The 139,952-nt window shown below is 46.7% G+C and overlaps 5 protein-coding genes and 1 long non-coding RNA gene across 11 annotated transcripts in view; 2 read left to right on the top strand and 4 right to left on the bottom strand.

Annotated features, from left to right (window-relative positions):
• Positions 1-1,248, top strand: part of RNF26 (ring finger protein 26) — a 5,633-nt gene extending 4,385 nt beyond the window's left edge. The window contains exon 1 of the mRNA XM_026709080.2: positions 1-1,248. This exon is cut by the window's left edge and continues 4,385 nt beyond it. The gene's annotated coding sequence lies outside the window, so the exon portion shown is untranslated.
• An 8,718-nt stretch (positions 1,249-9,966) lies between these two features.
• Positions 9,967-17,812, bottom strand: C1QTNF5 (C1q and TNF related 5). Of its 2 annotated transcripts, XR_015744693.1 has the most exons (4): positions 17,686-17,790; positions 14,773-15,003; positions 12,258-13,075; positions 9,967-12,179 (listed from the first exon to the last, which is right to left on the bottom strand). XR_015744693.1 is itself a non-coding variant. In XM_087939180.1 (3 exons), exons 2-3 carry the CDS (start codon positions 14,990-14,992, stop codon positions 12,558-12,560), a joined length of 738 nt encoding a protein of 245 aa, XP_087795306.1. In that variant the 5' UTR covers positions 14,993-15,003; positions 17,686-17,812; the 3' UTR covers positions 9,967-12,557. The 2 variants fall into 2 exon arrangements, 1 of the variants encoding a protein (XP_087795306.1); XM_087939180.1 differs by having other exon boundaries at positions 9,967-13,075; positions 17,686-17,812.
• A 2,875-nt stretch (positions 17,813-20,687) lies between these two features.
• On the bottom strand, positions 20,688-36,679 carry MFRP (membrane frizzled-related protein). Of its 3 annotated transcripts, none has more exons than XM_087939177.1 (13): positions 36,275-36,679; positions 35,720-35,861; positions 34,348-34,479; positions 32,576-32,737; positions 30,314-30,542; positions 29,015-29,145; positions 27,624-27,749; positions 27,380-27,456; positions 26,342-26,490; positions 25,658-25,788; positions 23,327-23,461; positions 22,797-22,927; positions 20,688-21,689 (listed from the first exon to the last, which is right to left on the bottom strand). In XM_087939177.1, the coding sequence occupies exons 1-13, from the start codon at positions 36,407-36,409 to the stop codon at positions 21,465-21,467; spliced, it is 1,905 nt and encodes a 634-aa protein (XP_087795303.1). In that variant the 5' UTR covers positions 36,410-36,679; the 3' UTR covers positions 20,688-21,464. The 3 variants fall into 3 exon arrangements, with proteins under 3 accessions (XP_087795303.1, XP_087795304.1, XP_087795305.1); XM_087939178.1 differs by having other exon boundaries at positions 22,797-22,924; XM_087939179.1 differs by having other exon boundaries at positions 27,624-27,695.
• A 1,491-nt stretch (positions 36,680-38,170) lies between these two features.
• Positions 38,171-41,800, top strand: LOC148125068 (uncharacterized). The gene is made up of 2 exons (XR_015744691.1): positions 38,171-38,337; positions 40,422-41,800. It is a non-coding gene; the product is annotated as an uncharacterized LOC148125068 (long non-coding RNA).
• On the bottom strand, positions 41,663-107,211 carry USP2 (ubiquitin specific peptidase 2). Of its 3 annotated transcripts, XM_026708980.2 has the most exons (14): positions 106,884-107,211; positions 99,400-99,484; positions 85,948-86,729; positions 60,781-60,831; positions 54,970-55,093; positions 53,844-53,955; positions 52,989-53,099; positions 52,132-52,196; positions 49,423-49,526; positions 49,184-49,264; positions 47,657-47,735; positions 46,661-46,768; positions 44,619-44,739; positions 41,663-43,745 (listed from the first exon to the last, which is right to left on the bottom strand). In XM_026708980.2, exons 3-14 carry the CDS (start codon positions 86,686-86,688, stop codon positions 43,658-43,660), a joined length of 1,785 nt encoding a protein of 594 aa, XP_026564765.1. In that variant the 5' UTR covers positions 86,689-86,729; positions 99,400-99,484; positions 106,884-107,211; the 3' UTR covers positions 41,663-43,657. The 3 variants fall into 3 exon arrangements, with proteins under 3 accessions (XP_026564765.1, XP_087795301.1, XP_087795302.1); XM_087939175.1 differs by lacking the exons at positions 99,400-99,484; positions 106,884-107,211 and adding an exon at positions 95,716-95,806; XM_087939176.1 differs by lacking the exons at positions 85,948-86,729; positions 99,400-99,484; positions 106,884-107,211 and adding an exon at positions 71,652-71,967.
• Positions 107,212-116,758: 9,547 nt separating this feature from the next.
• On the bottom strand, positions 116,759-125,099 carry THY1 (Thy-1 cell surface antigen). The gene is made up of 4 exons (XM_026709087.2): positions 125,006-125,099; positions 122,983-123,079; positions 119,433-119,771; positions 116,759-117,798 (listed from the first exon to the last, which is right to left on the bottom strand). The coding sequence occupies exons 2-4, from the start codon at positions 123,020-123,022 to the stop codon at positions 117,686-117,688; spliced, it is 492 nt and encodes a 163-aa protein (XP_026564872.1). The 5' UTR covers positions 123,023-123,079; positions 125,006-125,099; the 3' UTR covers positions 116,759-117,685.
• Positions 125,100-139,952: the final 14,853 nt, after the last annotated feature.

Below are 139,952 nucleotides of genomic sequence, written 5' to 3'. Positions count from 1 at the left end.
CGAAGTCAGCTGTAAACATTCTCAACAGCAGGGTTTTGAATGTGTGCCATCCAAATTCAAGGAAGAAATCTCTCTCTCGAGAAGATTTATCATCAGTTTGCAAGAGGAACATTGTATAAAGTAGAATTTGCTGCTGTCTGTGTTTCTCTGGCTACAGGTGTATAAGGATCACAGCCCAGGCCTCTGCTGTCCTTTGACCAATCTTGGCTACATTTTTCACCTGCCTGAACCATTTGTTTTCTTCCTTCAAAACAAAAGGAGGAGCTATTTTTATTCATGGATGCAACTGGTTTTATTTTTTACTGCATCCGCAGCCAGGGAGACATTAAAACCCCAGCCATCATCTATGCTGGTTTTTAATTTTGTTTTACTTGAAAGTAAAGTTGTTTTCTTTTTCTAATCTGATTTTAAACCTTAGAATTAAATTGGCAATGCACAGTGCTTGACTGTAGCAGAGAACCGAGTTCCTTTTATTTTGGGAAAAGCTGCAGGATTCTCAGGAGTTGGAGGGGTAAAACGAGGGAATTGACCAATTGCTAAACTGAGTGCCTTAATGCTGGCAGTGCTGAAGGCCTGTGCTTGTGTGCACGCAGAGGAGGAGCTGTTCAGGTCAGGGAAGAGAAATCCAATGCGAATAGCAGCAGGCTGGATCCAGAGATATAACTGGGGTTAACATCATAAATAAAATAGGCTGTACAGCTTCCACATGCAAGGAAGGACTCCTCTTTTTATAACACTCATGCTTTTTGTAAATGCTTCTTATAAATTAAAGACGGGGACGCTAAACAGACTTCCACCACCCAGGAGCCAAGTAGAGGTGATGGTTTAGAGCAGGGGTCTCTCTCCAGACTTGGGAACTTTTAAGACCTGTGGACTTCAATTTCCAGAATTCCCCACCTGGCCGTGCTGGTCTAGGAGTTTTAAGTCCACAAATCTTTAGAATTGCCAAGTTTGGAGACCTCTGTGTTAAAGGCTTCTAGTGCCCCACCTGGGACAGCCCAAAGATATAGGTTCATCTTCTCTAAAGGTTACTAGGCCTGGGAGGGTAATGCTATACCATCCTCCTGAATTTACCTGGGTTCAGGGTTGGGAGATGTACCTTGTTGTTTAATCCAGTCCTTTTTACCTGCAAACGAGGAAGAAAGTTCTCTCTCTTTTTTTTTACGCTTGATAAGGCTTTGTGCATCCTGATCTGTACTTGAGGATTTCAGAGAAGTTAGAATAAAATATATTCTTCCTTGCCTGTTCCACCCGTCTCTGAAGAATGTCCTTTTGGTTTTATTCAGCCTGTGAATGTTTATCATGTGCAGGTAATTCCATGGTGCCGACCGTAGAGGGAAAGTTGGAGAAAGGAAAAGATAAGTGTAGTTTTAACAGCAGAAGTGTCTGCTCTGCTTGTAAAGAGGCTGCCGCTTCCTCCTAATCTGTGCCTTGTCCAATGTGCTACGCATTCCGACCCCCTTCCTGTGCGTTGTTGTGTTCTCACAATCCGACTGCCTCTCTGGAGGGACCATTTGGTTGCTTGGGTGAACTTCGCATTATGTAAACAACTTGACCAATTAAAAAAAAAAAGCTTTTTTCCAGAAAATATATTCTGCTACTCTTTTTCTTTCTTAATTTTTTTTTTTTTTTTCAAGAGACGACACACTCTGGGTCCTTTTAAATTTCTAAACATGTGGAAAGTTCTTTATGCTTTCCGGGCCAACAGGTTGCAGAAAGAACGTGGCTTGGGAAATGCGTGGGAATCCCAGCTCGGTTGAAAGATCAGACTTGGGCAAATCACTTGGGAGCTTCTCATTTGTTGAGCAAATCCCAACTACTGGATTCCTATAATATGCCATGAATCGTTGCTTATCAAACACAGCTACAGAAGGCAAATCAAAAGTACATAAAAGGCAGCTTTAATTCAATTATTTGGTAATTTGATCATATCGAAGGAAATTCATTTTCTGTAGCTATTGGGGGTTGTAACGTCGGTATCCTTTCAGAAGGTACCAGTATCTGAATGAAGCTTTGAGGTTGGTCCTCCCCATTCCTGGATTTAATCCCTAATCTGTTAACTGAAAGGGAGGGTCCTTTTTCTGTATCTGTTTGAGCCATGGTGGCACAGTGGTCAGAGTGCAGTACTGCAGGCTACTTCTGCTGTTGCCAGCTGCCTGCAATTTGGCAGTTTGAATCTCACCAGGATGAAGGCTGCCTCAGCCTTCCAGGCTTCCGAGATCCATAAAATGAGGACCCAGATTGTTGGGGGCAAGAGGCTGACTCTGTAAACCGCTCAGAGAGGACTGTGAAGCACTGTGAAGCGGTATGTAAGTCTTAAGTGCTATTGCTTATTGCTATCTTGGGTGCAGCTCTGAGTTAAATTCCAATAATTGCTTTTAGAAGGGGAAATCCCTTTTGAAGCACAGCTGAAATCCAGCCAGACCAGATCATGAGGCTTGGGGTGGCCAGTGCAAGTCTCTGCAAAATTTGCCCAAGATGGCAAGAACAAAGTCAAGTGAGTCACTGGAATTCTCCACTAGACAAATCTGATTGGGATTCGAAGATAAGCGGAAAAAAATGCTGGTGAACTTACTAAAAACACACACTCAACCGGTGAAAACATTTATGATAGAAGAGTTGCAATCTCGGTCTCCTAAATTATAATAGAGCTTATCCTTCAGCAAGGTCTTCAAATCACCAGCCTGAATTGAGAAAACTTGAAGAGGAAGCTTGAAGTCTTTTACTGAAGTGGGTTGTATTCTTTCCCAGTTCCCTCCCTCTAATCTGATGATATCAACTTTGGGAAAAAGTGAAGGGAGTTTTCCTAGTTTTGCCCCCTCTTCGCTGTTTTCTAAGCATTTTTACTTCCTGCGAGAAACCCCATCTTCAGCCATCAAAATGAAACAGGACAAGCAAAAAAATAAAATAAAATAGGCGCATATCTGACCGATTTCATCTTAAAGGAAAGAATCTGAACCGGACATCAGAAGAACTTTTGAGACATCGCAATCTGTTGAGGTAATCAACACGCATCCGAGATAACCCTGATTTACAGTTTGTGAATTAGAACAGCGTGTCCTTTCGAAACTTGCCTCTGTGCCCTCGCTGATATTCCGTATAAAAAGCCATGTGGTTGGCTAATGACCTCCTGAACTGCTCTGTGGAAATTTCCTGAGGATGATTACAAGACCACAACAGAACACATGCAGCTTATCTTCAACAGAATCGCTCGCTTTCTGCCAGAGAAAACACGGTCTGTTGAGCACCCTTGGCAAGAGATAGAGGCTGTCTTGGGGCACATCTGGAAACTAACCAAGGAGAGAACCAACCTACAACTAAGGATAAATTTCCTGACACAATTAATCACTTTCTTCCAGAACTTGGTGCTCCAACACTGGAGGTTTTTAAGAGACTGGACAACCATTTTATCTGGAACAGTGTAGGTTCTGCTTGAGCAAGGGGTTGGACTAGAAGACCTCCAAGGTACCTTCCAATTCTTTTACTGTTACTTAAGCCTCCCTATAGGGGCTACTCAAACAGTATAATGCTCCCCCTCTTGACTGAAGAAAGCTTTGGATGGTACAGGGTTGTTCCTTCTTGCCTCTTAAGGCCGCTTGACCTCTGAAATATCAGTCAATTGGTTTTCTTAAATCATGGCCATTAAACCAAGAAACCCAGCATTTCCCAAATACATTTGTCACTCTGCTGTAGTCACTTGTTGCACCACATTCATTGCATAAACCACAATTGATGGGCCCATGCCTTCATTCTTCCATTCCCTAAAGTTACAAATAGGCCTTAATTTACGACCATTCAATGTTATGACAGAGTCTCCAAAAGCCACTTATGACCTGATTCCAGAGTTCTGACGGCCGCATGCACACTCCTGGGGTGTCACATGACTACATTTCGGCAACCACTTATCAACGGGCTCACCTTTATGGCTGATTGCAACGTTCTACAGTCCCATGACTGATTTATAACATTTTTTTGCCAGTTTCCGGCCTTTTCAAGTGTTTTCTGACCAAAACAAAAACAAAAACCCACCCACAGGAATATAATAACTCCCTTAACGGCTGCAAAAAAAGTGAAATCGCTTCTGGTCATGTGACTGCCTCAATCACCATTGTGAGTGACAGTGGAAATCCTAGGCTCGCTTATGGTTGTAAGTTGAAGACTACCAGTATAGCCTGCTGCATTGGATATCCACTGGCTACGTGAAGCTTAGTATGATGCGTAAGACAGAGTGATATCAGTGAACCACCAATCAAGGGTTGAAAGAATTAGGTTCCAGTGTGCTTGTGTGTCTCTTTCTCTCTCTGTCCCTGCAGGGAGGGAACAATTTTGTCCTTTACTTTGAGCAGCAAAATATTTTGGTCCCAATTTCGTACCATGGACAACATCAGTATCACTGCAGCCTCCTTCCTCCAAACACCAGTTCTGGGGTTCATACATGCAATTAATTCTTCCACCACTGCATCAGCAATCCAAGATCTACATAAATTCCCATGAGTGACCAAGGGAATTCTGGAGGAGGAAACTGTCTTTGTGCTGGGCAGCGTAAGGTCGTTTCCCTCCACTGCAGCCCTTCTCTAAACATTCCTCCTTTTTTTTCTCATCCAGTTGAAAGCCCCTTTTTGGAAAAAAATTACATTTGGGGGGCGATACGAGTTCAAATATCAAATACTTTTTTTTTTCCTCTGGCTAAACTGTCCTCTTCCTCATTCTATATCTGTGTCTATTTATAATGGAGGGTAGAATAAGTTCTAGTCCCAATGGAATTGACTTTAAAAAAAAAAAAAAAAAAACCTTTCAAACTTATGGGAACGAGATTTTAAAACAATCCTCAAAACATATCTGATTTGGCACCGAATCAAGAACATCAAGCGGCATGCAAAAAATCAATGCCTTTTTGCCCTGTGTGTCTGTTTATCCTAGATGGCGTTTTGCAGACAGGTGACAATCGCTGCTGGGATTCCAAGTTTCCCTGCTATATTTCTCTTCACGGCTCTATTTCCAGCAGCTATAAAGCAGAGCTGGGCGCTTAGTTGTGAGCCAAGGTTGCGTTTGCCATAATCCACGAGGTTGTTTCTAGACAGCACTTCCCATGGTGTATAACCGGCGTGGGCGCTCAGGCCACCTGCAAATAGATGAGATGGTCAAAACTGTCACCTGTTTGGCTAATCTTTGGAAACGGCTTAGTTGAGGATACTCTTTTTCGACCCTCTGTTTCCTGGTCCTGTCTTGCCATAGCGGAGCAGGGTGTCCATAAAGTGTAGCCAAAATCCTGTTCGTGGCCTGCCCAGGGCAAGAAAGCTTTCCCATTTCTATGGGCACTGGATATGCGCCACATTGCCGGACTGCTGTCCTCTCCATGCCTAAAATGTGGGAAGAGAAAGAATGCCTTCCAACAGAAGAGGACCACAGAAGAGGACATGTCAGCCAACATCTCACTGATGTTGAGATTGAGCATTCCAGAGCGAGGAAGGATGAAAATGTTTCTATTTTCTTGGATATAAGTAGTTCCTGACTCTCTTGAGAGACAAAAGAAAAGGGAGAACTGGTGAGAAGAAGACGGGGAAAACTTTATGCCCTTGCTGTTGACTGAAGTAACAGTGTTCTGCTGATGCTTGTGAATCATTGGTTGCTGTCATGCAGAAATGACAGATGAAGTCACTTAATGCCTGAGTGTTCACCAGCTGCCCATTTGTTCCAAGTCGTCGCTAATATTCTGCAGGGAGAAAATTAAATATTTTTCTCTTCCAGAAACTCTATTGTTAAGTCAATGTTTACTCATTGCTCGGTTCCTCTACAAGGAACAAGAGGCGGAAAATACCGATAGAGACTGACATGTAAATCCTTTTTTGGAAAAAGTTCTGAACTTTTGATTCCGGAGCACAAAGCAGCCATTAAATAGCTAATCATCCTCAGTGATGGAACATACCTTGATGGATAAAAATGGGTCTTCTGCACAATCTGGGGCAGAAAAGGCGAGTGAGAACTTGACCTCTTCCAGTTTCTCATGCAGTCTTCTCTCGCAGATCCACCGCGAATGGTTTCTGCAGACCTGGAAAAGCCACAAATGAAGTGCTCAACATTTGTACATGTTATGAGCGGAGTAAATTAGCAACAGAGTTTTCCCTTGCTGGTTTTCCACAGGAAAAAAACTCTTCAAAGCTGCCCCAGATACATATTTTTCTCCTGGGACGGAAGAAGATGTGCAGCTGGGCCTCTCAACAGAGAGGGGTTCCCTTGTGGGAATGGGATGAGAGAGATCCCGTCGGACATCCTCGCTCAAATATTGGAGCTCCCTGAGGGATTTGGGGGGACTTTGCTCCAACTTTGATTTCTCAGCCCATGCTATCTTGCTGAATTATTAGTGTTAAACAAAAGGTAATGGAGCCTTGCCCTGCCTTGTCAGTACTGTAAAAACTAGGTAACACCATAGGAGTAATAATAAAAGTGTCAAATTCACCTTCTACCGTCTTGTAGCCGTAGCTCTCAAAAAGTTCTTGAGAACTTCCAAGGAGGCTTTCAGAAGAGACAGTCAGTTGGCTTCCTATCTATCCGGGAACTAACGTGGCCTCAATTTTAATGTCACGTAAAAGGAAGATGTCTCAAATCATACGATTGTGGCCATCTTGATATTTTGATTGCCCCCATCCCTACAGACCATCCCTCTCGGCAGAGATGGAGAATCACAAATTTTGCCCAAAGGTTGAATTCCATGCCTGTTGTTTTGTTTCAAGAAAAAAAACAACAATCCCATTTAATAGAGAACCGAGTCAGGCGTCTTGCTCCATTTGTCTCTCCTGTGCAGCGCCCACCCACCTAATTTATCCCCCCCCCCAAGTCATTCTTTTCCGCCCACCTCAAACCTCCTCCCTTTGTTTGGCAAAACTGGAGACCCGGCTGTCAAGGGAGGACAGCACAGACGAGAGCAGGTGGCTACTTTAATGAGGAAGGAGGTACTTTCAGCACCATTGGTCGGTTAGCCGTTCAAGGCAGCAGATGCCAAGCTGAACCCCTCCCTGCGTTGGGGCATATTCTTACCCTCTAATCTCTAAATGAGGGCGGGGGGGGGGGGAGGAATGCCTCTAAGCTCAAAACAAGGGAATAAGTTAATGAGGCTTTCCTCAGCTTGGAGAAAGCAGCTGAGCCACAAAGCTAGCAGCAAAGAGATAGTCTGCATCAAACCAGAAGGCTTCATGTGTGGATTGAAGACACCAACTTTTTCAGGTGATGGACTTGGAGACCCTTTTTTTCTTTGGACACAAAAATTTCAAACCCCGCAACAATCGGAGAATAAGTCAGATCTTCCTGGCCCCAAACAGAATTGTTCATATCAATTGGATTTCACCTAATCTGTATTTCAGGCAGTTCTGCAACTGAAGGGTTAGCGATTGCAACCGGGCAGGATTTTCAGTATGGTCCAATTTGTTACAGGTTTTAGATCCTGGTTGCTTCCGTTCTTGATATGGACGGACAAGGAGAGGATGTTTGGAACGGGGGGGCGGGGGGGAAGATGTGGTTGAGAATGAAATGGGGTGGTTATGGTGGGTGGGTGTATAGTGAGATGTGAGATGGGCTCTGCAAAGGCTCCAGGACAGAAAACATAGCCTTTCTTTGTTACAATCCTGGCTCAGAGCTATGCAACGCCCACGTCATTTGGGATAGAGGCCCTTCGTCAGCGTTGACCCCACGGGGTGCTTTTATTTGACGAGAGTTGGGACCTTGGAGGTCTTCCAGTCCAACCCTCTGCCATTCCAGACAAAGGGCTGTCCAGTTTCTTCTTTAAAAACTTCCCGTGTTGGAGCATCCACGACTTCCTTAGGCAAGCAGTTCCACTGATTAATTGTTCTCACTGTCAGGGAATTTCTCCTTATTTCTAGGTTGGATCTCTCCTTGATTATTTTCCACCCATTGCTTCTTGTCTTACCTCCAGGTGCTTTGGAAAATAGGTGGACCCCGTCTTATTTCTGACAGTCCTCCAAATATTGGAATACTGCTGTCAAGTCATTCTTAGACCTTCTTTTCGTTAGACTAGACATACTCTGATGGACCCAGATGGACCCAGAATGCCCCCACCTTCCCAGCTTCTTGAACCCTGTTTTAGGTGGGTCTTCTCAGCCAGCATCCTGGAGGTGTCCCAGAGCCAAAACCCAAGAACCAATGAAGCCATCGCTGAGATTTGCAGAAACCTCCCTTGAAAATAAATGGGATGGCTTGGCTTGGCTTGGCCATACGACACACTAACTTGATATCAGGCGTTTGTGGGAATGGTGAGGTTTCCCTCCCAACTCCCTGGAAGTTGCCAGATGTGGCCCTCAAATTTGAAGACTTTGTCCCTCGAGCCAACACTGGGAAACTTCTGCAAACATCTGGGAAGGCTCCAGAAGGATTTAGGAAAATGGCCCGGAGGAGATCTATTTTGGGTAAGAATGCAAAACACGTGCTAAAAATAAAGGACCTTTCTCCCCCTGCTGTTACTGAAGTTCTCACACTGGAAATCTCTTAACCCGGACAGGAAAAGAAGGATGATCTTGGAGTTCCACAGCAAAATCTGAGCAGGGATTGTCCCCAGGATAGCTTTCTATGGGAAAAAAAGCCTCTGACAAACAAACAACGCTATTGAGCTCTATGCCTCCAACCCAATATTCTGGGAATTCTGGGAGTTGAAGTCCCACATGAGAAATACTGCTCTAGACTTTTATTTAGCCTTTTAGAAATGTTCTTTGCAGCTGGTTAAATCCCCACCACCCTTTAGGATTTCTAGTGATGTGAAAATTTACTATCCCAAGCAGAAACAGCTGCAGTCGATCGCTTGGACTCTTCCTGAACTGCTGGGGCTCCAACCTCTGGAGTTAAGCCATTCAGATTACAGATTAACAGAGTTGGAAGGGACCTTGTAGGTCATCTAGTCCAACCCCCCACCCAAGCAGGAGACCCTACACCATTTCTGACAGAATCTCTTCTTGAAATCCTCCAGTGATGAAGCTTCCACAACTTCTGAAGGCAATTTCTGCTCCATCGGTTGGTTGTTCTCATTGCCAGAAAAATTTCTCCTTACTTCCTGGCTGAACCTCTCCTTGATCAGTTTCCATCCATTATTCCTTGTCTGGCCTTTGGGTGCTTTAGAAAATAGCTTGACCCCTTCCTCCTCCTCTCTGGGGCAGCCCCTCAAATATTGGAAGACTGCTATCCTGTCTCCTCTGGTCCTTTCTTCCCTAGACTAGCTATGCCCAGTTCCTGCAACCGTTCATCCTACGTTTTAGCCTCCAGTCCCCTAACCATCCTGGTTGCTCTTCTCTGCACTCTTTCCAGAGTTTCAACCTCTTTTTAATAGTGTGGTGAGCAAAACTGGATGCAGGATTCTAGGTTTGATTCCATTGGATGCCATCCTTGGCACCACCCCAGTCTGCTTTAAGCTCCACCCTCAGAATTCACTTGCTCTACTCCATGCAGGGCCAGAGAGCCAGAACATTTCATCAGCCAGAAATAATTCATTTTCATGCCAAAAACTGCTGAACTGTCAGCCATGCTGGAGGATGCTGGAGAGTTTGATGAGGCTGTTTTTCCAACACACCCTTCAGAGGAAGGTTGAATCACTCGCTTTCTGCACTTGTACAAAGTCTTGAAGCACAAGGCAGCCCAAGGGGCTGATTTTGCACAGCATATATAAATGAGATTAGACAAGGCCACCACCACCCAAGCTTTGCAGATGGTACAAAGAGAGCTACTGACCCGATGGTTTGGATTTTACATGGTTTTTTTTTTCTGTACCCCCATTCTTGATTTAAAGCTTCAGCTTGTTTTGCTACATCACCCAATGCATTGAATGGCTTTCGCCCTCCATCTCCCAAAAGATTTGCACCCAGTTGCTGTTGCTTTGTTCAGACAATTTAAAGTACTCCAAATTATTGACATTGTATTTTAAGAAATTTGAGAGGTGGAATCAGTGGAGAACGATAGGGAAAGGGAAGGTATGCAAGAAACATTTATTGCACTGAGAAAATGTAACCAAATAGGCGAAATCTCTTTGTACGAAAAGAAATGGGTACAAAACTTACAAACCAGGTTAATTACAGAATTAAACTTGGCTATCAAATGCAACTTGAGCTCAGGGTGCCCCCTAGTGGACAGAACCTTCTATGCTCCATTACCGCAAACATCAGCTCATGGGGTGACCCCAATTTCTTCAAATTTGGCTAAAATAAACCACATTTTCTTCAAATGTCTCTTGCAGCTTGAACACTGCTAGATGGACCCTCTGCGTGGACTGCTGCTGAAGGCTGGGTTTTTCGCAGGAGAGGACAAGGGACATGAAGTGACAGACTGCATAATGTTAGGATGGTGCCATCACGAATCCTATGATTTCATACCGTATTGGCTTGCATTGGATGCTTATGGGATGGCTAGTCAGTTTGGTAGTCATTGCAGTGATTCTCAACCTTGACAACTTTAAAACAAGTGGACTTCAATTCCCAGAATTCCCCAGCCAGCATTTATGCTGGAGAAGGGAGGTTGAAGCAAACTTTAACTTAATTATCTGTAGCAGTCAGGGGATGCAAGCCAACCCAAGATAAACATGGCCAGTTCATCTTCTGCATACCAAAAGTGACTTCAGGAACTTGCTAATCTTTCTCTCTTTGGGGAGAGTTGAAAGAAGTTTCCCTTATTTCAGCTTGGAGGGGAGGAGGCAGTGGTGGTATTCAATATATATATATATTTTACTACCGGTTCTGTGGGTGTGGCTTGGCGGGCGTGACAGGGGAAGGATACTGCAAAATCCCCCTTCCCTCCCCACCCCACTAACCTGCTTTCCAGCTCTGTTCTCCTGTGCAAAAGGACCACTCCTCCCCTCGCGACTTATGTGAGCATGGAATTAATCCATTTTGGGGGGAAGTACAAAACATGGAACTGTGGACAAGCCAGCTTGAGTTAGCCCAGTATAGACTTGAGAGGCACAAGCAGGCAGAACCCAACCAAGGCTTGTGTGCCGTGTAGGCTTGGTTAAGTGTCTTGTGAATGCAGCTTTGCTTTAAAGCAAGGTCGCGCCTTGTTCAAGGCCAGCAGCCCAATTCTTTGGATCACATTCCGGAGACGGCATTCCAAAACATGTGGAGCCAAGATGAAAAGAACCTCCTTGGCTTGCTTTTTCATTTGACATGGATGTTTTCAATTAAATGGAAACAGAGGATAATTCAATATACCCTGTTTCTCCAACAATACGGCCTCCCCTAATAGGAAGTCCCAGCATGTTTTATAAGCATGAAATGAAATTAAGCCCCTCCCCCCAAATTAAGGCCTATATTAAAACATGCAAAATGGGGGGGGGGGGGAATGGTGGGGGGGCTCGCCGTTAGGAAGTACTTTTGTTGCACACCCGGATATGATGCTGCCTGTGTTGATCCCAATACGAAGTGCCCCACCAACACCAAGGTCAACATCCAAGCTGTCACCGCCCGCCTGCCCAAAGATGCAACAGGGGGGAATTAAGTCACCCCCAAAAAGACAACCTAGCCATTTGGGGGGGCTCAAAAAAACTAAGACTCGGCCTTATTATATGAGAAACACGGTACTTAATGCAAGATTAGAAGATGTGGAGTTGAGAATCTTGGCCCATCGAATCACCCAAGCATTGGATATAACTGAATGAATATCATCATCATCTATTTCACATCTATATTTTTTTTTTCCTCAGAGTCACGTTTTGGGAGCTTTTTTTTTTGGAGAGGGCCATCTGTAGCTTTGGGTGGCACAGCTCTGTTTGGTCACCATAATTTCCACAATTGTCATGAGGATTTTGGTCCCTGCACTCCTCCCCATAAAAACCTCTGAAATCAGGAAGGGGCTTCGTGGCCAAAGAGGGGTTGGAAATTAAACCTCTTTTCATGGAGAGAGAGAGCTGAAGAATTGGCCGAAAGCCGAAAGCCCACCCTTTGGAGGACTTCTGATTTCAGGGAAGAAAGAGGTGGGATGGAGCTCCTTCCCTTTAGAAGAGACCCCTCGCACCTACGACCATTTGCTTAGCGGCTGTCACGACGGCGCTGAAGAAAGTGGCTTAAAACCAGTCCTCATTCTGTCACAGAACTTTGGGATCAAAATTCGGGCTCTTGGGACCTGGTGTGTATTTGTAATGGTTGCAGCCTCCCAAGGACATAAGACCAAAAATTTGCCACCTTCCTAGCCCGTTTCTGGCAAAGTCAAATGGGGGAAGCCCAGTTTGCAAGAATCATTTAGGCCTGCAGTGATTTGCTAAACCCCAGCGACACAAATGGCTGTAAAATGGAGTGTGAGCCACTTAACAACTGCTTTGCTTAGCAGTGGACGTTTGGGTTGTAAGTGGAGGACTACCTGCATTAGGGTGATGCTGGAGAAAAATATTGGTTTCTCTATGGTGCTCCGGGCCACCAGGGATTAACAGAGACCCGTCCCCTCCTAATCTCCTAGTTTCAATAGGGTCAGCTAAAGGGTATTGCACCCCCAGGTCAGAAAGGGACTTGGGGCTCTTGACATAAACCAGTCCCAGGATGTGAGACTTTAGGATGCTGGCTGATTTCCTGGTCTGCCTCTCAGGCAAAGACGGGGGAGTTCTGCCAGTAGGAATAGACGAGGAACCCGGTGAAGATGCTGTCTGTTTTCACACTGGAGTAGAAGCCAGTGTACTCGCCCACTGTCACCTGCACCCAGACTTCGTCCTCAGGTTCCAGCCGTACCAGGCTGCCTCCGGACAGAGAGGTCGGCTTGGGCCAGTTGCCGTAAAACTGGAAGAAGGAGGCAACCGACTTGCCGTTCTTCATGATGTCGAACTGGAGGCTCATCCGATAGACGGTGGCGTGCACGGTGAAGTAGTATAACCCTGGGATTTCGCACATGAACTTGCCGGTGTTGCTGTCATAGTGGCCTTGCTCGTTAATCAGGACAATGTCGAAGACGATGGGCTCGTCGGGCAGCGGTGGGCTGCGGGACTCGGAGCGCTTTGCGCTGAAGGCCGAACGGGGTGCCACTGCACACTCCCCCTGGGCTCCCTTCTCCCCCGGGAGCCCGTTGCTGCCTGGGCTGCCTGGGTCCCCTCGGGGGCCTGTCAGTCCTTCAGGGAGAAAAAGTAAAAGCAGAGTTGGGTGAGAGCAAGAATGGAGGGTTAAACATGGAGTGAGGAAGGAAGGAGATGGGAATGAGAGGAAGGAAGGAAGGGAAGGAGAGCTTAGAGATGAAGGTAGGAAGGAGATGGGAATGAGAGGAAGAAAGGAAGGAAATGGGAATGAGAGGAAGGAAGAAAGAGCATAGAGATGGAAGGAAGGAGATGGGAATAAGGAAGGAAGGAAGAAAGAAAGAAAGGAAGGAAGGAAGGAAGGAAGGAAGGAAGGAAGGAAGGAAGGAAGGAAAGAAAGAAAGAAAGAAAGAAAGAAAGAAAAAGAAAGAAAGAAAGAAAGAAAGAAGGAAGGAAGGAGATGGGAATGAGAGGAAGGAAGGAAGGGAAGGAGAGCTTAGAGATGAAGGAAGGAAGGAAGATGGGAATGAGAGGAAGGAAGAAAGGAGAGCATAGAGACAGAAGGAAGGAGATGAGGATGAGGAAGGAAGAAAGGAAGGAAGGAAGGAAGGAAGGAAAGAAAGAAAAAGAAAGAAAGAAAGAAAGAAAGAAAGAAAGAAAGAAAGAAAGAAAGAAAGAAAGAAGGAAGGAGATGGGAATGAGAGGAAGGAAGGAAGGGAAGGAGAGCTTAGAGATGAAGGAAGGAAGGAAGATGGGAATGAGAGTAAGAAAGGAAGGAAATGGGAATGAGAAGAAGGAAGAAAGGAGCATAGAGATGGAAGGAAGGAGATGGGAATGAGGAAGAAAGGAAGGAAGGAAGGAAGGAAGGAAGGAGAGCATAGAGGAAAGGAAGGAAGGAGATGGGAATGAGAGGAAGGAAGAAAGAGCATAGAGACGGAAGGAAGGAGATGGGAATGAAGAAGGAAGGAAGGGAAGGAGTTTAGAGATGAAGGAAGGAAGGAAGGAGATGGGAATGAGAGTAAGAAAGGAAGGAAATGGGAATGAAAGGAAGGAAGGAAGAGCATAGAGATGGAAGAAAGGAGATGGGAATAAGGAAGGAAGGAAGGAAGGAAGGAAGGAAGGAAGGAAGGAAGGAAGGAAGGAAGGAAGGAAGGAAAGACTATGAAGGTTGAATAACAATTGCAGCACGTATTTAAACTGAGCCTGTAACATCAAAATGAGGTTCATCGTGAGGGTTAGGGACCACGCCCATGATTGCATACCTGAACTCCCACCTGTTTATAAAAAAAGGGAGGTCTTCAATTGGGTAGTCACCTCCCCATCCTGCTGCTTTGATGTCCCCATGCAGACACCTCGCTTGGTGTCTGCCAATGCAATTACTGGAGTTTGCCAATGCATCTGTGTGCTACTATCGATTTTCCCCTAATGATTTGCATTTGTCCTTTAATCTCTTCCCGTGTTTGTTTTTCCTTCCTTTGCCTGGGAGACACTTAAAGTCTTCTTTTTTTTTTTTCTGGGTCTACGAATATAGTAAATTTGATGCATGTCCCAGGCTCCTTTGAAACCTCTTTCATGTATTGGAAACCTGTCATTCCATTCTTGTTTCCTGAGCACAACTCTTGAAAAGTTGGGCTGATGAATAACATTTTTCTCACTCATTTCCCCCTCCTCCCTTAAATTGGGGGTCCCCAATATTGGGCATTCTGAGATTTGGAGAAAAGTTATTCTGCCCCAGAATCCTGAAATGATTTGATCCCAGCAGAAAAGTCAACTGATTATTCCATCCCTTTTCTTACCTGGATGGCCAGATTCGCCCTTCTCTCCCTGAAGGCCTGCAGGCCCATCTCGTCCATCACGACCGTCCCTGCCGGGCAAACCTTGGTGGCCGTGAGTTCCGGGTGTCCCGGGGAGACCAGGCTGCCCCGCGCACAAGCTGGGGATCTTGTTGTCTTCCAACAGCGCCGCCTCCTTGGCCAGGGCGAGGAAGAAAAGAAAAAGGAAGCGCACCCGCTCCATGTTCCTGAGGCCTGAAGAATCGGGGAATCACAAAAGTTGGAGATCTGAAAGGTCACTCTAGATCAGGGGTCGCCAACCTTTTGGCCCTCAGGGACCACCAAACTCATAATTTTAAATCCCAGGGACCACTAACAGGTTCTGTGGGTGTGGCCTAATTTGTGGGTGTGGCTTGGTCATGTGACTGGCTGGGCATGGCTTGTATGTAAATATTATGAATATTTATATAAATATTGATTTTTTTTATAAAAAAAAAAGAGCAACTTTTACCCCAAATCAGGCAAAGCAGGCAGGCAGATTGAATTGCTCACAGAATCATTCAGTGATCTATCTATCTGCCATCGGCTAGCTCAGTCTCTCAAATTGGCTTGCCGTGAGTCTGCACTGAATTTGCTTGCAAGCAAACCTTCAGTCCTAAGGGAAGCAGAGCCGAAGATCTAAAGATTAGCTAGAAAGCAAGAAATCCAACCATTTCCTGCTTCCTAGCTAATCTAAATCTCCAGGCACAGCAGAACAGATGATGGCTGGAAAAAGGAAAAATAGCAATTTAGCAGCCAAGTTTGCTGGGTAAGGGTTGAGTGAGCGGGGAGGGTTCCCGCAGGCCATGTGGGCGTCGCAGCCTTGTGTTTCTGCGCAGCCTGGATTAATTGCTTTGGGGCGGGGGTGAGATTTCTCTGCGGCCCACCAAAATTTTCTCATGGCCCACTGGTTGGCAACCGCTGATCTAGATCAACCCCGGGGTGTGTGTGTCATCCAATCATTTTTGCAACCTAATTTTAGGATGAGCCCTAGCTGCTGCTATTGGAAATTAGAAGAGCTAGGGAGACAGGCATTGTTTAGCACCCAGGGGTCATGTTTGTGTGTTTGTGAGACTGTGAAAGTGAGTAAGAGAAAGAGTGTGTCTGTGTGTGTGAGGGTGGGGTGGGGGAGTTTATCCCATCAGTGGAAAAACAACCGTTCCCTTTTGCCAAACTGCAGCAGGGCACAAGGAAAGACCACACTTTCTGCACATCTACATATCTGAATGCGTTGATTTCTGCTAAAAAAATAAATATTGACCGGTCACTGAGAGTTTTTGATTTATTCATCAAGAAAAGCAGAGTTCCAGTCGATGCACACGAGTGCCTTTGCCTTTAAGAGAACATCCCCTCCTCTTCCAGATTGGAGTTTAAATACTTTCCTGACAGGCCAGATTTCCACCCGGAGCCTCTCCCGGCATAAATGAACCCAAACACTGAGATTTACAAAAAGTATTTTATCTATGAGAGAGCAAGAGGAAATGGATGAGGATTCCTCAACACCCAAACCCCAACCCTGTTCCAAAAACGCCTTTCAGCCAACCAGGATCGATCCCTGGCATCTTTGATTCAACATCCCCCCCTCCCCTCCTCCAACACTGCAAGCTCTGGCATCCTCCGGGGGCTCGGATGTGTCTGCATTTCCTGTGCTGAGTTTGCTTTTCAAGGCCCAAGAAGCAAAAAGCTGCCTGGGAAGAAAGAAACAGTTTTTTTTCCTGATAGCAACCGAGGAAGGCGCTGGATACGGAGATGGGCTGCATATCAATCAAATCAAATCAAATAAGAGATAGATTAGATAGATAGATAGATAGATAGATAGATAGATAGATAGATAGATAGATAGATAGATAGAGATAGAGATAGAGATAGAGATAGAGATAGATAGATAGATAGATAGATAGATAGATAGATAGATAGATAGAGATAGATAGAGATAGATAGATAGATAGAGATAGATAGATAGATAGAGATAGATAGAGATAGATAGATAGATAGAGATAGATAGAGATAGATAGATAGATAGAGATAGATAGATAGATAGATAGATAGATATGAAGGAAGGAAAAAAAAGAAAAAGGAAAACCTGAAGAAGCTTCTTGGATGAGAAGCAAAACGTCTTCAAAATAAAAACAGAAAAACCAGAAAAACCAAAAAGAGAGAGAAAGGAAAGGAAAAGAAAACCGTGATTTTCCTTCACATCATCCTTGGGCTGTCTAATTCACTCTCTCTCACCCGAGATCCTCCCTTACAGGGAGGTGAGAATGCTAAGAAAATGGGAGGAAAATCAAACAGGTGCCCTTAAGTTCTTCGGGTTAAGGAACCGATGAAAGGAATGTCAGAAATGGGTAAGATCTGAATCTCTAATATTTTGGGTGGGGGGAGACCACCGGGTGGATGGGGGGGTAATTTGACTCCCAACAGCCCCCACCCTTTCATGCTTAAGGGCAAAATAAAATACCAGAAGCCCCGTTTCTCCTGTGTTTACTTTCCTTGTTGAATTCCCCCGATGCATTTTGGCCAGCCAGACATCCAATCAAGGACTTCCAAAGTTCAGTGAGCAAACTTTCGTGTCTGTGTGTGTGCATGTGTGTGTGTGTGTGTGTGTGTGTGTGTGTGTGTGTAAACAAGGCTGTGCCCCCTGCCTATCCGAAGCAATACAGCCTCCGCAGATTCCAAACCCGCCTTGCGCTGACCTAGGCTCCCATCTTTCCTAACCAGCTTGGCTGGGAATGATAGGCTCTGCAGTCCAGACCTCCAGAAAGTCCCAAGCTGGAAAAGAGGGGCCCCCCCAGTACCCCAAGAGGCAGGATGGGGAGGAAAAGGGATCCCCGGCCCCAGCAGCTTTGGGGAATCTTCTTTGCACATATGCAGATATTGGGGGGCAGATTCCTCCCTTACCTGGTTTCTCTTGGGGTTTTTATCTCTCTTTCCTTCTCCCCGGGAGGAACGGACTTTCCGACCGGCCAGCTGGCTGCTCTTGAGGGCTTTTAGGGAGCTCCGCCGGCCGGCCGGCCTCCCCCCACTCCCCACCCTTAGTTCCCTCCTCTCTCTCTCTCTCTCTCTCTCTCTCTGTCTTGGTCTCTCCTCCCAAAATTTTTAAAGGAAACGAGAGACTGCCAAAAGCTACACTGCAAGGGAAGGAACAGACTGGTGTTTGAGCAGCGCAGCCGGGACGCTAGGCAGGGGTGGGGATGTGTGGATAGGACATCCCATCCGGATGTCCCTGGGATAGGTCAGGAGGAGAAGAGAAAGGAGGAAGGGTGGTTTTTTTCCCCCCAAGGATATGGAAAAAGTCATGGACAAAGGGAAAACCTCCATAAAAATCTGTGTTTCTCAACACTTTAAGGCCCGTGGACTTCAATTCCCAGAATTCCCCAGCCCTGGTGTACTGTTTTGCTGCTAAATAGCTCAGTGGCTCATCACCCTGATCAAAATGTGATTGTGGTAAGCATCACATTTCTAGTTTGCTTCTGAGTTGGAAAAGAGCTTTCGGTATTTCTCAACTCGGCAACTTTTAAGATTCCTGGACATCAACTCCCAGAATTCCCCAGCCAGCCTATGGCTGCAGCATCCTGGGGTCACGTGACCTTCCCAGCCAACTTCTGACAAACCAAGTCAATGGGTGAAGGCGGATTTACTTAACATCTTGGAAGGTTCAGTAAACAATTGCAGAGGTTCACTGAACAACCTCGAGAGAAAGATTGTAAAATCAAACGTGGCTCGCTCAGCAACACAGCCACGGAAATTCTTGCGATTGTAACTCGAGGACTACTTTAAGTAAATAACTCACTTTGTCCTGTTTGTGGTGGGCTGTTACCCCTGGAGAGATGCCAGAAAAGGCTGGCATTACCTAACATTGTGCCTCTTGTTTGGAAAACACAGTGGCAGAGTTTCCTAACCCACGCACTGCCCTAAACCAACCGCCTCAAAGTTTTGTGTTTTGCCACAGTCATAGAACATGCTACAATCACAGCAGGATTTTTCACCACAAGCTCAGCCACAAACAGTGCAACTCTGTTATGTCGTGCCCAGACAGCTGAACGTGTGCCAGGGTTTATACAGAACGGTGTCTGCGTGTCTGGACATCAGCTGTGGCGACACAACCACCGAGCATGGGAAGAGGGCCTTTTGCTTATAGAGTGAACATAAGAAAGTTCTCGACATGCATTGAAAATTAACGGGAAAGGATTCCTGGCTGTAAGTTCGAGGAGGGTGGGGTCCCAGCGTAGACACACAGATTTCTGTCTACAAGCAGGGAGTCAACCGAAGAGCACCGAACAGCTTCCCGCAGAACGGAAGCACAGAAATGAAGCCTCGGAAACTTCTGAATGTAGATTGTGTAAAGAGGGGTTTTTTTTTTTGCTCGTGTGTACGTGCATGACGCTGAGCTTGTTGATCAGAAAGGTCAGCAGTTCGGTGGTTCGAATCCCTAGCACCATGTAACGGAGTGAGCTCTCATTCCTTGTCCCAGCTTCTGCCAACCTAGCAGTTTGAACGCATGTAAAAGTGCAAGTAGAAAAATAGGGGCCACTTTGGTGGGAAGGTAACAGCGTTCCGTGCGCCTTCGGCATTTAGTCATGCCGGCTACATGACCACGGAGACGTCTTCGGACAGTGCTGGCTCTTCAACTTTGTAACGGTGATGAGCAGCGCCCCCTAGAGTCAGGAACCACTAGCACATATGTGCAAGGGGAACCTTTACCTTTCTGTGCATACATACCCGCTTTATAAGATGCTCCTGCAGCACAGCTGCCCTTATTTTTCCACACTCCCCCTTCTGACTGCCAATAATCAATATCTGATGTTCAGCCGTGGAGGAGCTGAAAGGGTGGAATTGACAGGAAATGTTGCCGAAGGCAAAAGACCCCGTCAGCCCTCCCCCTTCCTGTTCCCAGGGGGTTTTCTCCCCCACCCTCCAAGCAATTCACAAACCCTGAATCTGTCCAGGCTTCATTGTTTGGTTAGCGCATAATGTGCGCTTGGATGCTGCTCCCATCCTTTCTCAGTACACCTGGGAGTCATTCATTTGTCTTCACCTGAATGTCGTCTGGAGTTTTCCTCCCCTTAAGCCATGAAATAAAATCCATGCACCCTTGCCTGCCGACTGTGTCCTGTGTGTACCGCTATACACCATGCATGCGTGTTCCACTATTTGCAGCCGGGACCAGTTGGTTGCAATGTTTTTATAGGCTGCATGTGGCAATCAGGAGAACTTCTGGGTGTTTTCCCAGCTGTGATAGCCACATCTGGATGAGGTCACCCCCTAACCATTGCAGACACTGCTCTTTGCCAGCTGTCTCCATGAAACTCCTCCCTGCTGTGGGGTGTGTGTCTGCGTGTGTTTCCCAGATGAGTGTGTCCTTCTACTGAGGTCAGAGGAGACACACCAGATGGGCTAAGGCAGTTCAAGCAGGAACCCACCCACCCATTGACCAGGAAGGAGACAGTCCTGTCCTGCTTTCCTGATCCCACCCTTGACATGAAAAAAAAAATGCAAAAGGAAGAAAATGTGGTTCCTTTGGGTTCGATTCTCCAGAGGCAGTGCAGATCTGGCTTTCTGTAAAAGAAAACGTGGAAACGTTTTTGATTTGATGTTGAGACTTTCGAAAAAGTGCAAAGAAGAGCAACTGGGATGATCAAAGGCCTAGAGACTAAAACATATGAAGAATGGTTGCAAGAACTCTCTGTCTCTGTCTCTCTGTCTCCGTCTCTCTCTCTCTCTCTCTCTCTCTGTTTCCGTCTCCCCCCCTCTCTCTTTCTGTCTCTCTCTCTCTCTTTCTGTCTCTATCTCTATCTCTGTTTCTTTCTTTCTCTCCCTCCCCGCCTTTTGGAGGAGCAAATGGTGAATTGTTTCCGTGTTTACTCAAGAAGCTATGAACAGTTTTCAAAAAACTATATGACTAATTGGTGGACTCTTTATTAAAAACTGGTTTTTAAAGGGTTCCGCTAAGGATTGATTTCATGATGCCAGAAGATGATGCAGCTCCTGCGATGTTATAATTATTATTATTTTATTATTATTATTTTTAAATGGGTTTATAAAGCTTAATCGATGTGGAAGCCTCATCAGAGGGAGGCTATGGCTGCTCTGGACTAATCTTGGAAAGTGCTAAGCATGGTCAAACTCAGACCATCGTTGGACATCATGCTTTGAGCAAGGCTGGGAAAATGAAAAACCCTTCTAGAAGATTCTTGGTTTTGCCAACAAAACATCACAGATGTGCCTGCAGAATCATCAGGAGTTGAGACTGAGAGTGACTTTCTAATTGTACAACCCTCACTTAGTGGAAAAGGCTGGCTCATGAAGTGTTGGGTTCTCCATGGTCTCAGATCTTCAGAAGTTGGATGGTTATCTGTCATAGGTGACTTAGTGGAAGTTAGGTTAGATGGCCTTTTGAGATCCCTACCAACGTCATGATCTAGGATTCTAGGACAGAGAGATCTTTGATCTGTTTGCAATCTATAATTTGATAGAGACAGAAGTGGAGTCCAGAAGGAGAGTCAATGAACGGGTCTTTAGGGGCGATTATTCCCCGGAGATATTTTCGACCTCAACTGGTAACAGCTTGCTGCAAGATCAACAGATCAAAGGTTCTTCTGGACTGGGACTTCTCCTGGCTGCCTCCAACTGGTCCTCCCTCCCTCCTTCTGATCCCGGCACTGGGTGGGTGAGGCCCCTCAAGGCAAGAAGCACTCCAGAGGGTTGGTGGAGTCAGGCAGGATGCTACAGTTCAAGGGCCAGAGGATGTCCAAGCGGGCCAAGGGCTTTCGGCAATGCTCTTCCGCCCCCAGACACACGGAGCGACAGGGCTGCAAGGTGCCCCCTTCCGGGATGCACTTGGGGACGAAGAGGCTGCAGATCAGCAAACGCAGGTAAGGGTAGCATCTGAGGTCCCGCAACACCTGAAAAAGAGGGGGCTTGGCTCAGTCAGGGGCTGGGAATTTAGAAATTCCTTTGTTGCAGGTCTGAGCTTTACCCATGTCACCGACTGGACTGCCCTCTTGAGGGACAATACTACCGCACAATTCACTGGCTGGCCCCTCCCTGCCCACTCACTCCTTACCTGGCATGCATGCCATCCAATTGCCTGCCTTGTGCCTTTGCCTAATTTTTGGTAAGTAGCTATTTTTCCTCCCCCCCGCCATCCAGCTGTTCTGACTATCAGCTGTGACTTTAGCTTAGGTAGAAAGCAGGAAATTGTTGGATTTCTTGCTTTCTAGCTAATCTAAAGGCAGAGCTGAACCTTCCTTAGGACTGAAGCTTCTATTTTTCAGTGCAGATTCAGGTAGCAGATTGCAGAATGGTAGATCTCTGAATGAATCTGTGATTCTGTGAGCTCCTCTGCCTGCCTGCCCGCTTTGCCTGATTTTGGGTAAAAGTTGCTCTTTTTTAATAAAAAATTCAACATTTACATAAGTATTTACAAATATTTACATACAAGCGATGCCCACCCAGTCACGTGGCCACCAAGCCACACCCACAAATTAGGCCATGCCCAGAGAACTGGTTGCTAAGAAATTTGAATCCCGCCCCTGGTTGAAGCATTCTGGGATCACATCATCACTACTTGCGATCTACCCAGCTGCCTTCTGACAAGCAAATTCAATGGGGGAACCAGATTCGCTTAATGACCATATGATTTAACAATTGTAATGATTCGCTTCCGTGGCAAAAAAAAAAAAAAGGTTGTAAAATTGGACGCGACTCACTAACAACCGCCCTGGCTTAGCAAAACATTCCCGACTGTGGTCGCAAATCAAGGACCATCTGTAAAGCTGCTGTGTAGAAGTCATTCTCATCCGCGTATTGTTAGCAAAACATGGAAATCCCGCCCAGTTCTTGGTATCTAATTATGCGGTGGGAAATTAACCCTGAACCATCCCTGTGTTGATAGTTTGAAAGTTTGAGATTTGCTCTCCAGGCAACACCCACTCTGGAGATGGAGACTCTCTTCCCGAGGACTAAACCCCCCCCTTTCTCCCATCTCTCTGTCCTCCTGCCAGCCTCACCATGTAGTCTTGAAGCAGCTCCTTGGCACTCTGCTGATGGGGGATCATCAGCCAGATGTTGGGGAAGGAGGTAGAATTGTAGCTGAGACCTTGGCACATTTCTATCTTTATGGGTTCACAGGAGGCCTCTGCTAGTGCAGGGAGAGAAGAGAACATCTCAGAGACTAACCAGAATACAACTGTAAAGAGTTGAGTTGTCCTCTGCTTTCGTGGGGAAGAGGACTCCCTGCGTTGAAAACAAAAACAATGTGAAAAATGGAGCCAGGTTGTCCTCCAGAGTTCACACGTCTGGTTTCCTGTTGGTGCCTCAGGTTGGTTTTTAGGTTTTGCTCAACGTCATTGGACCAGCCAATGAAAAAAGGAGGATGGTGGGCTGGATGGGAGAGAGACTGTAGTTGACCCTCCAAGGAAGTTGGCTTGAGATCAGAGGAAAGGCCTGAACTGTGGATGGTGTGGGGCATAGTTCTGCAAACGCCAATGAAGGCAGCTTGGTCCATGTAAATTACTCACCCACTGAGTACATTACTCACCCACTGAGGTGGAAGAAATGCTGGTACAGTTGACTTCATCACTTCCATCTGGACAGTTTCTCCAGCTGTCACACACAAACTCCTGGGCCACACACTCGCCATTTCCGCAGACAAATTCTAGAGGTCCACATGTTTCTTGCATGGGATGATGGGCGGGGAAAAGAGAGAAGAATTTAGAGAAAATAATTCCTTGGACTTTCAAGATCAGTGTTTCTCAACCTTCAAAGCTTGAAGATGGATGGACTTCAACTCCCAGAAAAGTCCACCCATCTTTAAGGTGTTAAAGTTGAGAAACACTTCTTAAGTTGGTCAAGATGTCTACTTAGAGTTGAAGTCCACCCGTCTTCAAGCCACCAAGGTTGAGAAATACTGCTTAAGATGAAGAAAATGTCTACTTGGAGTTGGAGTCCATCTCCATGCTGCCAAGGTCGAGGAGCATTGCTTAAAAGAGTGAAGAAGATGTCTACCACCCGTGGCCTTTCTCTTTGAAGCCAGAGATTCCCAGAAGAAATCCAGATTATTCTCGTGCCTTGCTTGAAAATAATCACCTCAATTCTTCAGTTGAAAATAAAAAATCAGAGCATCTGGAAAAATGCACTGCAAATAGCTCAGGCACAAAGCTTGGTCTTAGCACAACCTGTTGACCCCAGCATGGCCAGAAAACCTTTGACAAGTGTTTATCTTCCACTTAGATTCATCGATTTGAAGGCAGGGATTCATTGACACCAGACTGCCATCTCCTCAATCTCAGCTGAGCTCCTGCAGAAGCTGGCTGCTTGTAGCAGTGATTTATTAACTGTTTAGCCTGTAAGTGAAGCGGTCATGCGTGAAAGTTAATGTTTGTATCTTTCAAAGTTGGATTCCAGGCAACAGTTTACAGAAGGATGAGCATTTTGTCTGATTAGATCACCTGCCCAGGTGGCCTGCACCTTTTACACACTTGCTATGATTTTCTTGCCAACACTTAGATTAATACAGTGGAAGACACAGGATGTCCATTTACACAATGCTTAAAAAAAAGGAACAGAAGGAAGTACAACACGTCTTCAAGAGAATACCAGAGAAGACACCAGTTTAGGTCATTTCCTTGTTAAGGATTTCTATTATTTTACTGTGTTGTTTAGCTACACAATTTTTAACGAAGGCTTTGTATCACTGCAGGGATGGTGGGGCGAAGGCAGAAGAGGTAACACAATCAGCTCAAAAAGCCTGCAGAGAATTGAAGATGACTTTTCGTGCTTTTGCAATTAGCCAATGCCTGTATCAAAAATTTGCACCATTATTTTTCCAACATTAAATCCCTCCATCCCTCCCTCCATCCACTGACCTACCCATCCATCCATCCATCCATCCTTCCATCCATCCATCCATCCACCCATCCATCCACAGCATTACTCCTCAACCTTGGCCACTTTTAAGAGGTGTGGATTCAAACTCCAAGAACCTCCTCCGCTAGCAAGGCTGGGAATTTCAGTCCAGACATCTTAAAAAGTTGCCAGAATTGAGAAATGCTGATCTGTCTGTCTTTCTACCCAATTATGAAATGGTAAACACAATCCTTCTGCTTGTATAAACACAACCCCACACATCTTGTGGATGGGGAGGACTTCTCAAAAGGTCTTTTTAGTTTGCCTGGGAAAATGGAACCATAATTACAGGAATCAAGAAACCAAAACTGTGTTCCATCTCAGAAAGAACAGAGCTTATAAACAAGCGACCACAATGCTTCTCATGAGACTTGGATCAAGTTCAGCCTTTCTCTACTTGGCTGGGACACCTGAATAATTTATAGAGAAGGAGGAGGCAGAGGAGAAAGGAGGAGAGGGGAGGAGGATCTTTGGTGCTTTCTGAACTTGGTTGTTTTCTTGCAGATGTTTCAACTGGGGAACATCATCAGTGTACGGATACTGTTCCCTAGTTTGGTCATTAAATGTCTGCAAGAAAACAACCAAGCTCAGAGAGCACCAAGGACCCCACATGAAATCAATATTCCCACCAACACTGACAGGGTAACCTATGATATATAAACAGAAGGCAACCCCGCTTTCTAGCACTAGATGAAGTTACCTAGTTGGATAATGAAACCTCTTCAACAAAACCACCAAGTTCAGAGAACACCAAGTACTCCACAGTTCTACCTTGAACTACAAATATTATTTCTGCATTTTCCTTTTGTTTTCTTTTGATTTATTTCCCAGGGCAGCTACCCATCCAATCATTAACCCTGCTTAGCTTCCCATTCCAGGTCAGGTCTGCCCCACTTTTGGGGGGCAAGAGGTGAGCAGATGACTAGCTGCATCGTTTAGCCTCAACAGAGCCACCATTACCTACTTTCACTCAGGTTTTGGGCACGGTAGATAGCAAAGAACCCATCATCCGCAATCTCTTCGTCAGCCACGAACAGGATGGTCATGATGTGCTGGGACGAAGTCAACACAGGAGGTTTATTGGAGTTGCAGAATCTGCAGAGAGTAGAAAAATCAAACTCAACTCTGGAAATGTGGGATGGTTACTTTAGGGGTCAATGCAACCAAGAACCTGGAGCCAAAGTGAGCGTGCCCATGTGGATTTTTCCACAAGGAGCACAGGAGTGTGTGTTGATCACATCACAAATGAGACCATTCGACAACATTTTGGTGTGGCACCGATTATGGAGAAGATGGGAAAAGGCCAGCTCTGCTGGTATGCAAGCAGTGGGCCTGCACCCCAAAGATGCAGCTGGCCATGCAAACTGGTGTTCAATGATCCAAAAGATGGACCCTGCACCTGCGGGATTACACTAGGAGGAGGAGGAGGAGGAGGAGGAAGAAGAAGAAGAAGAAGAAGAAGGAAGAGAAGGAGAAGGAGAAGGAGAAGGAGAAGGAGAAGAAGAAAAAGAAGAAGAAGAAGAAGAAGAAGAAGAAGAAGAAGAAGAAGAAGAAGAAGAAGAAGAAGAAGAAGAAGAAGAAGAAGAAAAGAAGAAGAAGAGGTGTGTGTGTGTGTGTGTGTGTGTGTGTGTGCAAGAGTCCAACTTACCGACCCATGAGGCTGCTGGCCCCCATGGCGGCACTGTCGTACACCTCCACAAAGTCAAAATTGCAGTCTTTGTGGGACTCAAGGCTGAAGTTGTAGAATTGCAGTTGGATCACGTGGTTCACAGGCACAGAGATGTGCCAGAGGCAAATCTGGAAGGGAAGAGAAGAGAAATCTAGGAGATAAGCGGAGAGGGGAGGGTGGGGAGCTCCATGCTAAGAAAGAGGGGTGTTACAAGGGGTGGTAAAAATCTGGAAGAGAGTCCCAAACCTTTTCATCTAGTATCCCCCTAGATACATTTGAACATGCATGTATCATTGGTTGGGAGGAAAGAGGGGCATGAAGACAAAGACCTCAAAATTATGAGGACTGGACTCTTCTCTTTTGGTTGGAATCTTCAACAATATGAACATGAAGAATTAATCCAAAAGAGTTGGGATGAAATGCTTTGCTATGTATTGACCACAGGATCTTTGTATGGGACTGTTTTTCCTCCCTTACTCAGACTCCATCGGGGTAGGAGGCCCATTTTTTTAAACCACTAAGGTTTAAATTTCCAAGTGAAAATTTCTTAGACTCAAAATTTCTCTCTCTGTCTCTCACTCTTATCTCTCATCTATCTATCTATCTATCTATCTATCTATCTATCTATCTATCTATCTATCTATATCATCTATCTATCTATATCACCTATCTATCCATCTCTCTCTCTCTCTTTCTATCTATCTATTTATATCATCTATCCCTATCTATCTATCTATCTATCTATCTATCTATCTATCTATCTATCTATCTATCTATCTATCTATCTATCTCTATCTATCTATCTATCTATCTATCTATCTATCTATCTATCTATCTATCTATCTATCTATCATCTATCATCTATCTATCATCTATCTATCTGGTAGAGCCAGGTCCAATCCTTAAAGGCCAGGCTTCCCCAGAAAGGGATACAGTGATAGAGTTGGAAGGTGAGACTTCTGGGGCAAAATGGATCCCCAAGGCCCAAGCTTGCCCCCCTCAAAAGTCTTCACTCACCTGTAGATGTGGGTATGGTTTGGGGTAGTTTGGGGAGAAGAACTGTCCCTCCAGGCTGGTCAAACTCCCACCACAACCTGGAAAGAGACAACCAACATCGTAGATGGTCATGGGTTTGTTACTGGCACTTTTCTGGTTATACCTGCAATATCTTCCCGTCTCTTTATTTTTCCAATTTCTCCTCTTCTCCTCCTGATGTGAAGCAGAGTCACAGTAACTTTTCCTGCTTGTGTGGGTACCATACCTGTATGCTTGGCACTACAATTGGCTTCATCTCTGTTGTCCAGGCAGTCCTGGTGACCATCACACACAAAGGCTGGAAGAAGGCAAAGTCCCTGGTCACAGAAGAATTCATCCCAGGAGCAGTTCTCTAGAATAAATATAGGCCTCTGGAAGTCAAGGAGTTAAAGGTTCAGATCAAACCCAGTCTATCTTGGAATTGGTTGCAATTGACTTGACTCCCTTCTTTTTCTAGATACTTCTGGCAATGTAGCTTTGCAAGAGTATGAAGAAGGAGGAGAAAAAGCAAGGAAAAAGGTGGAGGAGGAAAGAGGTGGTGGAGGAGGAGGAGAAGGAAGAAGAAGAAGAGAAAGAAGAAGAGAGGAGATGGGGGAAGAGGAGGAGGAGGAGAAGAGATGGAGGAGGAGAAAGAGGAGAAAGAAAAGCACCAATCTTGTCATTGCTTGGCTCGTGATGCCCACGTAACGCTCAGTCTTTATTCTACCCAATGTCAAAAGATTTTAAGCCAGCTTAAAAGTGCCACGCAAGCTGTCTTTTGTTTCCCTCACCAATTTAGAACTTTCCCACGTTCTGAGGATAAAATTAGCCAGTGCATCCATGTGACTCTGAGTAATAAATCAGCACTGAGCTAATTGTGAATGTTCGTTCCGCGAAACATTACGGCAATTTTGCCATTTGGTCCTTGATACGAGGGCAACTCTTGTCTTCGTCGTGAGACAAATCAGTATTCTCTTGGGCAGCTGGTAACTGGAGAGACAGCCGTATCCTGAGGTCTTCTCCAGTCTCCATCGCCAACCATGATGCATTTGATACCCTATAGTCTACATCTCTTCTTAAAGCTGATGCTAAGCTGTTTTGTGGGCAGGAGGCTAACTTTTGCTATATATCCGGACATTTGAACGTATGAGAACATCTCAAGAAGGGGGTCTTCTTTGGAGACGCTCTTTACATCTTCAGTTCTTAAAACTTTAAAGCAGGGAGCTCCATCGTTGGCAACTCCCAGAATTCCTCAGCCAGCCAAGATTGGAGACCCCTGTTCTAGGACACTTAACTCAGAAAGAATAACCATAAATAAAATATGTCTTCCATTTTCCCCACCGATTTGACTAGCAGAGAGATCAGCTGTAACCCTTCCCCTGGTCAAATTGGGCTGTGTTATTGCACTTATGGATTTAAATATTGTCTTCTTCTACCTGGTCAGTGAGTGGCTTTTTTTTGTGCTTTAAATGTCTTCGGAAGTTGCATGGTTTCAATCTCTTTCATGTCATTCCCATTACTTCAGGGATAGAAAATCATGGTTCCATGTTAAAAAAAAAAAAACCAACTTCCTCCCACCAAAAGCAAGTTTCCAGCAGCCTCAAATTCCTCCCCATTCAAGAAATAGCTGGCACTTACTTTCACTGGGGAGGATGGCCCGGTACCTCGCCGTGAACCCTGAGGGAGCAGTATTATCATCGGACACAAAACCAACTTTGATCTGGTTAGAGTTGGTGTTGATAGTCGCTGGGGCTATAGTGCCACAGTACCTGTAAAAGTTGCCATGTAAGTAAGGGAACAAGGAGCTGTGGAGCCCCGCTTCCCCTGGAGAGACATCTACAGGCAGTCCTCGTGCAGTGACCATTCACAGTTCTGACAATATTGAAACAATAATTTCACAATGACCAACCCTCACAGTTACAACCTTCACAGATTTGTACAACAAAGCTGAAATAAGATCCTAAGCACAGTTGGGGTTTCAATTAGTGACTGCTTCACTTAATGACTTAACATTTCCACTTTTCCTTTGACTGTTGGAGAGCTGACCACCCTTCCATCATGTATTCTCAGCTGGGCATCAGAATGAGATTTTAAGGCTGAAGTAGATGACACCAAACTGGATGAAATGTTGAATTGGATTATTGATCATTTCAACATTGATTTAATTTCAGATTAATTTCAGATTTACAGAGTTGGAAGGGACCTTGTATGTCATCTAGTCCAATCCCCACCCAAGCAGGAGACCCTACACCATTTCTGACAGATGGCAGTCCAGTCTCTTCTTGATGTCCAGTGAGTGTCCAGTGACGAAGCTCCCACAACTTCCAAAGGCAACTTCTGTTCCATTGGTTGATTGTTCTCACTGTCAGAAAATTTCTCCTTATTTCTATGTTGAAACATATTTGTAAACGAGAAATTAAGGCGAGGGTTTTTTTTTAAACCAATTAAGAACTCTCCTTCTAGAGGGATTTACAAAGTTCGAAAGCAAAATATGGAAAAGCAATGACATTTGAAAGTTTAAGACATCCCACTTGCAACAACGGATATGGAGGTTAATTGCCTCCTGTTCGTTCCTTATTAGTCTAATAGAATTTGAGTAGCTCTTGGTGGATTAGACAGTATAAAAATAAAATGAACAAATCAATAAGTAAGCAAACATTTCCAACTCTCACCACTAGGGGGACCATAGGCAAGAATAAATAATCTTCCTTAACGTTTATCCTACCTACTTGGTTACAAGATATGCCTTTTGACATTGCTCTTATCCAATTCAATGGCAAAGTCCTTAAAACGCAGGTACTTTCTGGATGTTGGCTTGTCTCAATCATCCGGATGGAGGATCCAGAAAACTAAAATCCATCCTAGCTAGTAGCTAAACACATGTAGGCACACTGAGAGGTCCAGTCCTCCTCCTCCTCTCTATGGCATGCTACTTACCTGGTACTCCCATCCCAAAGGGAGAGACTATCTGATTCCTCGTAGATTTCCAGCCGGTCGTAGAAGCACAGATCTGAAGCCTCCAAATCCAAGGTTTCTATTTTCAGCTGAATCACCATCCCCAACTTCACTTGGATGTGCCAGTGGCAGAGGAGGTTAGGTGGGTAGGGATCGGGGTAGTTGGGAGAGCTGAAAGTGCCCTCGGGGCCTCCGAGTTCACCTCCACACACTACGGAAGAAGAAGAAGGCAGAGAACGAAGCAACTCTTCAGAGAAAGAACTATTAAATTAGAGAGCTGGGTTGGACTCAAGACCAAGCAAGGATGTTGACGTGGTTAGAACATCGCCATAACCTCACCTCTTCCAGATATGTGAACACACATCTTTCATCCTCCACCAGCATGGCCAGTGAAGACAAGAGAAACACACTTTTTGCAAAAAATAAATAAAAAGCTCAGTGTGTGTTGTGAACGTGGTTGGGAAGCTTGCAAACCAAGGCATTGTGAGGACACAGCTCTTCTACTTATCTATTCCACATCTGTATGTGTTACAGACTAGATTCAGCAAAGGTCAATATTTTTCCTGATGTTCTCCAAATATTGGGTTAAAGTTCCCAGCAATGGCCAGGCTGGGTGGGAGTGATGGCAGTTAGAGGGCTTCACGTCAGACGGATGGATTGAGCGAGCTCATAGTGTGTTGCGGGCTTATTTAGTGTATGACATAGAGCAGTGGTTATTGGAGTGGTGTGGTGGCCTAGAGGTGGAGCTCTCACCTCACAATCAGGAGGCTGTGAGTTCGATCCTAGTTAGAGGCAGATATTTCTCTCTCTGGGCACACTGAGAATATATCCGCTGAACAAACTCCGCATTGTCAACAGGAAGGGCATCCAGTCACTTAAAACACTCTGCTAGCTCCATTCAGTTGCCCAGACTCCAACCCACAAGGGACTATGGGGTCATTAAAAGATGATGATAGAACAGTGGTTGTCAACCTGTGGTCCACGGATGCCAGGTAGGGGCCACGATCTCATGACATGAGGTCCACGAAAGTTTGAAGAAACTTTATGATTTAAATCTTGAGTGAAGTCTTGGGATGGCCATGGTCTGTGGCCACAAAAGGTATTTAAAGGGGGGTCCATTGTGAAGAAAAGTTTGAGCGCCATTGATATGGAGCGCATGGATAACTAATAAAATTATATTACTATGTGCTCCTTCTATACATGTGCATATGTGATAGAAAGGTGTAGTCCAGTGGGCTCCTGTGCCAAAAATTGCACATGCACCAGTGCACATGCGTTAGTGCACACACACTCGTGTGCCAACACCCAGAATGCAATGTGTGCCCCCTCCCCATGCCCCCCTGTGCATGCACATGCAATCCCCCCCCTTTTACCTGCACTGCACCTCACAGCTGATTTTTTTGGCTGGTTTGAGACCTTTCTCTGCCTCCCAGAGGCTTGGAAAAAGCCTCTGCAAGGCTTTTCAGGACAAATTATAGGCCCCTTTCGTCACTTCCGGTATTACAGGAAGTGATGAAACGGGCCTAAAATTCGGCCTGAAAAACCTTGCAGAGACTTTTTCCAAGCCTCTGAGAGGCAGAAAAAGACCTCAAACCAACTGAAAAAAAAATCAGTTGTGTGGCGCGCACATGCACAGTGAGGTAAGTTTGCCTGCGGCTTACGTGCCAGCACAAATGGCTCTGCGTGCCACTTGTGGCATGCATGCCATAGGTTCACCATCATGGGTGTAGTCCATTTTGTAAAGAAATCATCATCATCTTTTAACGGCCCCTGTAATCCCTTGAGGGGTGGAGTCTGGGCAACTGAATGGAGCTAGCAGAATGTTTTCATGGCCAGATGCCTTTCCTGTCACCAACGCGGAGTTTTGTTTAGCAGATACATTCTCAGTGTGCCCAGAGAGAGAAAGGAATATCTGCCTAGACCTAGGATTGAACTCATAGCGTCTTGGTTGTGAGGTGAGAGCTCTACCTCTAGGCCACCACACCACTCCGAATTCAAGAAATGATATATAAATTATAGATAGTTATACATAAAGCTACATTTTAAAACACGCGGATTCATAAGAATGGAATAGATGTCGTCTATGAAGCACCATATTTTTTAGGTGGAGAAAGTCTGTCTTTCTCCTTCTTGTGGCAGCTGTACACTATGAGGTCCAGCATCGGTCGAGAAACACCACAATCCCAATCCCCAGGCCAAACAAACCAGGTTAGAGAAACAGCCCCAGCGGTAACCGGTACTCACAAGGCCCTGGATTTGTGGTTCCCTGAAGCTCTCGCTGGGAAGGGCTAGTGGTGGAGATGGTGTCCCACGAAGTCCTCCTGACGGAAGTGAAGGTGGCATTGGCGACATCGTGCCCAAGGAAACTCTCAAGAGTGGGCTTGCTTGGAGGAGGGGACTTCAGCTCTGTCTCCAAGAAAGAAAAAAGCGAGAGAGAAATTGACGAGGAAAAGAATAAAGACAACAACATTGGAAAAATTGGGTCTTGAAAGCTCCGTTCCTTGTTCTCGCCCACTCCCTGACTTTTTCAGCCTGATTCCTCTACATGACTCCTGAAAGTCAAAACGTACCTTTAGAAAAATAAATTAGAAATAATACCTGGGATTTAAGCTTTGGGAGAGAATTAATCACACTGAGTCACCAACTTGCCAAAAAAAAATCCACCCTTTGCCAGATCAATCCCAGCTCCTATTTTACACCCCACCATCTGCCAACAGGATCCCAGCCTATGGGGAGGCAGGATTTTAGGTGAGAAAGGAGTGGGGGCATCCCATTTACCCAGTCATCTTCCCAGTCCCATTTTCCCAGTTCAGCTCCCGCCCACTTCAGCTGGGGTGGCTGATGGAAAAAGGAGTTGTTGTGTGAAGACTACAGGCCCATTGCTTAGAGCGGTATTTCTCAACCTTGGCAGGTTGAAGCTGGCTGGGAATTCTGGGAGTTGAAGTCCACCCATCTTCAACCTGCCAAGGTTGAGAAACATTGGTTTAGAGCTACAACCATAGGGGATGGTTGAAGAAAGGATGGCTCTTCAAGACTGAGACCCAACAAAAGGTCTGGTGGACATCTTTCCGTGTAGCTGTTGACATGAAAGGAACAGGCTGTCTTAGCCTATTTGGACCTGAAAATAAATCCCTCTTTGTGTTCAAGAATGTTGGCTTCTTGGTTTTTTTTTTAAAAAATTATTCTTTAAAAACAAAAAATACAAAAATCTCATTTCCATAAACAGTTATTGTGTCATTGTATATGCATGTTTCTTATTTTGTGACTATACATTATTTTTATCCTTATCCTTCACCTATTCGTACCACCTGTCCCATGTTGCATAGTATTCTCGATCCTCTTTGCCTTTCAGTTCCGTAGTGAATTTATCTAGTTCAGCACAGTCCATTATTTTTTGAATCAAAACTTCATCTGGTGGTATTTTATCACTCTTCCCATTTTGTGCTAACGTGATTCTTGCTGCAGTTAAGATGTGTACAATAAGGTATCTTTTATCTTTACTCAAATTCCCTTTGATCATACCTAATAAAAACATTTCGGGTTCCAAATTCAATTTATATTTTGTAATCTCAAAAAGCCACCTCCGTATTTTCTTCCAGTATTTTTTGACCCCTATACATTGCCACCACATATGGAAAAAGGTTCCTTTCTTTTGTTTGCACTTCCAGCATTCTGGTTTCAAGGTTGGATACATTTTCGCCAGTCGTGCCGGCGCTAAGTGCCATCTACAAAACATTTGATATTGATTTTCTTTGAATGCCAGTCGACAAAGTCAGCTTCCAGTTCTTGGTCCAAGTCTTCTTGGAAATAAAGTGCATGACCTTTGGGGTCTTGGTAGCACAAAAGGAGCAAAGGGCAGCCCAGCTCTGGTGCCCTGTCTTCGTTACCCACATAGCTTCAGGGAGACATCATGGTGCCACCACCGGCTTTTCCCAAAGCAAGACCGTATTGGCCCAGGATGGGCTTAAATTGCAGGAATGCCCCTCCAAGACCCCACCCCTCAATCCAGAACTTACGGTAGGTGACTAGGATGCCCACAAGCAAGGCCAGGAGCAGGAGGAGTAGAAGGCTCAGGACGGTCACACAAAGCCAGGAAAATTTGCAGTCTGGCTTGAATTTCTTGCTTGCTGCCTCTCGCACTTGCTGAGCTGCAGGGTAGGAGAAGCAATTTGGCCGTCATGGTACCCCTACCCACCGGTAGGTCGACCTCCCACTCCCTTCCTGGATGTTCTGATGACCTCTTGTGATAGCCCCAAGAAGGACCTCTGGAAGAGAGACTGGAGCAGAAGACTTTTTACATGTTGCTCTAAATCCAGAAATCAGAAATCCAGCCAAAAGCCAAAGAAAATCTTGCAGGACTTGGAGATTTTTCCTTCCTTCCTTCCTTCCTTCCTTCCTTCCTTCCTTCCTTCCTTCCTTCCTTCCTTCCTTCCTTCCTTCCTTTTCCTTATCTTTCCTTTCTTCTTTTTCCTAATCCTTCCTCTCTTCCTTTTTCTTATCTTTCTTTCCTTTCTTCCTCTTCCTTATTTTTCTTTCCTTCCTTTTTGTTATCTTTCCATCCTTTTCATCCTTCCTTCCTTTTCCTTATCTTTCCATCCTTCCTTTTTCTTATCTTTCCTTCCTTTCTTCCTCTTCCTTATCTTTCCTTCTTTCCTTTTCCTTATCTTTCCTTCTTTCCTTTTCCTTATCTTTCCATCCTTATCCTTCCTTCCTTCCTTCCTTCCTTCCTTCCTTCCTTCCTTCCTTCCTTCCTTCCTTCCTTCCTTCCTTCCTTCCTTCCTTCCTTCCTTCCTTCCCCTCCTATCTCTCCTTCCTTCTTGCCTGCGTGCCTGCCTGTTGGACTTCAACTCCCCCTGGGGAGCATAGCTCTGAATTCTTCTGCCTCAGTGATGGAAGTTGGAGTCCATCCTACTTGGAAAGTACTGAGCTGTGGACAACCACTAAAATAGAAACTAACAACCTTGAAATGATGCACCATAAAACCATCTCCTCTATAACTATTATCCTTAAGAGATTTCTATCCCAACCTTGCTTTAGTACAAGGGTCTTCAAACTTGGCGAGTTTAAGACTTGTGGACTTCAACTCCCAGAATTCCTGAGCTAACATGACTGGAGGAGGAGGAATTCTGGGAGTTGAAATCCACAAGTCTTAAAGCTGTCAAGTATGAAGACTGCTGCTTTAGTACAACTCAAGGCAAGAGTCATAATGGTCTCTTTTGGTAACAGCAACTCCCTGGCACGGTGGGTTGGGCTAAAGAAGACTTGAATTCAAGTCCTCTTGGTTTTCTAGGCCAGCCTCTTCATTTTTAACACCAAACTGACTCTCCCCATCTTGTTGATATTGTTATTCCATCTTAGCGCCCCTCCAAAACATAGACTTATTGCTACCAAATCCATTGGCGGTGAGTTTGGTATCATTGCCCTTTTCTTCCTCCAGCTGGTTCTGGGTCAACGTCTCGCCATCCTCCTCAAACACGGGATTGGAGAACTCAGTCAGCAAGTTCGGTGGCAAAGACAGCATGACGGTCTCCTGGGGCATAGAAAAGGAGGCATTTTAAATCTGTTAAGTCTCCTGTAGTCTCCCCTCCCTTTTAAGTAACCCTCCGTTTTTCTTGCAAACCAGTTTTGGCATTTTGGAGTCGAAAAAGGACAGTCCCAAATAATAAAAGTGCACTTTGGGACTGAGTAGCCCCACAAAACGTCAATTAAACGCACCAAGCAGCAGAAGAAGCCAGAATGAAAATACCGTACAGCCCTAACCATGTTCTAACTGAATTTTGGGGGGGTTGTCCTTAACAGGAGTTCCCCAGGAAGTAAAAAAAAGGTCATTAGGATGGCCACAATCATGCAACACACAAGGGTTGGACAACGGACATTCCCTGGTCCTTGTTGGATAGAGATATGGAGCTCAAAGCATCCCCAAACAGCTGGTCTTCTGCTTACCTGGTTTTGACTCTGTGCCTCTGGTTGAAAGATCACCTCGGTGAAGTCCTTCATAGCCAGGAAGGAGGCTGGGGGATACGTGGACAGGATCCCTGCCTGTCTGGGGCTGCCACATGTCCCCCCTTCCTGTGGCATCCGGCTTTCTGCAGGGTCAACTCTCCCAGGAACCTTCTGATGTTCAACGCATGGACCGGAGGCTCTTGTCCTTGGTGAAGGCTGCCCAAAGGGTGAGACGATGGCCGCAAATTGATGGATTTTTTTCCCTTTCCCGATGAGGGCGATGGGTTAATTCAACCAACTGGCCCTTGTCTTCCTTTCAAGACCACAGCTCATCCCTGGCCAACCGAGTCTGGGGAGAAGGGACTGGTTAAGCTGCTAGGAAATGAAAGAATGTACAAGCATGAAAGCCACTAGGCGCCCCAGCGCCTTAATCCAACTCAGCTGAGGACACTGCCAGGTCAGAGGCCCTGGCATGGGCTACGGTGCTCTTAAAGACACAGCGCTGCCCAGGCTAGACCAGGTCATCTAAACAAGCAAAACGTCTCTTAAAATGGGCATATATTTATCTTTTCCAATTTGGGTTGGATGTTAGAAATGGTGGTGAAAAATAGTTGTACTTTTGCACAGAGTAGATCCTGCTAAATATAGTGCAAGTGTCATGAAAGGTCCTATAAACAAACAAAACAGGATGGCCAAGTTCTTCAAACTGAGAGAGTAGAGTAGAGTAGAGTAGAGTAGAGTAGAGTAGAGTAGAGTAGAGTAGAGTAGAGTACAAGGATAGAATAAAATAGAATAGAATAGAATAGAATAGAATAGAATAGAATAGAATAGAATAGAATAGAATAGAATAGAATAGAATAGAATAGAATAGAATATGGAATAAATAGAGGGTAGGGTAGGATAGGGTAGAATGGAATGAAATTAAGAGAAGAGAAGAGAAGAGAAGAGAAGAGAAGAGAAGAGAAGAGAAGAGAAGAGAAGAGAAGAGAAGAGAAGAGAAGAGAAGAGAAGAGAGAAATAGGAATGGAATGGAATAGAATAGAGGAATAGGGATAGGAATAGAACAGAACAGAATGGAATAGAATAGAATAACAAAACCTTAGAGGTCTTCTACTCCATCCACCTGCTCAAGCAGGAGGAATGGAATGGGTTAGGGTTAGGGTTGGGGAACAGAAGAGGAGAGGAGAGGAGAGGAGAGGAGAGGAGAGGAGAAGAGAAGAGAAGAGAAGAGAAGAGAAGAGAAGAGAAGAGAAGAGAAGAGAAGAGAAGAGAAGAGAAGAGAAGAGAAGAATGAAGGAATGGAATGGAATAGAATTGTGAAAAACTTTTTCACAATTTTCAGAGCTGGTGTAACTTTGAAAGGTCACTAAATGAACTGTTGTAAGTCGAGGACTGCCTGTCACACGATCACAATTCAGGCCCTTGACAATGGCCATCTATTTATGACCAGTTACAACATCCCAGGGGATGGGGGTGGGTTTACGGGATCGCTGTTTCCAATCCTCCCAGCCAGCTTCCAACAACAAACAAAACCAACGGGAGATGCCAGATTTCCTTAAACCGCCTGTGTGATTCACAGCAACGGCAGGGATTCTGCTTAACTACCCCGGCGAAAAAGCTCCCAACATTGGGTGCGACTTGCTTAACATGCTTGCTTAGCCACAGAGATTCGGTCACCAATTTTGGTCGTAAGCTGAGGAGTCCCTGTCTCTCCTCGGTTGCCCAAACCACGCTTCCTTATTAGCGTTGCGTCAAAAGTGCCATTGGCAGCGCAGCCCTTTCCGCAGGACTGGGCACGTTGCTAAGACGCCCACATTCCAAGCCGTTGCCCGTCGAGCGATTGTGCAACCTTTCTGGTCTTGTTCCAAAGCAAGGGACAAAGAGTTCCTTGTTTGCCTGCTCAATTGTTCGGGAAGGAACACCGGCTCCTTATGGGCACCCGAGTCTGTTTTTCAATCATTAATCCGTGCCCTTGGCTGCATTGGCCTTCGTAATCTTACTCCATCTTTGGTGAGCCAGAGAGGCAATTAATTCGGCCAGGGTGCCCCACTGGGAAGGATCAGGTAAGTTTCCAGAAAAGGGGAAAAACACTCAAAAGCTCGTATAAACGAGCCAAGCTGCAGGGGACAAAGACAATTGGATGTCACTTCAGCTTTGACTAGCCTTTAATGGAATAGAATAGAATTCTTTATTGGCCAACTGTGATTGGACACACAAGGAATTTGTCTTGGTGCAAACGCTCTCAGTGCACATAAAATAAAAGACAGTCAAGAGTCAAGAATCATCAGATACAACACTTAATGATAGTCATAGGGTACAATAAGCCATCAAATCACACTAGGAAACAATCAATATAAATCGTAAGGATACAAGTGACTCAGTTGCAGCCCTACAGTCCCAAGTGGGATGAGATGGGTGATAAGGAGTGATGAGAAGATTAATAGTAATAGTAGTGCAGACTTTGTGATAGTTGAACAGGGTTGAGGGAATTATTTGTTTAGCGGAGTGATGGCTTTTGGGAAAAAAAATGTCCTTGTGTCTAGTTGTTCTGGTGTGCAGTGCTCTATAGCGTCATTTTAAGGGTAGGAGTTTATGTCCCTGATGCGAGGGGTCTGTAAATATTTTCACAGCTTTCTTTTTGACTCGTGCAGTATATGGATTTATTTCCTATGCATATATTGGATCCTGATGTATGTATCTGATACATCATATGTATTATGTATCACGCAACGTTAGTAATGGACAAGAGAAAACAGGTTCCTTTGGTTGAAGAAATGTAGGGATGCGAGATAAGCCTGGGACTGTTTTTCCTTTGTTATTGTCAAGGAATGAAATTGTTGTTAAAGAAAATGATTCTGGTACTAAAGTTTCTTCTATTATAGATTTATTACAGAATATTGTAGAAGCAAAAAGAGTTGTATTTTGAATTATTTCTAAACTGTTGAGTAATTCTTTCTAAACCACCAAGTAAGTTATTTTTAGTTAAAAAATACTTCATATTTAGGGGATTCACTTGTTTGCTTTCTAAACTGAAAATATTTTAAAATCTCTTTTCAGTGTTTGATCAATAAAATGTAAATTAACAAAAGAAAAAAGAAGAGTAGTCAACAATGGCAATTTCATATAAAGAAAACCTATATAAAATGTTTTGTAGATGGCACCTACCACCCGCTAGATTAGCCAAAATGTTCAAAAATACGTCTAGTAAATGTTGGGAAATGTAATAAAAAATCGGGCACATATTACCATCCGTGGTGGACTTGTGTTAAAGTTAAAAAAATTGGGGACAAAAATACACGTGTGGTTAGAAAGATGTTAGGAAAACATGTCAATCTTAAACCTGAACTTTTCCTATTAGGTGTCGTACCAGAAAAATTTGATAAACAAAGTATATATTTAATATTGCATGTATTAATAGCAGTGAGGATTGTATTTGCTCAGCATTGGAAAAATGAAGAAATAACATGGAGTTTATTTTATCAATGGCTGGAACAAAGCGGTAAAGATTACGAATGTAATTAGTATTGTTAAGCAAACAAAATAACCCAGACAACGTGATGTTTATTAAGCACTAAATAAATGTAATAGTAAAAAATTAACAAAAGTTTAAAAAGAAAGAAGAGTAAAGTCACATTCCCCAGAGATAATACACCACCGCGGAGCAACAGGCTTAGAGGGAGGCCTGGACTTACAACCAAAAGTGAGCCCCAAATTTCCATTGCTAAGAGAGAGACCGTTAAGTGAGTTCTGCTCCGTTTTATGACCTTCCTTGCCATTTCTGTTAAGTGAATCACGGCAGTTGTTAAGTTAGGAACACAGCTGTTCAGACCATCTGGCTTCCTCGTTGGCTTGGCATGTCAGAAGGCCGTAAAAGGGGATCACATGACTCCAGGACGCAGCGACCGTCATAAAGAGGAATCTTTTGCCAAGCCTCCAAATTCTGAGCACGTGACCGTGAGGATGCTGCAACCATCCTAAGTGTGAGAAAAGCCATCTTTTCCAGTGCCGTTGTAACTTCAAACATTCACTATACGAATGGCTGGAAGCAGTGGTGGGAGGCTGCCGGTTCAGACTGGTTCACACCAACCGGTTGTTCTCACAATCAGCTGGCCCTGCCCAATCCTGTCCTTTATTTCCTGCTTTGTAGCTCATCTCAATCGTGCGGCGCGGCCTGATTTCCCCCACACTCACTCTTCTACTCACCGTTGTTGACTTGGGAAGGTAAGCAGCTGAGCTTCTAAAGGCTCCATTTTCAGCGCAAGCACCTTAGGCGCACGCTCACCAAACCGGTTGTTAAACCAGCAGCATCCCACCACTGGTCGTAAGTCAGGAGCTATCTGTATACCATTACGCTTTTTTTCCCACTGTGCAAAAAATGGAAGATGTCTTTTGGAGCACCAACCCACCAGGCCTCCCCATATCCCAGAGCACCAAAAAATATCCTGACTCATCTCTTCTGCCATCCTGTCCAGGTGGGGTAGGGAACTTTTGCACCCTTGATTTGGCTTTTAGGTAGCTCCCTTCACATTCAGACTGCCCAAGAGCTGCCGATACACTTTTATGGAGGAACGATTGAGCCTATCCTTTTTACTTCTATAACTGTCTGGTTTGATACTGCAACCAAACAGGTGGAGACTCCCATGGAGAGTTCAGACTATCAGAAAAAACAAAGGCAACCCGCCCGCCTTCCACTGAGGACCTGTACATTGTGCAGGTCAGAAAGAAGGTTGAGAAAATGACCGCAGATCCTTCACCTCCTGGACATAAAACTGTTTCAACTCATCCCCTTGGGATGGCGCCAGAGGGCACTGCATGCCAAAACAACTAGAGCCTTTTTCCCTCCGGCCATCACTCTGCTGAACATGTAATTCCCACAGTAGTCTTATGTCTAGGATATTTAGTACGGCTGTATTACTGTTATCCTTCTCGTTTGTTCTTCTACCTTCTCTTATTGGTACCACTGATTATGTTAATCACTCTGCTCTTTTGCATGTAACCCTGAGAGCTTCTGTACTGGAGACAGATGCCTTGTGTGTCTAATCGTACTTGGTCAAATAAAACATTTCATTTCATACATATTTGAGCAAAGGTGAGCCCACCATCCTTTAACCCTTCAGGCCTGTGAATAGGCAGCAACGTCCTTCAGCTCTTCCTGCAGAAGTACCACCTACAACCCTTGTGCCCAAGTGTGGAAGGAATCTTGAAGTCCACCAGCCGAGCCCTCCTCCTCTGGAGAAAATACATTGGGTACACTGCCCGGATTGTGGCAAATCCAGCAAGAGTCAAGCCCCACAGGGGCTTGGGGGCTTCTTACCACACAACCCACCCCTCCCATCAAAGATTTCTTGCCCACAATTCACAGTCACTTGTGTGCACAAACGCAGTGGATTGTTCATCAAGTTACAATTTTATTTCTGTACAAGCCTCCTTCCTGAGTGACCACGGTCCGTCCTCCAGCCTTGCTTACACAGTAAACAAGCTGTTCAGTCCAAACTGATAAACAAAAAAAAAAAAAAAAAACACAAACACAAACAAAACAAAAAAAAAATGCCCCATCCCAAACCAAGCAAAATAGTAACACTGAGAAAGGCTTTGCTAGCCAGACCCTTGACATCTGGGTTACCCCTTCTGCTTTCCCCACAGGGTCCTGAGCACCGGCCCAGTTGAAATGGAGTGAAATATGCAAGGGGGGCACTTTGGGTTGTAGGAAAACAGGCTGTGAGAATGGCAGAGGGGGGCAAGGGGCATCCTTTAGGCTGCGAACCAAGGTGCCCACTAAAACCAACCTCAATGCTCTGCTTGATTCAAAACTGGGTTAAAGTCGGCTTGGTGCTTTTTCAGAGCTTTGCAAGGGGTAGGGGATGAAGAGGGTGGAAGAAATAAAACAGGGGAGGGGGTTTTCTACCCAGCGAATGTTTTGTCTGGTTGCAAAACCATCAAGGTGCTAACTCTTAACTCTCAGCCCTTCAAGTAGTGTCTGCTTTGGATTTGGGCTGAAAGGTTGACCCTGCATGATGTGGATGGAGAATAAATAAGAGGAAGGACAAGTTTACTGATCGCTCCCGAACCGGTTAAGAAAAAAACAACAACACCCCTCCAACGAGGTGAGTTTTGGCGACTCTTGCGGCACACATGCAGCGAGAACCAAAATGAAAACTGAAATCAAAGCAATCCTCTTTGAAAATTGTCCGAAGCGTTCCTGAATGGCCTCCATCCCAGGACAAATGAGGGATGTGGTGAGGGAAAGTTGGGGAAGGAGGAGAGGAAAGCCGAAGGATGGGTGTGTGCGTGTCATATTTCTGCTGGTTGCGCCGTGCCCCTTTCCGAAGGGCACTCGGATCGTCTGAAAACGCACCGTCTCTTTCGTCTGGATGCTTTTAAGGCACAGTAGTGACAAGAAAACAGGTAGAATTGGATCCAGCGAGTCTCTGCTTTTGCGACAAAGTCCGTAAAAAATCCATCCAAGGATGCTTCCAGTTTGTTAAAAAGAAGAGAAAAAAAAAAGGAATCCAACAACGGCCCCCACCCCGTGCGAATAGATAGGACTCAAAGCCCGCGGTTCCTGTAGAGAAATCCCTCATACCCCTCCCCGAGGAGGATTGTGTGAGAACTGTGCAAAAAAACAAACAAGCTTTGCCTTGATCTAAGAGGCAAAAATCATATTCCGGAAAACTTGATCTAGTTCTGCAACTCGGTGGCCAAAGCGGCGTCCAACTGGCATCAGAGAGAAAAAAACACCTCTGTGGCTCAGCTCCAACACCCTCCACCCACCCCCACCCCCTGCCAAGGGATCACAGGGGGGACAGACAGGTTGCTACCCTCCCCCCAAAAGAGCAGCAGCTGTTTGCGACTTATTGCACACCACGTTGTGTGGAAAGGAGTGTGGGCGGACAAGGGGAGAAGAGAGGAAGGAAAAGGGAGAGAAGGAAAACATAGAAACCGCCCCTGAGAACAGTTTTCTTTTTTTTTCGGAGCGATGCAGTTGGCGTGGAACCTGCTCACACCCAGGATGGCGTTTTCTGCCTCGGTGTCTCGGTCTTCAGTCCTGTGCGTGGGAGTAAGGCATCCCGGTGAAGACCGGCAACTTTAGTTAACGCTTTATTAAAAGCATTTTCTTCCTCCCTCCCTCTCTTTCTCTCTCTCTCTCTTTTTTTGCTTTTGCTTGTTTTTTAGGAAAAAAGGGAGGGGGGGGGAAAAACCCAGTTTAGAAAAAAAAAATCCCTCAAGTCGCCATTGTCCTGGGTCTCCACGCGCCCCCCCGCCCCATTCGCGATGCGTTTCTGAGCTGGCGCTTGGCTCGCCTCCTTCTTCCGGGATATTACGAGGATTCCTTTCCATGGGGATGTGTGTGGCGGGCGGCGGAGGGGGAGCGTGATCTGGAAGCTACATTCGGGAAGACGGGCTGGCCAGCTCGTAGAAGAGGAGATAGGCGTCGCTGCTGCGGAGGTGGCCCAGGGAGATCGGCGTGACGCTGCAGGAAGGACACAAAGTGAAAACGGCATTAAAGAGAGGGGTGCAGGGTAAATGAAGAATGGATGTGAGGAAAACTGACAGCAAGGGATGCCTACGTTGACTTCTGGCTGGTTCTGACCCACACACTCCAGCCCTGAGAGGTCAAAATGGGGGGTGCTGGCAGTCCTTGTTTCATGACCAGAATCGGAAACGGTTTTCTGGTTGTGCATCATTACAGTCCTCAGTCGAGACGCCAATGGGACCAGATCTGATTCCAGGACAATTTTTGGGGTAGTCGTTAAGTGAAATCACTGTAGTTGCTAAGCGAATGCTTCGATTGTAGGCGTGAAGCTGTTCTTCCGAATGGGTGGGGTTTTTTTTTGCTGGAAATCAGCAAAAAAGGAAAAGTCACCAATCATGATCATGTGACTGCAGGATGCTGCGGCTGGTCGCAAAGACACACCCAGTTGTCACAAGACCACGAGTGTATGTGTGTGCGGGGCACATTTTGTGATGACCAAAAGTACATTATAGGCTGTAAACACCCTTCTGGGCTTGTCGTCATTACAAATGTCCGTGAAGCAACCAATCATAAACTGAGGACTAGAAGAACATTATACTGATTATTGTTTTTCTTTTATACTAGATTAGTAAGAGAGTTTGAGGAGAGGACTGAACAAAGAGGCAAACTTTGGAAAGGGAGAATTTGGTTTTCCAGGCTAAATGATAACAGGCAAACCAAGGCAATCGTCGTCTTACAACCAGAATTGAGCTCCAAATTTTTGTTGCTAAGCGAAAGAGTTGTCCGAGTTAAGTTTTGTCCACTTTGATGACCTCTCTGGCCCGGGGAAAGAGTTGGGAGCGTGAAAGGAGAGGCCGGGCACCGGCTTACCGTGAATCGTTGAAGGTGTGCCATTCTCCAGAGAGTGGACTCTTGCAGTAGGCCGTGTAATGGCCACCCATTGTGGTCCCGCTGTGGTTGGAGATGGCATAGAGATTGTAAATTGCATGATCTGAAAACAGAAGAGGTCAAATTACTGTCAGGGGAGACTTTCCCTTCACTTCTGAGTGTGCAAAAGCAGGAAGTGGCCTTGATTAGAAGTGTGCAATGGCCCTTCTTTTTCTCCCCAAATATTGCTAGCAGGGTTTGCCTTGGCTTGATGTTCGTGGAAGGTCTGACTTTGGGGGAAAAAATAGAATGAAATACAAAAATCTGAGGAATCTCTTATCACAATCTTGGCTCCCAAGGAAATTCAGAGGGAGAAGCCCCCAAGTATAGCTCAGTTTTTATTTTTAGGTCATGATTATTTGATATGATTAACGCAGCCGCTCATTTCACAACAGCCGTTTTGGAGAGGGTACTAAAGTGGGACATTCCTGCTCCCTGGCAAATTTTGTAAGCCTTCCTCAAAACCTCTCACTCAACCTCTTTGTTGCTTTCCCCTAAAACGTGAACAGCTGGAGGAGGAAAACTCCAGTGTTTTTTTTCCCCCCCAAGCTGGAAGCCGTGATTCTGAAAACCAGATTTCAATCGCGGAGCACATATCGTCCACGTACTGTTTTATACTTTAAGAGTCCCTCTTGGAGGGAGTTGGCCGGTTCAGCCATGTGAAATACCAGTAAATAAATAGATGGCTCTCTCAGATCGGACCCACTTCTGCGGGATATCTCATTTCAAATGTTTTCCAAAATCGAGACCTTTGAACCGGTCAGGGAAGTGAATTCTGCTTTCTGTTTCCTTTACAATTCCAGGCAGCGGGTGGGATCAAACAACCAGGCTGTGTTTGTGTATCTTTGTTCGACTGGACTTGGAGGGAAGAAGGTTCAGGGATCTATCCTCAGTTGGTGACCCTGATAGATGTGGGGTCCTGGTGCTCTGGGCTGTGGACATCCAGAAACCGGGCTGCCCAAGCAAAAGCGAAGCCCCATCCACACAAGTGTGGGATGCAGGCAGTGTGTGACACTACACCGTGGAAACCAAACCAGTGGAACAGAGGTTGCCTCCAGAAATCGTGGGTGCTCCATCACTGGAGGTTTTTAAGAAGAGACTGAGATGGTGTAGATTCTCCTGCTTGAGCAGGGCGGCTGGACTAGAAGACCTCCAAGGACCCTTCCGGCTATTCTATTCTATTCTATTCTATTCTATTCTTTCTATTCTATTCTATTCTATTCTATTCTAATTTCTATTCTATTCTATTCCATTCTATTCTCTATTCTATTCTATTCTAATTTCTATTCTATTCTATTCTGGTCTGTTCTATTCTAATTTCTATTCTATTCTATTCTGGTCTATTCTATTCTAATTTCTATTCTATTCTATTCTGGTCTATTCTATTCTATTCTAATTTCTATTCTATTCTATTCTGGTCTATTCTATTCTAATTTCTATTCTATTCTATTCTGGTCTATTCTATTCTAATTTCTATTCTATTCTGGTCTATTCTATTCTAATTTCTATTCTATTCTGGTCTATTCTATTCTAATTTCTATTCTATTCTCTATTCTATTCTATTCTATTCTATTCTATTCTATTCTATTCTAATTTCTATTCTATTCTATTCTATTCTAATTTCTATTCTATTCTATTCTATTCTATTCTATTCTATTCTATTCTATTCTAATTTCTATTCTATTCTGGTCTATTCTAATTTCTATTCTATTCTATTCTATTCTATTCTATTCTATTCTATTCTATTCTATTCTATTCTATTCTATTCTATTCTATTCTATATTCTATTCTCTCCTATATTCTATTCTCTCCTATATCCTATATCCTATCCCATTCCATTCTATTATTTACACACATACCCAGGTCTGTAGAAAAACCTCCCTCCATGAAACTGGTCCCTGATGCCCAAAAGGTTGGGGAGTTGCTGGCCTAGATGACCCCCGCCCCCGGAGCTGGTTCTTCCAAATCCCTCAGGAGATACTCACTGCAACTCTGAGAGGCGAATTCCCGTAGGTCCAGATCCTTAAGCGGGAAATTGACAAAAGTGGTGAGTTTGCTGGATCGCATCCTGGCTTCCGAGAAACGTTTCAGGTCTGGGTGAGGAATTAAGGAAAAAAGGGGGAAGGGCCAAACGGTTCCCACAAGTGAAGAATGTTTGTTTATTTTATTATCATCATCTTTTAATGACCCCATATGCCTTTGCGGGCTGGAGTCTGGGCAACTGAATGGAGCTAGCAGAGTGTTTTAAGGGCCGGATGCCCTTCCTGTTGCCAATGCGGAGTTTTGTTCGGCAGATATATTCTCATTGTACCCGGAGAGAGAAATATCTGCCTCTACCCAGGATCGAACTCACAGCCTTCTGATTGTAAGGTGAGACCTCCACCTCCAGGCCACTGCACCACCCCTTTATTTATTTTATATCCCACTTTGATTATTTTTACTAATAACTCCAGGCAGCAAACATATCCAACACACCTTCTTCCTTCTGTTTTCCCCACAACAACAACAACCCTGTGAGGCAGATTAGGCTAAGGAGTGAGAGGAGTGGCTCGAAGTCACCCAGCCAGCTTTCGTGGCTAAGGCAGGACTTGAACTCATGATCTCCTGCTTTGTAGCCTAGCACCTTAACTGCAAGAAATGTAAAGCAAAAAGATTAAGGCTGTAATTTGTGTGTGTGTGTGTGTGTGTGTACGTTCTACTGCACTGAAAAAAGTCTGTGAATCCTCCAACCAAAAGGACTAGGATCTTGAAAGTATAGACTGTTTCAAGCTACGTCCTCCGCAGGCTGGATTCTGGGCCCAGTAAAATTGTCTGCACCTTACGGATCCTGATAGAGCCTTGTCAAGTCTCCATGCATCCACATGTGAGATTTCCTTGCTATGGAGCCTCCCACAATGGTTGGATAAAAGATGGATGGCAAATAAATTCCATAAATAAATAGCTGAGGGCAAAATCCTCTGGAAACCAAAAAGGAAGGATACGTAAAACCAGGATCTTGGGGAAACGTTGGATGCTGAATTTCTTCATGCATTTCGTCCTCGCTTTGCAACGGCAGCATGTCTGCAGGGACAAAGGACCACCAGGGTTTAGGGGAGGAGCCACAGAGATGTGGGGAGGCTGCCTAACGCATGAACATTGTTAGGAAAGGCAGGTATGGGACAATGTAGCTCCAGCTGGGGGAAGAGAGTAGCAAGGATTGGCTAGATAGCAATAGCGTTTAGACCAGTGGTGGGATTCAAATAATTTAACAACCGGTTCTCCGCCCTAATGATTTTTTTTCCAACAACCACTTCACCAAACTGCTCTGAAAGTTAACAACCGGTTCTCGTGAACCAGTGTGAACTGGCTGAATCCCACCACTGATTTAGACTTATCTACTGCTTCCTAGTGCTTTGACAGCCCTCTCTACTAAGCAGTTTACAGAGTCGGCCTCTTGCCCCCGAACAATCTGGGTCCTCATTTTACCCACCTCGGAAGGACAGGAAGCTGAGTCAACCTTGAGCCTGGTGAGATTCGAACTGCCAAATTGCAGGCAGCCGGCAGTCAGCAGAAGTAGCCTACAGTACTTAGCACTCTAACCACTGCACCACCATGGTTCAGGGATAAGCTGAAATGGCCGGGGTAAACACAAGGGCAGTCAGCGGCAAACCAGCGGGGCCTGGCTTTGATTCCACAGGGCAGAAAACCCCTTATTTTTAGAGGAAAAAACTGACTCGGGCAGGTTAATGGAAGCATTAAAGGCAGCCCTCCCATTATGGACTCAGCTCCTCCACAAGTCGGAAATCCTACGCTTGGCATCACCACTTAGGAGTGATATAGCAGTCTTCCAATATTTGAGGAGCTGCCATAAAGATGAGGGGGTCCAACCTTTTTTTCCCAAAGTACCAAAGTTAAGACAATAAACAATGGATGGAAACTCATCAAGGAGAGAAGCAACCAACAACTAAGGGAAATTTCCTGGCTTAACCAGTGGAACAATTTGCTTTCAAAAGTTGTCAGTGCCTCATCACTGGAGGTTTTTAAGAAGGGATTGGGCGACCCTTTATCCAGAATGGTGTAGAGTCTCTTGCTTGTGCAGGGGGTTGGTCTAGAAGACCTCCAAGGCCCCTTCCAACTCTGTTGTTCTGTTCAGTTCTGTTATGCTTCACACGAGCCAGAGGCTGACACAACAACCAGGTGAAGCAACAGTTAAAAGAAGAATAGACACGCCTGACACGTCCCAAACCATTAATCTAGAGCCTTAGGTCTAGCCTTTGCAGCAAGCTTTTCCCAATCTAAAGAAATCACCTCCAAAGTTGGACTTGAAGATCTCCAACTCTATAATTCTTAAAATCACCAGCAACTTCATTTTGTGCAAAACTCCAAACTAGAAATTTGTGTAAAAAAATCCACCTGGTGGTTGATTTTGACATCTAGGGCTTAAAAACATTTGGAATAAGAGACATGAACTGCGTGCAGAAACCTGACTGGTGAGGTTTTTTTGCACCTCCTTAGTCTTCTGGACTTACAGGTTTCTCATCACCGTCTAGAACATCTTCCTTGGTGAAGAGTCGCATGCAGTCAATCAAATTCACCTCGCCGTAGCTTTTCTGCAGAAAGAGAAGAGAAAGAGAGAGAGAGAGAGAGAGAGTGAGTGACCAAGGGTCCAAGACGTTAGGTCAACCAATGCAAGAAGAGGCAGATCTGGGAAGCTGCAGATCTGGGGTCAGTGGGAAGCCAGTGGGAGCCCCAGGGCATAGAAGGTTACCTTGGCAATGGGCAGAGACAGGTCCCAGAACGGATCAAAAGCAGTGGAACAGTAGCCGCAAGAACTGCAGGTCAAGGAGCTCTTCAGTTGCCCAACGAAGAGATCTACAGAAAGAGAAGGTGGAGAATATGAAGGTGGCGATCAAACTGGATCACCATGTATGTAGAAGATGGACTTTCTCCTGCCTGAAAGCTTGAAGGGATGTCTCACGTCATCCAAGAATGAGAACAGAGGATCTGATCTCATGGCTGGGTTACCTCAATAGTCTTAGTCACAAACCAGCCAACTTGCTTGTGACCTCATTTGTTGTGCAAGCTCCGGCTAATGTTATTCACTGATGCTTCTCTGCGTAGGAGTTACCCATGATCTAGTTACATGGATAGGTGTGCTACCCAGCGGCGACCGTAGAAGGGCATTTTTTAAATGTAAGTTTTAGAAAGAAGCTTCAAAGTCTTGACTGAGGTTGGATCTCAACTCCAGACTTTTCAAGGCTTTCCCTGTGTCTAGAGCTGAGCGTGGTGGAAATCGGTTTTACGCTTTTCCAAAATCCAACGGAGGAATTTCAGAGATCATGAAACGCTCCTTGATCTTTGTGGCTGATGATTTCCAACCCGGTGGGGTTTCCAGTTCAGTTGTGGGGAAGCAAACATGTGAATTGCAGCCACAAATTCAACACAGCTTCTTGTGTGGCCTTAAATTACTAGGTAAACTAGCACAGAATGAACCAAGTTTGGCCATCCAAAAGATCAAAATAGTTTCTGAAAAGTTTGTCAAATGGGGGTCCAGCATTAAGTGGATTCATACAGTAAAAAGAGAAAAAATGTAGGATGAACATTAATGGATTTGATAACCAGGTTAATTACTGGAGGGGGGGGGGAATCCACACTTTTGTAACAGAAAAGTTCCTTTGAAATATCCAAGGAAGTTTTAACAAAATGACAATGAAAAAGTCCTGTTAACAATGTTAACAGTCAGAGTTCTATAAATATCAACAATTCAGTGAACAAATTCAATGAACAGTTGCTCTTCCTGGCTTTGATCCGAGAACATCAAGATCAGACCTGACAGGGTACAAATTTTAAAAGGAAATGAAACCAAAAGAAAGCGGCAACCTTGAACAAAAAGGGAACAATTCTTTAAACCAGTTTTTAAAGAGGCAGCTATGTTGATTAGGCTCAGCGCCACCGGGGTGTTTCTGAAGATTTCACCAACTTTGAAATCCACAATCAGGCAAAGCAAATAGAGACTGTTGACTACCATGGCAATGTAAGCCAACTCTTCTCAACCATGGCCACTTTAAGGCATGTGGAATTTACCAGAAAAATACAACAAAGGGAATCACACATTTAATTTTACATGTGTTAACAGCAGCAAGACTTGTTTTTGCACAACAGTGAAAAAATAAAGGTATCCCAATAGATGAAAACTGTAATAAAAAACATTAGAACGTAAAGAGCTGGATAGATTAACACTCAAACTAAAGGAGAAGGAAGAAACAATAATTTTAATACAGGATTTGTTTTATCAATGGTTAGATAATAGAAACAGAAGTTAGAAACTCAAAAGTTTAAGAGAATGATCAAGTAAATAATGAAGTATGGATAAACAAATATCAGTATCATTATGTGATTATTATTAATGAATATTAGTGTTACTATTGCTATTATTTTTAAAAAAATAATTGAGCCCAGACAACACACTGTTCACGTAGATATTGTGTTTTTATGTATTTTAAAGAAAAATGTATAAATAAATATATATCTATATATAAAGACATGTGGACTTTGATTTGCAGAATTGCCCTGGCAGCCCATGCTGGTCTTAAAAATGGCCAAGGCTGATCTAAGGGTAGGTGACACTCCTGATAATTTTGCAAACCATCTCTAATGCATTTTGTCTTAAAGATGTCACCAAGCTGTCCTTCTTCCTATCTGACCACCAACTGAGATGACAGAATATTCCCAGAATGGATGAAGAGGAGGCAGTGAAACTGATAGGGAGACCCTATAGCTAGAAATGGGTTTTGTCTCTTGTTTCACTTACATTGCTCCAGGCTTGTTCTCCAAAGTTCAAATGGGTAAGAAAAAGGTAAAAGTTCTCCTCACCCATACATACTAATCGTTTCTGGCTCTAATGGGGCAGTTCTCATCTCCGTTACAAAGCCGAAGAGCCAGCACTGTCTGAAGACGTCTCCGTGGTCATGTGTCCGGCATGACTAAATGCCTTCGAGGGGGCATGGAATGTTTTTCCCTTCCCACCAAAGGGGTCCCTATTTTTCTACTTGCATTTTTTTTACATGCTTTCGAACTGCTAGGTTGGCAGAAGCTGGGACAAATAACGGGAGCTCGCTCCATTAGGCGGCGCTAGGGATTCGAACGGCCGACCTTTCTGATCGACAAGCTCAGCGTCTAAGCCACTGAGCCACCGCCTCCCTGAATCAAATAGGTATCTCGGTCCAAAAAGTTAGCCAAACCATTGGTACAACTTAAATCAGGTTTTTTTTTTTTTTTCTGGCAACTTTAAGGAGTCAAGAATTTAAGAATTGCAGAGAATTCTGGAAGGAGAAGTCCATTCCTCTTAAAGCATGTTGAGTAGGGAATTCCTGGAACCAAAGTCCACCCAACTTAAAGTCGTCAAGGTTGAAACCCCCTGCAACATCACGTCCACCGACCCCCAAACTCTTTCTCGACCGCCCCACCAGATACTCACCCCCAATCCGACTGTCTTCTCTTGAGAGGTATTTCATCCACATCTGCCTCCCTTTCTCGTCATCCCTGCAAGAGAAACACAAGAGAGAAGGTGGTTTTCCCAGCAGGGATCAGCAGCCCTGGAATCAGATCCCAGACGTGTTTTTTCAAGAGGCAACTGGACTTTCTACAGGAACCATTTGCCCTCGAATTCGAGATGCAGACAACGCAGTTCCTCCCCCCAACAACCCGACGGGGAAGGGACAGAGGGCAGAAAAACTTTCTGGAGAAAGCACAGCTCCAACTTCTCAAAGAAAGAATAAGAGCCGAAGAAGCTTCTTGGGTGAGAAGCGAAACATCTTCAGAGAAAATCCAGAAAGTCCAGTTGCCTCTTGAAAAAAGCACCTTTGGGACAACCATGAGCTGGAGGACGGACAATCTCTACGGACTTTTAGCTGTACAATTTGGGATGAACCCCCCTTGGAATGGTGTGGGAATAGGAATGGATTTCCAAGTGGTAAAAATTGCAGACTTCAGGAACCGGGAGCACCACGCAGGTGACCCCGAGGAGACCGATAAACCTCCAAGTGGCCTCAAGGACCCTCTCAAAGGATAGGTTGACTCTGTAAAGCACTTGGAGAGGATGGCATTGTGAAGCGGTATATAAGTCTAAGGAGTATTGCTATTATGGTTGAATCCCAACTGGCTCTCCATCTAAGTGGATCACTAAGTGATCTTTCTTTGGGGACCCGCTCCCATAGAATGGACCTTCTTAAAGAAAAACTTGTTCAGTCCAGACCAGACCGAGGGCGTCGGCGTCCGGTGGTCCCCTCCCCGCCCAAACCCCTATCCTAGAGCTTTGATTCTGCTGGGACTCACGGTAGATGGTCCAGGTTGTCATTGTTGCCTTTGGGACGGACCAACACCCGGTTCACTTCGCTGTGGAGCCCATCGAGAAGGAAGCGCAGGAATTCCTGGGCATCTTGCTGGCTGCGAGAGAGGAAGGACAGGTGTCAATCTAAACCCGGCAGGAGGGTGGTACCAGTCAGGCCCCACCAAAGGAGGCTGGGAGGAGAGGAAACCAACCCACTTCCCCTCCTCCTATCCTTCTGCAGATATTCAAGGGAGTTGATTTATTTATTTGTATGCGTTCAATTTATAGGCCAACGTGATTCCGGGTGGTTAGGACGGATGATTGGCAAAAGGAGAGGAGGGAAAAGGAGAGGACGGAGAAGGAAGGGAAGGGAAAGGGGAAGGGTTAGAGAGGAGAGGGAAGGCGAGGGAGGGGAGGGGAGGGAGAGGAAAAGGGGAAGAAGAAGAAGAGAGGAGAGGAAAAGTGGAAAGGGAAAAAGAGGGGAGGGGAGGGGAGAAAGGAAAAGGGGAAGGGGAAAAAGAGGAGAGGGGGAAGAGATTCAAAGAAGGAGAAGAGAGGAGAGGACCAAACTAACTCTCTCTCTTCATCAGATTTGAAAAGACAGGACACAGTAAGGCAGAGGTGGCCATCTTTGAATTTGATAGAAATCGCGGACTTTAGCATCCTCCCTTCTCTACCGGCATGCCGAATGCCAAGGAATGGGAGTTGTAGTCCACAAGAGATCTACAGGACAACAGGCTGCTATGAAGGAATCCAGAGCTAGCCAAGGCTAAAAGCGCTAGCTCAGGTTGAAGAAGGAGAAGCAGCGAGGGAAGAACGGCCACTTGCGACAAGTAGAACATCCTAGATCTCCCTCTTACTTGTATCCCACAAAGCGGGGAGCATATCGTTGGATCTGCATCTTGAATTCGGAAGGGCTCACGGATTCATTCGGAGACGAGGTCCACAACGCCTGGATGAGCTTGGCGAACTCTGGAGAGAGGGGAGGGAGGAAGGCGTTCGTGAACACACAAGCACAGAAGAACCCAAGGTGGCCCACCAAGAACTAGACCTTGTTCCGTCCCTTCTAGACCCAGCGTGAGCCCCTGTGGGGAGACACGAGCTCTGGCTTCCTTCCTAGCTATGATCCATGTTACAGGAGACCTGTGGGGCCCTAAGGGCCAGCGTCTGTGATGCTAACAACTACCAAATAGAGCAGGGAACTGAGGAAGAAAAAGGAAGAATTCAAGGGATTGAGCTTTGATGGTTTTCTTGCAGGTGTTTCATGACCCAAACTAGGTAACATCATCCATGCTAGAAGAAGCCTGGATGAGAGCAACCCTTCTGCTACTGATGATGTTGCCTAGTTGGGTCATGAAACATCTGCAAGAAAACCACCAAGCTCAAGAGAGCACCAAGGACCCCTGAGCTATAAATATTCTTCCTTTTATTGATTCAGAGGATCCTCCTCCTCCTCCTCTCCACAAACCACACTCCCTGCTAACACTGATGATGTTCCCTAGTTGGGTCCTGAAATGTTTGCAAGGAAACTAACCAGCTCAGAGAGCACCAAGGAGCCCTCATTTCAACTCTGAGCTACAAATATTCTCCTTTATTGATTCAAGGGATCTTCCTCCTCCTCTACTCCTCCAATCCCACTTCCTTTTAACACTGATGATGTCACTAGTTGGGTCATGAAACATCTTGAAGAAAACAACCAGGCTCACAGAGCACCAAGGACCCCCCAGTTGTCCTCCTCCTCCTCCTCCTCCTTCTTTCTCCTCCTCTTCTTCCTCTTCCTCCTCCTCTTTCTCCTTCCTCCTCCTCCTCCTCTTCTTCCTCCTCTTCTTTCTTCCTCCTCCTCCTTTCCTCTGAAAGTCACCTGCTTCAACGTTCTCCCCCTCCTTCCTAGCCCCCTCCCATTAAAGGGTTTTGGGAGAGGAAGGCCCAATATCTGCTTGCAAACTGTTTCCCCGTTGTGCCCGAGCGAAATCTCGCCGCCTTCACCTGTCATAAGAGACATCTGCATGCGACTGTTGTTGTTGAGATCGCGGACGTATTGGCTCTGCAGGCAGTAATCTCGCAGCTCTTTGGTGTTGCTCAGGCACTGCAGGATGGAGTTCATAAAACACTGCAAGAGGCAGGAAAGAGAGAGACAGTGAAGGGCAGGACACCAGGACACGAGCTATTCCACCCCATCCTTTCTCCAGGTGACCACTTGTCCAGGTGTCTCCTCTGAGCTAGAATGTTTTCACCCTTCTTGGGTGAACTTGGCTCCAGGAACCGTTTTTCAGAAAAAGAATTAGGCCTTCCAGCTAAGCAGGGTCAACTATCCGGAGAGCAGCAGATTTGGAAAAATGATCTGCTCCGCAAGGTGTGTTTTTTTAAACACCGGGCAAACTAAAGGAGTCCCTGACTATACGTCTTCTTTTAAAGACCCCATATATCAGAGTGTTTTCATGGCCAGTTGCCCTTCCTATCGCCAATGCGGAGTTTTGTTCAGCAGAGATAGTCTCACCGTGCCCAGAGAGAGAAATATCTGCCCTAGGATTGAACTCACAGCCTCCGGATTGTGAGGCGAGAGCTCCACCCCTAGGCCACCGTACCACTCCACAGGGGTCACTGACTATGACCTTCACTAAACTCTGTGCCAGGTGGGAATACCCCTTTGATTTCCTCCTCAGTGTCATTTCCTTGTTGGAGTCTGATTCTGAGGGGGAGATTGAGCAGCTGAGAGGGAGTGGGAGTGGGGCTCCGGTGGCTGTGGAAGAAATGGGGGAAGGGCACAGTCCGGCTGGGCATTCAGAGGAAGACCCAGGGCCACCCCCTCTTCATCCTAGGGCATGCAGGGAGGAGAGGATAAGGGAGCAACATGGCTTACGGGAGAGAAAAAGGCCCTGATCCCTTTAATTAGTTGCAACTGGGAGAACAGGATATAAGTGGAGCGTCTGCACACAGCGCCTTGCTGGAAGCAAAGCGTGCATTTTCTTGGTCGAGGCCTACCTGGGTTTTTGGCATCCTCCCAACTGCGAGTGCTGCGTTATCCTTTGAAAGTCTGCAATTTATCATCCTGGCCTGCTGTGTTAATTACTTCAGTGTGGTTTGTGTTGGGTTTTTTTTTTATTTCTAATTATCTTTACTTTGGGTTTGGACTGCATTTCTTCCCTTCATAGACTGTATTTTTTGAAGAATTTGATCTCCAGCCGAGGATAAAGGACACTGGGGGGCCAAGTTGGAGGCATGAAAGGGAATTTATTCTACTTTTGTGACTTTGTTATTTTTATTTTTATTTTTTTGAATAAATTTTATTGAATTTACAATTAAAAACGTATCAACATTACATATACAACAGGGGGAGAAAAAGAAAAAAGAAAAAAAGGGAAAAAAAAACGCTCGGTCTTGCGAACCGAAAAAGGAGAAAAAGAGGTATAAAAGAAAGAAGAAAACAAAGAAACGGAAGAAAAAAGAAAATACATTTAAAAACAGACAGATATCCTTTTTGACAGTCTGCAAGATCCAATTCTCCTACCTTACTTTAAATATCCACATCTTATCACTATCTATGCTTAAATTACCCATTGTTCATTGAACAGTTTATCTCTGAGATAACCAATTATACCACGCATTCCAATTATCATAAAATGCTGAAGACTCTTTATTTTTAAGGACTTTGTTATTTTTGTGTCACACTCGAGAAAGCAGATATTGGAACATAGAATCATAGCCTTGGAAGGGACCTTGGAGGTCTTCTAGTCCAACCCCTGCTCAAGGAGAGGGACCCTCGTATCATTCTGGACAAACGGCTATCCAGTCTCTTCTTGAAAATCTCCAGGAATTGGAGCCACCTCCGGAGACAAAAGCTCTTCCACTGCTTCATTGTGGAACGAACAGGATTTCCCCTTAATTTGATACATTAAATCATCTCCTTGATAAAGTTTCACCCATTACTGGTTATCCGTGCCCTCATCTAAATTTCATTTTTTTTAAAAAAAGAAGCTTTAAAAATATAAAAGCGCCACGAGAGCTGTTGCTATGGTGAAAAAACAATTAAGAAACCCAAAGGCTTTTTGGGGGGGTTGTGTTATACGCCCCCCCCCACTCAACCCACAGTGTTCCACTGCGTCTGTGACTGACTCATGCATGCTACGACGCACATGGGCAGCGCACAATCACACGCGGACACTGGTTTGTCACGCCTGGGCCGAGATGCCCACCAGGGGCTGGAGATGAATGGCGTTTTATCCGCCAGCTCCCTAAAGCGATGCTTTTTAAGAGGCATAATTAAGGGGCATCAACTGAGTTTGCGGAGCCCCCAAGCCTTCCCTGCTAGTGTCTTCTTTCTTCATGCAACCCACATCCCTTCCTTTGGGGAACCAGGTGGAGTAGGCAACGACTACTAGTATTACTGCTACCAGCTCTCCTCCTCCTTCTCCTCCTCCATCATCAATCGTTGCGTGGGGAGAGGATTATTTGTGGAGGAGGGTAGCAAGAGGGAAGTGAGAGGCTAGTTCCTTTCTCTCTTGTTGTGGTTGGGAGGAGGTCCCGGCAGAAGTTTCCCTCCAAAAGAAGCTCCCTCCCCTGGGCACCAAAGGGGAACCCACCTACGCAGCCGATGCTAACTCTGGAAATGTGTGCGTGTGTGTGTGTGTGTGTGAGAGAGAGTTTGTGTGCGTGGGAGGGTGAACTTCAGTGCTCAATTCCCCCACCAGGTCTGATGCCCATCTAGTGTTTTAGAAGATGCCTTCGCTCTCACTCCCAAGGAGCTTCCGGCGGTCAGGAGAGACACGTAAGGTTGGGTGAAGAGTGAGGGGAAGCGAGATTAGCCATGCCAGGAAGGAAATATTTCCTTTCCTTCTTTTTCTTTTCCTTAGCTCCGTCTGTCTCTCCTTCTTCCCTTTCTCCACTCCTTTTCCTTTCCTCCCTCTTTCCTTCCTTTCCCTTCCCCCCTCTCTTATTTTCCTTTCCTTCTTTCCTTTCCTCCCTCTTTTCTTCCTTTCCTCTCCTCCCTCTCTTCTTCCTTTCCTCTCCTCCCTCTCTTCTTCCTTTCCTCCCTCTCTTCTTACTTTCCTTTCCTTCTCTCCTTTTCTCACTCCTTTCTTCCCTCCCTTTCCTTTCCCTTTCTCCCTCTTTTCTTCCATTCCTCTCCTCCCTCTTTTCTTCCTTCCCTTTCCTCCCTCTCTTCTTACTTTCCTCTCCTCCCTCTTTTCTTCCCTCCCTTTCCTTCCCTTTCCTCCCTCTCTTCTTACTTTCCTGCCTCTCTTCTTACTTTCCTTTCCTTCTCTCCTTTCCTCACTCTTTTCTTCCCCCCTTCTTCCATTCCTCTCCTCCCTCTTTTCTTCCTTCCCTTTCCTCCCTCTCTTCTTACTTTCCTTTCCTTCTTTCCTTTCCTCCCTCTTTTCTTCCTTTCCTCTCCTCCCTCTCTTCTTCCTTTCCTCCCTCTCTTCTTACTTTCCTTTCCTCCCTCTTTCCTTTCCTCCCTTTCCTTTCCTTCCCTCCCTCTTTTCTTCCTTTCCTCTCCTCCCTCTTTTCTTACTTTCCTTTCCTCCCTCTTTTCTTCCTTCCTTTCTTCCCTCTCTTCTTACTTTCCTTTCCTTCTCTCCTTTCCTCCCTCTTTTCTTCCCTCCCTTTCCTTTCCTTTTCTCCCTCTTTTCTTACTTTCCTTTCCTCCCTCTTTTCTTCCTTCCCTTTCCTCCCTCTCTTCTTCCTTTCCTCCCTCTCTTCTTACTTTACTTTCCTTCTTTCCTTTCCTCCCTCTTTTCTTCCATTCCTCTCCTCCCTCTTTTCTTCCTTCCCTTTCCTCCCTCTCTTCTTCCTTTCCTGCCTCTCTTCTTACTTTCCTTTCCTCCTCTCCTTTCCTCCCTCTTTTCTTTTTTTCCTCTCCTCCCTCTTTTCTTCCCTCCCTTTCCTCTCCTCCCTCTTTTCTTCCATTCCTCTCCTCCCTCTTTTCTTCCTTCCCTTTCCTCCCTCTCTTCTTCCTTTCCTCCCTCTCTTCTTACTTTACTTTCCTTCTTTCCTTCCCTCCCTCTTTTCTTCCTTTCCTCTCCTCCCTCTTTTCTTCCTTCCCTTTCCTCCCTCTCTTCTTCCTTTCCTGCCTCTCTTCTTACTTTCCTTTCCTCCTCTCCTTTCCTCCCTCTTTTCTTCCCTCCCTTTCCTTTCTCCCTCTTTTCTTTTTTTCCCTCCTCCCCTCCCTCTTTTCTTCCTTCCCTTTCCTCCCTCTCTTCTTCCTTTCCTCCCTCTCTTCTTACTTTACTTTCCTTCTTTCCTTTCCTCCCTCTTTTCTTCCATTCCTCTCCTCCCTCTTTTCTTCCTTCCCTTTCCTCCCTCTCTTCTTCCTTTCCTGCCTCTCTTCTTACTTTCCTTTCCTCCCTCTTTTCTTCCTTCCCTTTCCTCCCTCTCTTCTTCCTTTCCTCCCTCTCTTCTTACTTTACTTTCCTTCTTTCCTTTCCTCCTCTTTTCTTCCATTCCTCTCCTCCCTCTTTTCTTCCTTCCCTTTCCTCCCTCTCTTCTTCCTTTCCTGCCTCTCTTCTTACTTTCCTTTCCTCCTCTCCTTTCCTCCCTCTTTTCTTCCCTCCCTTTCCTTTCTCCCTCTTTTCTTTTTTTCCTCTCCTCCCTCTTTTCTTCCCTCCCTTTCCTTTTCTCCCTCTTTTCTTCCTTTCCTCTCCTCCCTTTTTTCTTCCTTCCCTTCCCTTCCCTTCCCTTTTCTCTCCACCCTCCTCTCCCCTCCCATCTCCACCCCAACAAGAAGGAAGGAGAGACAGATGGATGAAAGGACAGGGAGCTTTTTTCCTGCCACAAACCATGCATGGCTAATCTCTCTTGGCTGCCCCGATCTGGCCTGCTATGGAACCTACTCTGAGCAGGGACAATTCACAGCAAATCTTCTTAGCTCAAAATGACAGAAAATGAGGCTGACCCTTCCGATGTAGCCCTTAAGGGAGGGTTTAGGGAGCAGGCAAAAGGGTGCTTGTATCTCCTTCTTTGCCTTCGAGTTCTCACATCTGGGTGTGGCAGGGTGACACTATTTTCCGAAAGAGTTACACAACTCTTTGGGGGCTCCCCTCTGCGCAAGTGAGAACAAAACTCCCCGCAGAGTCATCCGAGAAGCGGAAGTGAGGTAAAAGAGCAAGCGGAAGCATCTTGGCTTCCTCAACCAGAACCAACCGGCCCAGGTTGGAGGGCTGGGCTGCAATTCTGGGCACAGCTGAACAAGCCACCCTGGGTGGGGGGTGAGGGGGGGCTCCGGGGGGAATGAGGCAAGGTGAGAGGCGCCCCCCCCCCATGCAAGGAATGGACCTCAGCAAGAATGGTAGAAGGAGAACCATGTTGGTCTATCGTGGCTAAGATCTCACTAGGGTTTTCCACAAGGCGTTATGAAGGAGGGAAGGAAGGAAGGAAGGAAGGAAGGAAAGATGGAAGGAAGAGTGATGAACAGAGGAAGGGAGAGAGGAAAGAAGGCAGGAAGACAGGAAAGAAGGAAGGAAGGAAAAGTGATGAAGGGAGGGAGGGGGAGGAAGGAAGGAAGGAAGGAAAGAAGGAAGGAAGGAAGGAAAAAGGAAAAGTGATGAAGGGAGGGAGGGGGGAGGAAGGAAGGAAAGAAGGGAAAAAGGAAAAGTGATGAAGGGAGGGAGGGGGAAGGGATGGAAGGAAGGAAGGAAAGACGGAAGGAAAGAAGGAAGGAAGGAAGGAAAAAAGGAAGAGAGGACGATGAAGGGTGGGAGGGAAGAAAGGAAGGAAGAGGGACGAATGGAGGGAGGGAGAGAGGGAAGAAGAAAGGAAAGATGGAGGGAGGGAGGGGGGGGGAAGGAAGGAAGGACTTACGGTGTTACCGAGGTTTCGGAGACCAGTCAGACCTTGTACCGTTTTTGAATTCTGCGGAGAAAGAAAAAGACACAGTTTGTGGAAAAGGCAACCTTCAGACAATATATATATATATAAAATCTATTTTTATCACCTGTTTCTCTGTCTCTATTTCTCTCCCTCTCTAGTCTATCGTCTTTATCACCTGTCTGTTTCTCTCTCTGTATCTCGCTATCATCTATCATCTTTATCACATATCTGTCTCTGTTTCTCTCTCTCTTTCTCTCTGTCTATCTATCTGTCTGTCTCTGTATCTCTCTCTCATCTTTATCACATATCTGTATCTCTCTCTCTCTTTCTTTCTCTCTCTCTCTCTCTCCCTTTCTCCCTCCCTACCAGCTAGCAAGAGACAAAGAGAAATCTACCAATGCCCAGAGACCGGCATGAACCACTTGGCCTTTGCCACTCGCTGGACTGGCCCGTCGGGCAAAGGACTGGCAGAGGGGCAAAGTCTGACTTTCCACAGGAATATCTAATCACTCGGGTGACGAGTCAAAGTCGTCAGCAGAAACACCGCAGGATCTTGGCGGCTTATTAAGAGCCAGGACAGAAATTCTTGGCACGGACGGATGCTCGGAACGGGTCCAGCTGGCAGAGGCCCAGAGGCCACTGTCCTTGCTCAGCCTCTCTCCTTGGGGTGGGCAAGAGGGCAGAGAGGGGCAGAGAGAGAGGAAGCTGCACCGGGCAAGGCTGAGCTTTGCACTCCTAAGAAGTGAATCTTCGCATGCCCGCAACAGGAATAGGGGCTGTCCTCAACGGATCCCACCCCAAAGGGATTCCTTCCTTCCTTCCTTCCTTCCTTCCTTCCTTCCTTCCCTTCCCTTCCCTTCCTTCTCTTTCTTTGCATCTATCTATCTATCTATCTATCTATCTATCTATCTATCTATCTATCTATCTATCTATCTATCTATCATCTTCTATCATTTTGTAATATTTTTTGGGGGGAATGCAAGAAATACAAACATAATACATATAAATCTAAATACAAAAAAAAATTCAAATATTACAGCGCACACCCTACCCTCCCTAGAGACCATTTTCCCCTTATATTTCTTCTTCTATACCAACTAAAAGGTAGACCACATATTCCAACTGTGCTCTTATCCCACCCCCAAAAACAACGTATATACCTGAGTAGGTTTATTCTCTTTGCCTTCCACCAACACCAATTTTATAAACCTCCCCCCATTTCATGAACATTGTTTACTTTAATCATCCCTTTTTTTCAAAATTTAATTTCTGTTGCTCATTTATCATTTGTCGTCATTCTTCCAGATTTCATTACACCACTCACTTCTTTGAATATCCCGATTTCATTTCCCCTCTGCTTTCGGGATGCAGAATTGCCAACTTTTTTTTTTAATAAAAGAAGAAACGTGGGACAATCTTAGTGCTGAATTCTTAATTTTTGTCGGCGATGTGTTTTTGGTCTCCAGATAAGCAGGGATGGGGCCTTGGGGAGGGGGGGACTGCCGAATGGGAAACCCAGCCCTGAGCAGGACCCAGCCTGTGGCTTGGCCTTTTCCTTAGCGAGTTTGGGATGTTTGGCCTCGCTCTGCTTTCAGAAGGAGGAAACCTGGAGTTAAGTAGGGCAAAGATCTTTGAGTCTCGGATGAAGCTTTGGCCGGCACGCTTGGTTGGCTTCCCCAAGGCTGACTTTGACCTCCAACTTTCTCTCTGCTCTCTGGAAGGCGAGGCCAAACCTTAAGGACTAGCCGCTTCGCTCCCGGCCTGTCTTTTAACCACCCGTCAAAGATTTAGATGCAGAAGAGCCTGCGGTGCATGTGTGCAGAGGTGGTATTCGGCCGATTCGGACCGGTTTGGACGTACCGGTTGTGAAAATTTTGAGTAGTTCTGAGAACTGGCAAATATCACCTCTGGGTGGCCCTGCCCAACCCCCCTGCCCTATTCTGTCCTATTTTCCCTTGTTTTCTTTTTTTTTATAGCTCAGCTGAATCGCGTGGCGGAAGCGAAGCGCCCTCTCATAGAACCGGTGGGGACTGCATGTGTGGATGGGGTTACGTGTGTGTCTGATCCTTCCCAACGTTTTGCCGGCTGAGTTTTTTTCAGCCCAAAGCTGGATGGGGAGACCGACTCCTGCCCCTTCCCCCACCCCACCAGATCTGGGGTTCAGGGCCACCGAGGCCTGCTCTGGAGGGGTTCGCCTTGCTGCCTTGGCACCCCAGAAAGGGAGGCGAAGGAGGGGGCTGCTGCACTAGCAGCGGCTCCAAATAGCGCTTGACATGTGCGAGTGGGAGGAATGCAGCCTTCTCCTTGACGACTGTCCAAAATAGACTCGGCTCCGAAAGGCTCCGGCTGCGCTTTAATTGTGCACACAATGCTTCGACAGCATGTCAAGCATGGAAAAAGAGGCAAGGAGACTCATGTCCTCCTCCTCTTCTTTTTCTTCCTCCTCCCCCTTCTGCTCTTCTTCCTCCTCCTCCCCCTTCTTCTTCTTCTTCTTCTTCTTCTTCTTCTTCTTCTTCTTCTTCTTCTTCTTCTTCTTCTTCTTCTTCTTCTTCTTCTTCTTCTTCTTCTTCTTCCTCCTCCTCCTCCTCCTCCTCCTCCTCTCCTTCCCTCCTTCTTCCTCTTCCTCTCCTTCCCTTCTTCTTTCTCTGCATCTTCTTCTTCCTCCTCCTCCCTCTTCTCCTCTTTTTCCTCCTCCTTCTCTTCTTCCCCCTTCTCCTTCCACTTCCCTTCTTATTCGCTTCTTCCTCCTCTTCCTTCTCCTCTTCCTCCTCTTCCCCTCCTCTTCTTCCTCCTCCTCCCCTCCCCTTCTTTCCTCCTCCTCCTCTTCCCCTCCTCCTCTTCCCCTCCTCCTCCTCATCTTCCCCTTCTCCTTCAGTGGGAACACAGAAAGCACCTCTTAAGGCAACACAGGAATCTGTGCCCAGTGCCCACAAACCTCAACCAAACCCAATCCTTTCCCATCTCTCCTTCCCTCTTTTCCCCAGCTTGGCTTCTAACCTTTGCCCTCCCAGAAGCGATATACCTAAGTCCAAAGTTATGCAACCAGCATAATTCAAGAGATGGGCCGTTTGGATGGAGGCACAAGCCCCACCTAAAAGAGGCTCCCTCCCACCAAAACCTGAGCATCTTTTGAGAAGACACGGACAGTCTGCATGCTAGGTCAGCGTTTTTCAAGTATGATAGTTCAAAGAAGGGCAAACTTCCCTTCCCAGAATCCCCCAGTCAGCATGCTGGTGAGGGAATTCTGGGAGTCAGGAGTTCACCTATGTTAAAAGTTGGCAAATTTGAAAAAAAAACAAAACAAACCAAGCCACACACACTGTTCTAAACTTATATCCTACAGCTGAAAAAAACCAGGGCATTTTTTTTTAAAAAAGTCCCTTATTTCAATAGATGCTGCTTTGGTTGTGTTATTATCAGTGCCTATTCAAAGCAACCTAGTGATGTGGCCAATACGAGGGGATAATCAAGGGGTATTTTAGTGCTCTGGAAAGACCAGACTGGAAATCTCCATCGTGATGTCCAGGGGACGAATTCACTCATGGTCTAGGCTAAGCTACTTATGCTGTGACAGGGATAAAAATGGAGAGCGGAGAGGCAAAACATTAACGTAAAGGAAAATCACCGGCATAAGATGGATTAAAAACATCAGTTCTGCAAATGCAAAGGAATTTGTGAATATTTCTGGGACAGAAACAATCCACGGCTCTTTATGAATTGTGGCCGTGTTGTCACAACAGGGAAGGGTCAAGAAACATGCTGGCTGGCCAATGAATTCAAGGTGCCAAAAGGGTACAATATCTGCAAGGAGTCCTTAAAGTCCTCATTTAGTGACTACCATTGGGACCAGCAATTCGGTTCTTCGGCAAAGCGCTTGCTAGGTAAAACCGCAACTGTACTTTAAGGTCTGACTCGAGTTTTCCTTTACTTTACATGCCGGTGAAGGTCATAAATGCAAAACTGATCGCACGGTTCATTTTTCATTACTGTCCTAAGTGCAAACTGTCGCTAAATAAGGACTGCCTGAATGTTGGAATCCTGGCCACAAGCAATAATTGCACGAAAAGGCAATAACTGGGGAAAATTCCTAAGATTTCTTAGATGTCCCAAAGGTGCTTTTTCAGGAGGCAACTGGACTTTCTGGTTTTTCTTTGAAGCTGTTTCTCTTCTCATCCAAGAAGCTTCATCAGCTCTGACTGGATGGTGAGGAAGGGAAGGATTTATACTCTTTGCAGACAGCTAGTCATTTGCCTCCTTTTAGAGGGTCGTTGAGGCCACTTGGAGGTTTATCTGTGTCCTCAGAGTTACCCGAGGAGCACAAATGGTTCCTGTAATCTGCAATTTTTCCCACTGGAAATCCTTTCCTACTCCCTACCATGCAGAGTGTCTATCCCAAATTGTATAGCTAAAAGACTGTAGCAGACTACGGAAACCAGGAGCACCACTCAGGTGACCCTGAGGACACAGGTAAATATCCAAGTGGCCTCAAGGACCCTCTAAAAGGATGCAAATGACCAGCTGTCTGCAAGGAATATCAATCCTTCCATTCCCCGTCCGGTCAGAGGTGAAGAAGCTTCTTGGATGAGAAGTGAAATGTCTTCCAAAGAAAAAAACCCAAGAAAGTCCAGTTGCCATCCATGAACTGGATGACTGAGACATCTGCTGTAGATGTGAACTGCTCAGAAACATTTATTTAGGGCCAGTGAGATTGTCCATTTTTTAAAATTTCAGATGTCCTCCCTGAAAGCAAATTGGTGGAGATCAAGAGCTTTGGAAGGCCAGCATGGCCACTGCGAAGGCTGGCAAAGGGCTGGAGAAGCTGGCACCTGGAATGACCCTGCTGAACCTGCCTTGCTTCGTCCTTCCCAAGGGTTTCCCCGCCTGATGAAGTGGAGACAGATTTCCTCAAGGAGAAACCAAGCCCTTTGCGCATCTCTCTGGCATGCGAGACTTGTCAGCACGCATTCTCCAGCTGCGGGCACCGGGAAACGTGCCCTTGCAAAAAAAAATCCCGCAGCCGGGAGGGAGGCGAACGTGCGTCCCTCGATATCTGGGCAATCATGAGGCACTCCAGGTGCAATCTTATTTTGCACTCCAGCAACAGAGGGGTCATTATCTGGAATCCTCTACCTGACTCTGTGGTTTCTTCCCCAAACCCCGAAAACCTTAACCTCAGACTGTCTATTATTGACCTCACCCCTTTCCTAAGAGGTCTGTAGGGGGCGTGCATAAGCGCACCAATCGTGCCTACCGTCCCTGTCCTATTGTTTCTTTTATTTTTTTATTCTCCTTATATGTATCCATGTATTCATAATTATGTTTTTACTTGTACCTATTATCTTGTAAACAATTGACAAAAATAAATAAATACAATAAATAAATAAAATGGAAAAAACAAGGCAACCACAGTGGGCATCTGGAGCAGCTATTGCTTGCATGCTTTTGAAAAACGAGCCACTGATAGTACAGGGATGGTACTCGGTTTGACCTGGAGGGCTTGGATGTACATGGGCTCTTTTTCCCCCTCTAAAGGATAATTCAGGAACGTGTTTTGCTGAAAGCAATTTGGGGCATGTGGGTGTGTCCTCTTTTCAAATGCCCTGCAGCCCACCCCCATCCATCTCTCTCTCTCTCTCTCTCTAATGTGTGTATGTGTATGTATCTGTATCTGTATCTATATCTATATCTATATCTATATCTATATCTATATCTATATCTATATATCTATATCTATATCTATATCTATATCTATATCTAATCTATATCTATATCTATATCTATATCTATATCTATATCTATCTCTCTCTCTCTCTCTCTCTCTCTCTCTCTCTCTCTCTCTCTCTCTCTATCTATCTATCTACAAGCGAAATCCCCTCACGCATCATCATGAAATCTCCAGAACCGTAAAGGCTACAAACTTAAAAGTTGGCACGTAGGTTCCTCTTGTCTTCTAGGTGCTCGCTAAGAAAGGATTTTTCAAAATGACCATCAGAGCATTAATATTTCCTATATTATTATTATTATTATTATTATTATTATTATTATTATTATTATTATTATTATTATTATTATTATTATTAACATGCTCTGATGCTAAAGACTTCTACTCCCCTCCCCACCTGAAAAGAAATCTTTTCCAAATGCAAAACACAAGCAGGGGAGTTTCATTTTCACATCAGCAAGCCGCTTTAGTCCAGAACAGTTGAGCTAAGCCATGCCCAGGCTCCTTGCTGTCTCCTTCTTGCTCACACAACAAATACTGTTTCCGTTTCCAAACAGCCCTCAACTCTCTCACACACTGACAGGACGCTAGCCAGATGAATACCGATGGATGCTGGTAGGCAGAGGCACAATTTCCCCTCTTATTTTCCTCCCCCAAAACTAAGCCCGACCTCATAGTTCCGAAGCGAAGCACAGGTCTCGAGCTAGTACTAACTACAGCCTTGCTGGGGTGGGGAATTCTGGGAGCTGAAGTCCACCCATCTTTAACTTGCTCGGGGTGGAAAATCACTGGTTCTAAGAGCTGCAGAAATTGCTACCCATGTTGTGATCACGATCACGTGGGGACCTATCAGCCCCCCCCCCACTCGCCCACCCAGCTACCCAAGTGTGAGCCAATGCCTTTTTCCACCAAATATTCAGAGAGAAAAAAGGGCTTTGCAAAGAGAGCTGACAAGGGATGTGTGATCATTTACTTTCTCCCTCTCCTTCCTACACCCTCTTTTTTCTGCCACTGAAGACTCCAGTTTCTCTGCCATCCTGACTGTCTGCCCTTAGAAATAGGCCAGGAGGAGAATCCCTTTGGGGGGGTCCTTGGTGGTCTCTGATTCAGTCTGTTTTCTTGCAGACATTTCATGACCCAGCTAGGGAACATTATCAGGGCTGGGAAGAAGTGGGGTTTGCTCTCAGTTTTATATTCTAGTGCCATGATGGCAAACCTATGGCATGCGTGCCACAGGTGGCACGGAGAGCCATTTTTGCCGGCATGCGAGCCACAGGCAAACTTACCTCATTACACACTCGCGCGCCTCACAGCTGATTTTTCAGCTGGTCTGAGGCATTTTTTGGCCTCCCAGAGGCTTGAAAAAACAACAACCCTGCAGGCTTTGCAGGGTGAATAATAGGCCCATTTCGTCAATACCGGAAGTGACGAAGCAGGCAGATTATTCGGCCTGCAAAGCCTACAGAGGCTTTTTTCAAGCCTCTGGGAGGCCGAAAAACGCCTCAAATGCCTCAAACCGGCCGAAAATCAGCTGTGAGGTGCAGTGAAGGGGGCGGGGGGATTGCGCACACTTGCGCAGGAGCGTGCGGGCCCCCATGCGCATTGCCTTCTGGGTGCTGGCACCCGAGCACATAAGCACAAGTGCACGCACAATTTTTGGCACAGGAGCCCCAAAAGTTAGCCACCACTGTTCTAGTGGCTTGTCCAATCAATCTTGATGGCTCTTAGAAGTTCTTTGACTGGGGAGTTTACTGTTGTTAGCTTGTTTGGCAGTTCCTTGATTGGGGTATCGTTTACCTCCTTGATCGTTGGTCTGAATTAATTAATCTTGGGAGTTAATCCAGTCTCACCTGGGTACGGATTGCTGGTATTTGGCTGATTTTGGGCTCGTCGATTATCTCTTTTGCACAACATGTAGATATTGTTTATGTCTATGTGTCTGTCGATGGCTAATTGGATCTCCTTTCTTTACTGTCCCGTATCAAATGCCGTCCCGCGTGAGCTTGCGAGCCTCCCAGGCTCCGAACTGACCCCTCCTGTCGTGTCCCCCCCGTTCCTCTTCTAGGCAGCTGCGATTGGTGCTTTCCAGGCCCAGCCTCTTGTGCCAAGGAAGTGCCAAGTTTGCACAGGGCAAAGAGCCCGGCAGAGCTTCTTACATAACCAAGGCCGGCTTCGTTCAACTGGCAAACAAAGGCACCTCCACCGCAGGTGCAGAAGACAGGCAGGTTACATAAAAGAGCCAAGGTGCCCCTGAAGGGCATAGATCCCACCAGGCCCGGGGGGCAAAACGATAATCCCAGCTGGAGAAAGCAGGAATCTCAACCTTTGAGCTTTGTTTTCCGGGACCTGGAATTCCAACCATGCTTTGCGATCCAATCGGGAAGCCACCCCTCCTTGTGCCTTCAAATGAAGAATTCTCCCCCTCCCCAATTATTCATGGGTTAGAGGGATGGGTGGGGGCAGAGATAAAGGACTAATTTTCAGATAAAGAAAGGCGGCTGGATAAAAGCAACCCATTCGGAAGGACCCTGGGGTCATCTCCCCACCTAGAGTAAGAAGATGACTCCTTTGACTGGACAAAGGCAGCCCCCTCCCCCCTATCCCTTGAGCATGGAAAGGCCTATTGAGAAGGGGGGGGGGGGGGAGAAGGAAGATTTAGACTTTGTACTTCCTGCCCCTTCCCCCCACCCATTCTTAACAATTCCCCTCTTCTGCAGGAGGGAGGGGAAACAAAGGGGTTTTCTTGGTGGGGGTGGGGGGCTTTTGGGAGAGGAGTTTGCAACCCCCACCCCACCCCTAGGCCTATGCCTGGGTCTCTTGAATTCCTGGAGACAGGCGGGCTTAGATGGAAGCCTCCCCCGCCCCCAACCCCCCCCTCCATTTTGATCTCTTGTTCTTACAAGGGGAAAAAGCTGCTTTTAACCAAAGCCCTTAAGAGGCCCAGCTCTGCAGGCAGGGGAGAATCTCCTCAGGCAGGCTGTGTGCTTAGCCCCTCACCCTTTTCGCTTCTCTCTCTCTCTCTCTCTCTCTCTCTCCTTCCCTCTCAATCTCTCTCTCTCTCTTTCATTCTTTCTCTCCCTTCCCCTTCCTTTCATTCTCTCTCTCTCTTTCATTCTTTCTCTCCCTCCCTCCCCCTTTCCTTCATTCTCTCTCTTTCATTCTTTCTCTCTCTCTCCCCCTCTCTTCCATTCTCTCTCTTTCATTTTTTTCTTTCCCTCCCTCCCTCTTTCATTCTTTCTCTCCCTCTCTCCCCCTCTCTTCCTTTCATTCTCTGCCCTCCCCTCTCTTTCATTCTCTCTCTCCCTCCCCCTTCCTTTCATTCTCTCTCTCTTTCATTCTTTCTCTCCCTCCCTCCCCCTCTCTTCCTTTCATACTCCCTCTCTTTCGTTCTTTCTCTCTCTCTCCCTCTCTTTCATTCTCTCTCTTTCATTTTTTTCCTTCCCTCCCTCCCTCCTTCATTCTCTCTTTCATTCTTTTCTCTCCCTCCCTCCCCCTCTCTTCCTTTCATTCTGTGCCCTCCCCTCTCATTCATTCTCCCTCTTTCATTCTTTCTCTCCCTCCCTCCCTCGCTCTCTCTCATTCTCTTTTTCATTCCCTCTCTCCAACGAGGGCTTCTAAACTACAGCCAGGGTCACGAGCGACAAGCTAATTCTTCCCTCCCTTTGTGGTTTCAAGCTGGTGCAGGAATAAACGCTATACTGCCAAGGAACAGGTATTCTGAGAGGAAAGGTTGATCTACTGAGGCAAGTATTGGAGAAAACCCCGTAAAGGTCTGGTGTAAGAAATCAGGAAACCAGCCGCTCCTTTTCTGACAGGGACAAATTTAATTGAAAGGCGCAAGCTTTGGCGAACTCCGGAAAACTTCTGCCTTTGAATTGAATTTGTCTGTCGGAAAAGGAGCTGCCGGTTTCCTGATCTTTGGCGGAGCTCCTGAGGCGCTTCTTGGAATAAAAACCAGAGGATGTTGCAACAAGCTGCAACCCCCACCCATGAATCAAGCAGTCCAGGGGTGTCTACCAGGGAAGGTCCCAGTCAAAGTTTTTCTACTGCGTGCATCCTGCAAGTTGGTGGATCTCCATTGCATCATTGTGGGTTATTATTTTTTTTGACCCTACCTTGCAAACACCTGTCCTCCCCTGTCCCTAGAAATGCGGGGGTGGGGGGGGAGACAAGCGCAACTCAAACACTCTTCCATCCCCCAACGTTAGAGCTGCTTGCATGACAACTCCTATCATCCTCAGCAGGCCGGCCGGGGCCCATGGGAGTCCCGATCCAACCCCGCTGGTCTCCCCCAATTTGGAAAGCAGCCCTCCCAGGCCTTAAAACCCAGGTTGGCTTCACACGCGCCTCATTCAACCCGACTGCTGAACATCCAGCCCTCTTGCGGACTAACCGAGGTGCCAACCAAGCCGTTTCGCCCGCGACCACCGAGTCTGTCTCAGAGGGACCCCCCTCCCCTCGCCTCCAAGGCGACTTCAAAGCGCCGGTCTCTCCAGCTGCCTGCTTCCCCAACCCTGCGCCCTCCCAACGAGCCGCCTGGAGTTCGTCTCCTGCCACGGTCGGCCGAGGAGCATGGAAGCTGTAGTCCAAAGGTGGGTGGGACAGGAGAGATTCCCCCTCCCCCAGCTTCCCAGGATCTGGTTCGATTGCCACATGGCGCAAGCTCTCTTCATGCCCCCACCCCCACCCCCCACAAGTACCGGGCGATCAAGCGGGGAGGGGCAGAAGGCAGGGGCAGAATCCTGGGGTCTGCCTTTCCTACTACCCACCCACCCCCGGCCGCCCCTTCCTCCTACCTTCGCCTTGGTGACCCTCAAACCCACGAAGGTGGAGAGTTAGCAGGGACCCCCCCCCCGGATGCCCCTTCCCCCTTTTGCCCCCTAAATCCCGGGCGATCTTGTGCCCAGCCCAAGGGGGGGATCAGAGGACACGGGCGGAGGGCAGGGGGTGTCCCCCAATTCCTACTACCTACTAACCCAACCCTGGACCACCCCTTTCCCCCTCTTTGCCCCCAAGTCCAGGGCGATCCTGTGCCCAGCCCAAAAGGTGTGTGTGTGTGTGTGTGTGTGTGTGCAGAGGGCAGAACCCGGGGGGGCGAACCTCACCCACCCACCCCCGGCCGCCCTTCCCTCCCTCTTACCTTCGCCTTGTTGACCATCAACCCTACGAAGGTGGAGAGGAGCAGGGAGCCGGGCAAGGGCACCCGGGGGCGCAGCTCCTTGTGCCCGCCGGGCAGCGGCGAGGCGGGCGGCGAGGCGGGCAAGGTGACGGTGTAGGAGTTGCGCATGCTGCCGCCGGGGACCCCTCGGCTGCCGCGGCTCTTCCGACGGGCGCTGCCTGCCTGGCGAGCGGGCGCAGCCTCCTGGCTCGGCGGCAGCGGAGGAGGAGGAGGAGGAGGACTCCGGCCCGGGCTGGCAGCGGCGAAGGAGGCACCTGGATCGCTCTGACCTCAAGCCGGGAGGCGGGCGGGGAGGGGCGGGGCGGGCGGCGGGGCTCCCTCGAGGGAGGCGCCGACGGACGAGCGCCCAGAGGGGCGGGGGGCCGGGGGGAGCGCGAGGGACGCCCGCCGCAGCCCCTCCCTCTGCCAGGGCTCCCGGCGGGGTGGGGGGAAGGGGGTGTAGGAGAGCCAAGGGGGCTGGAAAGCCGGAGCACTCCCCCTCCCGCTTTCCAGCTCTCAGAGTTGGAAATGGCCCTGGGGAGGGGAAAGGGGAGGGCAGCGGCCCCCTCCCCAAACCCCGAAAGGAAAGCTATTCTGCCCCCCCGCCCGCAAATCTCCTCTGTGTTGTTGCCTAAAATTTTACCTGGAGATTTCTATGAAAATCCCTAGGGTCGAAGGAAGGAGACTTGGGAATTTGAAATGCTGGTGGTATTATTATGATTATGATTATGATTACGATTGCTATTATTAGTAGCAGTAGCAGTAGCAGTATTGTCCCACCTTCCTTAAATCAACCGATTGATCGATCAATACTGTATGTTTCTGTGTACCTTTTTGTATCTATGTGTCCTCTATGTAACTATGTATTGTATCTATTTATCATCCATCTATATCCTATTAATCTCTCATATTCTCTTCTCTCTCTCACACACACTAACATAACTTATCTATCTATCTATCTATCTATCTATCTATCTATCTATCTATCCATCTATCTATCTATCCATCCATCCCTCTATCATCTATCTATCTATCTATCTATCCATCCATCCATCCATCCATCCATCCATCCATCCATCTATCTATCTATCTATCCATCCATCCATCCATCCCTCTATCATCTATCTATCTATCTATCTATCTATCTATCTATCTATCTATCTATCTATCTATCTATCTATCTATCCTTGCCTCCAGAAGTTGTGAATGCTCCAACGCTGGAAGTTTTTAAGAAGAGATTGACAACCATTTGCCTGAAATGGTATAAGATTTCCTGCCTAAGCAGGGGGTTGGACTAGATGACCTCCAAGGTCCCTTCCAACTCTGTTATTCTGTTCTGTTCTAACATCTATCATCTGTCCTCTCTCTCTCTTTCTCTCTCTGTCTCTCTCTTCTCTCTCATCTATCTATAATGTTGCAGTCATTTGAAAGTTACATTAGCATTTTAGAAGACTCTAAATGAGAGGCAGCATTGCCAATTTTCAGCCATTGCTTCCATCCCTCCAAACCGACCCCCCCTCATCGGCAGTGCCAAAAGAGGAAGAGAAGGGCGGGGGCGAGATGGGTTGGCCCACCCTTAATTTTAATAACTGCTGAAGGCTGCGCCTGGTGAAGCTTCTCAGGGAAGTAGAAACTTACAATACAATCTTGCATGAAAAGTGCATGTCAAAGTCTGCTTATTTATTGGAAGATATATTCATTGGGGGGAAAAAGGCTATTTCTTTTGATTTTTCAAGCAGAGTTGGCCCAGGAACGAGCCCTCTGCCCTTCCATTCATAAAGCAAATCTTTTGGGATCAGGAATGTGCAAAACCCTCCCAGGTCAGGCCTTCTCTTTCCATTTTTCCTGGCAGGAAAGTAAAGCCCAGGAGCAAGAAATTAAGGAAGGACAGCCTGTCACTTCGGTTCTTTTGCCCAAAGTCACTCTTTTCCTTCTGCTTGGCAAAATTGACAGCATGCAGCTGTTTTTTTTAAAAAAAAAAAAACCTCCAACACCTCTTGTAAAAAACAACAACAAAGGAGTTTTGGTGAAAGATTCAAATGTGGTTGGTAGAGATGATTGCACAAAAAACAGAACGCAAACCAGAACTATTCCTACTAGGAATTATGGAAGAGAGAGATAGTAAAGAGGTGACCTGTTTAATATTACATATTATTTCGGCAGCAAGAATGGGTTTTGCCCAACAATGGGAAAATAGAGAAATCCCCTTAGAAGGTAAAGTGACAAAGATTATATAGAGAGGTGCAGGAATGGATAGGCTGACTTTGGAATTGGAAAATAAAGGTGAGACAGAATATCATGAGATATGGAATAAATTTTATCAATAGTGGGAATGGAAAGGAGGGACCCAGAATAAAAACTAATCAGGATTTGTAGAATGGACAATGAAGGCTATGTATGGAATTACCACTGAATATGATAGACAATATGATGGATATAAAACTAGTAGCATAGAAGATATTATAAATGTATATACTGGATAAGTTTACTGTATAAATGTCTATAAGATACATATCATATATTTTAGTACAGGGGTCGCCAACCTTTTGGACCTCAGGGACCACCAAACTCATAATTTTAAGTCCGGTGGACCAGAGACCCTGGGAAAATCCCCCCAAAGTCTGCATGAAAATCCCCCACCCCATTTTCCTACCAATCTATCATTCTTTATTTGGGATCGCAGGATACCGTCTCCAGCTCCGTGCTTAGGAGGAGAGAAAGAGAGACTTTTGGCTTCATGCAAGGAAAACAGCAGAAGCAGCAGAAGTCTTTCTTTTTCTCGCACAAACTCTGCCAGAAATGAGTCTCTGCCTCTTGGAGCAGGAGGCCTTGAAGGGCCCCAAAGACTCATTTCTGGCAGAGTTTGGGGCAGAGAAAGAAAGACTTTTGCTGCTTTCCTTGCATGCAGCCAAAAATAGAAGAAGAAAGAAATAGAAAGACGGTGGCCAGGCTGGGTACGTGGGGTGAGTTTTTCCCCCTCTGCCTTTTCCCTGGCTCCCCTCACTACCTCGTGTTGTTTGCAATGCAAGTGATGCAAGCCTTGTGTTCCCACGCAGTCTGGATTAATTGCTCTGCGGATCACCAAAATTTTCTTGCGGATGACTGATTTAGTATGTATAGCAAAGATGATGTCAGGACGATCACACGGTGTCCAATATTTTAATGTGTAATGAATAAAAAATGGGCAGGGTGGGGGGACTCCACTGGCAACAACACAATGACACACAATTTATAAAGCCAGACCGTAAACGTTGAATGTAATCTGGACAAGCAGGTGCTAAGGGGACGATCACAATGGCCACAATAAGAACAAGGATGGCCTCATGACGCCAGGATGCTCTGATTCATTTTAATGACATTTCTATCCTTTCCTAGCATTCAGCTCTCACTTGAGCCGAATTTTTGGCACCGGGTGCTGAAGTTCCGGGTAACAACCGACGCTAAGCGTGATGAAACACCAGCCTAGGTTCACGATTGCAAGGACAATCCACTTACAACAGTTCATTTAGTGACCATTCAAAGTTGGGACAGTGATTAAAAAAGAAGTGATTTGCAACCGTTTTTCACGCTTACAGCCTGTTTCAGCCTCCTTATGGTCACATGATCAGATGCTTGACAACCGATTCATATGTTATGACGGTCACAGTGTCCAGGGCTCACATGATCTCCTCTTGTGAGCTTCTGACAAGCGAAGTCTACAGGAAAGCCAGATGCACTTAAGAACCACGTTACTAGCTTAACAACTGCAGTGATTTGCTTAACGACTAGAGCAGGTGTCAGCCACCGGTGGCTCTGGAGCCAGATGCGACTCTTTGGGCCCTCTGCTGCGGCTCCCTCTGTTGGCTGATCCGACTGCTGGCTGGCCCCGCCCCTCGCCCTCCCCTCTCAGTCACTCCTCGCCTGTCCTGAGAAGGTAAAACACACAAAAAACAGAAGTGAGAGGGAGGGAGGGAGAAAGAGAGAGACCCATTTCCCACAGAAAACATGGGGAGCCACAAAACCTGGGTAGGTGTGGAGGCGGAGGTCATGTGACTGGGTGGGAGTGGCTGTCAGGGCTCCACCCCCATTCAAATCATAAGTCTCTAGCAGCATCTTTCAGAGTGAAAAAAAAATCGATTTATTAGGAGCGGCCATGTTGGCGTTAGCTGGGTGTAGCCGACACTAAAATACATCATTCCTTTCCCCCTTGACCCTGGTCTTTCCCCCGTCCCCTGGATGTATATTCTCCAATGGGACACATCCATAGTCAAGAGTCATCAATCATGCCCTCTGATAATATTCTTGTGTGCCAGAAGCTTCAGCTGCCAAAGTGATTATCTGAGGCATTTAAGGAATGCACTGCATTTCCCCCGCCCCTTTCTGCTGGCCACTAAAAAGACCAAAGGAATATTATTTTTTTAGTTGACAGTGACATTGAGTTGGCCACGCCCACCCAGGTTTTGTGTCTCCAGGTGTTTTGTTTTCTGTGGGAAACAGGTCCAAATGGCTCTTGGGAGTGTTTAAAGTTGCAGAGCCCTGGACTAGAGAAAGAAAATCGGGCGAAATTTACTCAACAAATGTTTTCACTTAGCAACGTCAATTTTGAGGTCAACTGTGGCCGTAAAGCGAGGACTACCTGTGCCGTAGAGTTACAACCCTCGAGAAAAACCAGGGAAAGACCCCAGGATCAACCAACAAACTTTCAAAAGTCCTTTGTCCTGTTATCTCCCCCATTAAACATTCACTCATGACCCAATCTGACCTAAAAATAAGTTCTTGGAAGAAAATCCAACTGTGTGCAGGAATGTTTGCTCTCAAATAACGTCAGCGGTGGGTGTGAACCCAGGGGAAAAAAATAATAGCAGTTCCCCACCCAGAACTGCCTGTGTGCTAGAACAGGGCCTCTGGGGTTGTCTAGAGTACAGCCAGTCCTCGGCTTACGACCACAACGGAGCCAAACATTTCTGTTGCTAAGCGAGGCAGCTTGCAGTCTTCCTTGCTGCACTTATTAAGGGAACCCCTTGCAATTGTTCAGTTCGCAACACGGTTGCTAAGGGGATCTGGTTTCTCCATTGACATCGTTTTGCCCGTAGGTCGCAAAAGGGGACGGCGTGGCCCCCGGGATGCTGCGACCGTCATGAGGACGAGCCAGTTGCCAAGTGTTCTGAATGTCGATCGCGTGATCGTGGGAACACTGCAACGGTCGTTGTGGAAAATGTTCTGGGTCCCATTTTTCAGTGCCGTTGTAACTTTGAGCGGTCACTAAATGAGCTATCGTACGTTGAGGACTACCGATATACTTCCCTTACCAAACTATCTAATTAAAAAAACTGTGTATCTGTCTTTATCACAGATGCCTGGACATATAGGGATAGAATGATAGATAGAAGGATAGATAGATAGACAGATAGATAGATAGAAAGATAGAGATGATAGATAGATTTATTGATTAATAGTGAGATAGATTATCTATCTACTCTATCTTATCTATCTATCTATCTATCTATCTATCTATCTATCTATCTATCTTCTATTTATAATGTAGATAGTGTAGCTAGATAGATGATCGATTGATAGGGTTAGAGAGACAGATTATATATGTGTGTGTGTGTATACATAGATTGATAATGTAGATATAGATTATATATCTAGAGAGAGACAGACTGATAGTGTAGATAGATAGACAGATTATATGTCTATCTAGTTACACTATCTATCAATCAATCTACCTATAGTGTAGATAGTGTACACTGATAGTGTAAGATAGATAGATAGATAGATAGATAGATAGATAGATAGATAGATAGATAGATAGATAAATAATGGATGGATGGATGATAGACACAGACAGGAGAGAGGAAGATTTAGATAGGTAGGTAGGTAGGTAGGTAGGTAGGTAGATAGATAGATAGATAGATAGATAGATAGATAGATAGATAGATAGATAAAGAGAAAGGGGAGGAGAGCGATGGAGGGAGGGAGAGAGCGTGCAAATCCCATACTATAACATCTGGAACAAAAATCACACAAATGAACTGCTCACTTATTTTTAATAAATCAAGCAATCTCCACTCCTTTCTCCTTCCCTCCCTCCCTTTTCCTTCACCCTCCAGGCAAACCTCTCTGTGCAGGGAGGCCTTCTGCAGAGAAAACTATGTTTAGCTTAGCTGAAGTTGAGCTATTTTTGGCCGGGATAAAAATAAACCCACGGAGACCATGGAGGGTGTAGCGCGCGCACTGGTCGTGTCTCTTCTCCTCCCCACTCCCCAGCCTTATTTATCTCCTGGAATTTTAAGCCTCTCTTCTGTCAGCTCTCAGTTCTCCGTTTCATGCTCCCCGGGAGCCCAGAGATAAAAGTTGCACTGGGGAGGCAAAGCGGAGGCGCACTGGAGGCGCATGACCTCATGCTTACGTGCACCAAAGCGGATCAGAAGCGCCTGCGTTATGAGTTGCAGGCAGCCATTCAAGCCAGGGGGCTGGCATCTGTGTCCTTGCATCTTGGGGGCAAGCTTCACAGGGTGGGGGGGCTGGAAGATAATTGCAACCCGCAAGCAGCTGTGAGTTCCCACAAGTTGGTGGGAAGGGCTGGTGGACTTGGTTTTAGAGGCAGTCCTCCACTTTTGACTCCTTTGTTTAGGGACAAAGTTCGAAGGGACAAAGGCTGTGAAAAAAGGGACTTAGGATGCTCATTTCAGAACTGGGTTACAGGCACTGCCCCAAACGATCCATTTTGCCCCCGGGGGTGTGTGTGTGTGCAACAATAGCCCTTTTAGGACTCGTGGACTTCAACTCCCAGCATTTCTTAGCCAGCCATGCTGGGAGGAGGAATTCTGGGAGTTGAAGTCCACAGGTCGCAAAGGGGCCCATAGTGGAGGGAGGATGCCTTTGAGAAGCTGAGAGGCAGACCTAAACTGCCCTGATTCTGTTATTTCCCCTTCCTTGGGGTTCACTCTTTACAGATATACTATTCTTGCACGAGGAGGCTCTTGTATTCTTTGCTGCCACTGGCAGTCCTCCATCAATGAACTTAAAGCTCAGTGGTGGCTAACCTTTTTGGACTCCTGTGCCAGCACCCAGAAGGCAATGCGCCGCCCCCCACACCCCTTATGCATGCGCACGCAATCCCCACCCACTCGCCACCCCCTTATCTGCATTGCACCTCACAGCTGTTTTATCTGTCTGTTTGAGGCCTTTTTCAGCCTCCCAGAGACTTGAGGAAGGCTTCTGCAGGCTTCTACAAGCTTTGTAGGCCAAAAACTAGGCTCGTTTCATCACTTCTGGTATTTCTTGGCCTAGTTTTCATCCTGAAAAGCCTGAAGAAGCCAATAGAAGCCTTCTTCAAGCCTCTGGGAGTCCAAAAAAGGCCTCAAACTGGCCGAAAATTAGCTATGAGGCATGCACATGTGCAGTGAGGTAAGTTTGCCTTCAGCTCATGTGCTGGAACAAATGGCTATGCATGCCACCTGTGGCATGCGTGCCACAGGTTCACCATCATGGTTATAGCTGATCCTTGAGATATATTGGGCTTGGGGTGAGGGATATGGGAAGGCACTTCTTCTATGCAACTAGATATGGAGGGGGGGTCTTTAGTCACTTCCATTTGGTCGAAAGTCAACATTTCACCACTTAGTACATACAGCCAGGGCTACCTCTGGGCTCTGCGGAAGGAAGGCCTCTCCCGGGGTGAGTCAGGATTCCTGGAAGCAAACTTAGAGATGGAGCCTAAGGCCATTCCAGCAATTCTCCCCCCCCCAATCCCCTCCCCCAAGGATGTGCTCAGTTGCTCTTCCAGATCTCCCCTCACCCCTAGAAGGTCAACTTAAGCTGCCCAGGGCTTCACCTGTTGCAAGCACAGAAAGAATTTGAAGCAACATTTGCATTGGCTGCAGATAGCACAGGTGTTTACTTCAGAGGGAAACGCGCAAGCTTTGATGGGTCTGGAAAGTTGGGTGGGGGGTTGTAATGGGATGGGAGAAGGGCCTGGGGGAAGAGAGAAGGAAAGGGTATGTGTGGGGGGGTGAAGACGTGCGGAGTGCCCTCCTTCCCCCCAGGCGCTTCGCCCTGGCCCTCTGAAATTCTGGCCGGGCAACTACCCAGCAATCATCTCAAGGATAGGATCTGCGTCCGTTCTCTCCTCCATGCCAACTGGCCCTCTGCAGAATGGCTGGCCTCTTGATCTGCACAACCTCGGATGACCTCTGAATTTCACACACTGTCCCGCCCAGCCTCATAATTCACGTTCTGGGGTGAGCGGGTGGATGCTTTGCTATTCTTGCTTAAGGCAGAGGTGGATATTCAGCCGGTTCTGACCGGTTCTGGAGAACCACCGGTAGCGGAAATTTTGAGTAGTTTGGAGAACCGGCCAATCCCACCTCTGACTGGCCTGTCCCCATCTCTTCCCTGCCTCCTGAGTCCCAGCTGATCAGCTGGGTCTCCTTTGGTTGCCCTGCACAGGAGAATGGAGCTGGAAAGCAGGTTAGTGGGGTGGGGAGCAGAGATGGTATTCAGCCGGTTCTGACTAGTTCTGGAGAACCGGTAGCGCAAATTTTGAGTAGTTTGGAGAACTGGCAAATCCCACCTCTGACTGGCCCCACTAACCCCATCTATTCTCTGCCTCTCACTGAGTCCCTGCTGATCAGCTGGGTCTCCTTTGGTTGCCCTGCACAGGAGAACGGAGCTGGAAAGCAGGTTAGTGGGGTGGAGAGGGAAGTGGGATTTTGCAGTAACTTTCCCCCAGGAGTGTGGAGGGAACGGGGATTTTACATATCCTTCCCCTACCACCCCTGCTTCCCCCTCCCTCCTCCCCCTCCCTCCTCCTATTCTTCCTCCTCCTTCCTCTTCCTCCTCCCCTCCTTCTTCCTCCTCCTATTCTTCCTCCCCCTCCTCTTTCCTCCTCCTATTCTTCCTCTTCCTCCTCCCCTCCTTCTTCCTCCTCCTATTCTTCCTCCCCCTCCCTCCTCCTCCTCCTTCCTCCTATTCTTCCTCCTCCTTCCTCTTCCTCCTCCCCTCCTTCTTCCTCCTATTCTTCCTCCCCCTCCTCCTTCCTTTTTCTCCTCCTCCTTCCTCCTCCTATTCTTCCTCCTCCTCCTTCTTCCTCTTCCTCCTCCTCCCTGCATCCCTCCCCCCAGTCCCCTTTAGCACTGATGATACCAAGCTGGGTCATGAAACGTCTGTAAGAAAACAACCAAGCTCAGAGAGCACCGAGGGCCCCTCATTTCAACCATGAGTTACGAATACATGTTGCTAAATGAGACTTTTGTTAAGTGAGTTTTGTCCCATTTTACAAACTTTTCTTGCCACGGTTGTTTTTTCTTTTTCTTTTTTTTGCAGGGGGGGGGGGCAGAAAACACCATTGGTGAAAATGCATTCGCTTAATGACTATGGGGTTTGCTTAACGGCCACTTCAAAAAAGATCATAAAATCGGCGACATCCACTTAACGACCGCAATGACTTAGGGCTATAGTTCTGGGCTTGATTATGGTTGCAAGATGAGGTTTATGCATATCCCACCCTGTTCCCTCAAACTGAAGATTTCTGGGAGAACCTGGTGGGCTCCTGTGGGAAAACTAAGATCAAAAGGCAATCCCTCACGCTCACATCATCAGAGCTTTGGGTCTGAATCAAGACTTCCAGGAATTATTATTATTATTATTATTTTTTGAACTAACAAGTTCTGCAAATTGAGCAAGTTTGAAAGGAGAACATTGGACTCGTTCGAACTTTGCCCCTTCTTACAAATCCTTCCCTCAGTAATCCTTACGAGAGGCTAATTCAGGTTCACTGCACTCAGAGGAGTTATTCCTTAACTATTAATAGAGGTGGAGGCTTCCTGACTTGGCAAATTAGGAACAGATAAAAGTTAGTTAGGGTGATAAATGCAGCGGCGGCTAGGCTAATGGTCTATAGCATTAGCACTTAGTCTTATATCCCACTTCATAGTACTTTTACAGCCCTCTCTAAGCGGTTTACAGAGTCAGCCTCCGGCCCCCAACAATCTGGGTCCTCATTTGACCCACCTCAGAAGGATAGAAGGATGGATCCATCTTAAGCTGGCCAGGATCGAACTGAGTGAGCAGTGATTTAGCCTGCAGTACTGCATTCTAGCCACTGCGCCACCACGGTCCTTCCTTTCTTCCTTCCTTTCCACCTTCCTTCCTTCCTTCCTTCCTTCCTTCCTTCCTTCCTTCCTTCCTTCCTTCCTTCCCACTTAGTAATAGCCCTTAGACTTATATACCGCTTCACAGTGCTTTACAGCTCTCTCTAAGCAGTTTACAGAGTCAGCCTCTGGCCCCCAACAATCTGGGTCCTCACCTCGGAAGGATTGGAAGGCTGAGTCAACCGTGAGCTGGTATGGATTGAGTTCCTGGCATTCAACAGAATTAGCCTGCAATACTTCATTCTAACCACAAGGAAGGAAGGAAGGAAGGAAGGAAGGGAAAGGAAAGGAAAGGAAAGGAAAGGAAAGGAAGGGAAGGGAAGGGAAAGGAAAGGAAAGGAAAGGAAAGGAAAGGAAAGGAAAGGAAAGGAAAGGAAAGGAAAGGAAAGGAAGCGAAGCAAAGCGAAGCGAAGCGAAGCGAAGCAAAGCAAAGCAAAAGGAAAGGAAAGGAAGGAAAGGAAGGAAATGAAATGAAATGAAATGAAATGAAATGAAATGAAATGAAAGGAAGGAAGGAAGGAAGGAAGGAAGGAAGGAAAGGAAAGGAAAGGAAAGGAAAGGAAAGGAAAGGAAAGGAAAGGAAAGGAAAGGAAATGAAATGAAGGGAAGGAAGGAAGGAAGAAAGGAAGGGAAGGGAAGGAAGGAAGGAAGGAAGGAAGGAAGGAAGGAAGGAAGGAAGGAAGGAAGGAAGGAAGGAAGGAAGAGCAATAGCCCTTAGACTTGTATACCGCTTCACAGTGCTTTACAGCCCTCTCTAAGCAGTTTAGAGAGTCGGCCTCTTGCCCCCAACAATCTGGGTCCTCATTTTACCCACCTTGGAAGGACAGAAAGCTGAGTCAGCCTTGAACTTGGTGAGATTCAAACTGCCAAATTGCAGTCAGCTGGCAGTCAGCAGAAGTAGCCTGCAGTACTGCATTCTAACCACTGCACCACCCTGCCTCCATGCTGATCTTTTCCCACTTTGTCCTTTGGGGTTGGGTGGGAATTTTGCTAGACGCTCAGGGTGAACGAGAGCATGCTTGGAGCTTGAAGGGAACAATATTTCCTTTGCACCATTTTTATTTTTGCTTTTAAATCCCACCTTTATTACTTTATAAGTAACACACAAAGTGGGGGATGCATATAGCACCCCTTCCCCTTTCAAGAACTCTGTGAGATGGGTTGGGGGTTTGAGAGAGGGACTGGCCCCAAATCACCCCGGTGACTTTCATGCCCAAAGGCAGAACTAGAACTCACCATCTCCCAGTGATTGGCCCAAAGTCACCCAGCTGGCTTTCACACCTAAGGCAGGACTAGAAGTCACCATCTCCTGGTGATTGGCCCAAAGTCACCCAGCTGGCTTTCATGCCTAAAACAGGACTAGAACTCACAGACTCCTGGTGATTGGCCCAAAGTCACCCAGCTAACTTTTGTGCCTAAGGCGGGACTAGAACTCACCAGCTCTTGGTGATTGGCCCAAAGTCACCCAGCTGGCTTTCGTGCCTAAGGCAGGACTAGAACTCACAGACTCCTGGTGATTGGACCAAAGGACAGGATAAAAAGGAATATAAATAAATAAACAAAGTTAACCGGTCAGCTTTCATGACTAAGGTGGGACTAGAACTCCCTGTTTCTAGGAATTCTAGCCCAGCACCTTAAGCCATACTGCCTCTCAACGATGCAGGAATTGGGAAGGGCAGAAGGATAATCAAGGCAGGACAAACAGCGGTGCAGATGGGGGCTTTAAAAAGGGGGGGATGGAGACCACCCCAGCATACACACATCCATGCTGGGGTGGTGGTGGCAGCACAGGGGAATGCAACCAGCCCCTTCCTTCAGGGTCCCCCTTCCTTGACCCCAGGAAATTGCTTGTTCAACCAGCAGCGAAAGAGTCAGCCTGTCAGTTTTTCTGTTTCCCTGCTTCTCAGTCCTTGGCACAAGTCCCCGTTTTTTTTATGTAACCGATATAATCGCTTAATACTCACTCGGGAACATGCAGAGAATCTCACAAACACACACGCCCGCGTACGCACGCACCCCAGCTTGTTATATCAATAGTCCTAAAAGACTTTGGTTTTTAAAAGCAAACATAAACAAACAAAACATAAAAACACCAAGCTATCTTCCATAGGTGTACGAAAATTAAAAAAAAGAAATAATCCTAAAAGACTTTGAGAAGCGGCTGGGGGCCCTGTGGGCGGTCAGCACGGAGGGTGAACACACTGGACACCTCACTCTGGGTCTCTCTTTCTCCCTGCTTTCCAGTTGTTCCTCCTCCAGGTGGGACTGCCTCCCCCCACCACAAAAGCCACAGGGTGGAGCTGCAGCTGGGAAAGGCTGAGGACGGGCCACCTTGAGGCTCAGCGTCCCGCCCAAAGGCCCAGTACACATATTTCCTCTTCACCCTTTCCTCAGGCCGGCACGGACAGACTTTTCAGCAGTGTGGCTGTTGTCCCCATCTTTGGCCAAGTGACCCTCGGGTTGCCGAGCTAAAGAGAAACTCCTGAAGAAGAGCACCAGCACAAGTCCAACATTTTCGGGAGACAAAAACTCTGGTTCCGGTGACCGACCCAGATTGGATCCTGCCACATTCAGTTCCCCTGAACTCAAGAACACTGAGAGCCCCGGGCTGTTCAGGAAGGCGGTGGTATTGGTGGCCATTAACCCAACGTTTAATCACGCCTGACCTCACCTCGACACAGTACAATTAGGCCACTGGGCCATGCCCTCGCTGACCCAGCTACCACGGCCATTCCGCCTGGCTGTGTTCCCGAGGAGATGAGGGCATTGCGTGCCCGGAGCATGCCAAGGGTGTGTTGGAAAAAAACAACCCAGGTGTGTTTGGAAGGGATGGAAAAACGGGAAGGTACAGAGGACAAGAAACGGGGGGTGAGAAGGTTTGGATTTTTGGAGTTGCACAACTGCTGAGGTTGCAGAGGAGACTTCTGCGCAGTCAGGAGCGGGAAGTCAAATGGTGGGTGAACTGCCAATCAACACCCCCCCCCCCCACACACACCCTTAATAAAAATTACCTGCTAACAGATTTAGCAATTTAGCAAACAGAGGCCAAACTGGGCAGGACAAGAGAGGTCACAGGTTGTGTGAAGGCTGCGTTTAAGATAACGTCTGGCCTCTATAGCGCTACTTTCGAGAAATCTCTCTCTTTCGTGTTGATTTTGGTTCACTCACTTTTCAGTGCTGGTTGCATCAAATGAAGGCTCAACACCCCCTCTCCCCATTTTCCTAGTTCCATGGAAAATGCAGTGCCCCTTGCCCAAAATTGGAAGAGTGATAAGATACTAACAGAGGGGAAAAGAATTGAAAAAGTATTTGGATGTGCAGAAATGAATAGAATGACACTAGAAATTAAGAAAAAAAAGAAGAATCTGAATATTATATGGTATGGGATTTGTTTTACCAATGGATAGAAAATAGAATAAACTAAAAGGGACCAGATGTAATAAGAGGAATTAATGGAATAGATATATTGGATTTCATTTGTACTATATATATATGGGAATGCAATTATTGTTATGTTGTTAAGTTGAATAAGAATAATATTAATAATGATTAAGTAATTCGAAATATGTACCTAATCAACGCACGGTTGAAATGGAATGGATTTTGTGTGTGTGTGTGTGTGTGTGTCACACACACACACACACACACACACACACATATACGTATGGTATTCAGCTTTGTTCGGGTATTTTCCCACGTCATTATAGTTGTGCTTTTAAAGTTGTAGCAATGTTTTGGCAGAATCTCATCTGCCATCATCAGGCTTCTGTATAGTGAACACTATACAGAAGCCTGATGATGGCAGATGAGATTCTGCTGAAACGTCGCTACAACTTTAAAAGCACAACTACTATGACGTGGGAAAATACCCGAACAAAGCCGAATGCCATACATGTAAGTACCCGCGAAAACTTAAGAAAACAAATATATATATATTTGTAGAACCTCAGAAAACATATATATACTTCTGTATACGAAAACACACCCACACACCCACACCTATATATATATGAACACACATATATGTATACATATACATACATACACACACACACACACACACACAAAACAAAAGAAAAGGAAAAGAAAACGCAGAGCCCCCTTCCACCCCGCAACCCAGTTCAAATTGTGGCGACTCTTACCGGATTCTCCTTGCTCAGGAGGTCTGTCTGGCTGTCCGTCCACTCCCACTGCTGAACGGAGGAACGGCTAGTGGGGTGCAGGGATGGGGTGAGGACCTCCGGCGTGGAGCCATGCATGCCAGGGCCCGGGGAACGCCCCCCTTTCCGGCTGTAGGAGTCCAAGTAATCCTGGACGTAATCCGAGTGTCTGCTGGGCTGGTAAAATCCTTGGATGCTGCAGAGCTCTTGTCGGGGACGGGCGATGAAGGGCCCGCGGGTGGAGGTGGAAGGGTAGGGGTCTGAGGACAGGTGCATGGAGGAGAGATCCCGTGCCAAGTCGGAATGGCTGCTGGACTTCTTGCGTCCCAGCGGGGTGGAGCCATAGCTGGTCGAGGGCCCGTTCGCAAAGGAGTAGGTGGCCCCTCCACTCAGCCCTCCAGAGGGCCTCACGGGGACCCGGCTATACCCAGGGCTCAACCTGGTGCCCGAGTCCGGGCGCTGGAGCAGCCTCCCTCCCCCGTCGAAGTTCAAGGAAGAGGAGGCAGTGGCCCCCGACGTCCGCAGGTGGGTAGAAGTCAAGTAGCTGGAAGGAGTGGTGGGCTTGTAGTTGAGCTTCTCTTTGTCTGAGTAGGAGGAGGAGGAGAGTTTCGACGAGTAGGAGGAATAGGTGGCATAGCTGGTGGAGGCTTTGCTGCAAGGCAAGGTGTCCGAGTAGCGGGGAGAATCCACATAGCGCTTCAAGGTGGAAGAGAGCTGGGACATCCTGAGGGAGGGGGCGCTGGGGGAGATGCGGGTGGCATTGACTGAAAGAGAGCAAAAGCAGGAACCAGTTAGCTGGGGCGGGGGCTGGCACAAAGGGGGTCCTTGACCCCCTTCAGGGTCAGCAGAAAGGAAAGAACCAGTGGCCTTCCAACAATGGTTGGCCAACGGATTCTTCATGGCATGCCATTGACTGAATCCACGAAGTCAACTGGGAATATCTACTAGCCAGCCAGGCATGACCCAAGAAGCCAAGAAGGGTTGACTCTGGTCAGTTCTTGGGAGGAGAAGCGTCTGGTATGGGGGGACCAGGACTGCTGACTGGATTGGGAGGTCAACCCACCCATCTTTGCCCAAGCTGAGCCAGCCCACCACTGTATCATACCCAGAAGACGGAAAGAAGGTTGTGAATCTGTCTACAAAAGTTACCAGAAGTTGGGCTCAACTTCAAGCAGGCATGACTTGATACTGGTTAAATAGGGAGGAAAAAAAACTGGATAATAGAAAAACAGGGTTGGAAGGGACCTTGGAGGTCTTCTAGTCCAACCCCCTACTTAGATAGGAAACCCTATTCCTATGGCTGTCCAATTATCTCTTCTTAAAAGTCTGCAGTGGTGGAGAAGGGAGGGAGAGAAGGAAGGAAGGAAGAAAGGAAGAAAGAAAAAAAAAGAAAAAAAGAAAGAAAGAAAGAATAGCAGAATAATAGATTTAGAAAGGGACCTTGGAGGTCTTCTAGTCCAGCCCCTTACTCAGGCAGGAAACCCTCTAGCATTTCAGACAAATGGCTGTCCAATAATCTCTTCTTAAAAACTTCCAGTGTTGGAACATCCACAACTTCTGGAGGCAAGTTGTTCTACTGATTTAATATAATCATTGATACAATTATTAAATTAAGTGCGACAAAAAAGGCGGCAGAGAGAGAGAGAAAGAGAGAGAAGTAGAGAAAGATCCATATCATAATTATTGGCATTGATATCAGGTTAACTCAACCTTTCAGCAAATTAAATCTAGACCAGATAGGTGCCTTTTGCTTCAGCTTCTCACTTCTGGAACACACAGGCCTTTTCGAAAACAGATAACGGACCCGTCCCCTGAATCTCCTCCTTAGTATCACGAAGGCAAATGTCTTCCCACGCCCATAAAAACCATGGTTTCCATTCGGGTGGAGGAGCCCTTCACACGTCGATTCTACGAGTGCCCCCTCTCAGCCCACCTGTCCTCGCAGAGATATTCCCTCCCTCCAGATGCCCTGTGCTCCCATCATTCTCCCACGAGGAGAGTTGTAGTCCCACATATCTTGAAGAGTTGACGGAGGTTCAACTCTTTTAGCCGGCTTTTGGGAGAATCAGGGATTGGAAGCATGGGGAGGCGACATGAAGGCCACTCCTGCCTCCTGCTGGTAAAACAACAGCATCTTGCAAAGAGACGGGTAGCTCCAGAATGCTAGAATGATGTACATAGGTGCCGGGTTCACACAAGTTCAACTAAAGTGGGTCAAAGCAGCCCAAAGCATGTTTTAAAAATGATTGTACACACAACCACGTGAAGCCGCAGCTGCCGGTGGTTTAACTGGGGTTGACCTTCATACGCATCTTCTTAGGTTCTTCCTTAAGGACCTAGGATATTGTCACATATCGGATACGTGAGGATCCAAGAGTGGGGCCTTTTGCTGTTGACGGAAGAAAATTTCATCAATACGCAGGTTTTCTAAATACCCTCGGAGATTATTATTTTTTTTTGGTATTATGATTGGTTGCACAGCCAGATGTTTAGACTAGATTTTGGCATTTTTGTCTACCCACTGAGTCCTTTTCAAGGAGCTGGGATAGACAGATGTTGTTTTTCAATGGCCTTGGTGCAGGATGTAAGCTGTTTCAACTAAAGCTGCCTTTTGCAGTTGACTGATGGTGATTTTGTCAATGCCAAGGGCATTCAAGGGATGGTTCAGATGTTTTGGGACTTTACTCATGGCTCCTATAACTATAAAACTTTTTTTTGGCCACAATTGTTCCATTTCTATTTGCAGTTCTTTGTGATTTTTCTTCAGTTCTTTCTCTTTTTTTTAAAAAAAATAAAAAAACCTTTATTAAGATTAAAATATTAAAGTACAAATATGTCCATTAAGAAAATAAAGACAAGCTTTATGTCTTATTTCTAACCTTTCACATTCCTACTATCTATCCATTGATACCAGTTATCCCAAACTGAATAATATTCCGAGTCTTCCTTGTTTTTTAATTCTATAGTGACTTTGTCCATTTCTGCACACTCAAAAATTTCACGGATTATCAAACAATCTATCGGTATGGTAGCCATTTTCCAAGCTTGTGCTAGTGCAATTCTCGCTGCTGTGATAATATGTATAATCAAGTATTTAATCTTTTGGGGGTATTTTCCCTTAATGATCCCCAAGAGAAACAATTCAGGCTTCAATTCTATTCGACAGTGGGTGCAAGTTCTTTCTCTTCTATTCTGGTGTCTCCAGTTACAGTAACGTCATCAACTCCTCTCCTTCCTTCCTTCCTTCCTTCCTTCCTTCCTTCCTTCCTTCCTTCCTTCCTTCCTTCCTTCCTTCCTTCCTTCCTTCCTTCCTTCCTTAAAAATATTGTTTGGTCCTTCACCAGACACAACCTACAACTCTGAGGATACAACGGCGAACTAAATATGAAAAGTTGAAAGAAAGCTTTAGTGTTATCCCAGGATGGTCACGAAAAGGAAACATACCCATCTACCTTGGGGAGAAGGACACAAAACAAATGGGGCATTATATGATGCAATTCTAGATCCTTTTCTGGTCCTCTGGCTCAGGCGTAGAACATCAGAAGTGAGAGTAAAATGTGCGCATCTAGCAATGTGCAGGGAGACATTCATTGACCACAAAGCATCTTGCTGGATCCGTCTTAAGAGATGAGCTAGCTGTGAGTCCAGTTTCCATATACGGCCATGTCTTTGGAATAGTACATCCTGGACAGTAAATCCTTCTGTTTGTAGGTACTGTTATCTCCAAAAGTTGGAGGCATCTGACCCAGGATTAGAAGTTCATTTAGCTACCAAGGTCCAATAAAGACTAATAAGCAAATTCTCATAGACCATAGAATAAGAGTTGGAAGGGACCTAGAAGAGACCCTATTCTAAACAAATGGTTGTCCAATCTCTTCTTCAAAACCTCGAGTGTGGGAACATTCACAACTTCTGGAGGCAAGTTGTCCCGCTGATGAATTGTTCTCACTAACAGGAAATTTCCCCTTCGTTCTCACTTGGTTGTCTCCTTGGGTAGTTTCCATCCGCTGTTTTTCATCTTGCCTTTTGGTGCTTCAGGAATGGTTTGACCCTCCCTTTGTCTTTGTAGGACCCCATCAAATATTGGAAGATTGCTATCATGTCTCTCCTAGTCCTTCTTTATAGAAAAGAATAGAATAACAGAGTTGGAAGGGACTTTAGAGGTCTTCTAGTCCAACCCTCTGCTTAGGCAGGAAACCCTTGACCACTTCAGACAAATTGTTATCCAATCTCTTCTTAAAAACTTCCAATGTTGGAGCATCCACACCTTCTGGAGCCAAGTTGTTCCACTGATTAATCGCTCCGACTGTCAGGAATTTTCTCCTGAGTTCTAAGTTGCTTCTCTCCTTGGTTAGTTTCCATCCATTGCTTTTTGTTCTGCTTTCAGGTGCTTTGGAGAAGAGCTTGACTCCCTTTTCTTTGGGGCAGCCTGTTAGATATTGGAACCCTGCTATCATGTCATCCCTCATCCTTCTTTTCATTCAATTTTCATTAGAATTCTCCATTCTAGAATTCACTCATTCGCCACTCCTCTACTTGTTGCAGAATACCTCATGCCACCAGACTCGAAATTCTAGACCTAGAAAACCTTGAATTACTCCACCTTCGGTCTGATTTAAGTATGGTATATAAAATCATACATTGCAATGTCCTACCTGTCAATGAATACTTCAGCTTCAACCATAACAACACAAGATCAAACAATAGATACAAACTCAAGGTAAACTGGCACCAAGCTTGATTGCAGGAAATACGACTTCAGCAACAGAGTGGTCAATGTCTGGAATACTCTACCTGACTCTGTGGTTTCTTCCCCAAACCCCAAAAACTTTAACCTTAGACTGTCTGCTATTGACTTCACCCCTTTCCTAAGAGGTCTGTAGGGGACGTGCATAAGCTCACCAATCGTGCCTACTGTCCCTGTCCTATTGTTTCTTTTATATTTTTCTTATATGTATCCATTTTATATATATCCATTTTATTCATAACTATGTATATACTTATACCTGTAATCTTATAATCACTTGACTAAATAAATAAATAAATAAACAAACAAATAAATAAATAGACTAGACATATCCAATTCCTGTAAGCATTCTTCACACGTCCGAATCTGTGCTTTTAAAACAGCTGGATCTTACACCATCCTTTCCCAACCAGACCTCCAGATGTGCTGGGACCACACCTTTTCTCCTCCAGCTTCTCTGCCCTTTTACCCTTTCTGTAACCCCAGTGAGAGGAAAAACCCCACCACCTGAATTCCTACCTGCCCGCCAACTCTTTTTAAAGCTGGATCAATCTCAGCAGGGGAAAGAAGATGTTAATTCTTGCATGGAAAATCTGGGAACGGCCTGTTCTCCAAGGAGGAGGAGTCTTCTTTTAACACACCTTTGGACACCTGGATCAAAGCTTTCTCCAGCTCACCTGCTCTGGATGCCTCCCGAGCAGCTCACCTTCTCACATGAGCCTTTGCTGCCACGTGCCTGTGTAAGAGAGGCTGGGCAGGTCTCGTGGGAGCCTGTCACCACAGCGATGGCACCTGATCACCTGGGGTACCTGAGGGTCCAGCTTCAGAGCCTCCGGTAGCTTTCCAACCCCAGGGTTGTGATGTTCTCCTGCACATAATAAACAACGCACAAAGGCTGCCGTCTAGTGGCCTTTGGAAAGCAACACATTCCTTCTTGCAAGCCTGCCTCTGCTGGATCTGAGCTCTTCAAGAACCTCAAAAGCTGGCTGGGTTGTTTAATTTCCAAACAAGGCTGTAGTAAGGGTACAAGACCCCTGTTGGTCCTTTTTCACAAGGCCATTCAGTGAACCTGAAAATCCAGAGTGCCCCTGGTGATCCTCCGGCTTCTGATGGGTTGGGTGAATGTGTCCTCTTGAAGCCCTGAGGCATCCTTCCACTCCGACCTGCCTGGGCTTTTTCTATTTTCTCGAAACTCAACCATCCATCTCTGTCCATCTATCCTTTATCCATCCTTTCCATTCCTCCCTCCCTCCCTCTTTCATACAAGAGCTCAAAGCAGTCTACGCAGCCCTGTCTCTTGCTATTTCCCCCCACGGAACAATCCTACCAAGTAGGTTGCGGCTGAGTGACCTCTCCTGGGCTGGAGGGATCCTTCTCGCTGCAGCCCAGAGGGGATTATCCATCCTGCCCTTCACTGGTGTTTTTCTATTTTCTTGAAAACTCAATCCTTCAATGTGATCAGAAAAATCAAAATTCCTCTCCAGGCAAGGTTGACTCGTGAGAGCTCAAGGGCTCAAGCTGGGCAGTTTTCTTGGCAATCAACTAGAAGTAGTGGATGACTTTCTTCTTCTTCTTCTTCTTCTTCTTCTTCTTCTTCTTCTTCTTCTTCTTCTTCTTCTTCTTCTTCTTCTTCTTCTTCTTCTTCTTCTTCTTCTTCTTCTTCTTCTTCCTCCTCCTCCTCCTCCTCCTCCTCCTCCTCCTCCTCCCCTCCTCCTCCTCCTCCTCCTCCTCCTCCTCCTCCTCCTCCGGATCCTGTTTTGTCTATCAAGCTTTGGGATGCCCAATAGTCCCATTCCAGGTCTTCCTTACTCAGTCAGGGCCGTGATGTCCTACAAAGCCACCTGTCTTGCTTTTGTCTCTGGTTCAGCCAACCAAGGTCTCAACCAACAAGAGCCTTTCCCCTAGATGTCTGCTACTCAAGTCATCCCTACTGATGTTTACACAATGGAGACTCGCTATCCACGTAGAATAACAAGGTAATTTCAAGACTGGAAGCCCTGAGGTTTGTAGAAACATCACAAAACTTCTTGTGGGAGGGAAACCTCAGGGGAACACCCCTCCGAAATAAGCCTTTGGGTGAAACCCTCTCTCAAAATTCAGTCGGGTGAGATATAGGGAGGTGTCACTGGGTCCACACACGATGCTAACCCTCGGATGTGCTGTATTGAGCTTTGTGCTGGCACAGTGTGTGAGTCCAACGAGCTGGGCCATCTTTTACAATGAAGCCCAGCTTAGCATCATAAGTGACTCACAGTCATGGGAGTCCAGAAGAAGCTAGGATAAAGTCATGCCTGCCATGACATAATTTGTCATCTGCCTGTTGCACATGACATAATCCATCCATTCCTGCAATGAGATCATGATCAACACAGCATTGTTCCTTTCTTCCTTCCCCTTCCAGATTCCCTAAACAAGGATTATGGAATTCTCTAAACAAGGATTATGGAATTGGTTGTCCTCCACCAAACACTCAGAGCATCCCTCACCACTGTGGGGGACCAGCTGAGATGGTGAGAGGGAGGTAGATCAGCAAAAATGAGTGATTCCTCTCCCTTCTAGCAGGATTGGTGTTGCCTAGTTGGATCATGAAACATCTGCAAGACAAATCAAGAATATTTGTAGTTCGGGGTTGAATTGTGGGCTCCTTCGTACGCTCTGAGCTTGATGATTTTCTTGCAGACATCTCATTGACCCAACTAGGTAACATCATCAGTGCTATCCGTGCAGCATTGATGATGTTACCTAGCTTGAAAATGAAACATCTGCAAGAATACAAGCAAGCTAAGAGACCATCAAGGACCCTACAGTCCTCCTTCTCCTCCTCCTCCTCCTCCTCCTCTCCACTCCCTTCTAGCGCTGATGATGTTCCCTAGTTGGGCCCTGAAATGTCTGCAAGGAAACCGCCCAACTCAGAGAGCACCAAGGAGCCCACAGTTCAACTCTAAGCTGCAAATATTCTCTTTGTCTTGGTACAAGAAAGATACTCAACCTAACCAAATCATTCCCCGTTTGATCAAAGGCCTCAGTCCACAACTTCCAAGGCCTTGTGTGAGGCTGGAAATGATGGCGCCTCCAGTCCAGCATCTCGGAGAAGCTGTTCTTGAGTTTCCAGCCAGAATGCTCGGGTTTCCTCATGAATCATTGATGCCAGGAGCTTGCTATCACCACGGCTCCAGAAAAGGGCACTTTTTGTATCTTATGTTCAATTAAGAGCTTCATAGAAAACTGGCAATTGGATCTCAAAGCGGAGGAGGAGGAGGTGGGTTGCTGAGAGACTTTGCAGGCCTTCTTCCTTCCGCAAGAGCCTTTGCAACTTGAGAAGATTTCTTACGTGGAAGAATTTGCGTTTAAAATGCCATGGTAACTACTTTTCATCCTGGCTTCTCCATAAACTGGGGAATCCACAGGAGCTGACTGCTTTCGAAGCATGTGAGATTCTTGGCCTCCTGGTTTCTGACAGCCGTTTTGAGCGTTCTTGGCTAAGGCACAGCAGCTTAGAGTTACTCAGCTTAGAGTCAGTATTCTTGGTTGTAAAATGGGGATAGGTTTGAATGTAAGTAGATACAGTATCATCTATATCAATAGTGCCCCGTGCCTAAGCTGTGTCACTCTGGGTGTCTCAGAAACAATAGGACAATAGAAAAGCACTAAAACAACAGAAAACAAACGATTTCCAAACAATTAAAAAAATACCACAAAACTCGTAGCTGGGTTAGCCTAACATTCATGAACCATGATCAATACAGCCACTGACAGGCTCCACCACACCCTAGCTATCTATATCTGATGGCCAAACCACAATTGTTAGTATGTATGTGTGTGCGTGCATATGCGTGTATATGGAGATAGAGCGGGGAAGCAAAGTGAAGGGAAAGGGATGGAGGGAAGGAAAGAAGGAAGGAAAGAAGGAAGGAAAAGATAGAGAATGAAGGGAGAGAAGAAAGGAGGGGAAAGGAAGGAAGGAAGGAAGGAAGGAAGGAAGGAAAAGAGAGAATGAAGGGAGAGAGGGATGGAGAAGGAAGGAAAGAAGGAAGGAAGGAAAAGATAGGGAAGGGAGAGAGAGAGGGAGGGGGGAGGAAGGAAGGAAAGAAGGAAGGAAAAGAAAGAGAATGAAGGGAGAGAGGGAAGGAGGAGAAAGGAAGTAAGGAAGGAAAGAAAGAAAGAAAGAAAGAAGAAAGGAAGGAAGCAAGGAAGGAAGGAAAGAAGGAAAAGAGAGAGGGAAGGGAGAGAGGGATGAGGAAGAAAAGAAGGAAGGAAAGGAAGGAAAAGAGAGAGAAGGGAGAAAGGGAGGGGGAAGGGAAGGAAAGAAGGGAGGGAGGGAGGGAGGGAGGGAGAAAAGAAAGGAGAGGAGAGGAGAAGAGAAGGGAAAAGCAGACTCATTAAACTTAGAAGGAAGCCTAGAAGGAAGAGGAGAAAAGTGGCAGACACAATCATAGGCACGAAATGGAGAGAGGAAAACAGGCACTCGGTTTTAGACTAACCCAGCTAGAAGCCGCCCTCCTCGACACGCCAGCCGATCCCCAGATCACCTCACCCTTCCTCCAACGTGCCTTGGATCAAAACCCGAGAGAGAGAGATCCATCCAAACACCCACTTGGAACTCCTTTGGGTTCAGGGCTAAAGTCGAACACCCAGACCCTTCCAAAACACGTTAAACCACCCGAAGGTCCCCAAACACAGCACAAGCAGGCGGAGGAGGCTCTCCCCTCCCCTCTGGGACACAGGAACCAAGCCCCTTCCCCCTGGGCCAAGCCCTCTTCCAAGGTGGCACAGAGCCCGGCCCTCTTGCTGGGTGGAACAGACCAAGTTCAACCAAGTTCAGCTAAGCAGAAACCTTCCGCAGCCGAACCGTGCAGCCAAGGGACGCTCCCGAGACAAGCCACGGTCCCGCAGAGCTTACCTGATCCCCTTCCAGCCCCCAGTCGGGGGAGGGCTGTTCCCCCTCCCCCCCAGTTTCTGCACCCCAAGAGAAACTCTCTACCGGGAGGAAGTGCCAAACCGACCTAAACGGGACTTAGCCAGCCCCGGAGAACTTCGGCCTCTTGGGCAGGCAGCTGCCTGGCTCCTCTCCTCCTCTCCTCCAGCCTGGTTTCCTGAGGCTCACATGGCGGAGGTTTGCCGGTTGCTGAGGAAACAGCCCTTTGAGAGGTGACCGGCCAAAAGTTTATGGGTTGGCCGGGTGCTTTGGCTGGGCTCCAGCTGGCCTTCAGCAGGCGGTGTTGGAGAAACCAGCAAGGGCCGCGAGGAGGAGGTGGCAGCTGAGGGGTGAGATGAGCTGGCCCGCCGACGGAGCCTCCTTCCCAGGTGGGACAGTGTGGGGCAGGACGGGATGTCTGTCAGGGACAACCCAAAGGCGCTTCCCCCCCCCCAAGAGGCAACTGGACTTTCAGGGGTTTTTCTTTGAAGATGTTTTGCTTCACATCCAAGAAGCTTCTTCAGCTCTGACTGGATGGTGGAGAAGGAACGAAGGAAGTGAGAAAGGGAGGGAGGAAGGAAGGAAGGAAGGAAGGAAGGAAGGAAGGAAGGAAGGAAGGAAGGAAGGAGAGAGGGAGGAAAGAAGGAAGAAATGGAAGTCTATGGAGATCGTCCATTCTCCAGGTCATGGTTATCACAAAGATGCTTTTTTCAAGAGGCAACTGGACTTTGTGTTTTTTTTTTATTGAAGATGTTTCTCTTCTCATCCAAGAAGCTTCTTCAGCTCTGACAGGATGGTGGGGAACGGAAGGATTTATACTCCTTGCACACAGCTGGTCCTTTGCATCCTTTTAGAGGGTCGTTGAGGCCACTTGGGAGGCTTATCTGTGTCCTCAGGGTCACCTGAGTGGTGCAAATGGGTGTGGAGCTGTCTGCAAGGAGTACAAATCCTTCCATTCCATCCACCCTGCTCATACTGAGCAACCAATTTCTGTTTTTTGCAACCCCTGTCTTGCCCACCTCCAGGAGATAAATTGAATCAACCAGGTTTCAAGTGGCATTGTCATGCCCCTGTCGGAGTCTGAATCCGAGGAGGAAGACAAACAGCTGGCAGGGAGCGGGAGTGTGCCTCCGTTGGCTGTGGAGGAAACTGGAGAGGGCAAAGTCTGACTGGGCAGAGCAGGGAAGAGGTAGAACAAGGGAGAGGGAGTTCAGAGGAAGACCCAGGCCCACCCACTCTTCACCCCAGGGCACACAGGGAGGAACGGAGAAGGGAGCAACGTGGGTTGCATGGCTTATGGGGAAGGAAAGGGACCTGATTCCCTTGATTAGCCACAGTTGGGAAGAGAGTTTAAAAGAGATGCAAGCTAAAAGCGGCATCTGCTGGGAACAAACGTGAGTTTATCTTGGGTGTACTTTGGTTAACTGCGTTCCTAGCATCCTCCTAACTGGGTTGATTTACTGCTGTTCCTTCACATCTGGAATTCCTTCTCTCGCCCTGCTGGATTAATTACCTCATTTTGCATCGTTTGGATTTACAGTTACAGTTTTTGTTGACCACGTTTTGGACTTGATTCTCTGCAACTAAAGCCCGTTCCTGGGAGAATTTTTCTTCAGCCAGAAGGTAACCAGGACATTGGGGGCAAAGTTGGAGCTAATAAAGGGACTCCTACTGATTATTTGACTGTGTTGCCTTTGTGCCACGCCCCTTTGGGTCATCACAGGCACTGTGGTCTGTATGCCCAAACGTCATGCCATAGAACATCACACGTAGCCCCTTTTGATTTAGGAAAGGCATTGCAAAATATGCGTCATTTCATTCGTTACTCATTTCATAGGTTGTTTGTATTTATAATTATTAACTTCAGAATTAGTTGGTCGTAAAATGTACCTGTTGGAAAAGAAAAAGCTACCAGACTCTTGATTTTTAGCCAAGATGGATTAACATGGCTACAGTTGTCAGCAAATCTTAAGGATGCCTTCTATCAAGAGTTGAGTGTTGAAGGTACCCCTCAAAAGTCCTTAAGTATAAAACCCTGTTGACGAAAGACACTCAAAGGTGAACAGAACGTGGTACGCCAGGACCAAAGCAATCCTATTCTGGTTTAGCATATCACAACAAGCCAACCAGGGTTGGATACTACAGCCAATATAGGATGGTTGCACAAACCAGATTGCTTCCAGGCCCTGTACAATTGTGGGAAGGTGAACTCTAAGCTCTTTGCTTTGTTCCTCACAACCTGTTTTGACAACTTGAGAAAGTCTTCCTCCAGAATACAAATAGCCCTCAAAATAACAAACCACGTCTTAGACCAGTGCTCTCCAAAACCTCATAAATTACCCCAAATTCAGTAAAAATAGTTTTTCCCAGGGACATATAAACAGACTTAATTTCGCAACATGTACTGAAATACTCGAAAATCTGCCAAAGTATCCCTACAAAGACGAAAATCGATGAAATACCAAGAGTAATTTGTTGAAATGACCCAAAGATCATTCAAGGATGCTGTTTTTATCATTCGGGTATTTCTCAAGTTACGTCCCCTTGTTCAGCGACCGTCCGAAGGTACGACGGGGTTGAAGGAAGGGACTTAACAACCTCAAAGTTTGATCAGACTTTGGGATAAGCAAGAGGTTTCGGCAACAAAGGAAAACAATTAAGCATTGTTTCTTTCTTTTTTTCTCCCCTTGCTTTGAGGTAGACCAAAGGAGAGGATTTGGGCCTTTTGGTGGTCCCGAATGGCCTTACTTACCACTGGAGGACATGGCTTCTTCCTTGACTCGCGAGGAAGCTTCTTCAGGGTTGGAGTTTGCTTGTAACCCATCCTTAGCCAAGCCACTCAAGTACATGTTGCACGCACAATTAGCACAGCAGGATATAATTAAGTGGGATGGAATTTGGCATGAGTAACCAAGCCGCCACCTCAGAGGCTCACGCCAACAGGTCATCAGTTAAGCAATGCTTAGCAAATACTTGTAAATATATATATAGGAGCTGATCCCTCCTTTTGCAACGCCGGTGTGTGCCAATGCATTAGCACAAATTGTGGTGCGGTGGTTGCTGGAGGCAGGCAGACAGGCAGACAGGAGGTTGGGTCTGCTAGTAGACTTCACTCATCCGCCTGTCTTTCACCAAGACCATCAATCCTTAGCTGACCACACGACAAGTCACCCATGAGATAAGTCTAGCTTTGCCTCCTTAAAAGAGGCTGGGGAATTCTGGGAGTTGAAGTCCACGCACATCAAGTTACGTAGGTTGAGAAAGACTGTGGGTTCTAGAGGGTGGTGGATCCTAGTTTTACAAAGGACTTTACAAAGGGTGTTGCACAAAGGTAGCCCTTCCAATCAGAGCCCGGAGGAAACAAAGCAAAGCAGAACAAGGCGAAGGAAGAGTCATAAGATACAAGGAGAAGATTTGTCTTGCACAAAGAGACCCCATTTTTACTTCCCGGAGTAGTGGCGGAGATGTGGTCAGGATTCTATCCCTTGTCTGCCCTCTAGTTCAGATTGTTGCAATCTGTTCCTTGCTCCCCACAGCCTGCCAAAGGCCCCATCTCTCGACTCTACTGCCTTTTGGATAAAATAGATTCCAACTTATTGGGTGCCGACCACGCTTTGCCCCATCAAACAACCCCGCAATGGTGGGTTTGGCCACCTTCATCTCTGGCAAGGCTGACCTCTCAAGGCCAGCTCCAAGGAAGCCCTTAAAACCTGTAGTTCTCTCCCTCCCCCTTGTCCCCCCCCCCCTCCCAAAGCCCTCAGAGAATGCTCACCGTTTGTGTCTGCCACTTCTACGAGAGCTTTGTTCCTTGTGATGTTAGAAGCAAAGTGGCATCATCTCACAATGGGTGCCTGGGGCTGTGGGAGACACAGAGAGAGCCGGGTGAATCACACACACACGCACACACACACACACAAACATGGGACACACCCGTGGGAACTCAGGTGCAAGTAGGCAGGGAAGGAGGGAGGGACCTTGGTGGAGGAAGAACACAGCGCGGCATGGGGAAACAGCCCGGGGCACGAGGAGAAGACCGCCTCAGCTGCAGAGGCCTTACCATAAGCCTGCGCCGCCTTCCAAGAGCTCCAGAGAGCTTGCGGTTTGCAGGGAGGCTGCTGACTCCTTGGCAGGACCAAGCTGAGGCAACCCAGAAAGGAAGGACGCGGCTCAGCAAGGAGGCCGGAAAAGGAAGGGCCAGGAGAGGAATCCAACCACGCAAGAGGGACCTCAAATCATGTGGCATCCCTCCCAGGGTTGGTGCCATTGGATTAGGCGCCGTTCCCTGGGCATGAAAGCCAGCTGGGTGACTTGGGGGTCAGCCCGTCTGTCTCAGCCCCAGACTGGAGAAGTGGGCAAAACTTCCCTGGAAGGATGTAAAGCAGAGGTGGTCTTCAGCCGGTCCTGACCAGTTCTGGAGAACCGGTAGCGGAAATTTTGAGTAGTTCGGACAACCGGCTGCTACCACCTCTGACTGGCCCCACCAACCCCATCCCTTCTCTGCCTCCCATTGAGTCCCAGCTGATCGGCTGAGTCTCCTTTGGTTGCCCTGCCCAGGAGAACAGAGCTGGAAAGCAGGCTAGTGGGGTGGGGAGGGAAGGGGGATTTTGCAGTAACCTTCCCCTTCCACGCCCAACGAGCCACAACATGCCCACCAAGCCACACCACAGAACCGGTAGTAAAAATATTTGAATCCCACCCCTGATGGAAAGCCACTTCTGAAGACATTGCCCAATCCACGGGCCCACCAGGAACCCAGCACACCAACACAACAGCATCCCTTCCCCAAATGCATAATTTCGCCCCCATTCTTCTACTTAGTGTCTAGTATTTGGGAAAAAAAAACCCCCAGCTTGTAGTAAATGATGGGTTCCTTTAAGGTTCGCTGTTTGCTTAACCACCACAGTGTTCGTTTAATGACCGCCACAGTCACTGAATACTCATCACAAAAAAAAAAAAATAAGTTGGGTTGCAGTTACGCGATGATCCCCTTATCGACCTCCATAAGTTATGAGGGTAATTGAACCTGCAATGCAGCCCTGATCGCCTGCAAAGCCTGTTCTCACCACTCAGTTCGAGAAGCTCACAGTCGCCTCGAGCCATGAAATGACGGCAAATACATGAACGACGACAACAACAATAATGGAGGGACCCACCAAAGAAACTCCCAAAACGGGACTTTGCAACTGTCCCTGTTGTAGCTGCTCTACAATAGGTCCAAGAACCCAAAACCAGAGACTTTGCTTCCCACCTTGGCGCTTACGATAAGCGAGGTTTCATTTGGAGAGTCGGGTTAAGCGTCTGGGTTCCAATGGAATCAGAACTCCAAGGCACATGCATCTTCCTCAAAGAATAGATTGATTTTAGGCAGGTCGGATTGGCACATCTGGGGAAACCTGACTCTAACCCCCCCCGAGGTATTCCCCCCCCAGTAAAAAGTAATTTTTTCTCTCCCCTGCTCATTCCGCCCATCATGTGGTGCAATCAGGCCACCATCCAAGGGTCAGTTGGTCTCAGATGCCACCTCCTTAGCACCTGGTGGGGGAAAGCCCTTGTTTCTCAGAGGAAGGAATTTTATTTTATTTTGGCTACAATCCAGAGGTGCTATTCAGCTGGTTCTGACCGGTTCTCGAGAACCGGTAGTGGAAACTTTGAGTAGTTTGGGGAACCGGCAAATACTGGGTCTGACTGGCCCCGCCAACCCCATCTATTCTCTGCCTCTCCTTGAAACCCAGTGGATTGGCTGGGTCTTCTTTGGTTGTCCCTGCACAGGAGAACGGAGCTGAAATGCAGGTTAGTGGGGTGGGGAGGGAACGGGAATTTTGCAGTATATCCTTCCCTTGCCACGCCCACCAAACCACGCCCACCAAGCTTACGGAACCGGTAGTAAAAAAAAATTAGAATCCCACCACTGCTACAATCCCCCTGCTACCTCTACCTCCCCTCCCGTTCCCACGCCTCAATTCATCTCTGCTGAAGGTGCCTGGGGAAAATGGCTTCAGGGCTGGCACCCACCTCAGACCCATACAATAAGCGAGCGAGTGATTTCTACTCCTCTACCGCGGGAGATGCTGGCTTTGGATTCTCGTTGCAACCCTGGGCGTTCGGTCCACCGTGTTGAAGTTACACAACCATGCATTCTTGGTTGTTTTGCCAGAACAGTCCAACCTCCGACTTTTTCCTTGCTGCCAGGGATTTAGGGCCAAGCCGGCCCGTAACTGGATCGCCGAGAGAGCTATTTTTAGTTCCAAACAGCTGCGGCGGTGAGTCTCAGGTTGGACCAGGCTGGAGGAGGGGGGGGAGGATGGAGAGCCACAGCTGCTTCTCCGGCAGAATTCCTCCTGCATAAACAACCCTCCGCTGATCCTTGGCTTCCGTCTTCACGTTACAGCGAAGAAAGGTGATTTGGATGGAAAGGAGTCCCTTCTGGGCAGAACAGATGGTTCTAGATCACCTGGTCCCTCCTTTTATGGCTTATGAACATTGTTAGGAGGACCAAGTTGGGCTCCCGTGACCGTCCTTGACCTCTAGCCAGAACGATGCTGACTGAGGATAACTGAAGTTGTAGTCCATGGTTGGGTGGCTTGGTGGAGGGGGTGGGGTCAGAGCCGGTCAAACAATTCTAGAATATGGAAGGGGGACGGAAGAGCGAAGGATCTTGCCAACCGCAGCTCCCAGGATTCTCTGGGAGAAGCGATGACAGTTGGATTGCTATAAAGCTGATTCTATGCCCTGTTGTAATAGTAGACGAGAAAGACCTCGGGAGAGAATTTGAAGAGAGGGACCTCTTCAAGGAGAAGAGGTGGATAAGAGGGGGCTTAGCCCACAGTTGGATAATGAGTGGGGGAAAAAGGTTCTCCCTAATTACTAGGGGTGTAAAGGAGACAGGAGGAGAATTGTACTTTCGGATTTGCAAGAGTCAAATAACGGAGAATATTTGTAGCCCAGGGTTGAAATGAGGGGTCCTTGGTGCCCTCCGAGCTGGGTGGTTTTTTCTTGAAGACATTTCATGACCCAAACTAGGTAACCTCATCAGGGCTGGTTAGAGTCACTAGCATTGATGATGTTACCTAGTTTGGGTCATGAAACGTCCGCAAGGAAACAATTAAGCTCAGAGAGCATGAGAACCCCTCATTACGAGGTTCTGTCAATATCATCTTTCCTATAGAATTGGCTCAACTGGTTGTGTTTCCTATCTGGTCTGCCTGGCAGGGCTGACATCCATCTCCCAAACATGGCTCTAGATCAGCATGGTGATACTTTGAGAAGCACAGGCATTTAGCTGAGGCCTACAGGATCTGTTGTTTCACTGCATGTCATACGGTGGAAGGCAAAGGATTTAAAAGGGTGGCTTGTGAGTCATTCACAGCCTTCTGAATAAATTTTGGCAGCCGGGGGACAAACAATTTGTAGGCCCTGCGGAAGCTGCCCAGCAAGTCCACTGAGATATGAAGGTTGGTCCATGAGCAGTTCTTTACCAAGAAAGGGAGGGAAAGAGGGAGGGAGGGAGGATGGAAAGAAGGAAGGAGATAGGAATGGAAGGAAGGAAGGAAGGAAGGAAGGAAGGAAGGAAGGAAGGAAGGAAGGAAGGAGATGGGAATGGAAGGAAGGAAGGAGATGGAAGGAGGGAGATGGGAAAGGAAGGAAGGGGATAGGAAAGGAAGGAAGGAAGGAAAAGAGAGAAGGAAGGGAGAGAGAGAGGGAGAGAGGGGAAGGAAGGGAGGAAAGGGAGGGAGGGAGGAAAGAGAAGAGAAGAGAAGAGAAGAGAAGAGAAGAGAAGAGAAGAGAAGAGAAGAGAAGAGCAGGCACATTAAGATGGGAAAGGAAGGAAGGAAAGAAATGAGATACATTTAATACGTTTACATATCTTGACATACCAGGCAATCTTGCATTTTATTTTCTTCCTTTTTTGACTCACTTGAGATGCTGGAATCCCCGCATGAAAATACTTCAGCCTTCAGTCTAACGAACTCCTGCCCCAGACTTGTAATTGGAAACGGAGACTCCTGTTCCAGGGAATTCTGAGTCTTATGCATTATGCAATCTTTTTTTTTTACTGGGAATTATGCAAATTGAATTTTTGTTTGTTTTTCCTGCCTCCAAATATGTAGCCTCTTTGAATCTATTAACCTTCATCTCCTCTGCTTCTGGGCACCCTTCCTCAAACGCATCCCTTATTTGATGATCTCTCTGTCAGCTCTATCGGGGAAACTTGTCCCAACAAGAAAACACATTTTCTGCAGAAGTGTGACACACATCCATTAGACTCTAACAACCGGACTGCGGGAAAATGGGCTGCCTAACACTCGTGATGAGGATTAAGAGCATCACCCTTATTCGTAACACCGACCTCTTTCAACACAGAGAAAAAACTAAACCAGAGCTACAATAAAAGGAGAGTGTGTGTGTATTTGGTTTACAAAGCCCACAGTAACCTCAAATGCACCTGGATTTCACTCCTTGGTTGCTAATTGATTTGCCAAGGATACGTTTGGCCTATTCTTTTAGTTGTGTTCACCCAAGATATCATCATCCTGGTTATTGAATTAGCTCATGTGAGCGGTTTGGCACAACGCAACACAACACAATGAGCCCTAAACTAAACCAAGAGGCTGGGCTCGGACGATGCAGTCAATTTCAAGCAAACTCCAAGTTCTGTTTGTCCCGCGGAGAGAACTCCGAGTGATTTTGTTTAGCACACGGTGCAAAGATGGGGAGTTTGTGATGCCTTGTTACTCTTCAGGCGCTTCTCATTTGTGGCTGGGAGAGGTTGTCTCACCCAGGAGATCCAGGCCAGGCCAGTAAACATCCAGACACTGACCTTCATCACAATTCAGCTCATGCGTGGCATCTCCCAAGCAGTATATATTTTCTCCAGGAACCACAAAGGAATCTTGAATTTCTGAAGCCCAAGTTTTGCAATTCTCCAGCTGGTAAATATTTTGTCCAAGGCTGCCTCTTCCTCCTTTCTCCATTTCCAAGGAGCTTCAAAAACAAAGGCTCCAGGCTGGCTTTGCTAATCGCCCAGCTTCCTGCAAATTCCGCAACCTCTCTCTCCTTGCCTATTCTCAGAAGTGAATTTGACAATTCTCTTCCCCTCCTTTTCCCTCGTAATTCACCAGGATTTGGGGAAGAAAAAAAAACAAAACAGCTCTCCGATCCCCGCACCTGGGCCTCACTTTTTGAGAAAAAAAAATGCTACCTAAGCAAAATAATCCTACTCGGTTTCGGGTAGGAGTGGGAGAAGGAAGACAGGAGGAAGGGAGCTGAGTTGGTAGAATTGACTGGAAATCTTCTGTTTGCACGCTGCGTTAGGTAACAATTGGAGGTTACTCAAAGGAAGGACCTTGGCTAGGGGGAAAGGAGCGATTGGGGCCCCACAGAACAATCTTTCCATTCTGCCAAATTCTCAATAGGGCAAGTTTTACTCACATCTCTCCAGCCACTTATCTGCTCCCAAATATATGCCCCAAATATCCCACATTACAAAAAAAAGATGTTGAGACTTTGGAAAAAGTGCAGAGAAGAGCAAGATGATAATTGAAGGCCTGGAGAGTAAAATATATTGAAGAATGGTTGCAGGAATTGGGTTTGGCTGGTCTAGACAAAAGAAGGTCTAAGGGGGACATGATAGCAGTATTTGAGAGGTTGCCACAAGGAAGATGGGGGTCAACTTATTCTCCAAAACATCCGAGAGCAGGACAAGAAATAATGGATGGAAACTAACCAAGGAGAGAAGCCAACTGAAATTAAGGAGAAACTTCCTAACAGTGAGGACAATGAAACAGTGGAACAGCCTGCTACCAGAAGTTGAAGGTGCTTCATCACTGGAGGCTTTCAAGAAGAGACTGAATATATGAAATAGTATAGAAACTCCTGCTTAAGCAAGGGGTTGGACTAGAAGATCTCCGAGGTCCCTTTCCAGTTCTATTCTGGTTAATTGATTGAAATATATCTATACTGAACTGTGCTCAAGATTCACACAATCCACTTGTCGTTCTTCACACTCTACACAAATCCTTCAGGGACGTTGATTGCAAGTTCATCACCCTCAGTCAGCATATCCCTGAGGAAGGCTGACTGGGAATGATGGGAGTGGTAGTCCAATATATTCTGAGGGCAGCCAAAATCTTTGTGGGTGTTATTTGGGAGATCTTGAATGGTCCAGAAAAGTTGTTTCTAACACTCTTGCTCTTCTCTTCAAACAAGGGTTAAAGTAATCAAGGTTCAGTCCATGACTGGGGCACCCAAAGTCCCAGAGAAGACCAGCAGAGCTCATCTATACGAACCAATTAGCAGTCAGAAGACATGACGAAAACTCCTTAATTGCACAACACAAGTTTACCACAGTTTCAGTTGGAAACTCTGAGCACCTTAGACAAGCCAAATCCACAAATGTGGATTAGAGAATTCCTGAAGCTTCGCCCTCAGGCAAAGCTGCCATCAACAGGCTCACAGAGATAAACAACATCTACATACCAATGAAAAGAGACAATCCAAAGGCCCAATGAAAACCAAAAGACCACAACACCTCCTCGCCAGCAACAAACCCAAAGATAAGGAGCCTAACCCCAAGACCTCTAGACCAACAACACCGCAATTAAGGAACTGCCAACTCAGACAAACAATCAAACAGTAAACAACTGCCTAATCAAGGAACTAGCAAGAAGAAACCAACACTCCCACCAAGAGTGAAAGGACAAGCCAGCTGTATGTAAACAGAGAGCGCACACCACTCCCTTCTACTGCTGGTGATATTACCTAATTGGGTAATGCAACGTCTGCAAGAAAACAGGCAAGTTCTGGGAACACCAAGGACTTCATAGAAACGGGAACTCAGATAAACAGGGATTAACACCAGACAAATAACCAAGCAAAAAACCCTAACCAATGAACTCCTAAGGGAGGAAAAAAACCACAGGTCCCCACCAAAGCTGCTGGGGCAATCAAAGGAAGCAAACCCCACTCCTTTCTAGCACCAATGACGTTACCAAGCTGGGTCATGAAACGTCTTGCAAGAGGACAACCAGGCTGAGAGAGCACCGAGGACCCCCCACAGCCCCAAATCTCTCAATCTTGTAGTCGAAACTCCAAGTGGAAGTAGCCAAATCTTGGATCCATAATTGCCCACGATTAATCAATTATCGGACCAATGGAAACGTTCGCATTTTGAGACCCTCCCACTTTCCCGCGCCCTGCTAGTCGTCAAACAGCCCCCCCCCCCCGCTTTTCCTGCGCACCACTTCCGTGTGCACCCACCTGCGCGCAGAACGACAGGCCCACGGAGCCGTGGCATGAAATTGACGCCTGGGACGGGTGGGAGGGGGAGGCTCAGGTCAGCCTTGGCAAGCTGCTTTTCCTGCGGAGAGAGAAAGAGAGGGATGAGGGAAGTAGGGAAGAGAGAAACAGGAGAAGGGGAGAGAAAGAGGAGAAACTTGATTAAAAGGCAGCAGGGCCGGGTCCTGTTGGAGGAGGACGGGGTGGCAATGGGGTGGGCAGGGGAATCCAGAAAGCGGACCCTCCCAGGCGGAGAATGAAGTAGATTGGAAGGGACCTGGGTGTGTTTTAGCCTCAGCCCGAGAGATCCGTCGGCTCGGGTTACTTGCTGGATAAATATAGAGCTTTTATCTGACCTCGCTGGGCCAGGCACGCATTCCAGCACTGGGGGGATTTAAAGGGGCAGGAAAGGAGGACCCTGCAGCCCAAGGATACTCGCTAGGGTGGATCCCCTGTCCCGATGGAGAGTGGGGAAGGGGAGGAAGTTGGAGATCTGGACGGGGAAAAAAGGGGGCGTGGGAGGGTGGGTAGGTAGGGGTACTTCAGATAGGAACTTAAAGCAGGCCCCTGGCATTCTTCTAATAATGCAGTGGTTCTCAGCCTAGGCGGCTGGAAGCTGTATGGACGTCAACTCCCAGAATTCCCCAGCCAGGCTGGGGAATTCTGGGAGTTGACGTCCATACAGCTTCCAGGTGCGTGGGTTGAGAAACATGGCCTTAACCAGGGGTGGGATTCAGATTTTTTAACAACCGGTTCCGTGGGCGTGGCTTAGGTGGTGGGTGTGGCTTGGTGGTCATCTGACTGGCTGGGCGTGGCCAACTCAACATCACTCACTTCAAGGCACGCATCTCCTCGCCTGGCCTCTCATGACTGTGGGGATTCTGCAACAGTCATAAGGGTGAAAAACGGTCTAAGTCACTTTTTCCAGTGCCATTGTAACTTTGAATGGTCACTTCACACAAGCAAAGTACCAGCAAAGGAGGGGGAAAAAACTCCAGAGAAGTTCCAGAGACAGGAAGTCTAGTCCTGCCAAGCATGTAATAAGGGTTAACGGAGAGGCAGTTCCTGTAAGCAACCCCAGAATGTTTCCTTCCTGCCTTCCTTACAGGATTAGCCCAGTAATTTCTTCTAACAACCGGTTCTCCGAACTGCTTAGAATGTTAACAACCGGTTCTAGCAAATAGGTGAGAACCAGTAGAATCCCCACTCCTGGCCTTAACCCTTAAAGACTAGAAACCTGGAGGTTAAAAAAAGAAAAGAAAGGTGGGATTCAGAGGAGGGCTGCTGGGGTTGGCAGGGGGTCAGGACAGCCCCCAGATAAGATCCTGTGCAGTTCAGAGAACCCCCAAATCCCACTCCTGGCTGGCCCTGCCCACCTCTCCCTGCCCCTCCAAGGAGTCCCCACGTGGCCCACAGATAAGTACAGGAGGCTCAGGGAGGGTAAAAACAGGCCTCCCAGTTGTTCGGGAAGGCTGGAAATGGACCCGTTCCCAGCTTCTAGAGAGCCTCAGGAGTCCGGGGGGTGGGGCTGTTTTCGCCCTCAAGGAAAGCCTCAGGAGTCCGGGAAGGGCAAAAACGAACCTCCCACCCTGGCACAGGAGGCCAACTAAGCCATGCCCACCCCGACCACGCCCACCTAGCCACCGGGAAGATAATAAATACCCTTTGCTAAAATTTTTGAAGCCCACCCCTGAGTGGCATCCACACTACGTGGTACCTGCCTCCCCCAAATCCATTGTCAACTTTTATTTCCTCCGGCGTGTCGCTGGAAAAGGAGCGACACGAAATCGCCATGGCAATTATCTCTGCCATCTCCCAACGCTGCATTCACACAGAGAGAATGAGGAAACGAGGCAAGCCAGGACGCACCGCCTGGATTAACCTGTGTTTAACCATCGGGATAAGATCTCTTGGCCTCGGTTTGCCGTTGGTGAAAATGGGCACTCAAGAAGCAGCCAGGCTTTGCAAGGTCATTTTTTTAAAAAAACAAAGGGAGAAGGAGGAAGCAGCCCTGGCTGTCCTGAACTCCAGTAGGAGTAAGGAAGCGAAAACCACCCCAGAACTGCTGCCGATTGCAAATTCCGTCCCTTTCTTTGTTTCTTTCCAGCAGGTAAAGAACCCAGGGATTTTTTTTTGTTTTAAAAAATGGGGAAGATTGGCTTAATTCGTAGCGTTCCCAGTCCTAGAAGGGGACCCAGGTGTAGCCTTTAAGAACCAGGTGTAACCTTGGTGTTAAAAAAAAGGAACACCAAAGGCGATGGCGGCACTGTGGTTACAATGCAGTATTTGCAGGCTGACTCTGCCCTCTGCCAGGAGTTCAATCCTGACCGGCTCAAAGTTGACTCAGCCTTCCGTCTTTCTGAGGTGGGTAAAACGAGGACTCAGGTTGTTGGGGGGGAAAAGAGGCTGACTCTGTGAGAGGCTGTAAAGGACTGTGAAGTGGTATATAAGTCTAAGGGGGCATTGCTAGTTACGATGTCTCCCGTTCAGATGGGACAACCAGGTTTCAATAGGTGTGCCTATTGAAGTTTGGTTTGGCCTTTTGGTGGTATCCCGCCAGTTCAAGGACAGATAACCAGTTTTAGCTAACCTGAACCAGGGAATTTAAAAACTGGCTGGAACCACCTGAAACAAACAAACGAACACAAAAAAAGGGGGGATATAATTCCTTTCAATTTAATTTTCTTCTGTTTAGCTCGCTACAGCTGATGAACCCTACATACTTTAAACCAGGAGTCTCCAAACTTGGCAACTTTAAGACTCGAGGACTTCAACTCCCGGAATTCTGCAAGTTGAGTCTTAAAAGTTGCCAACTTTGGAGACCTCTGCTTTTTTAAAAAATATGTTGGTCACTTTAAAACTTTCAGCTGAGTACCTGGAAGGGGGAGGGGAGACAGCCCCATGCAGTGTTGCTCCCTAGTTTTTAACCCCAGGTGCATTTCCAGAAGGGGTGCAGAACCCCCCTTTTACCTTCCCCCCCCCTGCCCAAATATTTCCCGGGACAGCTCTCAAAATGTGCGCCAAACACAAGACCACAGAACTGTGTGTCACTCAGGGCTGACCGGCTGAGATGATCTCTGCCTTGCGGCCTCCTCTGCTCCAGGCCACAATCCTCAGGGTGGAGGTGACTCATCCCCAGAATGACAGCAGAGGCTTGGGGCAAAGTGAGATCATCCATTCCAGTCGATCCGACCCAGCCTCCTTCTGATGCAGCAGCCCCTCCTTATGTTAAAACAGGACGCGAAGGCAAAGTTTGCTCCCATCCCTAAGAAGGAAATAATCGGACTTTCGGTTTGGGCTTAAGCACCCTAGGGTCCCAGGTTGCTAGTTCTGGGGTCAAAGCAAGAAGCCTGGCCCATGGGAGCACAGGGCTCCTGAGCAGGTGCAGAGGGCGCTGTCAAAAAGCTGGGTATCTGAAAGACTCTTCCATAACTTGCCTCTTCTAGAATCGAAGCTTCTCTTTGACCCAACCAAGTTTCCCTTGAGAGCTTCCTAAGAACTTGGCCAAACAATCATCTCCATCTTCATCTTCATCACCGTTACCATCCTCAACCCTGGTCATTTCCAGCAGCCATCATCCACCCTCTCCGAGTCCAGGTTTCCTCGGCCAGGAATGCCAGGACTACAACTCCCATCACCCACACAAACACACCCCCACACACCCAGATGGGGCTCAGCCGCGGGCCAGGGCTGCCCACTCCCACCTTTCTGGGCTTCCCCGCCTTATCCACCCACCCACTCCGCGCCCGCCGTGCGCCGCAAGACCGAACCCACCCGAGGCGAGGCGCGCGGGGCTCCCACGCCGCTCTAGGGCGGGGCGGGGCCCCCGATAGTTTGGGGAGGGGGCGTGAGCCAGGCACCACCAGCCTCCGGGGTTCCCCCCTCTCACTCGGGCACCCGCGACCCCCCCGACGCAGCTACCTCCCTGCGGAACCTCCGCGGCCCGGGCGCCCCTGCCCGGGGCGAAGGAGAGCGCCCCGCTGGCAGGCTCCGGGGCGGGGAAAGGGGCGCGGCCCGCACTCACCTGGCCGTCTCCGGGGGACGAGCCGAACCCGGCCGGCTCCATGGAGCCCCTAGCCCACCGGCCGCCGCCTGATGTCACAATCCGGCCACGGGTGACGCAGCGCCGGTCCGCGGCCGGCCGACAAAGCCGGAATGGAGCCCCCGGGGGGAAGGGTCCCCCGCGCTCTGCACGCGCCCAGTGGGCTCACCGGTGTCACCTGGTGGTGCCCCGTCCCTTACAGATCTGGGAGTCCCTTGTCCTGGTCATAGCCCCTCCCTCCTCTTTGGTCTGCAGCCGCGGCCCGAAAGGAGCGAGGGGATTGGGCGCGGCTACTGGCTGGACCCTCGGTGGGTGGGCTGCAGTTTCCCTTCTGGAGTGAGGAAGGAAGGGTCCCCATAGAGGTTTTGAGGCTGGGGGGTCGTCCGGAGGAACCTCCCCCCAAGGACGCTCAGAATCAAGAGTTTTGAAAGTTTCCCAGACAAAAAAAAAAAAAAAAGCAAAATCAAACCTGGCATGTTTGGAAAAATGCAGGTGCTCTGATGACACCACCTAGTAGGGTCACGAAACGTCTCAAAGAAGGCAACCAAACCCAGAGCCATATGCCGCTTGGGGCCTGCAGCAGTTCCTTTCCTGGATGCTAGGACTCTGGGGCTGCTCTTGTGCCTTTGTGCTTGCTTGTTGTGTGTTGTGTGTGTAGTGAGAGACCCTGTTTTTACTCCTTATATCCGCCCTGGGGTTGGCTGTCAGTGTGCGAGACGGCAGAAGTCAAGACATGGAATATTTGCAATAAGGCTGTGTTTCCTGTTAGCTCTACCAAGACATCAACAAATCTGGAGTCCTTTCCCGCCCCCAAATAATTTGCTGCAAATTACATTGTAATGAAGATTACAGGACTGGAGGCTGAAACGTAAGAACGGTTGCAGGAACTGGGCCTGGCTACTCTGGTGAAGAGAAGGGCCGGGGGAGACAGGATAGCAGTCTTTCAATACTTGAGGGGCTGCCACAGAGAGCAGGGGGGGTCGAACAAGGAATCGCCATCTTCATTCTGGGCAACTGAATGGAGCTAGCAGAGCGTTTTCATGGCTGGATGCCCTTCCTAACACCAATGCGGAGTTTTGTTCAGCAGGTATATTCTCAGTGTGAGGGACCAGACAAGGAATAATGGATGGAAACTGAACAAGGAGAGATTCAACCTGGAAATAATGAGAAATTTTCTGAAAATAGAACAATAAACCGATGGAACAGAAGTTGCCCTCGGACGTTGTGGGAGCTTCATCCCTGGAGGCTTTCAAGAAGAGACTGGGCTGCCATCTGCCAGAAACGGTGTAGGCTCTGCTTGGGCAGGGGGTTGGACTAGATGACCTCCAAGGTCCCTCCCAATTCTGTTGTTTGGTTCTGAAGAACTTCCTTCCTTCCTTCCTCTCTATTTTTCTTTTTTTTCTGTGCTGTCTTTAGACGGAAGCCCAACCGCCGATGTGTTTGATTGGTAGCAAATCTGAGAGGCTCCGAGCAACTAGAGAATAATGTCAACAACATTCTTCAACCGGTGAAGCAGCCTCATGGTGCTTTTAAAAATAAAATAAAAATAAAAATGAGCTGCCGTCCGCAACATCCAAATAAATGACCCCTCCAAGAAAAATAAAATAAATAATAATAATAAAAAAGACACAAGCAAAAGGAATTCTACAATCTAAAGATTTTATTTGTGCGGATTGCGGGTGCTTTTGGACCCGTTGTTGTCTTTTGACAAGAAGCGATGGGAAAAACACTCTACAAATGTTCACAGGAGGGGAGGGGAGGATGAAGCAGGAGGGATGGGCAGCCTGGACCCCTCCCCACACACCCCCGGGGGGGGGGAGGAAAGAGGGGCGGCGTCCCCAATAGGGAGCTGCTGAATTTGCCCGGAAAAATCAAGAGCCAAGAGAGCAAACCAGGAATTGGCGTTACCTGAGCTATAAAATCCTGAAGTTGGAAGGAAGCAAAGGTGGTTGGCTTAGATGGAAAAGCAAAAGCTGGCTGGGGAAGGGAGAGGTGGGGAAGGGAAGGGAAGGGCAGGGCAGGGCAGGGCAAAAACACCCAAAGTCACTGGTTTGAGATGGGCAGCTCTAACAAATCAAAACGAAGTCTGCAAAACCTTCCGTTCTGGCCTCTCGGATCTGCTGCCCGCCTGGATGTCGTCCATCCGTTCAACTTAAGCTCTGCCTGTCGAGTTAAGCTCGCCAAGCAATCCGGAGTCCTTTGAAGGGCTGGGAATAAAACGTGCACGATGGATATATTTCCATCTGATTTAATGTTGTTATCTTGCTTTAATTTGGAATGTATTTAAATAGCCTGGACAAATGATTGTTCATAGATGCACAAACTTTCCTTCCAGCCATAAATAGCTCTTTCCAAAAGGCCAGGTTGAGCCAGCAAACTAAAATGATAGAAACAAGGATTCTTTTTCTTTCTTTCTTTCTTTCTTTCTTTCTTTCTTTCTTTCTTTCTTTCTTTCTTTCTTTCTTTCTTTCTTTCTTTCTTTCTTTCTTTCTTTCTTTCCTTCCTTCCTTCCTTCCTTCTTCTTTCTTTCTTTCTTTCTTTCTTTCTTTCTTTCTTTCTTTCCTTCCTTCCTTCCTTCCTTCCTTCCTTCCTTCCTTCCTTTTCTTTCTTTCTTTCTTTCTTTCTTTCTTTCTTTCTTTCTTTCTTTCTTTCTTTCTTTCTTTCTTTCCTTCCTTCCTTCCTTCCTTCCTTCCTTCCTTCCTTCCTTCCTTCCCTTTCTTTCTTTCTTTCTTTCTTTCTTTCTTTCTTTCTTTCTTTCTTTTTCTTTCTCTCCCCACTCCCTCCCTCCTCCTTCCTTCCTTCCCTCCTTCCTTCCTTTTATTTCAAAAAAATCAGACATTGTCTTAAAGTGAATTATTTTTATCCTCCATTGAGAGGGACTCCCCAAATACTATTTTTTTTTTTAAAAAAAAGTTGTCTTTGCTGTGTAAAGGTTTGGCCTTAACAATCTGATATTTCGTTCTGGGAAGCCTGCAGCAGACGGTGTTTCAAAATTTTAAATTTTACACCTCCATTTTTTATCCTCAGACTGGTTGCTAAAATGTAGGCCAACTATTTCCTGTTTTAAAAGTATAAAGCCCCCAACTTCAAATATCTAGTTGTTTTGCCCCTCTCTCCTCCAATGCAATGCCCTGGTGCTTTTTCATAAACCTTCAGAAATCTTATCCTACAGTAACTCTTCCGGCTCCACTATTTTGAAGGAACGAGAAAAACAAGTGCAGAAAACCCAGCATCATATAAGGGAATGTAAATAAAGACAGGCTGGGTGCTTTAAGGGAAGAAACTCCAATTTACAAGCCCAGAATTTATGGAGAACATTTTAACCTCACCCATCAAGCTTCTACATTCCACCTTTCCAGATCCTCATAGCTAAAAATTACTTTAACCTACAGCCATTTAAATACATTCCAAATTAATCTCTGAAGCGACTATGCAAACAGACAACTTAGCAAAATAGGGTCAGCAAATTAGGAATGTTTAGTAAGCATATTTCTGGGTTTTTTTTAGTTATTTTTCCACATGTAAAGAAACAGATCACCTTAAGAGTTCCCTAAATGCTTTGATTTTAAACTCAATTAGTTTTGACTCTTCAACCTCATTTTTTCAGCCCTCTGACATAGTGTTGGCTCCTCAAATTCTTCTTCAGAAGTTAATCTTATTATCGTAGACTTAACCACAGTCTCCTATGGTGCATATGATGTCTAATAGATTTCATTTTTATTTCTGGCATTAAGCTTGTAATTTGAGGGCCTCAATCTTCTTGGTATTTTGGCATTCTTAGTTTATTTGTCTAGATGCTTTTCTTGAGATGGGTGTCTCTGTAAATGATGCATAAACACACGATTATTGCAGCTAAATAAACCACGACCTTTTGTTATAATTGTGGGATTCAAGAGTGAGTATCTGAGAATGTACAAGGTACCCCACTTTTTACAGGAATGGGCTGTTTTTTCACCTTGCATTCTTGACTTACACAAGTTCCTCTTGCAAATTCTTGGAGAGCAGCCAATCTCTTCCTCCACCTTGGTGACGGAAAATGCAAGCAGAAGGGAAACGGCTGAAATTACGCTTGGTCAGAGAGTCATTAGCTACCGTTTCCTGCCTCGCCAGCATCTGGCTGCAGAACTCCAATAAATAAACAGAAATAAATCTCAGAAGGCACTGGTTTTCTTGAGAGAGCGAGGGAGAGGTGACCCCTTTGGAAGTCCTCTGCGAGCCACGCGATCCTTTTGGTCACACGGAAAGAATAACAGAATAACCGAGTCGGAAGGGACCTTGGAGGTCCTCTAGTCCAACCCCCTGCTCAAGCAGGAAATCCTATACAATACAAATGGTTGTCCAAAGATGTACAGACTTTCCATCCAGCCATAAATGGCTCTTCTCAAAAGGCCAGACTGAGCCGGGTGAACTAAAATGGGAGAACTAACTTTTTCTTTCTTTCTTTTTCTTTCTTTCTTTTTCTTTCTTTCTTTCTTTCTTTCTTTCTTTCTTTCTTTCTTTCTTTCTTTCTTTCTTTCTCTTATCTCTCTTTTCTTCCTTCTTTCCTTTCTTTTTCTTTCTTTCCTTCCTTTCTTTTCTTTCTTTTTTTCCTTCCTGTCTTTTTTTTTCTTTCTTTCTTTCTTTCTTTCTTTCTTTCTTTCTTTCTTTCTTTCTTTCTTTCTTTCTTTCCTTTCTCTATCTCTCTTTTCTTCCTTCTTTCCTTTCTTTTTCTTTCTTTCCTTCCTTTCTTTTATTTCTTTCTTTCCTTCCTGTCTTTCTTTCTCTTTTTTTTCTTTCTTTCTTTCTTTCTTTCTTTCTTTCTTTCTTTCTTTCTTTCTTTCTTTCTTTCTCTATCTCTTTTCTTCCTTCTTTCCTTTCTTTTTCTTTCTTTCCTTCCTGTCTTTTTCTTTCTTTCTTTCTTTCTTTCTTTCTTTCTTTCTTTCTTTCTTTCTTTCTTTCTCTATCTCTCTTTTCTTCCTTCTTTCCTTTCTTTTTCTTTCTTTCTTTCCTTTCTTTTCTTTCTTTCTTTCCTTCCTGTCTTTTTCTTTCTTTCTTTCTTTCTTTCTTTCTTTCCTTTCTCTATCTCTCTTTTCTTCCTTCTTTCCTTTCTTTTTCTTTCTTTCCTTCCTTTCTTTTATTTCTTTCTTTCCTTCCTGTCTTTCTTTCTCTTTCTTTCTTTCTTTCTTTCTTTCTTTCTTTCTTTCTTTCTTTCTTTCTTTCTTTCTTTCTTTCTCTATCTCTTTTCTTCCTTCTTTCCTTTCTTTTTCTTTCTTTCCTTCCTGTCTTTTTCTTTCTTTCTTTCTTTCTTTCTTTCTTTCTTTCTTTCTTTCTTTCTTTCTTTCTCTATCTCTCTTTTCTTCCTTCTTTCCTTTCTTTTTCTTTCTTTCTTTCCTTTCTTTTCTTTCTTTCTTTCCTTCCTGTCTTTTTCTTTCTTTCTTTCTTTCTTTCTTTCTTTCTTTCTTTCTTTCTTTCTTTCTTTCTTTCTTTCTTTCTTTCTTTCTTTCTTTCTTTCTTTCTCAACCTCCTTGCCAATAGGAGGTTTCTGCCCTCCAGCTGGGCCATGGACTCTCCTTCCTCCAAACCAGGACTCTTCCCTGCTCCACAGAACTGTCCTGACCCAAACGAACAGATCTTGGGAATGCCCAAAGCCCCCCACCCTTTCTAGCAAATGGTACCCACCACAAGTTACAGGTGCCAGGGGTTGCTTCAACCCAAAAGCCCCTGTTCCTGCAGGCCATTTGCGAGCCTCTTTGGCTGCAAATGTGCTTGGTTGCCCTCCAGCAGCACAACAATCATTAAATAATAGTCATAATAATAATAATGATGATGATCATGATCATGATAATGCACTTTTATCAAACCTGCTCAGCTGATACAAGAAACCAGGAGCCCCCAATTTCCGGCCCCTGCAAAACCACCCCAAACTGAATTGTACAGTTTACGGCCAAGCTCAGCAGCACAATTTTTTTTATCTGTTTGGAAAATGTTGCATGCATTTGAAATATAATTTAAGAAAAGGAGTGGTCCCCGCTTCCTTTTCTGACACAGCCCGAGACAAAGTTCTCCAATTCTCCAAGCTGTAGCACCCCAAACCTCCTTGGAATCCACGTTTTTTACTTTTGCGTCTCCTGACCGACCCTTTTCGGAAGACCCGAGAGGAAAAGAAAAAAGACCCAGAAGAGGAGAAGTGGAAAAGCAAAAAAATAAATAAACCAACAACAACGGTGGCCATCGCTCTGCTTTTGAGGGAGGAGGTGGAAGAGGATCGAATGAGAAAGCGGGATGGTGAAAGCAGAGGGGAGGAGGGAGGGGAAAAAAAGGAAAGGCCAAGCGATGGGTTATGTAGTCATGCTCCCCTTCCCCATCCCTTGCAATGCGTTGCTTGCACATTACGGCACGATAAGATTGGATCTAAGCACAAATCAGTCACTCCCAGCAGCTATGTGGCTAAATAGAGAGGGATGGGTGGGAGAGAGAGAGAGAGAGAGAGAGACAGAGAGAGAGAGACAAGAGACAGAGAAAGAGAAGATTAAGAGAAAACCCTTCTGCCTTCCAGTTCAAATCCATGGTCCACACCGGTTTCCTCTTTCCGAAACCACCAGGAAGAGGCCCACGTTCCCTGGATGGGTTTAAGCTTGCGCGACAGGCTGTTCTTCCTTCTTCCTTTTCTTCTTTCTTTCTTTCTTTCCTTCCTTCCACCCCACCCCCACCCCACCCCCACCTCCTGGTGCCCCTCTCCCCACTCGCTGGAGCTCTTCCCCCTTCAGAGCGACACAAAATCCACCGCTTGCAGCAAGGGGAGGGATAGGAGCAGCAAGAGGAGCCAGGAGGTGTTCTGGATGAAGACGCTGATCCCGGCGCATCTCGCCAAGTGGGCTGTCAAAAGGGAAAAGGAGAGAAGAGAGTCAGAGAGTTGGAAAGGGGTCTTGGAGGTCTTCTAGTCCAACCCCACCCCCCCTCCACCCTTTGCACAAGCAGGAGACCCCGCCACCCTCCCAGACAAAAGGTGGTCTGGGTTCTTCTTGAAAACTTCTTGGGATGGTGTATTTGCAGCTTCTGAGGAAAGCCGTTTGATGACAGCTGCAAAAAAGGCCTCCATAATCAGTTCAGATTATTTCAGATTATTAGGGGACAGAAGTGACTAGCACATATGTGCGAGGGAACCTAAAAGTAAAGGTTCCCCTCGCAGATATGCGCTAGTCACTTCTGGCTCTAAGGGGCGGTGCTCATCTCCGTTACAAAGCCGAAGAAGAGCCAGCGCTGTCCGAAGACGTCTCCATGGTCACATGGCCGGCAGGACTAAACGCCTTCGAAGGCGCACAGAGGAACGCTGTTCCCTTCCCACCAAAGGGGTCTCAATTTTTCTACTTGCACTTTTTTACGTGCTTTCGAACTGCTAGGTTGGCAGAAGCTAGGACAAGTCACGGGAGCTCGCTCCCTTACGCGGCGCTAAGGATTCGAACCACCGAACTGCAGACCTTTCTGACCGACAAGCTCAGCCTCTTAGCGGCCCTGAGCCACCGCATCCCTCTCAAGAGACGTGAGGATCTTCTTAATGACTGCCATGACTTAATTCCTGGCTCCGTTTGAGGACTATCTACAGGTAACATTATCTGTGCGATAAGTGTAGGGTTTGCTTCGTGTTTACATAGCTTGCTCCGTCCATGTTGGGATTGTGGTTTTCTGCTTGGCAATTGCTTCTTCTACCTAGATCACCCAACCAAGAAGAGCTCATTTCTTCTTGGGTCACCTGTCCAGGTGTCCAGTTGCTCTTTCTGCCAGATGTTTCTCCTACCATCTGACTCAACTTTCCTGTAACTTCCGCCCACCTTCTGTCCCCTAGAAGGATAGAGCCTATCCTTACATGCTTGGGGTTCTCTTCCTTCCACTGTAAGAGAAGCAGTGGCAGAACTTGGGGCAGAATGAAAAGAGAGATCAGCCTAGAATCTCCACATAATCACAAGCGAACTAAGCCCAACCTCCCTTGAACTCGGTTGACCCTTGTCTAATTTCAAGCAGGTCAGTGTCAACTCATAAAATATTTCCATGGTCTTTTTAGAGTTACCAACAGAAAGGGAGGCGGGAGGAGTGCAGCAGCTTGCAAAACCGAAAGTGCATTCCATAAATGTTTTCAAAGATAGTAACTAGGTGACTGACGTTTCTGCTGCACAAAATTCTAACTGGAGAGCATGATTGATCACTCTTGGCTATGGATGTGTCCCATTGGAGAATATGATTTACGATACACTCAGATGGTGGGGAAAAACCAGGATCAAGGGTGAACAATAAATTATGTGCCTCAGACTTGGCTACACTCAGGCAGTGCCGGCATTTTAACTGCCAATAAATCCTTTTTAAGTTTGGAAGTTTGGCTGGAGACGGATGATTTAAATGGGGGTGACTGTCGGAATCCTGAGAAGATTCCTCGGCACGAACTGTTTACCAATCAATCAGTTTCATTGGACCTTCCCATACAGACCTGGTCTTTCCCGTCTGACCTCTGCTCTCACCTTTGACCACAGAGATGTTCTTGGACTGCATGTCTTCGTAATCGTTGGTGATCTTCAACATGCAAGTGTAGGCTCCCTCATCGCTGGTGCTGAAGCCAGAGAGATACAGGCACACGAGGTTGTTGGTGACACTGACGTTGGTGCGAAGCTTGTAGGAAGCGCTTGCCACGTTCAAGTTGCCAGCCACAACTGTTTTATCGTTAAACCCCTTGGACAGGTAGAATTCGTAGGACAGAGGGTTGGTGGTTTTCCGTTCGTAAGCACAGTCTATCCGCAGGGTTTGATCGGTCAAGCAAGCGGTTAGTCTTTTGATCCGTTGGCCATGGCTGACTTGGAGCACTAAGGAAGGAAATAAGAGAGTAACAGAAGAGTTAGTAGGGACCTGGGAGGTCTTCTAGTCCAACCCCATGCTCAAGCAGGAGACCCTCAACCATTTCAGATAAATAGTTGTCCAATCTCTTCTTAAAAACATCCAGTGTTGGAGAATTCACAACTTCTGGAGCCAAGTTGTTTCACTGATTCTTTGTTCTAACTCAGGAAATTCTTCCTTAGTTCTAGGTTGCTTCTCTCCTTGATTAGTTTCCATCTGTTGCTTCTTGTCCTGCTTTTAGGTGCTTTGGAGAATAGCGTGACCCCTTCCTCTCTGGGGCAGCCCCTCAAGTATTGCAAGACTGCTATCATGTCACCCCTAGTCCTTCTTTTCATTAAACGAGTCAGGGATGATTATCTTCACCTTGGGCTGAGCTAGTGGCAGGATGACTGCAGTATTGAACGAACAACCACTGGTTAATCAATCCTTTGGCTAGATTCAAGGGCCCAAACAACTTTAACTAAGGATGAACCAACATCTGGGTAGCATCGAAGTACCAAAAGAAGAGAATATTTATAGCTCAGGGTTAAACTGTGGGGTCCTTGGTGCCCTCTGAGCTTGGTGGTTTCCTTGCAGATGTTTCATGACCCAACTAGGTAACGACATCATCAATGAAGGAGTTACCTAGTTGGGTCATGACACAGCTGCAAGAAAACAACCAAGCTCAGGGAACAACATGGACCCTACAATATCCGATGTGTTACTTTTAAGAATTAAAAGAAATAAGAGGAGACCTTGGTTAAATGAGGTCATACGTTAAAACCATCCACAACCCCCATTAAAAATAATTACCTACTCATCCCAATGGTAAGTGAAAGAGTTTAACAAATTAAAAGCGGTTTCTTTATTACTCCTAGAGGGAAAAGGGACATCTGTACACCTTCATGCATACCTCATATCACCTAAAAAGAGGGCATAGCACATCTGTGTCTGCTTCAAAGAGGCAAATCACGTGCAAATCAGAAACCCTTCCCTGACCGAGGGCAGATATCCCAATGATCTTAATTTCCACGCAAATAGAAAATCCAGAGGCTCAGAGGGTTTTTTTTAGGTCAGCTCTATCTATAAGGCTCAACTGCTAGCAGGAATCCATATGTAGAGCACGGCAGGCTAAATATATATAAAGGTTAAAAAAAAAAGTGTATTAGACCACACAGAGAAAGAGGCTGAGTTCATATAATGCTTCTCAACCTTGGCAATTGGATGAGGTCTGGACTTCAACTCCCAGAATTCCCCAGCCAGCGTATGAATTCTGGGAGTTGAAATCCAGACCTTTCCAATGGGTGGAAGGAGATTTCCCTGTGTTTTTATTTTTCCCTAAAGCCGTTTAGAAAAAGACCCCCCCCCCCTCAATTTAACAGATAAACCTTCATGGATGAAATCTTTATTATTTGGAGAGATTTTTTGTCAAGAAGAAAAGAAGTGCTCAGAGTATTTTCTTTATATATTTTCTGTCAACTCATAAAATATTTCTATGGTCTTTTTTAGAGTTGGCAACAGAAAGGGGGGTGGGGGCAGTGTGGCAGCTTGCAAAGTGCATTCCATAAATGTTTTCAAAGATAGTAACTAGGTGACCGAAATTTCTGCCGTGCAAAGATCTAACTGGAGAGCATCATTGGTGACTCTTGGCTATGGAGGTGTCCCATTGGAGAATATGAATTATGATACACCCAGAGGGGTGGGGGAAAAACCAAGGACAAGGGTGACAATGAATTATATGAAGTGAGGGGAGCCGAAAGTCAACTCATAAAATATTTCTAGGGTCTTTTTAGAGGTGCCAACAGAAAGGGAGGGGGGAGCAGTGCGGCAGCTTGCAAAACCGAAACCGCATTCCACAAATGTTTTCAAAGATAGTAACTAGGTGACCGGAATTTCTGCCGTGCAAAATTCTAACTGGAGAGCCTGATTGATGACTCTGGGCTATGGAGGTGTCCCATTGGAGAATATGAATTACGATACACCCAGGGGGTGGGGGAAAAAACCAGGGTCAAGGGTGACAATGAATTATGTCTCAGAGTCGGCTACACCCAGGCAGTGCCAACATGTTAACTCCCAATAAATCCTTTTGAAGTTTTGGAAGTTTGGCTCGAGACTCATGATTTAAATGGGGGTGACTGTCGGAATCCTGACAGCTAGCCAACTCTGAGATACATAACTTTCAGGATGGGTGCAAAATGCAAATAGACAGGTCTCTTTAACACAATCCCTGCTGAAGCTCCACACAGACGGTCCTCGATTTACAGCGGTTCTTTTAGTGACTGCCTGAAGTTGCAGCAGCACTGAAAAACCAACTTATGACCGCTTTTCACACTTACGACCGTTGCAACATCCCCATCGTCATGGGATCAAAACTCAGATGTTTGGCCACTGACTCATTTTTATAATGGTCATAGTGTCCTGGGGTCATGGGATTCCCTTTCTCACAAGCAATGTCAATGGGAAACCAGATTCCCTTACTAACTCAACAGCTGCACTGATTCACTTAACGTCGGGAGCAAGGAAGGCAGGAAATTGAGGGCGAAACTCACTTAAAAGCTCCCTTGCTTAACAATGGAAGAAACATTGGGGTCCAATGTGGTCGTAAGTCGAGGGCTACCTGCACTAGGTGTTCAAAAACGGAGAGAGAAGTGAACGAGCGCAGCTTTAGGAAAAGGTCATTTTCGGGAATTGGATGTGTTCAGACCAGACAGTTGCTGCCTGGGGCCACCAGGTGGCAGCACCTGGCAGTATCACTTAGTTTAGTTTATTGTCATTGCACCTCATACAACGAAATTAAATACCATCTTCAATGTTCATTATGAGTATGAAAATAAACACAAACACACATCCTTCACATTCTATGCAATTGAATTGAAAACCTCTGATAATCGCATTAATATTGCACTATACAGTAGAATTCAACAGAGCTCCTGCCCTGGGATAGAAGCTGTTTTTCAGCCTATTTGTCCTTGTTTTTATTATTATCCTGTACCGTCTGCCAGATGGTAACAGTTAAAAAAAAAAAAGGGTTCCCAGGATGAGATGGATCTTTGAGAAGGTTTTGAACTTTCCTAAGGCAGCGGGAGCTATAAAGCTCTTCCAAAGAGGGGAGCGGGCAACCCATGATCCTCTGTGCAATGACGTTCACCCTCTGGAGCGCTTTCCTATCTGCCCCTGTGCAATTTTTTTCTTTCTTTTTACCTGCCAAAAGGAGAGCCAGGCTGACCGTTGATCTCAGCATTTTCCCAAGTGTGTGGGGGTCACTTGGCACACGGCAGCAGCGTCTGTGGAGCGAAATCTAGGAACAGAAGCAGCATATAGTTAAGGAGGCAGCGGTGCAAAATCGATTGGCAATGCTGGCCGTGCCCCCTTGCCCCAAACAGATTGTGTGTGTGTGTGTTTTCTTAAAACGCCAGCAAATGACTCCTCTCCTCTTATCTCAGGCTTCTAAAATCCTTCTTTCTGCTTCTTTCTTTCTTTCTTTCTTTCTTTCTTTCTTTCTTTCTTTCTTTCTTTCTTTCTTTGTTTTATTTAAATCAGCGCTTGGCTGGGCATCGTGCCAGCCAGCCAGCCAGCCAGTCACCCGTGGGAGAGAAAAGAAAGATGACTCACAAGCCCGACTTGGAAGGGGCAGAAGATTTTTATGATCTCCTGCGGTTCCCAAAAAAAAAAAAAAAAAAAAAGATTCCCAGAAATAAATTCTAGGAATTGGGGAGCTGGAGAGGGGAGACCAGGCCCAATTTGCTCCTTTGCCGATCTGAATGGGCAATTTCCCCGAGGGGTGGGGGGCTGGGAAGAAGCTGCGGAGAAGGAGAAGACTGGAAGCAAACTGCAGATCTTGGAAAATCCAGTTATTTAGGAAAGGGGAGAAGCGGGAAGGGAAAGTCGGGGTGGAAATAAAGTGGGGAAATCTGGCAAAAGAGAATCTCGGCTTGTCCAGAAATCCTCCCCAGGAGGAAAAACGCCCGAAGCCCCCCCTGTCATTTGTGGTTAAGGGCAGTGAAAAAGCCAAGCTTTTGATGCTGGGCAGCTGCATCCCATTTCGGGGGGCTGATCCTTCTCAGCAGCAGAGGCTGAGGCCGGGATCCAGGGGTCTGGCTGGGGTAGAGAGGGGGGCACAGGGCGCGCCCCTCTCACGCCCGCCCTTTCCGAGGGAGGCGGGACGGACGGCCGGCCTTGGACGAAGGAGCTTTTCCTGCAGAGCCAGGCTCGCCTTTCTCCTCCTCCCTACGGGGAGCGCTCTATCCCCCCGTTTTGTGCCCATCTAGGCCGGCTTTAAAGGGGACGCTGCACGCTGCGCGGTCTGTTGGTCAAAGCCCCGTCGGCGCAGCGCAACACGGCGGATCCTGCGGCATTCCCCGGGCGGGAGGCACACGCGCGTTTTGCGCCGTCCGGGTCGGCCCAAAGGGCAGCCCGGGCGCGCTCGCGCTGCGGCAAATGATCTGGCTTTGCGCAAAGTGACCTCCCGCCGCCCCGGGATCCGCCCGGGATCCGCCCTGCAGCCCCTCGCCTCGCTTGGGCCCCGACACTCCCGCCCCTTCTCCCCACCCTTCCTAGGGACTCTCGCAGCCTCCCTCGCCGCCTGAGCGCCCGCCTGGAAAGGTTCCCCTCGCCTCTTTGCGTCTCCATCACTTTGGACAGCTCCCGGTTGGTGTCCCGGCCCCTCTCTTGCGTTCCGACGCTTTCCCACTTGCGTGTCGGGACTGAAGGGAGGGACCCTCCAGGCGGAGGGACCTCCGGGGCTGGGGGGGGGGGAAGGGTGGCTGCCAAAGCCCCTCGGGCGGAGACAGAAGAGAACCTGGCCAGCCTGCTTCGCCCTGCCCAACTCTTTGCGCCTTTCCTCGCCCTTGCTCCAGCGTCCTTCGCCCCGGACGTTCCCACGCCCGTTTGGTGGCTGCCACTCTCCCCTCGTCCGCAAGTCGCTTGGGGATGATGGAGCCTGGAGTCTCTCCATCCCGTCCGGCCACTCCCGGAGGGGGGTGGCGCGGGCGCCGGGGTTGGGGCTGGAGAATGCGCGCTTGCTAGCCAGTTACGCGCTCCGCTGCGGGAAGGATGCCCGCTTCCGTCTGCTCCCCTTCCCTTCATTGCGCCCGCTCCTCTGCTTTTATTCCCAGCCGGAGGAAGAGGAGGGGAGAAGCCGAGGCTGCCTGCAGCTCCCCGCTCGCCTGCCTGTTGCACCCCGAGGCTCCCCTTCCCCATCCCGCTGCCTCGCGCGCCCCGTTACCTGCAGCCAAGAGCCGCTCTCTTCCCCTTCTGGCGCAGGCTGGGGTCGGATGCACTAGGCGCCTCTGCGAAAGGGGCGGGCTTCCCAATAGACCCCGCCCTTTCTCACAACCCTCCCCGCCTCTGCGGTACCCGGGCGGAGACCCTGCAGCAGCTCGGGTGGGGGCGGGGGTGTTCTGCGCGTGCGCCAAAGCAGAGTGGTAGGGTGTTTTCTTGGGTGGGTGGGGCGTCTCGGATAGTTTTGCAAGGGCGACTTGGAGCTTTGGGAGCCGATGGGAGCCTGAGGGTCTGGGAGATGCCTGCAGGGCTCCTTCTCAGGGCGTTTGGGGTGGGATGGGGTGGAAAGAGGTGAGGGTCAGGGACTTCGTGCCACCAGGAGAGACCCGTTTTCCTCCTGGTTTCGGGACGGGGGGGGGGGGGAGAAGGAGGAAACGGCATCTCTGACTGGGCCTTTTCACACCTGCAGTAGCAGCCCCTCTAAGGAGCGGCTCCGGCCTTCTTGCCAACCAGGGCTGACTTGGCAGGCGGCAGGATTCCTGTCTAACCCTGCCCAGCCTGGCCCTCAGCTGGGGTTGAGGGGGGGTGGGGGGGCTGGCTGGTGAGCTCTTCCGGCCCCCCCATCTTGTGACAGAAAGATGGGAGACTTTGCAAAGAGAATTGGGGAAGGGATTATTGGGCTTGCTAACTAAAGGTTTGAGATTCCCAGTCTTCCAGGTCATGGTTGTCCGATCGCTGGAGACTTTCAAGAAGAGACTGGACTGCCACCTGTCCAAAATGGTGTAGGGTCTCCTGCTTGGGCAGGGGGTTGGACTAGATGACCTACAAGGTCCCTTCCAACTTTGATGATCTGTTATCTGATGTCCCCAAAGTGCTTTTTTTTTCAGGAGGCAACTGGACTTTCTTGTTTTTTCTTTTGAAGATGTTTCGCTTCTCATCCCAGAAGCTTCTTCAGCTCTGACTGGATAATTCCATCCTTCCCTTCCATACCATCCTGTCAGAAGCTTCTGGGATGAGAAGCGAAACATCTTCAAAAAACAAAACAAAAAAAAACCCAAGAAAGTCCAGTTGCCTCCTGAAAAAAGCACCTTTGGAACAACCAAGACCTGCGTGACTGAGAATATCTACAGACCTTTAGCTATACAAGTTGGGATGGACACCCTTGGAATGGTGTGGGAGAAGGAATGGATTTCCAGAGGAAAAAATTGCAGACTACGGGAACCAGCAGCACCACTCAGGTGACTCTGAGGACACAGATGAACCTCCAAGTGGCCTCAACGACCCTCCAAAAGGATGCAAATGACCAGCTGTCTTGCAAGGAATATTGTTGTGCCCCTGTTAGAATTTGACTCCAAGGGAGAGGAGGAACAGCCTACAGGGAGTGGGACTGCGGCTCCGGAGGTTGTGGAGGAAACTGGGGAAGGGCACGGGCCGGCTGGGCATTCAGAGGAAGACCTAGGCCCATCCCTTCTGCATCCTAGGACATGCATGAAGGAGCGGATAAGGGAGAAATGTGAATGGCGTGGTCTATGGGGGAGGAAAGGGCCTTGATCCCCTTCATGGGCTGCAGCTGTGAGGACTGTTTGAAAGGACAAACTGCACATGGCCCAGTGCTGGAAGCAAAGCGTGAAATAATTCTAGTCTTTCCGTTCTTATCTGAGTTTTGGCATCCTTCGCACTGTGTGTGTATTTCGATATCTGTGGACGTCTTCAAGCCCTTATCTTGCCTTGTCTCAATGGCTTCAGTGTGGGTTGTGTTATTTTTTTTTCTATTTATAATTTATATGTATTTTGAGTTTGAACGGAAGTTCTTCCTTTTGCGCAACTGTTTGTGGGGAGAGTTTTTTCTCCAGTCAATGATAATTGGACCTTCAAAGCCAAGTTGAAGGAATTAAAGGGGCTTCACCTGTTTTTGTGACTTTGTTGCTTTTGTATCTCACCCTGGATCATCACAAATATAAATAAATGGTCATTTGCATCCTTTTAGAGGGTCGTTGAGGCCACTTGGAGGCTTGTCTGTGTCCTCAGCAGAGGTAGATATTCAGCAGGTTCTGACCAGTTCTGGAGAGCCGGTAGCGGAAATTTTAAGTAGTTTGGAGAACCGGCCAATCCCACCTCTGACTGGAGATTTTACAGTATCCTTCCCCTGCCACGCCCACCGAGCCACGCCCACAGAACCGGTAGTAAAAAAAAATTGAATCCCACCACTGTTCACCTGAGTGGTGCTCCTGGTTCCTGTAATCTGTAATTTTTTTCCCCCGCATGGAGGTTTTTAAGAAGAGACTGGACAACCATTTGTGTCTGAAATGGTATAGGGTCAGGGGTGGGATTCAATTTTTTTAACAACCGGTTCTGTGGGCGTGGCTTAGGTGGAGGGCATGGCTTGGTGTTCATGTCACTGGGTGGGTGTGGCTTGGTGGTCATCTGACTGGCTGGGTGCGGCCAACTCAATATCACTCACATCGAGGTACGCATCTGGCCTCTCATGACTGTGGGGAAGCTGCAACAGTCGTAAGTGAGAAAAATGGTCATAAGTCACTTTTTCCAGTGCCATTGTAACTTTGAATGGTCACTCCACACAAGCAAAGTACCAGAAAAGGAGGGAAGTAAACCTCCAGAGAAGTTCCTGAGACAGGAAGTCTAGTCCTGCCAAGAATGTAATAAGGGTTAATGGAGAGACAGTTTCTGTAAGCAACACCAGCATGTTTCTTTCAGCTGAGTAGTTCTTCTTCTTCTTCTTCTTCTTCTTCTTCTTCTTCTTCTTCTTCTTCTTCTTCTTCTTCTTCTTCTTCTTCTTCTTCTTCTTCTTCTTCTTCTTCTTCTTCTTCTTCTTCTTCTTCTTCTTCTTCTTCTCTTCCTCCTCCTCCTCCTCCTCCTCCTCCTCCTCCTCCTCCTCCTCCTCTTCTCCTTCCTCCTCCTCCTCCTCCTCCTCCTCCTCCTCCTCCTCCTCCTCCTCCTCCTCCTCCTCCTCCTCCTTCTTCTTCTTCTTCTTCTTCTTCTTCTTCTTCTTCTCTTCTCTCCTCCTCCTCCTCCTCCTCCTCCTCCTCCTCCTCCTCCTCCTCTTCTCCTTCTCCTCCTCCTCCTCCTCCTCCTCCTCCTCCTCCTCCTCCTCCTCCTCCTCCTCCTCCTCCTCCTCCTCCTCCTCCTCCTCCTCCTCCTCCTTCTTCTTCTTCTTCTTCTTCTTCTTCTTCTTCTTCTTCTTCTTCTTCTTCTTCTTCTTCAATCAAGGCTGGCCTGGAAGTGATTTGCCTTCTTTTAAATAAATCAAGAAAGCCAATTCCTTTCCGAGCAGATGGGGAAGTTTTAAGAACTGGGAGCAGCTCCTGGCTTCTTCCCCAGAAAGATGTGTTCTTTCAAAGGCTGATGGATGGAAGAGGAAGTGCCAAGTGCGTAGGAGAAACTAGGGCATCTCTCCAAGGGAAGGAAACGGCGTCTTTTATGGAGTGGCATCTCAGAAATGTGCGAACATTTAATGGGACGCAAAGGCTCCAACCCATCACTTGTCCTATTTGCACTTTTTAATAATAATAATAATAATAATAATAATAATAATAATAATAATAATAATAATAATGTTTGCCAAGGATCCAGGCAAGCCAAAGGACTAAAATCAGTCCAGTGCTTTGCGGTTTATCTAAACATTACTTATGCACTGGAAAGTGGATTTCAAGCAATGCATTGCAAGCTGCCCCACACGGTTCTCTGGTCTTGCCTATTTCTGGAGGGTGGGGGCACTTCTGTCTCCAGGTGGATGTTTGTTTTGCAGGGGCAAATGCCAGCCTGGAGAATGGCTCACTTCTAAAAACTGGCAAACCTGCCCCCACCCCTCGCCAAACAACCCAGGTACCTGATAGGTCTCTTCTGAAATAAGCAATTTGATCAAAGGTGTGAGATTGCGTTCACACAAACTTCGACACGACACAGAACTTCGTTCAAATTGGTTTTATTCTACGATTCTGCAGAACGGGTTCACATCCAAGGCAGCAAGATGAAACTCAGAACACAGTTACACTTATCTTTTTATACTCTTTTACAAGGAACTAACTTTACAATGATTCATCTTAAAACAGGATACAGCTTGGTCTTTGTGGTTAAGAGTGTTTCAGTAACTGTCACAATCCCTCTCTGGAAACTACTTCCTCTAGAAAGTTACTGAAACATACTTTTGAAACACAGCCTACAAAATGAAGTCTGATCATAAAGTAATAATCTGATCAAAAATGGCATGAAATGGCTTCACTCTTGTTCACTTTTCACAAAGGGCATAAGCTCTTGTGAGCTGCAGTATATGAGTATATATGCCTTTGAGTCAAAGGTTTTGGTTGGAAAAGGGACTACCGGACCCATAATCAGTGGGTTGGTTTTTTTTTGCCACAGAGTTTTTGTCTGGGTTCTTCTACAGCAGGGGTGTCAAACTCGAGTTCATTGAGGGCCGCATCACGGTTGTGTTTGCGCATACAGAGGCTTGGGGGGGGGGGAGGGCAAAAAACAGGCCGCCTGGAAATTCGGGAAGGCCAGAAATGGATCCGTTTCCAGCTTCCAGAGCCCGGGGAGGCCATTTTTGCCCTTCTGGGGGCTCGAGGAACACCTCCGGAGCTCAGGGAAGGCAAACACACACACACACACACACACACACACACACACACACACACACACACACACACACCACCGTGATGCAGGAGGCTGACTAGGCCAGGCCCACCAAGCCCATACCCATCCAGCAACCGGGCAGAGAACCCATTGCTAAAATTTTTGAAGCCCACCCCATTGGCCAGCTCATTGTCCCTCGGCCTGCCCGGGCTCCATTTCAGCCACGATGGCCTCTTGAGCTCTGTTTTCACTGGCAGAGACACTGCGGATAGGTCCTTCATTGCTTCCATGGTGGCCCCTCGGGCCAGATCTAAGCACCCCTCGGGCTGGATTTGGTCTGCAGGCCTTGAGTTTGGTACCCCTGTCCGACAGAGTTGGCCGTTTCTAGCAGCAGGTGAAGGGAGTGAGAGAGAAAAGGAGAGAGAAAAGGTGTGGGTTGAGAGGTGGGGTCATTTGCAGGACACTTCTGACATCTAGTGGCCACTTTAGGGGAAAGCAGGCCCATCTCTCGTTGTAATTCTGCAATAAGATGTGAGATGGAACAGAACAGGTCACCCTCGACTTGCAACCGTAGTGGTCTCTGTCCATCATAGTCCTGAGAGTCATAAAATGCATCCTTCATATGACCAACTCAATTTTATGACTTGTTTTGCATTGGTATGTTGGAAGAAAAACCTGGTCTGGTTCCAAGCCAGGAGAAAGACGCTGGGGGAAAAAAAATATGGAGGCAGGCTGCATTTTGGAAAGGAGGTCTCTTGTTTATTTGGTAGCTAGGAGGTTCAGCAACAGCAGCATGTTACTGGGGTGGCTGACAAAATGGGGTTGAGAGAGAGGTGGGCTTTTATATACTCTTGTGGGGGGCTTTGTGATTGAAATGCTTGTTCCTGTGTAAGAATGTGTCTTTTAATAAGGCTGTTGTCAGATGCCTTTGTGGTCGTGTAGGAGTCCTGGCTCCACAGGCAAAAGGGAAAATGCAAATCCTAGGTGTTCGTCTGTGCTAATCTTGTCAGCTTTGGCTTACCTGATGGAGTTGCTTATGTGGAGTCTCTTTGCTTATGAATAGATTGGCCCAGTCTTTCCGAAAGGATACAAAATCTCTATTCCAAAAAGACCAGCCTCTTGAGGCTGTTTTTCCGATGGCAGGAAGGCTGGGTCTGCTTTCTACCTTCCTTAAGATTTTTTTTTTCTCCTCTTCTCCTTTAGGGGAAATATTCTATCCTGCCTCTTTTTCATATTAAGAATAAATAATATTTTAAACCTGGAGAGGAGCAGGCTTCCTACAAGTAATTAAAACAAAAGCAGTGATTTGTAAAGTGGAAGATGTTAAACCAACGGCTCGGGTATCCAGAGCATCACTTGAACACAGTGGGTGTTGACAAAATTGGTCAATTGCGAAAGGCAGCTTTGATTGGAGCAGCTTACATCCTGGATGCAAGGAGACTTCTAAACAGCCTCAAACAAGAACATCTGGCTACCTGAGATCCTTGGGAAGGACTCCACAGCTGGATAAAAATCCAAATTGTAGGCTAAACATTTGGCTGTGTGGGGACAATTGTCATCATAATATAATAATACTAATAATACATGATGTCCTTGGTAAGGACTTGATAGGTAGACAAAAATGCCAAACCCAGTCTGAACATCTGGCTGACTGTGCGATGAATAATAATAATAATTTAACAAAGTGAATCTAACAAAGAAGAAATAATAGACATGTAAAAAAAAAAAGAATTAAATAATGGAATGTAAATAGTGAAAGGTGAATAATAAAAGGGGACCACAAATGTCATAAACATTACAATTTTCCCATAGAGCATTAATTATGCTCAATTATAAATTGTATAACTTTATGAGAAAAAAAACCTTCCCGAAACCCCCTATTAAGCTTTAAACTAAAGACACCTGATTATCACAGTATAAATCACTAACTGAAATTATGAACTATAATGAATTATATCAGCACTGAAAATCTAATTATCCGTAAAAGTGAGATATTGACTTCACATACATAGAAAATCTAAATTTGGGGTCTGGTAGAAACCCATGGAATAAATCATAGCCTCGGAAGGATTTCCAATTAGACCTGAATTTTGTATCGGGATTTTCTTGTTATATACACAATTATTGGGTTTTTTTTTGTTTTTTTCTCCTTTTAGTCATTTTTTAAAAATGTAATTGAGATGGCATTGATAGCAATTTTAGAAGCTGCCCAGCATTGTTTAAGAGAAGGAATAACTTAGGCATTTTGCAAATAGAACCAAATGCAGGAAATCCTTGACTTATGACCATGCCTGGGGCCAGAATTTTCATTGCTAACAAAGAGAGGTTATTAAGGGAGTCACAGCCAATTTTATGATCTTTTTTTGCCATGGTTGTTACTGCAGCTGTTAAGGGAATCATGTAGCCATTAAGTGAATCCTGTTTTCCTCGTAGCCTTTGCTTGTTGAAAGCTGGTTTGGAGCAGGTCATGTGCTCAGTGATTTTTCCAAGCATCTCGGGGGCTTCAGAGAAGCTTAGCATCTCCCTGGAAGCGTGTTAGAAATGCTCTCCAAGCCCCCTTTGCAAAAATGTCAAGAGGTGGGAGATACCTGAAAGATATTGCAGACCATCATCCAAGAAAGCAGATGAGATCTTTAAGGTGCTATGAGGTTCTTCGGAGTCTGGACAACTTGGTAGCCTGCTATCCTCGACTTCTGGATTGTGTCGGCTCATTGAGACATCAGCTGCATGGGTTCAGCCTAGGGCTGTACTGGCCTAGGCCTCCTTAGGAAGCATAAGACACAATCTCAAGTGCCAGAAAAACCTCTTTCATTTCCAAGGCTGTGAATTACGTTTACTCACAAACAGTCTTTCAGGGGAACGTTCATAAACAACCACCTTATCACACTTGGATTGCTGCCAGAGAACTAATGGCCAAATGCAGAGCAAGGCCAAATTTGACCGCAGAGTCCAAAAGAACTTTTTAGAGCTTGAACCGACAAGATGAATTAATTGCTTCCTGCAAAAGCTCACATCCCTGTTCGCTCCTCTTTTATGTCCTATGGGTGGTGGTGGGGGCAATCATCTCCAAGGTGTGGCCTTACTCCTGAGTCGACCCTCCTTTCTCAATTGTTCTGGTCTTCTGGTAGCCCTGCACATGCACAGGTGGAGAACCCATTCCAGAAACTTCCCCACCTCACGGCTGTCAGAATCCGAAGGCAGCTGATGACTCCCAGCCTGCCCTGGCTCCATCTCTGCTTCGGATGCAGGGCCCTCATCTGAACCTTCCTCAGCCTTCAAGACTGGCCCAGGCAGCCAGCCTCAACCTCCTTGCTACTGTTCAACTCTGCTGCCAGCTCCGTCAGCCGCTGGCAAGGGCAACGTCAACAATCACACTTGCCTGGAGTGAGCGAGAAAGTCAGGACACATCCTAAAGAAACAAAAAGCAAGGAGGAGGAAACATGAAGTCCACCAGCCCTTGCACAGTTTCAGCCCAGCTGCCAGAATTCTTCAGAAGAACTTTTGCAGAAACTCAGAAGATCTTCAGAAGTTCAGGAGATCTTCTTCAGAAGGTCTGAAGATCTTCTTCAGCCCAAAAGAAGACATCACAAAGGGCTTTTGATAGCGTTTTCTGACTGTTACACATACCTTGTGGTTGAAGGTCAAAAGATATCGAGGGACTTTCACATTTTCAGGTGCAAAATTTCCACGGACACCATAGTTGGATTTTTTTCTCGCCCCCTAACAGTGACTTCAGTGTATAAGAAGACCTCAATCGAATTGACCGAAGGAAGCCATGTTTGTTCTTAAAATATATTTTTGAGTTTTTATTGTAATATTTCAGTTCCTAATAAAATTGGACAGATATCAGAGGCATTTTAAGCCATTTTTTTTTCAAGTCTTCCTTTCAGAACATATTGTACATCCATGTTTTTTTGTGTAAGGATATGAACAACAACCCTGGGATATATATATATTTTTAAAAGCAATGCTAACACATGCCAATACTTCTGAGACAAAATGTCCTTTCTAAATAACTTTCCTGGAGTTAAAACTATTTACTCAAGTGAACATTTTCAATGCTTTGTGATCTGCTAAGAAACAGAATTTGAATGAATGTAACTCAGCAGCAACAGAATGTTGTGTATGTGTTGTTGTTTTTTAATGTTTTGACATTTATCCTTGTCAGCATGAATAATGAATTAGCACTTTTGGAGACCATATGTCTCTTTAGATTCAAAGAGACCAAGCATGCTGTCTTTTAATATATTGGAATGTATTTATCATGGTTTTGGTAAATTATGTAATAATCCATGCAACACTTTTAAGTTACGGCAACTTGAGTTGTGTCTTGACCTGTTCACCGAAGAAGAAAACTTTGTAATATTCCATGGATTTTAACTGTTTTTTTAAAGACGATTTCTCCAAGTGCCTTTAACAAAAATCCATATCTGAATTTTGTCAAGCCAAATTAATATTTTTTTTCTCTGTTAATTTTGCTCTGGAGCTCCTGTTCGGTTTCTCTATACATGTTCAGGGTGCTGTTGTGTACAAGGGAGCAAGGAAATGTGCCAGACTGGAGGGAGTTCAGGATGCATGGACTTGGGGTGGCGTAAGGAACAGTTTTAAAAAACTTATAAGAAAGCGATGTTCCGATAAAGAATATTTGTAGCCCAGGGTTGAAATAAAGGATCCTTGGGGCTCTCTGAGGTTGTTTTCTTGCAGATGTTTCATTACCCAACTAGTGTTGGAAGGAAAATCCACCTGGTTCAGTTCCAAGCTGGGAAAAAGACCGTGGAAATAACTTGGAGGCTGATTGGAAAGAAAGTTTAATGATGAACAGAACCAACAGCATGTGGTTCTGGGACAGCTGAACAAATGGTTGAAGGAGTGGATGGATCTTTATAGATTTCAGTGACTTTGAAGTTTGAACTGTGCTGGGGATTGTGCAATGAAGGGGCTTTTGCGTCTTTTACTGAACGGTGGTGGGTTAATCCTATTATGTCCTTAAAAGGTCCATGTCCTGTTCTTAGAATTTGGGAGGAGGAGAATGTCAATTTTAATCCCATCCTTGGAGGTGAAGTTCTTCTGTTGTGGTGAATGGACTGGCCCAATCTTTCTTCGTGGGCACAAAATATCTGCTGGGGACTATTAAGAAAGACCTGGATCTGCTTTCTGTCTTTAAGAGCATGTTTCTCCATTCCTCTTTTAGGGAAATATAATATTCTGCCTCTTAATATTTCCCCAAAATATTTCATTCTTCTAGGAAGAAGGGGAGCTTCCCACACTAGCGCTAACATCAGTTTACCTGGTTCGGGTCATGAAATGTCTACAAGAAAACACGTCAGCTCAGAAAGGGCCCCCAGGACTCCTCAAAACGATGTCCCTACGTTTCACCAGCAGAGGGCACTCTTGCCTTGCTGAAAACTACAGAGGGACAAACGGTCATAAAAAATGGAATCCTGCAGAAACCCCACAGAAAGAAGCGTGTTGCACCTCCCATGCTAGCAGGATTCACGCTCGCTCCCAGAAATCCAGCCGCATCACAGTTTGCAAGCATTCCCAGGCTTCTGTTGATTCCCAGGTGGCTGGGAGGTAAAAGTAAAGGTTTCCCTCGCACATCCGTGCTAGTCGTTTCCAGCTCTAGGGGGCGGTGCTTATCTCCGTTACAAAGCTGAAGAAGAAGAGCCAGCGCTGTCCGGAGACGTCTCCGGGGTCATGTGGCCGGCAGGACTAAATGCCTTTGAAGGCGTATGGAACTCTGTTACCTTCCCACCAAAGGGGTCCCTATTTTTCTACTTGCATTTTTACATGCTTTCGAACTGCTAGGTTGGCAGAAGCTGGGATGAGTAATGGGAGCTAGTAGGGATTCGAACCGCCGAACTGCCGACCTTTCCGATTGACGAGCTCAGAGTCTTAGCCACTGAGCCACCGCGTCCCTAGATGGCTGGGAAGGGAGCTGTAATTCAACACTGGCAAAAACAATGGCTTCTGGAACGAAGCCACCGAGCTAGTCCTTGACTTACAACTATTCGTTCAACGACTGTTCAAAGCTACAGCAGCATCGAAAAAAGCAAGTTACAATTGGTCCTTACGATCGTCGCAGGATCCCTATAGTCAAAAAAATTGGGTGCTGGGCTGTATTTCACCACTGAATTGTACCCCCCCCCCCACACCTCCCAATTTGCTCACACGGCCTTATGAAAATGGCCACGTCAGGCAGGGGCCTCCTATGCCAGTGGTTGGGAGGGGAGCATACAGAGGGGCTTGTTCTATGGCATCGCTGCAGCCTTTTTGTCCATCGATGCAAAAATCTCTAGCGAAGTAAAGAAGGCAGACACCGTGCAGCCTGTGGAGGAACATCAAGGCTTTGTGGGAAAACAAAATTGTGAAACTGTGAAAGACTCGGGCAAGAGAACATCCAAGATTCTATCGCTGGGTTGCAGGGTGAAAAATGTTTCAAGATCCTTCCTGTCTAAGGAATATAATTTAGGAAAGGCTGCTTGGATGGTTTTTTGCTTTTCTCTTTCTCCTTGCTGAGCAGAAAGCTCCTTCCTCCTTCCCTCCCTCCCTCCCATCTTCCTCCCTCCCTCCCTCCCTCCCTCCCATCTTCCTTCCTTCCTCCCATCTTTCTCCCTCCCATCTTCCTCCCTCCGTTCCTCCCTCCCATCTTCCTCCCTCCGTTCCTCCCTCCGTTCCTCCCTCCCATCTCCCTTCTTTCCTCTCTCCCTCCCTCCCGTCTTCCTTCCTTCCTCCCTCCCTCCCTCTTATCTCCCTTCCTTCCTCCCTTCCTCCCTCCCTCCCATCTCCCTTCCTTCCTCTCTCCCTCCCTCCCATCTTCCTTCCTTCCCTTCTCCCTCCCTCTCTCCCTCTTCCTTCCTTCCTTCCTTCCTTCCTTCCTTCCTTCCTTCCTTCCTTCCTTCCTTCCTTCCTTCCCTTCCCTTCCCTTCCCTTCCCTTCCCTTCCCTTCTCCCTCCCTCCCATCTTCCTCCCTTCCCCCATCTCCCTCCCACCCATAAAAACAGGCTGCTTTGACTCTATGCAATTCTGTTTGGGGTCTTTCCACCCCCCCCCCACTTCTGGTACTTTGGGCTGTTTATTTATTTTACTGCATCCTGTCTGGGGATGACTTTGAAATGAATGGCGAGCCAAGCCTGGCTATCAATAAAAAGGCGAAGGAGATTAGCAGCGCCTTCCTGCGCTCGGAAGGGGAAGGTGGGGTGGCTAGTGAGACCTTCTGTGCTGTGCCCCATGGACCTCCTTTCCCAGGGCCTGGGAGCAGGTGGGCTGGAGAGCCGGGGAGGAGATGTTAATCAGCCCCTATTTGAGTTTTCATGGCCAGCATCCTCAAACCTGCGTTCTAATTCCCCCTGCTAGTGCAAGATTTACACTTTCAATTTTATGTCTCATCGGTTAATGGGCCATTAATGTCAGTAGGATCAGCAGCAAAGAAGTTAAATTTGGCTAGATTTATGATTAAGAGGCAGCCCAAGGCACAACAAGGAAAGCCCAAGGAAGCCGAGAGGAGAACTTCCCTCTTGGATGAAAAATGAGTCTGGGAGACGTTGGGCCAAGAACAAAGGAGAGGAACCAAGGGAGTTCCTCCGAAGAGAAGGGTCATGCCGAGGACATTTTCTTCTGGGGTTGGTGGAGGGGGGGAAACATTGCTTCAGGTGGCCAGTCCCCCCAGGACCTCTGAATAGAAGGAGGGTGGGGGGCTTTGGATCTGAAATGGAGTCCAAGCTTTCTCTAAATGAAGCCATTCCTGGATTCTTAAGTAGGAGGAAGAGTTGGTTACGGAGGTCCAAGTGTGCAAATCCAAGGATTTACCCTGGAATAAATGCATGGATAGAATGAGACCATTTTGAAAGGAACAAATGGGGAGAAATTGCCAGGGTCACCAAGTATGGTGACTTGGACCAGTTCAAAATCCAGTGTCCATGTCCACAGCTTGGTGGCCAATGGTGAACGTACTGAGAAGTTCCCCTTACTTAGTCAGCCCACCCAGCCCTTCTGCATAGCTTGTCATCCAATGTCTTGTGGACACCTAGAGAAGAGCTAATTCATGCTTAGTAGGTTGAGTGTGTTGTGTGAATGTAACCCTGGAAAACCAAGGAGGTCAGTGACCTGGGTGCTGAGGATTATGGAGCCAGTTTGGTCTAGTTGTTAAAGTACGAGTTTAGGGACCAGGGGACAGGGAGTTCTAGTCCCATCTTAGCCATAATACCCAGCTGGTGTCTTTGGGCTGATCACCAGGAGACAGGGAGTTCTAGTGCCACCTTAGAAATAAAAACTAGCTGGTGTCTTTGGGCAGATCACCAGGAGATAGTGAGTTCTAGTCCCATCTTAGCCATAATACCCAGCTGGTGACTTTGGGCCAATCACTGGGAGACAGGAGTTCTAGTCCTGCCTTAGCCATGAAAGCCAGCTGGGTGACTTTGGGCCAATCACTGAGAGACAGTGAGTTCTAGTTCCACCTTAAGCATGAAATCTGACTGGATGACTTTGGGCCAATCTCTCTCAGCCCAACCCACCTCAACAAGGTCATTGTGGTGGCAAAAATAGGAGGAGGAGGATGGCGCATCAGATATGTCCACCTCCTTGAGTTATTCGTAAGAACAACAAAGCTGGAATGTATATAAATAAATTAATTCAAAAGCTCCTTGTCTCGTGTCGGAGGGACATCACCCCGCCCAGGAATCAGGACAATTGGCATCAAGGATTCCTCATTTCAACCCTGAGCTACAAACTTTCTCCTTTACTAAGTAGCTTTACTAGAAGAAGAAGTCGCCACCTCTACATTTCTGCTATTTTCCTGCATGCAAACAAAAGATGTGTTGGCTTATAGAGTTGTTGAGTTAAAACTCGGCTTAAGAGAGGTCTGTCAGCCTCACTAACCTGACCGAGGGGAGGGTTTAACAGGTGGGCCCTAAACATGGACTGCAGACTTCACAGCGGGCTAAGTGAGACAAGGCGGAGAGATGGAGGCCGAAGGACTTTTCGCTGTTGTTTTGTTTTCCGAACAATTGAGTCATTTATTTGGGGTGACTCTTTCTGCCGTGAACAAAAGGCTGCAAATGAAAGTTTGGGAAGAGGTCAGGTTGAGGCTGAAGGATGACCAGGCCCCAATGGTGAGGTCCTTGAACCCTCCGTCTGAAGAGAAAAGAAGGAATTTTTTTGGGGTGGCGGGAGAGGAAAGCCACTTTTGGTGTCATTGAATGCTGCAGGGCTGGAAAAAAAAAGAAATTTAAAATACACCCACCCTAATCTCACCATCATCAGGCTAACATGTTCTGCTTCCTTGCCTTTTCATTCTTAAATGAAAGGAACAATCTGAGATAAATGACAATTAATTCACTCGAACAGCCTAGCCGAGATAGATTCTTTCCAATTAGCATTATCCCCACTATCACCGCCTTTTTTTTTCTTCCCCCTTCCTCCTCCTCCTCCCCAGAAATTTCTGGTGTTTCGCTATCGATGGAGTTCTGGAACAGCAGCCCCGTCTGCTCTGGGCATCGGGCAGAACAATGTGCCAAGGCTGCGGCCATCCATCACTGCTGGATTCAGACGGGTTGATAACCAAAAAACAAAAAACAAAACCCAGGCTTCTTCGCTGCGGGAGATTTATCTTTGGAGAAAGTGTTCTTGTGCCTATAAAAGGGAGACAGAATCTTTCTTGCTGGCCTCTGCTCCGTTTGGCATTATTACGGGAGCAGGAATAATAAGACAGTCGCAGAATAACAGAGCTGGAAGCAGTGGTAGGATTCGTTTTTTTGTTTTTTACTACCAGTTCTGTGGGCGTGGCTTGGTGGGTGTGGCAGGGGAAGGAAGGATACTGTAAAATCTCCATTCCCTCTCCACCCCACTAACCTGCTTTCCAGCTCCGTTCTCCTCTGCAGGGCAACCAAAGGAGACCCAGCCAATCAGCTGGGACTCAATGGGAGGCGGAGAATAGATGGGGTTGGCGGGGACAGTCAGAGGTGGGATTCCAAACTACTCCAAATTTCCACTACCAGTTCTCCAAACTACTCCAAATTTCCACTACCGGTTCTCCAAACGACTCAAAATTTCCACTACCGGTTCTCCAAATGACTCAAAATTTCCACTACCGGTTCTCCAAATGACTCAAAATTTCCACTACCGGTTCTCCAAACAACTCCAAATTTCCACTACCGGTTCTCCAAACGACTCAAAATTTCCACTACCGGTTCTCCAAACGACTCCAAATTTCCACTACCGGTTCTCCAAACGACTCCAAATTTCCACTACCGGTTCTCCAAACGACTCAAAATTTCCACTACCGGTTCTCCAAACGACTCCAAATTTCCACTACCGGTTCTCCAAACGACTCCAAATTTCCACTACCGGTTCTCCAAACGACT

Source organism: Pseudonaja textilis, chromosome 9, assembly GCF_049901715.1.
Source record: "Pseudonaja textilis isolate UNSWEBS1 chromosome 9, rPseTex1.2, whole genome shotgun sequence".
NCBI classification, from domain to species: Eukaryota; Metazoa; Chordata; class Lepidosauria; order Squamata; family Elapidae; genus Pseudonaja; species Pseudonaja textilis.
This window is presented reverse-complemented; position numbering and strand designations above follow the sequence as displayed.

Bases quoted from the DNA above. Each gene is read 5' to 3' on its own strand.
- USP2 (XM_026708980.2), bottom strand. From the start codon at position 86,688: ATGTCCCAGCTCTCTTCCACCTTGAAGCGCTATGTGGATTCTCCCCGC. The intron at 60,832-85,947 runs GTAAGAGTCGCC...CTTTCTCCGCAG, and splicing joins TCCTGAGCAAGGAGAATCCG to AATTCAAAAACGGTACAAGG. The intron at 53,100-53,843 runs GTAAGAGGGAGA...CCTCTCTCGCAG, and splicing joins CCCCGCTTTGTGGGATACAA to CCAGCAAGATGCCCAGGAAT.
- THY1 (XM_026709087.2), bottom strand. From the start codon at position 123,022: ATGCTGAGATCAACGGTCAGCCTGGCTCTCCTTTTGGCAG. The intron at 119,772-122,982 runs GTAAAAAGAAAG...TTCCTTCCTTAG, and splicing joins CCTGGCTCTCCTTTTGGCAG to TGCTCCAAGTCAGCCATGGC. The intron at 117,799-119,432 runs GTGAGAGCAGAG...CCCTTTTGACAG, and splicing joins GAACATCTCTGTGGTCAAAG to CCCACTTGGCGAGATGCGCC.
- C1QTNF5 (XM_087939180.1), bottom strand. From the start codon at position 14,992: ATGGAGCGGGTGCGCTTCCTTTTTCTTTTCTTCCTCGCCCTGGCCAAG. The intron at 13,076-14,772 runs GTAAGAAAAGGG...TTCTCCCTGAAG, and splicing joins GGGCGAATCTGGCCATCCAG to GACTGACAGGCCCCCGAGGG.
- MFRP (XM_087939177.1), bottom strand. From the start codon at position 36,409: ATGCCACAGGAAGGGGGGACATGTGGCAGCCCCAGACAGGCAGGGATC. The intron at 27,750-29,014 runs GTAAGTGCCAGC...TATTTATTCTAG, and splicing joins GGCCATCCTCCCCAGTGAAA to AGAACTGCTCCTGGGATGAA. The intron at 22,928-23,326 runs GTGAGTAATGTA...TCCCTGCACTAG, and splicing joins CATTTCTTCCACCTCAGTGG to CAGAGGCCTCCTGTGAACCC.